General features: G+C 44.1%; 1 protein-coding gene across 4 annotated transcripts; it reads left to right on the top strand.

Moving 5' to 3' along the window:
- The first annotated feature begins 46,019 nt into the window (after positions 1–46,019).
- Positions 46,020–136,687, top strand: PVALB (parvalbumin). Of its 4 annotated transcripts, XM_075832329.1 has the most exons (7): positions 46,020–46,069; positions 49,560–49,648; positions 92,667–92,794; positions 127,727–127,800; positions 131,632–131,764; positions 135,262–135,371; positions 136,489–136,687. In XM_075832329.1, the coding sequence occupies exons 4-7, from the start codon at positions 127,740–127,742 to the stop codon at positions 136,515–136,517; spliced, it is 333 nt and encodes a 110-aa protein (XP_075688444.1). In that variant the 5' UTR covers positions 46,020–46,069; positions 49,560–49,648; positions 92,667–92,794; positions 127,727–127,739; the 3' UTR covers positions 136,518–136,687. The 4 variants fall into 4 exon arrangements, with proteins under 4 accessions (XP_075688444.1, XP_075688446.1, XP_075688443.1 ...); XM_075832331.1 differs by lacking the exon at positions 92,667–92,794; XM_075832328.1 differs by lacking the exons at positions 46,020–46,069; positions 49,560–49,648; positions 92,667–92,794 and adding an exon at positions 121,347–121,418.
- The last annotated feature ends 7,492 nt before the right edge of the window (positions 136,688–144,179 follow it).

The following is a 144,179-nucleotide window of genomic DNA, read 5'->3' as shown; positions in this document are numbered from 1 at the left end:
TCCACGCTTGTATCTTTCTGGTTCAACTCCGGACACCAGGCGCCTACCATCCTCCTCCTCCTACTCCTCCTCCTTGCCCTCCTCAATGGAGGTCTTCCCGTCCCCGACAGGACACAGCGTATCTTCCACTCCTCCTCCCTCCTCTTTTCATAGGTGCAAGGTGAAGCGCCACAACGCTGTCTTACACCTGCTGAGCCTGTGCGAGAAAAGCCACACAGGGCAGGAGCTGCTGCTGTGCATCAGGGAGGAAATCACACGCTGGCTGTCTCCTCTGAAACTCACACTGGGCAATGTTGTCTCAGATAACGGGAAGAACGTTGTGGCTGCACTGCGTCTAGGTCACCTGACACATGCTCCTTGCATGGCACATGTGATCAATCTGGTCATAACACGCTTCTTAAAGTCATATGTTGGTTTGAAGGGTGTGCTTGCCATGTCCAGGAGGGTTTGCGTTCGCTTTAGACGTTCGTATGCATTTAAGCACGCCCTCCTGGACTTGCAGCGTCAAAACAATCTCCCAGAACACAGCCTGATTTGTGACGTGCCAACACGCTGGAATTCCACCCTGCACATGTTGGACCGTCCGTACGAACAGCGGAAAGCTGTGAATGATTTCCTGATGCAGCAGACGGGCAGCGTTTGGAGCCAGTGTAATTTCGAGCTCAGGCACTGGCAGCTGGTTAGAGACACATGTCGCGTTTTGAGGCCCTTTGAAGAGGCCACACGATTTGTGAGCCGTGATGCTAGCGGAATGAACAATGTTATGCCGCTGATATTCATTATGGAGCAAACGCTCACAGCGATGATTCAGCAAAGGATCGAGGAAGGATCACATCTGGCTATGGATGTTGAGGAGGAGGAGGATGAGGATGAGGAAACAGGACCTGAAGGGGAGCTGGATTTGGAGATGGAATCACAGGAAGGGATGTGGACGAGGCAGCTGCACAACATGACAGTGATGTTGATGACGAGTCTGACGACGACCTTGATGATGGACAACCATGGCAGTATGGGGCGGAGATGGAACCAAGCGGGCCCTCTGAAACGCTGGCCAGGATGGCGAGCTGTATGCTTCGTTACTTGCGCGCTGACTGTCGTATTGTTAGCATGAAGCAAAGAGATGAGTACTGGATAGCCACACTTTTAGACCCTCGGTATAAAGCCAGAATGGGGGAGTTTTTTGCGCCTTCCGAGAGGGAGGCAAAATTGGCTTATTATCGAGCAAGCAGGCCTGCCCCACCACAGGGCTTTGTCCTGTGACTGTCCAGTCTGTTAATGTGCTGCTACTACTACTACTACCACCACCCGTGCTGTCCATTGGCTACCTCTACTACCACCAATACACCTCCAGTGCCGTCTGCTACAAGCAGACCTGCCCCACCACAGGGCTTTGTCTGTGACTGTCCAGTCTGTTAATGTGCTGCTACTACTACTACCACCACCACCCTTGCTGTCCGTTGGCTACCTCTACTACCACCAATACACCTCCAGTGCCGTCTGCTACAAGCAGGCCTGCCCCACCACAGGGCTTTGTCTGTGACTGTCCAGTCTGTTAATGTGCTGCTACTACTACTACTACCACCACCCGTGCTGTCCGTTGCCTACCTCTACTACCACCAATACACTTTCACTGCCGTCTGCTACAAGCAGGCCTGAGGCCAGCCCCACCACAGGGCTTTGTCCTGTGACTGTCCAGTCTGTTAATGTGCTGCTACTACTACCACCACCACTCTTGCTGTCCGTTGGCTACCTCTACTACCACCAATCCACAGCCAGTGCCGTCTGCTACAAGCAGGCCTGAGGCCAGCCCCACCACAGGGCTTTGTCCTGTGACTGTCCAGTCTGTTAATGTGCTGCTACTACTACTACTACTACCACCACCCGTGCTGTCCATTGGCTACCTCTACTACCACCAATACACCTCCAGTGCCGTCTGCTACAAGCAGGCCTGCCCCACCATAGGGCTTTGTCTGTGACTGTCCAGTCTGTTAATGTGCTGCTACTACTACTACCACCAACACCCTTGCTGTCCGTTGGCTACCTCTACTACCACCAATACACCTCCAGTGCTGTCTGCTACAAGCAGGCCTGCCCCACCACAGGGCTTTGTCTGTGACTGTCCAGTCTGTTAATGTGCTGCTACTACTACTACTACTACTACTACCACCACCCGTGCTGTCCGTTGCCTACCTCTACTACCACCAATACACTTGCACTGCCGTCTGCTACAAGCAGGCCTAAGGCCAGCCCCACCTCAGGGCTTTGTCCTGTGACTGTCCAGTCTGTTAATGTGCTGCTACTACTACCACCACCACTCTTGCTGTCCGTTGGCTACCTCTACTACCACCAATCCACCCCCAGTGCCGTCTGCTACAAGCAGGCCTGAGGTCAGCCCCACCACAGGGCTTTGTCCTGTGACTGTCCAGTCTGTTAATGTGCTGCTACTACTACTACTACTACTACCACCACCCGTGCTGTCCGTTGCCTACCTCTACTACCACCAATACACCTCCACTGCCGTCTGCTACAAGCAGGCTTGAGGCCAGCCCCACCACAGGGCTTTGTCCTGTGACTGTCCAGTCTGTTAATGTGCTGCTACTACTACTACCACCACCACCCTTGCTGTCCGTTGGCTACCTCTACTACCACCAATACACCTCCAGTGCCGTCTACTACAAGCAGGCCTGCCCCACCACAGGGCTTTGTCCTGTGACTGTCCAGTCTGTTAATGTGCTGCTACTACTACTACCACCACCACCCTTGCTGTCCGTTGGCTACCTCTACTACCACCAATACACCTCCAGTGCCGTCTGCTACAAGCAGGCCTGCCCCACCACAGGGCTTTGTCCTGTGACTGTCCAGTCTGTTTTAATGTGCTGCTACTACTACTACCACCACCCTTGCTGTCCGTTGGCTACCTCTACTACCACCAATACACCTCCACTGCCGTCTGCTACAAGCAGGCCTGGAGGGCTTGTGAAAAGCCATTGCTTGTTGCTTTTACATCCATGTATGGATGAACCCCGGCAGGCATCTGCCACCATAAAGGGTAAATTTTTTGAGGGCTTGTTAAAAGCCATTGCTTCTTCTTTTACCACCTTACACTGACGTAGCTATAGGGGTCGCAGCGGTCGCAATTGTGACCGGGCCCCGAAGCCAGGGGGGCCCACGGTCCCCCGCACCACATCAATAAAAAGTTACTATAGTAACTCGGGCCGCGGGCCCCTGTTACTATAGTAACATACTTTACTTACCTTCCTGGTTCCGGATCGCAGCGGAGGCCCTGACGTCAAGCGGTGTGCGCAGCGCATGACGTCACAGCGCTATGCGCCGCGCACAGCATCGAGACGACAGAACTCCCGCCGTGGCCGAAGAGGAAGGTAAGGTTAGCCCTGACTGGCGGGGTCCGACTCCCGGGACCCGCCAATCAGCTGTTTTGAAGGGGCCGCAGCACTCGTACGAGAGCTGCTCCCCTTCATTCCTGTCACTTCATTCCGGTCACACTGTGAATCTTTGTCGGCGATTCACAGTGTGAGCGAGTAGTGAAATGAAGGGGAAGCAGCTCTCGTACGAGTGCTGCGGCCCCTTCAAAACAGCTGATTTGCGGGTCCCGAGAGAGACATCAGCTATTGATGGCCTATCCTGAGGATAGGCCATCAATGTTTAGGGACTGTACAACCCCTATGCCTACGATGTAGCAGGCTTAGGGGGCCCATGAGACAGGATCACAGATTGTGTGATCCTGTCTGCTGAGCTGTGTATCTAAGCCAATCACATGGTAGGCTTAGATACATGGCCCATGTGTGATCCTGTCTGCTGGGCCCTGTATCTAAGCCAATCACATGGTAGGCTTAGATACATGGCCCATGCGTGATCCTGTCTGCTGGGCCCTGTATCTAAGCCAATCACATGGCTTAGATACATGGCCCATGTGTGATCCTGTCTGATGGGCCCTGTATCTAAGCCAATCACATGGTAGGCTTAGATACATGGCCCATGCGTGATCCTGTCTGCTGGGCCCTGTATCTTAGCCAATCACATGGTAGGCTTAGATACATGGCCCATGCGTGATCCTGTCTGCTGGGCCCTGTATCTAAGCCAATCACATGGCTTAGATACATGGCCCATGTGTGATCCTGTCTGATGGGCCCTGTATCTAAGCCAATCACATGGTAGGCTTAGATACATGGCCCATGCGTGATCCTGTCTGCTGGGCCCTGTATCTTAGCCAATCACATGGTAGGCTTAGATATATGGCCCATGCGTGATCCTGTCTGCTGGGCCCTGTATCTAAGCCAATCACATGGCTTAGATACATGGCCCATGTGTGATCCTGTCTGATGGGCCCTGTATCTAAGCCAATCACATGGTAGGCTTAGATACATGGCCCATGCGTGATCCTGTCTGCTGGGCCCTGTATCTTAGCCAATCACATGGTAGGCTTAGATACATGGCCCATGTGTGATCCTGTCTGATGGGCCCTGTATATAAGCTTACCACACTGTAGGTTTAGATACAGGGCCCCAGCACACAGTAATCTTATACTGTATAAGATTACTGTCTGCTGGACCCTGTATCTAAGCCTACGTTGTGGTAGGCTTAGATACAGGGTCCCACAGACAGTATCACACATGGGCCCTGTATCTAAGCCTAACACACGTGTTACTAATCATTTTTTGTGTGTTTTCTTACAGGTTCGGTCGTTGGACTACGTCGGATTCCAGGACTACTTTGATGACAGCTTTTTTTTTATTATCAATAAAATGGTTAATGAGGGCTGTGTGTGTTTTTTTTTTAATTTCAATAAAATATTTTTTCTATGTCTTTGTGGTTTTTTTTAAACTATATTACTACCGCCTTAGTAATGGCCGCCGGCTGATTGACAGCATCCACTGCTAAGGCGGGGCTTAGTGTTAGCCGATGCAGAGGCTAACACTAACCCCCATTATTACCCCGGTACCCACCGCCACCAGGGGTGCTGGGAAGAGCCGGGTACGATCCAGTACCTGACCATCTGTAGTGATGGTCGGCCACTGGGGTGGTGGCAGGCTGGTATTATCAGGAGGGGAAAGGCCAAAAACAGTGGCCCTTCCTACCCTGGTGATGCTAGGCTGCTGCTGCTTTATTGTATCTGGCTGGTTATGAAAAATGGGGGGGACACCACGTCATTTAAAAAAAAAATAATAATAATTATTGGAAAGAACGATGTGGGGTCCCCCCCAATTTTCATAACCAGCCAGATACAACACAGCAGCAGCAGCAGGCAGCATTACCAGGGTGGGAAGGGCCACTGTTTTTGGCCTTCCCCAGCCTAATACTACCAGCCTGCAGCCACCCCGGTGCCTGCCCGTCACTACAGATGGTCGGGTACTGGTTCGTACCCGGCTCTTCCCAGTACTCCTGGTGGCGGTGGGTACCGGGGTAATAATGGGGGTTAGTGTAGCCTCTGCACCTGCTAACATTAAGCCCCGCCTTAGTAATGGAGGTTGTCAATCAGCCAGCGGCCATTACTAAGGCCTCATTCACACGGCAGGGTTTCCCGGCCGGGTGCCGGCCGTTCATAAATCGGCCGGCACCCTGCTGCATTAGGAATAATAGACCCCTAATGGGGCTATTCACACGACCGATTTTTTGACGGCCGGGAAATCCGGCCGTCAAAAAATAGGACATGCTCTATCTTTGCCCGGGTACCCGGCCGCCCGGCTCCCATAGAAGTCTATGGGGCCGGGTATTACACGGCCATCACCGGAATGTGTTCCGAGCGATGGCCGGGTTTCCCGGCGCTTGCGCTCTATCTCCTCCTCCTCACAGCGCAGAGTGCATGTGAGGAGGAGGAGTTGATGCCATTCTGACGAATGGCTGTGTGCTGTACACTGTGTGGCAGGGCCGGGGTGTACAGCAGGTGGAAGGGAGCGCTGCGCTGGCTCCCTTCCCCTGCTTGAAAAGCACCCTGGCCCGGCGACACCTTCGATGGCGCCGCTAGCAGCTGCAGCTGCTGCTGCGGCTGCTACTACCGTAGCGACGCCACTATAGCAGAGCGGGGAGGTATCTCCCCGCTCTGCTATGTGCTAGCCGCACTTTAGCTCCTTGATGGAGCGGAATCCCCGTGTTTTCGGGGATTCCGCTCCTGGACAGAGCGCTTGATGTCTCTGTCCATATCTGGGCAGTGACATCAGGGGAAACTCCTGAAGCGGAATCCCCGAACACATGGGGATTCCCCTTCAGGAGTTGCCGCTGATGTCACTGTCCGGATCTGCCCGGCCCGGCACGGATGCAAAACTTTATGCAAACCGGCCGGGCAGAATGGCCGATTTTACCGGCCGGCACTCGGGCTCGGGAACGACCCGTTCGTGTGAATCCCGCCTAAGGCGGTAATAATAAAGTCTAAAAAGTACAAGCACATAGAAAAAATATTTTATTGAAATAAAAAAACAACCCTCATTAACCATTTTATTGAGAATAAAAAAAACGCCGTCATTGAAGTCCTCGTATCCGAAGTCCAACAACCGAACCTGTAAAAAAAACACACACAAGTAATCAGTAACACATAAAGAAGCTAAATTATTATTCTTACCTATCCTGGGTCCAGCGCTGGAGACGCAATGTCAGCGAGCTGGGCCCTGTATCTAATCCTATCATGTGTGATACTGTCTGCTGAGCTGTGTATCTAATCCAATCATGTGTGATACTGTCTGCTGGGCCCTGTATCTAATCGTATCTTGTGTGATACTGTCTGCTGGGCCCTATATCTAATCCCATCATGTGTGATACTGTCTGCTGAGCCACTGTATCTAATCCTATCATGTGTGGTACTGTCTGCTGAGCCACTGTATCTAATCCTATCATGTGTGATACTGCCTTCTGAGCCACTGTATCTAATCCTATCATGTGTGGTACTGTCTGCTGAGCCACTGTATCTAATCCTATCATGTGTGATACTGCCTTCTGAGCCACTGTATCTAATCCTATCATGTGTGATACTGTCTGCTGAGCCAATGTATCTAATCCTATCCATAGTTTATAGGGTCGTAGTGCTATAGATATGCTATGCTGTCTCCATTTTTTTGGGCGGACACATATGTATTGGGGCTATTTCCCTGACATTTTAAGCCCTCAGGGTATGTTCACACGGCAGCGTCTGTTACGGCTGAAATTACGGTGCTGTGTTCAGGAGAAAACAACACCGTAATTTCAGCCGTAATGGCATGTGCAGGCGTCTTTCGCTGCGTCCATTACGGACGTAATTGGAGCTGTTTTTCTATGGAGTCCATGGAAAACGGCTCCATTTACGTCTGAAGAAATGACAGGCACTTCTTTGACGCGGGCGTCTTTTTTACGCGCCGCCTTTTGACAGCGGCGCGTAAAAAAAAATGACCGTCGGCACAGAACATCGTAAGACCCATTCAAATGAATGGGCAGATGTTTGCCAACGCTTTTGAGCCGCATTTTCAGATGTAATTCAATGCTAAAACACCCGAATTACGTCCGTAAATAGGGTGTGTGAACCCAGCGTTAGTGACGCCCCGGCTGCTAGTGCTGCATTGTTGGGTCACTTAGGAGACCCAGCGATGCAGCTGAAAGCTGCGGACCGTCCGCCATGAGAAGTTTGCGGGGAGGGGCCCAGTAAGAATTTTTGCATCGGGGCCCATGAGCCTTTAGCTACGCCCCTGCCACCTTATATGTATGAAAATGATTAATTTTTGTACCTTTTTTAACAATGCATTAAGCATACAACATGCACAAGTGCAGTGGTTTCTGTTAGTTATCACCGTGTCCCATCCGTTTTCCTATAGCCATACATGTTGGCGTAACTTTGACACTAACTTTGCCTTAAAGACAGCTCAAAAGTACTTGGATACACTCATGGGTGACCTAAGAGTGTTATACAGGGCTTCTAGGGATTTTAAAAAGTGTTATACACGATTTTTAGGGGCTTTCTTGAATTACAGGTTCGGTCAGAACTAGTTCGGTCCGAATCGAACTTATCTGTGAAATTCGGCAAACCAGCCGAACCGAACTTTTCATAAGTTCGCTCATCTCTAGTCATGGTTCAATTTCAACTGCAAAGTGGAAAAATTTTCTCAACCTGTTGCAGGAAAATTTTATGGGCCAGTTTGTGGCCGACCCGACTAGAGGTGAAGCTCTGTTGGATCTGGTCATTTCTAATAATGCAGAGCTTGTAGGGAATGTCGATGTTCGTGAAAACCTCGGTAACAGTGATCACAATATAACTACATTTTACCTATACTGTAAAAAACAAACAGGCTGGGAGGGCAAAAACACTTAATTTTAACCCTTTCAGGACACAGCCTGTTTTGGCCTCGTGGACACAGATGATTTTTTCAAATCTGAAATGTGTCAGTTTATGTGGTAATAACTCTGGAATGCTTTTACCTATCCAAGCGATTCTGAGAATGTTTTCTCATGACATATTGTAATTTATGTTAGTGACAAAATTTGATCAATAAATTCAATATTTATTTGTGAAAAACTTCAAATTTTAGCGAAAATTTGTAAAAATTAGCATTTTTCTAAATTCAAATGTATTTGCTTGTAAAATAGATAGTAATACCACACAAAATAGTTACTAGTTAACATCCCCATATGTCTACTTTATGTTTGCATAGTTTTTTTCACGTTCTTTTATTTTTCTAGGACATTACAAGGCTTAGAACTTTAGCAGCAATTTCTCATTATTTTCAAGAAAGTTTCAAAAGGCTATTTTTACAGGTACCTGTTTAGTTGTGAAGTGGCTTTGAGGGCCTTCTATATTAGAAAGTCCTCTATAAATCACCCCATTTTGAAAACTGCACCCCTCAAAGTATTCAAAACCACATTCAGAAAGTATTGTAACCCTTTAGGCGTTTCACAGGAATTAAGGCAACGTAGAGGTGAAATTTACAAATTTCATTTTTTTTTTGCCAAAATTCATTTGTAATAAAATAAATTCTGTAACACAGAAGGTTTTACCAGAGAAACGCAACTCAATATTTATTGCCCAGATTCTACAGCTTTTAGAAATATGCAACATGCGGCCCTAGTGTCCTAATGGACTGAAGCACCGGCCTCAGAAGCAAAGGAACACCTAGTGGATTTTGGGGCCTCATTTTTTTAGGAATATATTTTAGGCACCATGTCAGGTTTGAAGAGGTTTTGTGGTACCTAAACAGTCGAAACCCCCCCCCCCAAAACTGACCCCATTTTGGAAAGTACACCCCTCAAGGCATTTTTCTAGGGGTATAGTTATCATTTTGACCCCAGAGGTTTTTTTTTGCAGAATTTAGTGGAATTAGTCGGTGAAGATGAAAATCACCTTTTTTTTCTGTGGAAACATAGCATTTTTTCATTTTTACAAGGAATAAAGGAGAAAAAGCACCCCAACATTTGTAAAGCAAGTGTTCCCGATTATGGCAATACTCCATATGTGGTAATAAGCTGCTGTTTGGTCCCGCTGCAGGGCTCAGAAGAGAAGTAGCACCTTTTGGATTTTGGAGCGCAGACTTTGCTGGATTGATTTTTAGTGCCATGTCGGGTTTGCAACGCCCCGGAGGGACCAAAACAATGGAAACCCCAAAAGAGAATCTATTTTGGAAACTACACCCCTCAACGAATTTTTCTAGGGGTATAATGAGCATTTTGACCCCACAGGTTTTTTGTAGAACTTAGTGGAATTAGGCCGTGAAAATTAATATCAACATTTTTGTCCACTAAAAATGTTGAATTTTTTAATTTTCACAAGGGATAAAAGAAGAAAAGCACCCTAGCATTTGTAAAGCAATTTCTCCCGATTACGTCAATACTCCATATGTGGTCATTAATGTTTTTTTATTAGAAATTAATTAACCCTTTCAGGACTGATCGTTTTTTGCTTTTTTATTTTACGTTTTTCACTCCCCGCGTTCCAAGAGCCATAATTTTTTTATTTTTCCGTCAATAGAGCGGTGTGAGGACTTATTTTTTGCGGGAAGAGTTGTCGTTTCTATTAACACCATTTAAAGTACCATAACGTGAGCTGGGAAACTGGAAAAAAAAAATTGCGGGCTGAAATTCGAAAAAACTGTGATTCCTCCATTGTTTTTGGGGTTTTGTTTTTATGTCTTTCACTGTGCGGTAAAAACGACAACTTTCGTTTTATTCTGCGTCTCAATACGATTACGGTGATGCCAAATTTATATAGTTTTTTTATATTTTACTACTTTTACAAAGAAAACACTATTTGTTAAAAAAAAATAATTGTTTTGTATCATCACATTCTAACATCCAAAACTTTTTAATTTTTTGGTCGATTGAGCAGTGTAATTGCTTAATTTTGGTGGGACGAGCTGTAGCTTTTATTGGTCCCATTTCATGGTACATACTGTACATCTTCCTGATAACTTTTTATTACATCTTTTTTAGAGCTAAGGTGACCAAAAAACTGCGATTTTGGCATTTTAAATTCTTTATTTCTTACAGCGTTCACCGTGCACAATAAATTACGTTTTAAGTTTTGCAGCGTTTGCACAATAAAATTACGTTTCTATAAAATAATTTATTTTCTTAGACACCATATTCTGAGCCGTAACTTTTTTTTTTTTTAGTCAAAAAAGTTGTGTAAGGGTTTGTTTTTTGCGGGACGGGTTGTAGATTTTATTGGTACTATTTTGGGGTAAATGCGACTTTTTGATCACTTTTTATTCTACATCTTGGGAGGGGTGGTGACCAAAACATAGTGATGCTGACATAGTTTTCCGTTTTTTCTGTTTGCGGCGTTCATAGTTTGGGTCGTTACGAACGCGGTGATACCAAATATGTGTACTTTTTTTAACGTTTTAATTTTTTTCCTACAATAAATGACTTATTATAGGAAAACAAAAACTTTTATTTTTACACTTTTCTAAAACATTTTTATTAACTTTTTTTTACTTTTTACACTTTATATTTTTTTTGCAGCTCTGATCGCTGCTAGAATACATTACACTGCCTAGGTAGTGTAACGTATTCCAACTGTCAGTGTGACGTCACAGTCACTCTGACAGTAAGGGTATGTTCACACGGCCGATTTTCGGCCATTTTTCGGGCTGTAAAAGGCTGAAAAATCGGAAGCAGAAGGCCCTGTTTACACAAAGTTTTTTTGATGAGTTTTTTGATGCGGAAACCACTCTGCAAAACTTGTCAAAAACCGCCCGAAAATGCCTCCCATTGATTTCAAGACACTTCTTGGGACGTTTTTGGAGCCGTTTTCCATAGACTCTATTGAAAAAAGCTCTAAAAACGGCCGTAAAAAACGCAGCGAAAAACGCTGTGAAAATCGCGAGTGGCACAAAAAACGTCTGAAAATCAGGAGCTAGTTTCTCTTGAAAACAGCTCCGTATTTTGAGACATTTTTGACTCTGCGTGTGAACATACCCTCAGGGTATGTTCACACGATTAACAAAATACGTCTGAAAATACGGAGCTGTTTTCAAGGGAAAACAGCTCCTGATTTTCAGAAGTTTTTTTAGCAACTCGCGTTTTTGCTGCGTTTTTTACGTCCGTTTTTGGAGCTGTTTTCAATAGAGTCTATGAGAAAACGGCTCCATAAACCTCCCAAGAAGTGTCCTGCACTTCTTTTGACGAGCCGTCATTTTACGCGCCGTATTTTGACAGCGACGCGTAAAATAAAGGCTCGTGGGAACAGAACATCGTAAAACCCATTGCAGGCAATGGGCAGATGTTTGCAGGCGTAATGGAGCCATCTTTTCTGGCGTAATTCGAGGCGTATAACGCCTCAATTTCGTCTGAAAATAGGTCGTGTGCACATAGCCTGAGGGTAGGTTCACACACAGTGGCCAGAAACGTCTGTAAATACGGAGCAGTTTTCAGGTGAAAACAGCTCGTGATTTTCAGAAGTTTTTGTAGCAACTCGCGTTTTTCGCAGCGTTTTTTATGGCCGTTTTAGGAGCTGTTTTTCAGTGGAGTCAATGAAAAATGCCTCCAAAAACGTCCCAAGAAGTGTCCTGCACTTCTTTTAACGAGCCGTCATTTTACGCGCTGTATTTTGACAGCAATGCGTAAAATAAAGGCTCGTGGGAACAGAACATCGTAATTCCCATTGCAAGCAATGGGCAGATGTTTGTAGGCGTACTAGGGGCGTTTTTTTAGGCGTAATTCGAAGCGTAAAACGCCCGAATTACGCCTGAAAACACTGTGTGTGAACATACCCTAAATCTACAAGGACCAGCCAGAGGCTGGTCCTCATAGGCTTCCATACATGGCAGACGCGAAGGCCGTTGCCTGGCTTCCAGATGCCATCACAAGCATCAGCAGCCCCCACAATTGCATGGGGGCTGCTGATGTGCTACAAACCCCCTAAATGTGGAGATCGGAATCAAGCGCCGCATTTAACGGGTTAATTGCCGAAATCAGCGGCAACACTGGAGTGTCAGCTGTTGGGGACAGCTGACCTCCCAGTTCCCGATGCACACCTTGTCGCCGACAGTGTGCATCGGGAACGACACAGTGACTTCCTGTCCCTCTGACAGGAAGCCTATCAGGACCAGCCGGAGGTGGGTCCTGATGGGCATCCATCCATGACAGACACGATGGCCATTGTTTGGCTTCCGTTTGCCATGCTATCGTCAAACCCAGCGATTTCGGACCGACAGTGTGCACCGGAAACAAATCAGTAACTATACGTCCTCGTGCGGGAAGTAACCTCCTGCGACGACGTATAGTTACTTACTCGTGCGAATAGGGGTTAAGAAGGCCAATTTCCCCAGGATGAGGGCTGCAATTCAGCATATAGGCTGGGAAGAACTAATGTCAAATAATGGTATAAATGATAAATGGGACATCTTAAAATCTACTTTGTATAATTATAGTGCAAAATTTATTCCTATAGGTAACAAGTATAAACTAAAGAAGGAAAAATTGGATATCCAATAACCCAAAAGGTTTTGTGGCACAAATGCCACAGGGTTTCGTCCTAGTTAATAAACTATAGACAAAAAAAGACCTGTATACCAGCGATCGAGCGGTCTTGCATCCCCTTATCCCTATACATATTTGATAAATGATACCCCTCCTGGGTTCAAATAATCAAGATAAGACTTGATTTGTCCTTTCTTTGGTCTTAATTCCGTACGAGGTACCCTTTCCTCTTCATTAGACGTTCTGTATTGGTTGTGGGCCCCGCTGTGGAGGGTGGGGACCCGGTCGATGACTATAATAGGTCATTGACTGGCTCCCTGCCTTCTATGATGGAATAAAGCAACCATGTCTAGATATTTACAAACTTTATAACTCCATACAATTTTCCTTGGGGCTTTATTATTATCTTTTATTATTTGTCTTATTAGTTATTTAACCCGTTAAGGACAAGGACAATTTTGGCCTTGAGGACATAACAATTTTTTTATATTTTCCTCTTTGCATTCCGACGCTCATAACTGTTTTATTTTTTGTACGACGTAGTTGTATATGATTTTGTTTTTTCCGTGACGAGTTGTACTTTATGTAGGTACCATTTTTTTGTACAAATACATTATTGTTCAATTTCTATAAATTTTTATTTTGGCGAAAATGCAGTTCCGCAGCAGTTTTAATATTTTATTTTTTTACGCCATACACCGATCATCATAAATAATGTTATACATTTGTTGTACAGGTTGTTACTGTCGTGACAATACCAAATATGTCTATATTATTTCATATTTTAAAAAAAAATTGTGTCTCTGTGTATTTTTTTTACTTTTTATTTATTTATTTAGCATTAATTTTTTTTTACGTTCATTTCACTTTTTTTTGTTAATTCCATAAAGGGATTTATCATTTTGATTTTGATTTTGTAACTGTAATGTACTGGCATAGATCTATATGCTAGTACATTAGCCTGTGTACTGATTGTACACAGGCAGTTGTTAGGGCATACCTCAGTATGCCCTTGACGCAATCAAAGTGCAGTCCCCTTTCCTTGAACGTCGCGATCAGCTTTCATCGCGGCATTCAAAGGGTTAACGGCGGAGAAAAGATGTTTCTCTTCTCTCCGCTGTCAGACTGGGGCCGTGGCTGTGTATTACAGCCGTTGCCCCGCTCTTGATCGCGCGCACAGGCGGCTGTCACACAGGACGAGAATGCTCGTCCTAATGCGCCAAGTACTCGCCGCTCAGACGAGCATTCTCATCCTGTGTCGGCAACCAGTTAATCTATTTACTCTCCTCTTTTTTATAGTTATTTATAATTAATTTTGTTAATTTATGTTTTATTGTTTTATTATTATTTATTTATTATCCATGTATTATTTATGTTATTTTTCATTTTATTTATTTATTATTTTTTTCTATTTATTATTTTTTATTTTTTATTACTAGTCATTTTATTTTACTCTGGGAGAGTGATGCCTCACTCAATGGAATACAATTTTAGTATTCTTATCGAAATTTATGTGTAAAGAAATGAGGAATATAATGTGCCTTATTTGTTAAATAATAATTTTGGTCATATTTATTACCAAAAAATTATAAAAAACTATTTTCAATAATGATTGTTTCTCGCTAATAAGGTTTGTGTATTGTACACTCATTCCAATTCAGTTTAAATGTTTATACCTCAATATTATTTTGTATGTAACTAATTGGGATATTTAAACAGACAATGTACCTTTAAATGCCTATGATATAAATATAGGTACCTTTGTGAATATGTTTCACTGTCTATGAAGATACATTTATTTGAGTGATAACATTTCTATTCAATTGTACGTAATGGGAAATTTTCTCAACTCCATGTGACCCTGTTTCTATATTACGTCCGGTTATTACATCAATCGGTTACATTTTCATGAATTGCTATTATTTATATATAACTATATGTTACCTTGTGTTCTAAATAATATATTTCCTGTATAACAAGTATAAACGCCTAAAATTAAACCCCACATGGCTTATACGTTCTGTAAAAAGTGCAATATTTGAAAAATAAAAATCTGAGGGTACAGCTGTAGCCTTTGTAAATTATAAAGAGCTTAATACTTTCTGTAAAAAAGTAATAAAATCAGCAAAAATAAAAAATGAAAGTCAGGTGGCAAAGGATAGTAAAACAAATCACAAAAAATTCTTAATGTATGTTACATAGTTAGTACGGTTGAAAAAAGACACATGTCCATCAAGTTCAACCAATGGATGGGAAAAGGGAATGTAAACCTTTCTACACATAGGAGCTAATATTATTTTGTTCTAGGAAATTATCTAAGCCTTTTTTAAAGCGATCAACTGTCCCTGCTGTGACCAGCTCCTGCGGTGACTATTTCATAGATTCACAGTTCTCACAGTAAAGAAGGCTTGTCGCCTCTGCAGGTTGAACCTTTTTTGTCCAGACAGAGGTAGTGCCCCTTGTGTTTTGAGGGGGTTTTACATGAAACAGGATTTCACCATTTTTTGTATGTGCCATTAACCCCTTAAGGACGCAGCCTAGTTTGCGCCTTAAGGCTCAGAGCCCATTTTTCAAATCTGACATATTTCACTTTATGTGGTAATAACTTCAGAATGCTTACACCTATCCAAGCGATTCTGAGATTGTTTTCTCGCGAGACATTGGGCTTTATGTTAGTGGTAAAATTTGGTCGATATATTGTTTATTTGTGAAAAATTGCAAAACGTAGAGAAAATTTTGAAAACATAGCATTTTTCTAAATTTAAATGTATCTGCTTGTAAAGCAGATGGTTATACCACCCAAATTAGTTACTAGTTCACATTTCCCATATGTCTACTTTAGATTGGCATTGTTTTTTGAACATTCTTTTGTTTTTCTTGGACGTTACAAGGCTTAAAAATATGAGAAATTGCTGTTCACGTTCTAAGAAAATTTCGAAAGCCTTTTTTTTAAGGTACCTGTTCAGTTCTGAAGTGGCTTTTGAGGGGCCTATGTATTAGAAAGCCCCATAAAACTCGCCATTTTAAAAACTAGACCCCCTCAAAGTATTCAAAACAGCATTTAGAAAGTTTTTTTTAACCCTTTAGGCATTTTACAGGAATTAAAGCAAATTGGAGGTGAAATTTGCAAATTTAATTTTTCTTGCTGATTTTCAATTTTATTCCATTTTTTTCTGTAACACAGAAGGTTTTACCAGAGAAACACTACTAAATATGTATTGTCCAGATTCTGCAGTTTTTAGAAATGTCTCACATGTAGCTCTAGTGCGCTCGTGGACTAAAACACAAGCCCCAGAAGCAAAGAAGCACCTATTGCATTATGTTGCCCAATTTCTCCTGAGTGCAGCAATACCCCAATTGTGGCGATAAACTTCCGTTTGGGCCCATGGGAGGCCTCAGAAGGGAAGGAGCGCTGTGTGTTCTTTGGAGTGCTGATTTTGCTGGATTGGTTTTCGGGTGCCATGTCGCATTTGCAGAACCCCAGAGGTATCAAAACGATGGAAACCCACCAGAAGTGACCCCATTTTGGAAACTACACCACTCAAGAAATTCATTTATGGGTGTTGTGACCACTTAGACCCCATAGATTTTTCACAGAACTTATTTGAATTGGGCTGTGAATTTAAAAAAATGTTTTTTGATTTTTTTTCCAATAATATGTCGTTTTGGCTCAAAATTTCTTATTTTAACAAGAAATAAAATACCCAATTTTATTGCCAAATTTGTCCTGAGTGTGGCAATACCCCATTTGTGGGGATAAATGGCCGTTTAGGCCCATGGGAGGGCTCAGAAGGAAAGGACCACCATTTGGCCTACTGGGGATTTTCTGGTACGAAGTCATGTATGCAGAAGCCCCTGAGGTACAAGTACAGTTGAAACCCCTGAGAAGTGACCCTGTTTTAAAAACTACACCCCTTAAGGCATTCATCTAGAGGTGTAGTGAGCATTTTGACCGGAGACATACACCCCATAAACTGTAATGTGGGTTCTCCTGGGTATGGCAATACCCTCAATGTGGCTGTTAACAGCTGCCTGGGCATACAGCAGGGCTCAGATAAGGCTTAAATAAGGCTTAGATAATTTTGAAAACGAAAAAACATCAGCTCCTATGTCAATGTGTAGAAATTTGTCCCTTCCCTTTTCCCATCCCTTGGTTGAACTTGATGGACATGTGTCTTTTTTCAAACGTACTAACTATGAAACTATGAAACCCCCATACTTAGTCATGTTCTTAGCTGAGAAATGGATACAATTGTATCCAGTGAAGGCAATGCTCTGGGAGCTAAACAGCCAAGACTCCAGACTGATACATTGTAGTAAATTCCCAAAGATATTTATGCAGTTTAGCTCATAGAGCATTGCCTAGACTGGATAGCCACTTCTCAGCTGAGAGCAGGACTAGCAATGTACGGTTTTCAGACTCTGAATGTTAGGGCCTGTTCACATCAGCGTTGCCCTTCCGTTGAGGGGTTCCATCGGAAGTTTCCATCAGGTTAAACCCTCAACGGAAGGGCAAAGCAGATGTGAACAGGCCCTTAGGCCCTTTTGGAAGCCAAAACCAGGAGTGGAAACTCCAAACAAAAAAAGTATAATGGAAAGATTTGAACGTCTTCCATGTTTTGGACCCACTCAAATACCGATGCAAAATACCAAAATACTACTTTTTGAAAATGGCCTTAAGGCCCTGTTCACACTGAGTTTTTTTGCCGTGGCTTTTGACTCGGAGACCACGATGAAAAACGTCCGAAATCGCCTCCCATTGATTTCAAAGGGAAGTGGAGGCTATTTTTTCCCGCGAGCGTAAAAATACACTCTATCTGACCTCCCATTGACATTAATGGAAGGCAGAGAAAAGATTTTCGCGGCGAAAAACGTGGCAAACGGTGTACAGGCAGATCAAAATCTGCCTCAAAATTATTTTTTTTCTGCTTGCAAAAACAACTCCATGTGAACAGGGCCTAAGAGTGTCCTCATCCTGTAAGGCTTGTTTCATGCACAGCGTAAAAATTATGCCATGTAATTGGCCTAAACGTCCGCAGCAAAATCTGCAATGAAATCTGCATGTGTTAGGCTATATTCACACGGAGTATTTTGGGGGAGGAATATCTGCCTCAAAGTTCCAAACGGAATTTTGAGGCAGATATTCCTCCCCCAAAATACTCCGTGTGAACAGCAATTATCGCGCCGTTTTTCGCCCGCGGCCATTGAGCGCCGCGGGCATAAAACACGCTTTCTCCTGCCTCCCATTGAAGTCAATGGGAGGTCGGAGGCGGAAGCGCCCGAAGATAGGGCATGTCGCTTCTTTTTCCCGCGAGGCAGTTTTACTGCTCGCGGGAAAAAGACGCCGACGCCTCCCATTGAAATCAATGGGAGGCGTTCTCGGGCCGTTTCTGCCGAGTTTTGCGACGCGGTTTCCGCGTCAAAAAACTCGGCAAAAGACCCCGTGTGAACATAGCCTAACGTGCAGATTTTGGTGTGGAAATAGCTGCAGATTTCACTATTTGCTTAGCAATCAATTAAATCTGTGGTGAAAATCCGTAACATTTCTGCAGCAGCTAGGGCATGCCGCACATTTTAAAACCTAAACCTATACAGAAAAACACCAACATGACATGTTTATAAACATACAATTTTTATTTGATCATAAATTAAAAGGTATACATAAATGATTTAAGACAGGCAAGACCTTCACAAAAAGGGAGAAAAAGCAAAAGGTGGATGATCTGGATGTACAGACAGTATCAAGACCGTGTCTGTACATCTAGGTCATCCACCTTTTGCTTTTTCTCCCTTTTTGAAGGTCTTATTGGTTTTAACTCATTTGTGTTTACCTTTTAATGTATGATCAAATAAAAATTGCATGTTTATAAACATGTCATGGTCGTGTTTTTCTGTATAGGTTTAAATTTAAGTATTTTGCACGGACCTATTATTGATATGGGGTTTTGTAAGGTCACCCATATTTTAAAATTTGCAGCATGCATAGAATCGGCTATGGATCTTTCACACTATAAATGACATTGTACTGTACTTTGTTGTGGTATTTCGGTGCGAATTCCGCAACTGAAAATTCATAACGCATATTGTAAAGGATCTGCCAGACACAGCTTCTGTGTCGACGCCTGTGGTTAATCAGTCTGCACCTGCTCCTAGGTCTGATAGAGTGACTCGATCTGCTACCACTCAGCCTGGTAGGCTCAGGAGTGGGAGAACCTATCACAGCCTGGCCAGACGGTTCTAGCTCCCGCCCTCGGTCTATTTATAGCTTGATTTTCTGCTTGTCTTTGCCTGTGATTTTGTCCTGTTTCCTGGCTCTGCTGCTCCTGCTATTATTATTTACCTTGCTTAATTTTGACCCTGGCTTTACTGACTACGCTCCTGCTCTGCGTTTGGTACCTCGTACACACCTTGTTTGACTCGGCTTATTCACTACGTCTGTTGCTCACGGTGTTGCTGTGGGCAACTGCCCCAATGCCCTTAGCTTCTGTGTACCCTTGTCTGTTTGTCTGTCGTGCACATATTGAGCGTAGGGACCGTCGCCCAGTTGTACGCCGACGCCTAGGACGGGCCGTGCAAGTAGGCAGGGACTGAGTGGGGGTAGATTAGGGCTCACCTGTCTGTCTCCCTACCCCATCATTACATAATCACAGGCCCATATACCTTTTCTACCCTGGTCTCTGACACAACTATGGACCCCCTTGAGAGCCTGGCTCAGCAAATGCAGGGCATCTCCCTACAGGTCCAAGCCCTGGCTCAGAGGGGCAACCAGCTTGATTCTACCCTGGTAGTGCCCCTCACCTCACCTCTTGAACCCCACCTCAAGTTGCCTTACCGGTTCTCAGGGGACCGGAAGACTTTTTTCTCCTTTCGGGAGAGTTGTAGGCTCTATTTCCGTCTAAGGCCCCACTCCTCAGGTTCTGAGAGCCAGCGAGTGGGTATAATTATGTCCCGGCTCCAGGACGGGCCCCAAGAATGGGCCTTCTCCTTGGCTCCTGACGCCCCTGAACTTTCCTCTGTTGATCTTTTTTTCTGCTCTCGGGCTTATCTGTGACGAGACTGACAAGACTGCCTTTGCCGAGAGTCAGCTGGTGACCTTACGTCAGGGTAAGAGACCCGTTGAGGAGTACTGTTCTGACTTTAGGAAGTGGTGTGTAGCTTCTCGGTGGAATGACCCTGCCTTGAGGTGCCAGTTTAGATTGGGTCTGTCGCACTTTGTGCCCTTCAAGAAACTACCCAATGCTAAGACGTTAGCTACCTTGTTTGTCAAACACATCCTGCGCCTCCATGGGGTTCCTGTCAATATTGTTTCTGACAGAGGGGTACAATTTGTTTAATTGTTTTGGAGAGCTTTCTGTAAAAAGTTTGAGATTGATCTGTCCTTCTCCTCGGCCTTCCATCCTGAAACTAATGGCCAAACCGAGAGGACTAATCAGTCTCTAGAACAATATTTAAGGTGTTTTATCTCTGACTATCAATATGATTGGGTCTCCTTCATTTCCCTCGCCGAATTTTCCCTTAATAACCAGGTCAGTAACTCGTCAGGGGTCTCCGTCTTTTTCTGTAATTTTGGGTTACATAGTTACATAGTTAGTACGGCTGAAAAAAGACACATGTCCATCAAGTTCAATCAAGGGACGGGAAAAGGGAAGGAAAAATTTCTACACATAGGAGCTAATATTTTTTTGTTCTAGGAAATTAACCCTTTTTTAAAGCCATCTACTGTCCCTGCTGTGACCAGCTCCTGCGGTAGGCTATTCCATAGATTCACAGTTCTCACAGTAAAGAAGCCTTGTCGCCTCTGCAGCTTGAACCTTTTTTTCTCCAGACGGAGGGAGTGCCTTTTTTTCTCCAGACGGAGGGTTTAATCCACGGTTCTCCTCCGTTTCACCTAGTGGTTCCAACAATCCTGAGGTAGATGTCATTCATCGGGAACTGTGCACAGTCTGGGCCCAGGTTCAGAAGAACCTAGAGGCGTCCCAGAGCATATAAAAGACTCAGGCAGATAGAAGACGTTCTGCTAACCCCTTGTTTGTGGTCGGGGATCTGGTGTGGCTGTCTTCAAAAAATTTGCGTCTTAAAGTTCCGTCCAAAAAATTTGCTCCCCGGTATATAGGGCCGTACAAGGTCATTGAGGTCCTTAACCCTGTCTCCTTCCGGCTGGAGTTACCCCCGTCTTTTCGAACACATGACGTGTTTCATGCCTCCCTCCTGAAACGCTGCTCCCCGTCCTTGGCTACCTCGTGGAAACCTCCGGTCCCTGTTCTTACCCCTGAAGGGGTAGAATTCGAGGTGGCCAAGATTGTGGTCAGCAGGATGGTCCAAGGCTCCCTCCAGTACCTGGTCCATTGGAGAGGATACGGGCCTGAGGAGAGGACCTGGGTACCCGCCCGAGATGTTCACGCTGGGGTATTGCTCAGGAGGTTCCATCTACAGTTCCCCAATAAGTCAGGTCCACCTAGAAAGGGTCCAGTGGCCCCTCATAAAAGGGGGGGTACTGTAAAGGATCTGCCAGACACAGCTTATGTGTCGACGCCCGTGGTTAATCAGTCTGCACCTGCTCAGTGTTTTTTAACTATAGCCGTAGCAGCCGTAGCGGCTGCTACGGGGCCCGCGGCATGAGGGGGCCCGTGTCGCCCGCCGGCACTGGCCCCCACCATGGCGGAAGGCTCTGCTAGCAGCCGCTATGGCTGCTACGGCGGTAGTTACACCACTGGCCTTGCCCCCTGACAGAGGTCCGTACCTCATATCACGTGATCATCACCACTTTACAGCATATAGGAGCTCCGCCCCCTCACAGATCCCCGCCCCCTGATGTCACGTGGTCATCACCTTCACACACCGCAGGAGCCCCGCTCCCTCACAGAGATCCGACCCTCATATCATGTGATCCTCTTCACATGACATGAGCTCATTATTCCCACTTCTAAGCTCCTCCTCCTTATGATGCAGTGGTCACGTGATTTTGATATCACGGGTCCTTCATCCACCAGGTCTGTCCACTGATAAACTCTGCCCCTCCTGTCCCGGTCACATGCTGAAAACGTCATCACAGGTCCTTTAGGTATCTCCCCGCTCTGCCATTAAACAAAAGACATGTATCCCCTATCCATAGGATAGGGGATACATGTGTGATTGCTAGCATTGATAGGGAGAACGGGGGACTGAAAGTCCCCTGAAGTTCTCCATCACAAACCTCGTACTTCCGGGGTCTGTGTCGGTAGCTCCATTGAAATGAATGGAGCGCCGGTCGCGCTTGTGCGCATGCGTGACCAGCGCTCCTTTCAGTTTTATTGAGCTGCGCAGACGCCAGAAGTCAGAGGTTAGTCATGGAGAACTTCAGGGGACTTTCAGTCCCCCGTTCTCCCTATCGCTGTCAGCGATCACACATGTATCCCCTGTCCTGTGGATAGGGGATACATGTCTTTTGTAGGACACACTGTAGGTCAGATTTTTTTGGGGGGTTGGGGCTGCATGGCGTTACCTACAGGGGGCTGTATAGCGTTACCTACAGGGGGCTGTATGGCGTTACCTACAGGGGGGGCTGTATGGCGCTACCTACAGGAGGGGCTGTATAGCGTTACCTCCAGGGGGGGCTGTATAGTGTTACCTCCAGGGGGGCTGTATAGCGTTACCTACAGGGGGGCACCCTCTGTAGATAACGCCATACAGCCCCCACTGTAGATAACGCCATACAGCCCCCCTGTAGGTAACGCCATACAGCCCCCCCTGTAGGTAACGCCATGCAGCCCCCTGTAGGTAACGCCATACAGCCCACCCTGTAGGTAACGCTATACAGCCCCCCTGTAGGTAACGCTATACAGCCCCCCCTGTAGGTAACGCTATACAGCCCCCCCTGTAGGTAACGCTATACAGCCCCCCCTGTAGATAACGCCATACAGCCCCCACTGTAGAGAGCTCCACACAGAGTCCCCCCTATAGATAACGCTATACAGCCCCCCTATAGGTAGCGCCATACAGCCCCCCCTGTAGATAATGCCATACAGCCCCCCTGTAGGTAACGCCATACAGCCCCCTCTGTAGATAGCGCCATACAGCCACCTCTGTAGATATCTACAAAGGGGGCTGTATGGCGTTATCTACAGCGGGGACTCTGTATGGCGTTCTCTACAGTGGGGGCTGTATGGCACTATCTACAGAGGGGGCTGTATGGTGCTATCTACAGAGGGGGCTGTATGGCGTTATCTACAGTGGGGGCTGTATGGCGCTATCTACAGAGTGGGCTGCATGGCGTTATCTACAGGGGTCTGTATGGCGTTATCTACAGAGGGGGCTGTATGGCGTTATCTACAGGGGGGACTCTGTATGGCGTTATCTACAGGGGGGACTCTGTATGGAGTTCTCTACAGGGGGGACTCTGTATGGCGTTATCTACAGAGGGGGCTGTATGGCGCTATCTACAGAGGGGGCTGTATGGCGTTCTCTACAGTGGGGGCTGTAAAAAAGGCACTATCTACAAGGGGGGGTTGTGTGACACCCAGGGGAGGGGGGGCCCCAGTCAAAAGTTTGCTATGCGGCACAGTCTTTCCTAGTTATGCCCCTGCACCTGCTCCTAGGTCTGATAGAGTGACTCGATCTGCTACCACTCAGGCTGGTAGGCTCAGGAGTGGGAGAACCTATCACAGCCTGGCCAGACGGTTCTAGCTCCCGCCCTCGGTCTATTTATAGCTTAATTTCCTGCTTGTCTTTGCCTGTGATTTTGTCCTGTTTCCTGGCTCTGCTGCTCCTGCTGTTATTATTTACCTTGCTTCATTTTGACCCTGGCTTTACTGACTACGCTCCTGCTCTGCGTTTGGTACCTCGTACACTCCTGGTTTGACTCGGCTTGTTCACTACGCCTGTTGCTAACGGTGTTGCCGTGGGCAACTGCCCCATTTCCCTTAGCTTCTGTGTACCTTTGTCTGTTTGTCTGTCGTGCACATATTGAGCGTATGGACCGTCGCCCATTTGTATGCCGTCGCCTAGGATGGGCCGTGCAAGTAGGCAGGGTTCTGAGTGGTGTGTAGATTAGGGCTAAACTGTCTGTCTCCCTACCCCGTCATTACACATATGTGATGTGTGAACATGGCCTAACAGCAAAGATCTTGAAAATTGGGAAGATGTCAAACACAAAGAATATTCGAATGTTGTAAAACTTTTCCTCTATACAGTGATTAAGCTTTATTTACATATAAAACCCCTTTGAATATTAAATTTGCAACTGCATGCCAAGATTGAGATGAAAAACATTTCTGTAGGTACAAAGAGGACCAGAATAAAACCAGAAAAGGAGAAATTACTCTATGGCCTCCACCACAATGTCCCCACCATGCATGGTCTGCTCTGAACCTTCTCCCTGTACCTCTGTAGTATTATAAGGACACTATATGGCATTGTTATGTGTTCACTATATGGCCCTAAGCGGAATTTACTTGGATATCTAAAATAATATTTAAACCACTACTCCTTTAATTATATAAGCATTATATGTTCTATTATTTGCTGTTATTTGGGCACAGTATGGAAAAATTGTTGGCATAGGGCCATCCTATAAAAAAACAACCAGGAACAGTCCCACACAAAAGCTTTCCCATGAGCCTAATAGATCTTTATCCCTGAGTAAAAATACTAAAAGCATTTCCATTTAACCAATAGAGAGATTAAGTTTAATTTTAAATTTATTAGGGAGCATTTCGCAGCTCCTATTCACTTCAGTTTTACTTCTCTACAAACCTCCTGCATTTCTTTTTAGGTAAGCCTCCTCTTTACGGGCAGTTTGGGCCCAAACCAGTCCACTTTAGGTTAGTGGGGATTCCAGCAGTCAGATCCAAAGAAAAAAAAATCACAAATACTGTTTACCATATTTATAAGAACTCTTGGTCAACATATCTTATATTTGGGAATCTTCAGAATTGCTTTGGATTCCACATCATGTGGAGATCTTTTTTTTTTTTTTTTTACACAAGAACAACACAATTACATTTCCAGAGCCAACGGCTGCTAACATTTTTCTCAGCACTGGGAGCTGTCACCTAGAGCATATTATCAAGGCTATATCCATTGGAAAGATAACCAGGGATAAACAAAGCTGCTCAAGATAATCTGATTATCAATATGAGTTAGAACATATAGTTAATGGTTTCACCTCAAGGGGCATTACAAATTGGATTTTGAATGTAATATTGTTGAGGGATAGGCTAGGACAGCATTAGCTTCTTGTCAAACAGGTTAAACAGAATTATGGTGGTTATTAAAAAAAAATAATCCCTATACTACATCCCAATAAAGATTTACACAAAAAATGGTATGTCATTAGTAAGTAAGGTCTCATCTTTTGGTAGAATTGTTTTTTCTCCAAGTCAGAGCAATCCAATCATCATATCTTAGAAACTATTCTCTGATATCATCAGGCACCTTTACCTAAATATATATTCTACATCGGTGCACTGTACCAAGGCTTTTAGAATAAGACACTTTGTTTCCTAATACTGTGAATGTGCGAGTACAGTTTCTGACAACTAGACCTGTTTCTTACTTGACTGAAGGTCATATAATACAAACTGTTTATCTGTTCCCCCGTTGTGTTGGCGCCCTATATGCTAATTCCCTGTAGTTAGCCAACAATGCGTGCGCTACACAGATTCTCCCAAGACTGATTCTCCCAAGGAGGAGCGAGCTTCACAGCTTCTTATGCTGTCCATTCAGCATGGGGCAACTTCAGACCAGCCAGGCCCACAACGATCTCGCCAGAGCAACCTTATATCGTGAGACCGCGCTGTCTGATTTGACAGCGTCAGAGACTGTAAAGCTGGCTCCAGTGAATCAGTGTAGTTAATGTTCTGTTGACTAACTACAGGGAATTAATATATATGGTGCCAACACAACGAGGGCCATATCTTAGTAACGGGGACCAGGAACAAAAGTAAAATGGCACTGGAATCAGGGGATACAGCGGGATATATATTAGATAGTTTGCATTATATAACCTAGTGACAGGTCCTCTTTAAGGACCTAAAATAAATAAACAATAAACCCTTTAGCCAAGGAAGAAGAGAATGTTGTCTTCAAAGAGCAGTCTCGACTGACTTACTGCTGGACATCTACATTGTTTCATCTCAGTTAGTAAGCACAAAAGCAACTGCCCCTCTTGTTCCCACTAGATCCACTAGTACTATGTACTTTTGCCTGTTACTCAGCTATCAATGACAATGAAATTCTGGATTTTTTTTGTCTTAGGTCGTTTTGGTTGTGCATTATAAGTACAGTACAGAGGATAAATTGCATAATTTGGTCATAGTTAACTTATAGATGCCTTTTAACGTTTAAGGAGTAAATAAAATCTAGTCTAATATATTAGCTGGATACTTCATTATTCATTCATACCTAATCTGCATATTAATGCAACAAGAGCTATGACTACAGTCTTCTTTAGGTGTGAGTTCTCTAAATCAGTATGGTAATTGTATAAGATGAAGTGAGATATTGATTATTACATGCTCTACTGCTTTCCAGCCACATGCAGAAAAAGTTCAATAAGGGTAAAACCAAAGGCATAGTAACAACATCTGCTGTATCTGAATGAGCTTTAACCCCTTAAGAATGCAGCCTAGTTTGGGCATTTTAGATGCTTTTTCATCACTGCATTTATTTTAAAAGCCATAACTTTTTTTTTTTTTCCAACATAGCTATGTGAGTGCCACGTAGCGGGTTAGTGGTCCCACTAGGCCGCACCGCCGTAGCAGGGAGGCAGCTGGCCAAACAGGAAACCCAGAATACAAAGTCCCGCACAAGGGTACCTGAATAGTCCAGACAGTGGCCGCAGCTCTGGCACTGATGGAGATGAGTGCAGTAGGTATTGCCACACATGGCGGGTGTCACAGGTGCCGCAGGTTGCGCCAGACGTGGCGAATTCCTCCAGACGTGGCAGAAGACACAGGACGTGGCGGATGACACAGATGCCGCAGGTTGTGCCAAAGGTGGCGAATTCCTCAGGACATGGCAGATGACAGAGGACGTGACATGACTCCGATACTCCAATACTGTGACCCTACGGGACACAGCAGACTGTTTCGGAAGTGAGCGCTGGCATCTCCTAGGAAGGAGATGTGGACCAGCGCTCACGGATCCATGGCTGCGGGCGTCAGGAGGTGAGTAAACCCAATGGCCCATGGCCATGGACGCTACAGTATCCCCCCTCTTACGCCCCCTCTTCTTGGGGCCAGAGCGAGAGAGGAATTTTTTTATAAGAGCAGGGGCACTGAGGTTCTCTTCTGGCACCCAGGACCTCTCCTCAGGACCATACCCTCTCCAGTCCACCAAATAGAAAGTCCTTTCTCCTACCCTTTTGCAGTCCAGGATCTCCCTCACCTCGAACACATCAGAAGAACCGCTGGGAGCGACTGTGGAACTAGAAGTCTTGCTGTAGTGGTTCAGGACCACAGGCTTCAGGAGGGACACATGAAAGGAGTTGGGGATTCTGAGGGCAGGAGGCAGTCGCAGCTTATAGGAGACAGGGTTTATTTGTTGCAGAATTTCGAAAGGGCCAAGGAACCTGGGAGCAAACTTGTATGAAGGCACCTTCAAATGAATGTTCCAAGAGGATAGCCAGACTTTGGTACCCGGAAGATACTGAGGCGGCTCTCTTCTCCTTGTATCTGCTTTCCGCTTCATGCGATCGACTGCCAGCAAAATAGAGGACCGGGTCTGTTGTCAGATTTGCAGAAAGTCCCCATATGCAGGGTCAGCAGCGGGTACTTGAGATGTAGTGGATACTTGAAGAGGGACTCTAGGATGTTGACTGTACACAATGTGAAATGGAGTGGAAGTGGTGGACTCACTTGTATGGTTGTTGTATGAGAACTCGGCCCATGGAAGAAGCTGTACCCAGTTATTGTGCTGTGAAGAGATGAAGTGGAGGAGATAATTCTCCATGATCCGGTTGATCCTCTCAACTTGCCCATTGGACTGGGGGTGATAAGCTGAGGAAAAGTCCAATCTCGCATCCAGGAGTTTACAGAGGGCTCTCAAGAACTTTGAAGTAAACTGAACCCCCCAGTCCTACACAATGTGAAGAGGCAAGCCATGCAAGCGAAAGATGTGTTGAATGAAGAGACTCGCCAGTCGAGGAGCAGAAGGTAGTCCGGTCAGAGGGGTAAAATGTGTCATCTTAGAGAACCGGTCCACCACCACTCAGACAGTGTTGCATCCTGCTGAGGGGGGAAGGTCTGTGACAAATTCCATTGCAATGTGCTGCCATGGGGCATTGGGTACAGGCAGAGGTTGAAACAGGCCGGCAGGCTTGGAGTGGGTAACTTTGTTAGAAGCACACACCGTGCAAGAGGAGACAAAATCCAGAACATCTTTAGGTAGCGTGGGCCACCAGAAGTGACGAGCAATCAGGTCTCGAGCTTTACGGACACCAGCATGCCCAGCCAGTTTAGAACTGTGTCCCCAGCGGAGAATTCTTCTCCTGTCTGCCAACCGAACAACAGTCCTCCGGAGGGATGTATCTAATCTGCAGAGGATTAGAAGTGACAATGCAGGACGGGTCTATGATAGTCTGAAGGGACTCCACTGTGTCTTCCGTCTCAAACGATCTGGACAGGGCGTCGGCCCTCACATTCTTGTCCGCGGGATGGTAGTGGAGCACAAACTGGAAACGGGTGAAGAACAGCGAACGCCTGGCTTGACGGGGATTTAGTCGTTGAGCAGACTGAAGGTAGGTAAGGTTCTTGTGGTCAGTGAAGATTAAGATGGGGTGAGCTGCGCCCTCTAGACGATGTCTCCACTCCTCCAGAGCCAATTTGATGGCCAGTAGCTCCCGATCTCCAATAGACTAATTGCACTCAGCAGAAGAAAAAACTCTAGAGTAGTAGCCACATACTACTGCCTTTCCTTTGGAACTCCTCTAGAACAGAACTGCACCAGCACCAACAGAGGAAGCGTCCACCTCCAGTGAGAACTGCCGAGATATGTCAGGATGATGGAGGATCGAAGCTGAAGTGAAGGCTCTCTTGAGGCTAATAAATGCGGACTCTGCCTCTGAAGTCCACATCTTGGCGTTTACACCCTTCTTGGTTAGGGTAGAGATGGGAGCCGTCAGAGATGAGAAGTTTGGAATAAACTGCCGGTAGAAATTGGAGAATCCCAGGAACCGCTGTATGGCCCTTAAGCCTTTAGGATGTGGCCACTCCAGGACAGCTTTCACTTTCTCAGGATCCATCTTGAGACCTTGACTTGAGATGATGTAGCCCAGGAAGGGCAGAGAACTCTTCTCAAAGACGCCCTTCTCCAGCTTGGCGTATAAATGATTCTCCCTTAATCGTAGTAGAACCTGACGGACATGCCTCCGATGAGTCGTCGGATCTGGGGAGAAAATCAAAATATCATCGAGATAAACAACCACACAGACATACAGGAGATCTCGGAAGATATCATTAACGAACTCCTGAAACACTGCGGGAGCGTTACACAGTCCGAAGGACATCACTAGGTATTCGTAGTGCCCGACCCGGGTGTTAAATGCCGTCTTCCATTCATCACCCCGGCGAATCCGGATTAGAGTATAAGCCCCCCGCAGGTCTAGCTTAGAAAAAATGTTGGATCCTCGTATGCGATCAAACAGCTCGGATATAAGTGGCAACGGGTATTTGTTCTTGACCGTGATCTGGTTGAGACCACGGTAGTCAATGCAGGGTCGAAGGGATCCGTCCTTCTTTTTAACGAAGAAGAATCCAGCCCCGGCCGGGGAGGAAGACTTTCGTATTTTCCAGATTTTCCTTGATATAGGCCGACATGGATAGAGACTCTGGCAAGGAGAGAGGATATACTCGGCCACCAGAGAGAGAGGCATTAGGAACCAGTTCAATGGGACAGTCATAAGTCAGATGTGGAGGCAGCATCTCAGCCTCCCTTTTGCTGAAAACATCTGCAAACTGAGCAAACTGGGGGGGCAGTCCCGCCAATGGCTGAGGCAAAGGAGGCTTGACAGGATGGATCTGCAACAGACAACGACCAAGGCACTTAGAGCCCCATTGGAGAATCTCTCCAGAATTCCAGTCCAGGACTGGGGCATGTAGTCGAAGCCAAGGCAGGCCCAGCAGAACAGCATTGATGGCCTTGGGCAAAACAAGGAAAGAAATCAATTCAAAATGAAGGACTCCAACCTGGAGCCTCAGCGGCTTGGTCTTAGAAATGATGGGATCAGGCAGAGGCAGTCCATTAACTGAAGCAACAGCCAAAGATGTCTCCAGGGGAACTGTGGGCATCTGAAGATGATCCACTAGCTCCTTTTGAATTAAGTTTTCCGCAGAACCAGAGTCAAGATAGGCAGAAACTTGATGGGTCCTCTCGCCAGATACTAGGGTCACAGGAATAGTCAGCTTGGAACAGAATGCTCTATTAGGAACCATTCCACCTAGGGTTGTCTCTCCAACCAATCCTAGGCAATGGGGTCTCTCTGGACTCTGGGGACACAGACGCACAATATGGCCTCTGATGCCGCAATACAAACAAAGTACAGAAGTACGTCTGCGTTGTTTCTTCTGTGTAGACAATTTGACATCGTTACTCTGCATAGGATCCTCTGGTAGGACGACTGAGGAGGATTGCTGGAAAGTATAATCCAGCCTAGGAAGTTCTCTCTCCCGAAGAACCTCTTGGGAACGCTCCCGGACCCTCATGTCAACCCGGGAAGCGAGTAGGATAAGATCGTCCAGGGTAGATGGCAGATCGCGAGCATCCACCTCGTCCTTAATCCCTGAAGACAGTCCCTGCCAGAATGTGGCCACCAAAGCCTCGTTGTTACAGGTCAATTCAGCAGCCAGGATAGGGAACTGAATGGCATACTCGCCCACGGAGAGGTCTCCCTGGTGTAGGGTTAGCAAGGATGCAACAGCCGAAGAAACTCTCCCAGGTTCTTCAAAGATCGAGCGGAATGTCTGTAAGAAGCACTGCAAGTCACGGGTCTCTGGTCCCTGATGTTCCCACAGAGGATTAGCCCATGCCAGGGCTCTCCCAGTAAGGAGAGAGATGATGAAGGCGATCCTGACGTCATCTGAAGAGAAGGACCTGGCATGTAGTTTGAAGTGGATCAGGCACTGATTCAAAAATTGCGTGAAAGTAGCGACAGGAAGCACAGGGGATCGGTACCGGTACAGACAGGAAGTGTAGCAGGAGGAACAGCAGGAATGGCTGTGGTGACGACTGTGCTGGGAACAAGCAGCCGATGGGCTATGGCGTATGGCGTTCGCAGACAGGAGGAGTTGGTCTTGTCGTGACTGGAGATCCTCTATCTCGGCCAGCATGGCTTGTGTCGTCAAGGTCTCAGGTTGACCAGCGGGGTCCATGGCCTGAGCGTACTGTCACGTAGCGGGTTAGTGGACCCACTAGGCCGCACCGCTGTAGCAGGGAGGCAGCTGGCCAAACAACAGGAACCCCAGAATACAAAGTCCCGCACAAGGGTACCTGGATAGTCCAATGGAGATGGGTGCAGCAGGTATCGCCAAATGTGGCAGATGTCCCAGGTGCCACAGGTTGCGCCTGACGTGGCGAATTCCTCAGGACATGGCAGATGACACAGGACGTAACACGACTCTGATACTAATAGGAACAGGGACAAGAACAGCACGGGATACAGGAACAGGTAACAGGGCAAGGGTAACAACTGGAACGGGAAACACTAAGGGACTATTTGCAAGACAGACTGGGAAAACTAACAACGCTCAGGCAAGGATCAGAAGGCCTGGGGACTTCTTATAGATCAAGAAATCATGGCAGTTGATGATGATGACGATTTCCTCTGTGTGCTGGCCCTTTAAGGCCGGGCACGAGCGCGCGCGCACCCTACTGGACACAGCAGACCGGAGCAGAAGTGAGCGCTGGCGTCTCCTAGGAATGAGATGGGGACCAGCGCTCACGGATACATGGCTGCGGGCGTCGGGAGGTGAGTAAACCCGACGGCCCATGGCCTTGGACGCTACAATGACAACTTGTTTTTTGCAGGATGAGTTGTATTTTCTCATTTTGGGGTACATATAATGGACTGGATAACTTTTATTAATTATTTTGGGGGTGGTGGAAAAATGGGATTTGTTTTTTTTGGCATTCACCGTGCAGTATAAATGGCATGTTAACTTTATTAGGATAGGATTTTCAAATTTTTAAATTATATTTTTGGATTGGGTTTTGGAGAAAAAAACTTACACTGGCACTTTTAAGTGATCCGACCTCGTTCTCCAATACCCATGTATACAAACATACTCAATTGTTATTACAATTATTTACTATTTAATGTTCGGCTGCAAATGCTTAAAAGGTGGTTTGCAATTGCAGTACCCAGCTTTCCTGCATTGAAATGCCATGTGCATATTCTCTATGAGAAAATCTATTTTAGCAAGTAAAAGAGTAAAGGCCAACCTTTGACTTTCCAAAAGAAGTGGCAACCTTGGACTACATTTTTTTTTTGCTTTTTTGCTCTCCTGTTCCAGGACTGAGGAGAAGAGGTAGTTCTTTATCTCGTATTTCAGGGGGGAATAAAAATGTATGCTAGGTTAAAATAATATTGGAATAGAGGTCTTCCTGTCTCTTTTTGTAAGTGTTTGAAATAAATATTTAAAATAAAAAAAAAGCAAAAAAAAAACTTTAGGTTATTACGAATATGGCAATATCAAATTTATAAAGTTTTTACTTGAAAGTGAAAGCTCAGCGCTGCAATCATTCTGGTGCTGACTAAAGTAAGGCGCAGATTTTAAGGGCCCTTTTACACTGGTCAATTACTGAACAAACAAGCGTTCGCAGAACGCTCATTGCCGATAATTGCCCTATGTAAATAGGGCAGCAATCAGCCAATGAACGAGCAAACTCTCGTTCATTGGCTGATTGTATAGTTTTAAATGCCTTGAATATTATCGTTGTCGCCCTGTGTAAACAGGGAGACGTGCTGCCGACATTATAGAAATGTATGGGGACGAGCGATCAGAGTAACGAGCACTCGTCCCCATACGAGCAAAGGAGCAAATCTCCTTGATCAGCGCTTGTTTACATGGCCAATGTTGGGCCGTGTAAAAGTACCTTAAAGCATCCCCCCGTTCTTCTCCAGGGAACCCACACAAAGAAGTTTGGACTTAACAGGTTGGATTCCCAGGTCAGAGTAGTCATTACTTAGCAGTAAAATATGTCAGCGATGTAGGAACTGGAGAGCCATCAGATGGATCTGTGAGTCAGAACCAGGATATCAATCAGGAAAGACAAATTTAGAGTGCGCAACAGAGGCAGAGTCTGGGGTCCAGACTAGAGGTCAAAACCGGAGAGGCAAATGGAAGGCAGTGAATCCAAGGTCACAAGATGAGAGACAAAGTCCAATAAGGGAAAGCTGGGTCAAATATAGAAGCTGAATTTGTCCGAGATAACTGAATCGAGTGCTTTGAAATACAAACTTGCAAAAACTGACACAATTTAAAAACCTTTTTTTCTTTGCAGCTTCCTTCCTGTTGAGCTGCTGACTAGGGTGAGGGGTTAATTTCTCTCAGGTGATATAAATTAGCCTGCATGACTCACTCTGAGCTATCTCTGTTCTGAGCTTGGTGCACTAAGTGGCTTGTGATATAAGTGGAGTTTAAAAAAAAACAAAGTTAAAAAGAGGAGTTAACCCTGTAAGTACTCTTCTTTTACTTTTTCAATTCTTCACTGTTTTTTTTAAACTGGGATAATGAACAGCAAGATTTGAGGTTTTCTTCACTGCACAGTTTGCCATATGTATGCATGACTGGAGCCGGAGTTCCATGGTAAATACCGCTGTGGCAGATGTGAGCATGTTGGTCACCTGGAAGCTCGCATTAGAGATCTGGAGTAGCAGATATCAACTCTGAGGGCGATAGAAAATCTTGGGCGGAGCATGCTGCTCACGGAGCATGCAGTTAGTGGAGTAGATCTGGAGGGTGAAGACATAGGTGAGCAGGATCAGGCAAGTAGCTGGGTTAATGTAGTTAGGGGCAGTAGAAAGGGGTCCAAGAAAAAGAAGGCCAATTCTGTTTCTGATATTCCAAGCAAAATTGCCAAGTTGTGTGATGATGCGAGGGTGTCGGTCTCAGAAATGGCAACCCTAGTGGATACTGGTCTCCTTAAAGGGAATGTGTTGCCAGAAAAACATGTTTGTTTTTTTTAAATTAAACATTTAGTGTGTGGGTGATTAAACATTGTTCAAATTTTTTTTATTTTTTTCACGAGTCAGGAAATATTATAAATTAATTCTAATTTATAATACTACCCATTTTTGGTCACTAGATGGAGCTATTCCCAAAATTGCAGCATTGCAAAATTGGGTAAAAAGCCCTCGCTCTAGTGAGCTCTCAGCATCCCCCCCTCCTTTATCCTGGCTAGTGCCGGGATAAACGAGGGGTTTGAACGGTGTAACCTCCTACACTGTGTGTCGCCATTTTTTGAGCTAACACACAGTGTAGTAGGTTTACATACAGTAGTAAACACACACAAACACGAACATACATTGAAATCTCTTACCTGCTCCTGCTGCCGCGGCTCCCTCCGGCCCGTCCGCTCCGTTTGCTGCCGCTGGTCCAAGTGCACAAATCCGGAAGCCGCGACCGGAAGTAGTAATATTACTGTCCGGCCGCGACTTCCGGTCCACAGGAAAATGGCGCCGGACGGCGCCAATTTCAAATTGGACTGTGTGGGAGCGGCGCATGCGCAGTTCCCACACAGACGCCGTACACTGAAGTCAATGGGACGGGAGCCGTTCGCAGTCCCTATGGGACTGTGGCTGCCGTATTCCATGTCTGTATGTGTCGTTAATCGACACATACAGAAATGGAACAAAAAATGGCAGCCCCCATAGGGAAGAAAAAGTGTAAAAATAAGAAAAAGTAAAACACAAACACACAAATGAATATAAACGTTTTTAATAAAGCACTAACATCTTTAGCATATAAAAAAATAATTTGTGATGACACTGTTCCTTTAACAGCCGGGAGAACAGCCCAGCTAGTAGTCGTCGGGATGGTAATGCAGGTAACATAAGACAATTGGTAGTTGTAGGGGATTCTATAATCAGGAAGACGGATAGAATAATTTGTCACCAAGACCGCCTCAACCGAATGGTTTGCTGTCTCCCTGGTGCCAGGGTTCGGCATGTGGTGGAACAGGTGGATAAATTGCTGGGAGGGGCTGGTGATGATCCTGCTGTCGTGGTCCATGTGGGTACCAATGATAGAATACATGGTAGGTGGAGGAGCCTTAAGAATAATTTTAAAGAACAAGTCTACAAGCTGAAAGGAAGGACCTCCAAGGCAGTATTTTCAGGAATACTGCCTGTACCATGTGCATCACAGGAAAGACAGCGGGAGCTCAGAAAGTTAAATGCATGGCTGAAGTCTTGGTGTAGAGGAGAAGGCTTTGGGTTCCTAGAGCACTGGTCTGACTTTTCATTGGGGTACAAACTGTATTCTGCAGATGATTTGCACTTTTACTTAGGCCCCATGCACGCGAACGTAAAAACGCCCGTAATCACGGGCCCTAATTACGGACCCATAGACTTTTATTGGCCATGGGTACCTCCCTGTATGCTAACGGGAAGGTGCCCGTGCCGTTGAAAAATATAGAACATCTCCTATTTCAGGCCATAATTACGGCACGGGCAGGCCCATAGAAGTCTATGGGGCTACCGTAATTATCGGGTGACTATGTGTGTGCACCCGTAATTACGGGAGCGTTGCTAGGCGACGTCAGGGGATAGTCACTGTCCAGGGTGCTGAAAGAGTTAAACGATCGTCAGTAACTCTTTCAGCACCCTGGACAGAAACTACCGATCACAATATAGATCAAACTGTAAAAAAAAAAAAGACGTTTATACTTACCCAGAACTCCCTGCTTCTTCCTCCAGTCCGGCCTACAGGGATGATGTTTCAGCCCATGTGACCACTGCAGCCAATCACAGGCTGCAGCAGTCTCATGGACTGCCGCGTCATCCAGGGAGGTCGGGCTGGATGTCGAAAGAGGGACGCGTCACCAAGACGATGGCCGGATAAGTATGAATTTCTTTTACTTTTACTGCGGAAAGGGCTGTCTCTTCTCTCTATCCTGCACTGATAGAGAGAACGGCTGCCGATTAGTGCAGTGCAATTTTGCAGCGAAAACGTGCCCATAAACACGGGTGGAATACTGGTGACACCGGACCCGTATTTACGGGCACTGGTCCGTAAATACTGGTGCAATACGGGTCTAATACGTGTGACCAAGGACCTGTATTTACGCCAGTATTCACGGGAGGAAAAAAATACGTTCGTGTGCATGAGACCTGATACTGTAAAACACAAACACAGGCTGGGAGAGCAAAAACACTTAATTTTAAGAAGGACAATTTCCCCAGGGTGAGGGCTGCAATTCAGGATATAAACTGGGAAGAACTAATGTCAAATAATGGTACAAATGAGAAATGGTAGATTTTAAAATCTACTTTGGGTAGTTATATTGCAAAATGTATTCCTATAGGTAACAAGTATAAACAACTAAAATTAAACCCCACATGGCTTACACCTTTTGTAAAAAGGGCAATACGTGACAAAAAAAGAGCATTTGAAAAATACAAATCTGAGGGTACAGCTGTAGCCTTTGTAAATTATAAAGAGCTTAATAAAATTTGTAAAAAGGTAATAAAATCATCAAAAATACAAAATGAAAGGCAGGTGGCCAAGGATAGTAAAACAAATCCCAAAAAATTCTTCAAGTATATAAATGCAAAAAGCCAAGGTCTGAACATGTAGGAGCCCTGGATAGTGGTAATGGTAAGTTGGTCACAGAGGATCAAGAGAAGGCGGAGTTACTAAATGGGTTATTCAGCTCTGCATATACAACAGAAGAAAGAGCAGCTAATGTAGCCGCTGCCAGTGCTGTTAATATATCAGTTGATATACTGAATTGGATGAATGTAGAGATGGTCCAAGCTAAATTAAACAAAATAAATGTACACAAGGCCCAGGGACCAGATGGGTTACACCCTAGAGTTCTTAAAGAGCTTAGTTCAGTTATTTCTGTCCCCCTCTTCATAATATTTAGAGATTCTCTAGTGACTGGTATAGTGCCAAGGGACTGGCGCAGGGCAAATGTGGTGCCTATTTTCAAAAAAGGCTCTAGGTCTTCCCCGGGTAGTTATAGATCAGTAAGCTTAACATCCATTGTGGGGAAAATGTTTGAGGGGCTATTGAGGGACTATATACAGAATTATGTGACAAAATATAATATTATAAGTGACAGCCAGCACGGTTTTACTAAGGACAGAAGCTGTCAAACCAACTTGATTTGTTTTTATGAAGAGGGGAGCAGAAGCCTAGACAGAGGGGCCGCTGTGGATATAGTGTTTTTGCAAAGGCATTTGACACTGTCCCTCATAGATGTCTAATGGGTAAATTAAGGTCTATAGGCTTAGAAAGTATAGTTTGTAATTGGATTGAGAATTGGCTCAAGGACCGTGTCCAGAGAGTTGTGGTCAATGATTCCTACTCTGAATGGTCCCCTATTATAAGTGGTGTACCCCAGGGTTCAGTGCTGGGTCCACTATTATTCAACTTATTTATTAATGATATAGAGGATGGGATTAATAGCACTATTTCTATTTTTCAGATGACACCAAGCTATGTAGTATTGTTCAGTCTATGGAAGATGTTCGCGAATTGCAAGCGGATTTAAACAAACTAAGTGTTTGGGCGTCCACTGGGAAAATTAAGTTTAATGTAGATAAATGTAAAGTTATGCACCTGGGTACGAACAACCTGCATGCATCATATGTCCTAGGGGGAGCTACACTGGGGGAGTCACTTGTTGAGTAGGATCGAGGTGTACTTGTAAATCATAAACTAAATAACAGCATGCAATGTCAATCAGCTGCTTCAAGGGCCAGCAAGATATTGTTGTGCATTAACCCCTTCCCGCCATTTCACGTACAGTTACGTGATGGGAGATGGTCTTTTCCCGCAACTCCACGTAACTGTACGTGAAACAGATGGAGCTGGCTCAGGAGCTGAGCCAGCGACATCACCGCCGGGTGACAGCTGTATGTTACAGCTGGCACCCTGAGGTATCGGCCAGGACCGGAGCTAGCCTCCGATCTGACCGATTAACCCCTCACATGCTGCGTTCAATAGAGATCGCAGCATGTGAGGAGTTTATAGCCACCGGCACCCCAGCAACGTGATCGCTGGGTTGCCGGTGGCTGAAAAGGCGATTGGAGGGCTAATACTTACCTCCCGGTCTGCCAGTACCGGAATCCTCCTATGCCCCGTCGTCTGCGGGGCCCAGGAGGCTTCCGGTACCATCGGCAAGATGGCGCCGGTTCAGCTTCCGGCTCAGAAGCTGAGCCGGCGTCATCAGTAGTGGGTGTCTGCTGTCTGTTACAGCGGACACCCCGATCTATCGGCAGGAACCGGAGCTAGCTCAGATTCCTGCCATTAACCCCTTCAATGCAGCGATTCAATGCAATCGCTGCATCAAAGTGGTTTGTATGAAATCGGCAGCCCTGCCATGCGATGGCAAGGCTGGTGACTGTTACTATGGCAACAGGATGCCTAACAATGGCTTCCTATCTGCCATTACGGAAGCCAATTAGGCCCCGCCCGGAGGCGGAGCCTGATCGGCTTGCTGACAGTGAACAACTGACAGTTCTAATACATTGCACTACATAGGTAGTGAAATGTATTAGAACATCCAACAAACAGTTGGACCTTCAAGTCCCCTAGTGGGACTAAAGAAAAGTGTAAAAAAAAGTGTAAAAAAAGTAAAAATAAAAGTTGTAAAAAATACAATAAAAGTTTCAAATAATAACACAAAACACAATCGCCCTTTTTACCTTATCAAGTTATTTACTATTGAAAAAAATAATAAAGCCATACATATTTGGTATCGCTGCGACCGTAACGACCCTAACTATAAAAATATTATGTTCATTATTCCCCACAGTGAACGCCGTAAAAAATAAATAAAAAAATACTGACATAATAGCTATTTTTTGGTCACTTTGTCTTCCATAAATTGAAATAAAAAGTGATCAAAAAGTCGCATGTACCCAAAAATGGTGTCTATAAAAACTATAACTCGTCTCGCTAAAAACAAGCCCTCATACAGTTACGTTAACTAAAAAATGAAAACCGTTATGGCTCTCACAACTTGGCGACAGAAAAAATCCATTCTCTTTACAAAAGTTATTTTATTGTGCAAAAAGTTGTAAAACATAAAAAGTGTTATAAATTAGGTATCGCCGGAATCGGACTGACCCGCAGAATAAAGGTAACATTTAATTTATAAAGCATGGTGAACGCTGTATAAGAAGAATTAAAAAAAATATGCCAGAATTGCTGTTTTTTGGTCACCTTGCCTCCCCAAAAAAAAAGGATAACAAGTCATCAAAAAGTCACATGTACCCCAAAATGGTACCAATAAAAACTACAGCTCATCCCGCAAAAAAAACAGCCGTCATACCACTATGTCTATGAAAAAATAAAATTAGTTAAGGCTCCAATAAGCCAGGAAATAAAAATATGCAGTTGTGCCAGCCCGAGGGGAACGTTTCTTCTGTTTCAAGTGGCGAATTGTCAAGGTCCCTAAAATTAGGGAACCAGGAAGGGGAGGGCCCAAACATATCTGCTGGAAGCGAAGGTGCCCGTATTATACCAGGACAACACTTCCCAGAAAAATTCCTCAAACTGCAAAGATCCCGAGTGTGGACCAAAAGGGTAATAAGTAAAGACCATTTATTAGTGCGACACCGGCCTGTGCAGAAAGGATTGTGTCACAGCGTAACAAATATCTATGGATCATTTTATTGTTTTTTTTACCCCATTATTATACCACCTGACTATGCCCCTTATATACTCCGCCCGGCTTACATGTACCCCCACATTATAACCGGAAACACCAGTAAGACTCCAAACAAAACTACTACAAGCAAAATCCACGCTCCAAAAGCCAAATGGCGCTACCTCCCTTCTGAACCCTACAGTGTGCCCAAACAGCAGTTTACTTCCACATATATGGCATCAGCATACCCGGGGAACCCTTTTAACAATTTTTGGTGGCACAAGCTGGGCGCCACATATTGGCATATCTATGGAAAAAATCCCATTTTCACTCTCACACATCAAGTGCACACCAATTTCTGCCAATCGCCTGTGGGATTAATATGCACATTACACCCCTAGGTGAATACCTTGAGGGGTGTAGTTTCCAAAATGGGGTCACTTCTGGGGGTGATCCACTGTTTTGGTCCCACAGGGACTTTGCAAATGCGACATAGCGCCCAGAAACCAATCCAGCAAAATCTGTACTCCAAAAGCCAAATGGTGCTCCTTCCCTTCTGAGCCATACTCTGTGCCCAAACAGCAGTTTATGACCACATATGTGGTATTGCCGTACACAGGAGAAGTTGCTTTACAAGTGTTGGGGTTTTTTTTTTTATTTATTTGTTGAGAAAATGAAACATTTTGAGCTAAAACTACGTCTTATTGAAGAAAAATATTTATTTTTATTTTCACTGCCCAATTCTAAAAATCTAAAATCTATGAAACATCTGTGGGGTCAAAATGCTCACTACAACCCTAGATGAATTCCTCAAGTGGTGTAGTTTCCTGAATCGAGTCACTTTTGGGGAGTTTCCACTGTACTGGTACCTTAGGAGCTTTGCAAAAGTGACATGGTGTCAAGAAATCAATCCAGCAAAATCTGTGCTCCAAAAGCCAAATGGCGCTCCTTCTATTCTGACCCTTACCGTGTGCCCAAACAGCAGTTTATGACCACAAATGGGGTAATGCCGTACTCCAGAGAAGTTGCTTTACAAATGTTTGGGGTTCTTTTATTCCTTTATTTGTTGAGAAAATGAAAAATTTTGAGCTAAAGCTACGTCTTATTGGGAAAAAAAGGATTATTTTTATCTTCACTGCCCAATTCTAATAAAATCTATGAAACCCCTGTGGGTTCAAAATGCTCACTACACCCCTAGATGGATTCTTCAAGGGGTGTAGTTTCCTAAATGGAGTCACTTTTTTGGTGAATTCACTGTTTTGGTCCCTTAGGGGCTTTGCAAATGCGACGTGGTCTCCGCAAACCATTCCTGCTAAATTTGAGCTCCAAAAGCCAAATGGCGCTCATTCCCTTCTAAGCCCTGCCGTGTGTTCAAACAGCCGTTTATGACCACATGTGGGGTATTGTTTTACTCAGGAGAAATTACTTTACAAAAGTAGTGGTGCATTTTCTCCTTTTAGTCCTTGTTGAAATTAGAAAAAATTAGCTAAACCTACATTTTCTTTGAAAGAATGTAGATTTTCATTTTCACAGCCTACTTCCAATAATTTCTGCAAAAAACCTGCGGGGTCAAAATGCTCACTATACCCCTAGATAATTTCCTCAAGGGGTATAGTTTCCAAATTGGGGTCACTTTTGGGGGGATTTCCACTGTTTTGGCGCCGCAAGAGCCTTTCAGACCCGACATGGTGCCTAAAATATTTTCTAATAAAAAGGAGGCCCCAAAATCCTCTAGGTGTTCCTTTGTTTCTGAGGCCTGTGCTTCAGTCAATAAGTGCACTAGAGCCACATGTGGGGTATTTCTAAAACCTGCAGAATCTGGGCAATAGATATGGAGTTGTGTTTCTCTGGTAAAACTTTCTGTGTTACAAAAAAAATAGATGAAAAATGAATTTCTGCAAAAAAAAAAAGAAATGTGAAAATTTCACTTCTACTTTGCCTTAACTCCTGTGAAACATCTAAAGGGTTAAGAAACTTTCTAAATGCTGTTTTGAATACTTTGAGGGGTGAAGTTTTTACAATGGGGTGAATTATCGAGGGTTTCTAATATGTAAGGCCCTAAGATCCACTTCACAACTGAACTGGTCCCTGTAAAAATAGCCTTTTGAAATTTTCTTGAAAATGTGAGAAATTGCTGCTAAAGTTCTAAGCCTTGTGATGTCATAGAAAAATAAAAGGATGTTCTAAAAACAATGCCAATCTAAAGTAGACATATGGGTGATGTTAATTAGCAACAATTTTGTGTGGTATTACTATCTGTCTTACAAGCAGATACATATAAATTTAGAAAAATGCTAATTTTTGCAATTTTTTGCGAAATTTTGCTGTTTTTCACAATTAAATACTTAATGTATCGAGCAAATTTTGCCAGTAACATAAAGTCCAATGTGTCACAAGAAAACAGTCTAAGAATCGCTTGGATAGGTAAAAGCATTCCGAAGTTATTACCACATAAATTGAAACATGTCAGATTTGAAAAAATTGACTATGTCCTGAAGGCCAAAACAGGCTGTGTCCTTAAGGGGTTAAAAGAGGCAGTGGCGTAGCTATAGGGGTCGCAGCGGTCGCAGTTGCGACCGGGCCCCTAAGCCTGGGGGGCCCACGGGCCCCCGTTGCCATACAGCATTTTTTCTAACTAAATCTTCTGTGCCGTGAAGCCGGCACTTCCGGGTTACGGTCACATGGTACACTTAGTGTACCATGTGACCGTGTTGTCACGTGACACGACTTCCAGACAAAGCAGAAGAGTCGGTGCGGAGGACTCCAGGTAAGCTGCAGTGTAATGTAATGTATTGTGTTGTAACGTTATGTATTGTAATGTAATGTATGTGATGCCTTGTAATGTATTGTGTTGTATGCGGTGGAGAGGGGGGGAGCGTTAAATCACAGCCCCCCCCCTCCTCCACCGCAAACTGCACAATACAGTATATATACACATGAGTGTATGAGAGCGGGGCTGCGGCTGTGTAATACAGTCACTGCCCCGCTCCTGAGTCCTAACATGTGCGCGCCGTCAGGATGATGTGATGCGGCCGGCGCTGCACTAATGAGCGTCGGCACTGAAGACAGAACATGGTGGGCGCGCTACAAAACACCCCCATGTTCTGTCCTCAATGCCTGAACCGCCGCTCATTAGTGCAGCGCCGGCCGCATCTCCTCATGCTGACCGCGCGCGCACTTATATCAGGAGCGGGGCAATGGCTGTATTACACAGCTGCAGCCCCGCTCTATAACGGCGGAGATCAGAGAAACCGCTCATCTCCGCCGCTATTCTCCTGAATGCTGCGATCAAAGCTGACTGCAGCATTCAGGGGAAAATGAGAAGGGGGGATGCCCCTGGATCGCGTCACAGGGAATTCCTGTGATGCGATTAAGGGACATACCATATATGGGCAGACAGCCCAGGGTCTGTTGAAGGACCCCAGGGCTGTCCTACCATATTTCCTGTTGTTAGGGCATACTGAGGTATGTCCTAACAACTGCCTGTGTACTATCCGTACACAGGCTAATGTACTGGCTTATAGCTATAGGCCAGTACATTGAAGTTTAAAAATAAAATAAAAACAAAGTAATGTTAAATAAAAAAAATACACATACACTTTTTTTATAATAAACATTAAAATAAGTCTCAATACATAAAACATACACATAATCAGTATTGGCACGCCCGTAATAACCTGCACAACAATTTTTTTGCATCATTTATGATGTGTACTCTGTAAAAAAATAAAATAAAAATAGCTTTCTATCACTTAGGCCCCATTCACACGACCGTGCCCGCAATCAGGGCCCGCGATTGCGGGCACGGCCGGCCGCCGACTGCCACTCGCATTTTCGGGCCGTGCTCCCATACAAAGTATGGGAGAACGGCCCGCAAAATGCAAAAGGACGGACATGTTCCATAATTTTCGGAACATTTCTACGGCACGGACACCCATCCGTAGCGCTACGGAAATGTGTCCGCGCTCAATGAAAGTGAATGGAGGTTATTTACGGTCGTGTGCATGGGGCCTAATTGTGAGGCACAAGGTGCGATGATGAATTTAACCTCCATGTGCCTCACATTAATAGTAATTAACCCCATCATGTACCTTACATATTAGCCCATTATGGCTGAGAAACATGATGGGGTTAATTACTATTAATGTGAGGCACATTCAAAATTCATCATCACACCTCGTGCCTCACATCAGAAAATGGAAGAACTTTTTTTTTTTTTTTATTACTGTTGGCAAAGTAAACGAAGTATCGGTATCGAAGTCCAAATTTTGGTATCGTGACATCCCTACACTGTGGGTCGCGTCCCCCCGGGGGTTCGTGAGTCACTCACCGAGGTCCCGGTTCCAATCAATGCTGGAGCAAGGAGCTGACATCTCCTTGATCCAGCATTCCCTGTGCCGTGAGCGGCTCGACGCAGGCAGGCGGGATGTAGCGACATCATCGCGCCTTCCTGCGCTGAGTCACTCATAGTACACACCGGAGGAGGCGAAGGATCCTCCACTCGACGTGGGAACGGGGATAGGTAAGTAATTATGCACATATGGGGGCATTATACTGTATGGGGGGGCTGATATTGGGGGCAGCTATGGGAGCATTAACTGTGTGGGGGCAGCTATGGGAGCATTAACTGTGTGGGGGCATTATACTATGGGGGCTGTTGGGCAAGGCGTCTGGGCATAGGAGCACGCAGGGGTCTGATGATGATGGTGGTGCTGGGGAGGGGTAGGGGGGCCCAAGCTGAATTCTTGCACCCGGGCCCATGAGCCTTTAGCTACGCCCCTGAAAAGAGGCATGGACTCACGGGACAGAGATGTAATATTACCACTTTACAAAGCATTAGTGAGGCCTCATCTAGAATATGCAGTTCAGTTCTGGGCTCCAGTTCATAGAAAGGATGCCCTGGAGTTAGAAAAAATACAAAGAAGAGCAACGAAGCTAATAAGTGGCATGGAGAATCTAAGTTATGAGGAAAGAATAAAAGAACTAAACCTATTTGGCCTTGAAAAAAGACGACTAAGGGGGACATGATTAACTTATATAAATATATTAATGGCACATACAAAAAATATGGTGAAATCCTATTCCATGTAAAACCCCCTCAATTAACAAGGGGGCACTCCCTCCGTCTGGAAAAAAAAGGTTCAACATGCAGAGGCGACAAGCCTTCTCTACTGTGAGAACAATGAATTTATGGAATAGTCACCACAGGAGCTGGTCACAGCAGGGACAGTAGATCGCTTTAAAAATGGCTTAGATAATTTCCCTAGAACAAAAAAATATTAGCTCCTATGTGTAGAAATTTTTTACTTCCCTTTTTCCATCCCTTGGTTGAACTTGATGGACATGTGTCTTTTTTCAACCGTATGAACTATGTAACACTCAAGGCTTAGGAGACCCATGCTGGTTTGAATAGGCCACTAGAATTTATTTGCGTCCGGATGCAATGGCAACAAGAGGTTCAATCGCTGAACATCTGGTTGGTACTGCAAAGCAGCGCATACTTTGGCAAGACGCAGAGGAGCGTTGCTGGAGTGGATCGAGGAATGTACCAGTACCCCTTCTCCCAATACATTCTTTGTGTTTCCTGAGGTAGTCCTAAATAATTTCTTGAGAAGAGAAGGCAAAGGGGTGGAGTTTCCCATTAGAAGACTTCTCAGACAAAATGACTTCTACTACCACATAAGAGGCCTCTTTTTTTCGACACAAAAAGTCTTGAGATGTTTAAGTAAATGAGGACTGGTGCAGACACAAAGTAGCATTGAGTTGTTCGAGGGAGCTGCCAGAGAAGAAAAGTTATGAACGAATTGCCGGTATTAGTTAGCAAATCCTAGAAAGAGTTGCAGGGCTTTCGGACCTGTAGTATGAGGCCAGCGAAATATGGCAGAGTCTGTGTCTAGATCCATATTCAAACCTTGAACAGAGATGGTCGCAATCATCAGGGTAGTCACCAAAAGGCAGCCGGATGTCGCAGCGATGCAGGAACAAGAGAGCCATTATAACGTTGCCGTGACTCAGAACCAGAAGATTAATCAGGAATGACAAATCCAGAGTGCAACAGAGGCAAGCCAGAGCCAGGGGATCAGGCCAGAGGTCAAAACTGGAAAGGCAAACGAAGAGCAACAAATCCAGAAGGTTATATGAGAGAGATAAAGGCCAATAAAAAAAAAAATGTTTCATACACAGGCAGGTTATAGTAAATATGCAGGCTAAAGGCAGGGACCAGAAAACAAAAACTGAAACTCAGGCAAGGGTCAGGAGACCCTTGGCAGTTGAAATAGGCCTGCAGAAATTATTTGCATAGGGTTGCCATGGCAATCAGATGCTCAGGCCAATGACATCATCACCGAGCGCTGGTTGTCAGAGCAATGCACCACACACAGTGGTGAGACTTGACGTTGGAACAAATGGAGGAATGTAACAATTTGTTTTTTAGTGTTGTCGTATTCCAAGGTTAAACTAAGCTGTATGTTACAGCTGACACCCGCTGCTGATGGTGCGGACACAGCTCCTACCAGGGGCGGATTGGAAATTTAAAGTGGCCCTGGAAAAAAATCTAAAGTGGCCTTGATATTGCAGTTAGGTCAAAATTGGCAGCAGGTGGGGCCAAAACAAGAGGGCAGGCAAAAAAAAAATCATTAGCCGTAGTCACATTGGTGGTAGGTTGAGCCAATACAAAAATACAAAGTCGGATCATTTACAGTAGGGGGGCTAACGCACAATTAAGTGAGGTATTACACTGGTAGACAGGGCGAATACTACAAAACAGTAGGTGGAGCAAACCGCTAAATCACTGACCTAAGAAGTCCCGTGCCATACATACTGGCATCATCGCTGAGGCCAGTGACTGTCTGCAGCGGTCATGTGTCGGTACAGCATGTCATTGGTCCTGGCAAGTAAACTGTAAACAAATATTACTACAACATAGTAACTGAATAATACCACTGTAACTAAATTTTAAAAAAACTATACAAAGATCAATATTAGCACTAGAGATTAGCGAATTTCACAAAATTCCTTTTGGGCCATCAGGTTTGATCAGAATAAATTAGTTGGGTAATTGAGTATCAGCAGGCATCGACACGCTATTAGCAACAGCATTTAGTTTTTAATTAAAATCTATTTATTAGGAAAAAAATTGAGCAATACATGTAGGACAATTCCCGAATGTTTTGGATTCGCTAAAATCCGAACCTTTTGGGAGATTCGTAACTGATTTGTGTAGAATTGATTCACTTATCTCTAATACCACCAAAGTGAGACTAAATAATACCACCATGCAGTACTGTACTCAGTCTGCAGAGTATTATCACACTGCAAACTATAGAAGTGAATACATTGTTGATCCAACACAGTCAGCGTCAGAGTACCAGAAGTGTTTTTACGCTAATTTAAGCGCGGAAAATGCGACGAAATCAGCACCAAAAATGTCAGGAACCGCCTTCCATTGATTTCAATGGGAGGCAGAGGCTTTTTTTTATTTTCGCCACGGTTACGCCTCTGACCTCTGATTGAAATCAATGGGAGGCAGAGAAAGAGTTTTTCGCTGTGTTTTCTTGCCTGCGGTGCTCAATGGCTGCAGCCAAAAAACACAGTGAAAATCGCAGCAACAAATTGCAGGCAGGTCAAAATCTGCCTCAAAATTCCTGAAGGGCCTTACATTCAGAAAAAAATAGACCAAAAAAGCAGCTTGAAAACCCAGCACAATCAAGACACATTTTGACGGAACCCAGAGTTATACAACATGGGACAGCAGCGGCGCATACTCATGAGGATGGGATCACATGCTGCGGTCAAAATGTGTTATTTACCGCATCATTTTGCCGTGATTTTTAAAAAAGGTGCGGTTTTGCCACAATTTACGTAAAAATTGCGGGAGAATGGCGGTTTTCCCGCGATTTTCGGAAACTCATGACCAAATGGGGCGCTTTTAACGTGATTTTTGGAAAATCGCAAAATGGTGCAGTAAAAAAAGCATTTTGACCATGGCATGTGAAAACCAACCTTATGAATGGCGCAAATTTTTGTAACTTTTCTTCTCACCTGCCACAGCACAATAAATATAATCAGACACTGCCCCCCAACATTACTCTTACTTTTTGTAGTATGTTGCAGCCTAGGCTCTTTCACTACCTCCTGTAATTTGTCTGCATTACCTTGCAGGGCCGCCCTCTCGTCATGGCTTCACCCACTGTCACTCCATTGGTTCTTCCATAGTTGCAAGAGGACCTGCTGATTGGATAAATATCTGTCAGCTAGGGAGACTGACAGGCTCTCATCCAATCAGAAAATTCCAAGAGGCACAGAGTGTGCTGCGTGCAAGGGAGCCGGCTGCTGGAGGTATTAGGCTTCGTTCACATCTGCGTTGGAACTCCGTTCATGGGTTCCGTCAGACCTTTGGATTCCGTTCATGGGTTCCCCTGACGGAAAGGTCTGACGGAACCTATGAACGGAGTCCAAACTGAAACAATTCTGTTTGCATCATCATTGATTTCAATGCAGACGGATCCGGTGAAAATGGTTTCCATATGTCACCGTTGTTTAAGGGTTCCGTCGTTTGACGGAATGAATAGCACAGTCGACTACGGTATTGATTCCGTTGAAACGCCGGAACAGAAACCATTTGCACCGGATCCGTCACAATTCAAATCGATGGTGATGTAAACTACCATTGTTTGTTTCAGTTTGGGTTCCGTTCATGGGTTCCCCTGACGGAAAGGTCAGATGGAACCCATGAACGGAGTCCCAACGCAGATGTGAAGAAAGCCTAACACGTACATATTCCACTGTACAGAGAATGTGTCAACAGGGCCAGTGTCAGTACCCAGCGAACCTGAGCAAGTGCCGGGGCCCACAACACTTGGGGGGACCCACTCGGCTGCCGGGTGCTGATGCTGCCTTCGTCACGGCATCACTCCATCTCTGGGGAAGCCCCTGACATCACTGTCCATATATGGACAATGTTGTCAGGAGCAGAGCAGTGTCCACTCCCAGGCAGAGTGCTAGTAGTGCTCTGCCCAGGACTATGGCTCTGGGGTTGCCCCTGACAACACTGTCCATATATGGACAGTGACGTCAAGGGTTTTTGAAGTGGAATTCCCTGCCAGAGCGTCGGCAATGCTCTGGCTGTGAATTCCACTTCTACAGGGAACCCCAATGGCGCTACCTACAGGGAGGGGGCTGTGTGGCACTACCAGGGAGGTTGGCTGTGTGGCACTACCAGAAAGGGTAGCTGTGTGGCATTACCTCGGTGGGGGCTATCTACAGAGGGCACTAAGTATATGGGGGTACAAACTGTGGGCCTAACGTCTATTTGGGGGCACAAAGTGAAGTTCTCTGCCATTTTACTGCTGACGTGAGTTCCCCCGTAAAGAGGCCTACTAAGTCTGTGTCACCCAAGGGCCCACATAAACCTGGAGCCGGCCCTGTGTATCAATCACGTCTCTTTTGTGGGAAGAAAGCGAGAACCTAGAGGAAACCCATACAAACAGGCAGGGTATTAACATACATCGGGAGAGACTTATCAATGTGGAGTAAAGTTGTATAATATCCAATATATCCATAGTCACATTGCCCTGGGAAGGGAAATATTGCTAATTATCTCTACGTACCAATAGTACAGATCTCAGTCTGACCCAGTAATGGCCCAGCTCTTCAGTATGTGGGCAATAAAATATAACTTAATTTTTTTTTGTTACATTTTCAATGTGCAAATAATGGGTCCAAAATCAAGAGAGCAATATTAAAATGACCCACAGAATTATGCCCTATTGTTTTCTGTCATTGTGTCATTAAGCGTTTAATCTCTTTATTGTTTTTTAGATGGGAGTCCAGCCTTTGTTACTATTTTCAATAGACTTTTTCCTCTATTATAGGGTAACAGGATGGACAGCGGTCTGAACATAAGCTGCCTCCATGTCTCACCCCTATCTTTCCATCATCAATGCAGCTACATAAATAATTGGTTAGTGAAATTAACACATGATGTGCAGTTTGTGTACTGCTTTGTTCTTTTTCAACAGGTCATATATGGTCAATATATTGATTGTTTTTATTGAGGCTTTTTATAATTTTTTTTATACTTAGCTGTTTTTTGGAATTCCTGGTTTATATTCTTATGAACTTATTTTTTTCACCAAATTATAGTATAGTATAATGTGTGTAGTAAACCAAAGACCAATATAACCACCACATAGGGACCATATAGTGGTAGACATCAGTCCTACACAAGCACTCTGCAGATCATATAACTTAAAGGTGTTTTCCCATTTTAGACATATATGGCATAGCTACAGGAAATGACAAAAATGGCTATTTCCATAACAACCATTCAACAGAATAGAGAGAGGTGTGCGCACTCCTGACCCTCTCTCCACTGGTCTCCGTCTGGATTCTGCGGCCAGTTCTAGATATAGGTGTGGGTCTTGGAGCTGGGACCCGCATCTATCAGACATTTTTGGCATTTCCTGTGGATATGCCATACATGTCTAATATGGGAAAACTCCTTTAATACAATACAGTGAAATCCAGTGTGTGACCGGAATCGCCTCTGCAGAATTTGCAACACAAACATCTTTGGCTTTTTCGCTTTTCTAGCACCTCCCCACCATCGACAAACACCTCAACATTTATAGTGCCCCAGATGGAAATAATGCCCCCTTGGTGCTACACACTATAATAGTACCCCCCTTTTAGGCCCCACACAGTAATAGTGCCATGCACAGCTCCCTGTAGATAGTGCCACAAACAGCCCCATGTAGATAGTGCCACACTCAGCCCCTTGTAGATAGTGCCACACACAGCCCCCTCTTGTATACAGCACCACAAACAGCCCCGTCTGGTAGATAGCGCCACACACAGCCCCCTCTGGTAGATAGCGCCACACACAGCCCCCTCTGGTAGATAGCGCCACACACAGCCCCCCTGGTAGATAGCGCCACACACAGCCCCCTCTGGTAGATAGCGCCACACAAAGCCCCCTCTGGTAGATAGCGCTGAACACAGCCCCCTCTGGTAGATAGTGTCACACACAGCCCCCTCTGGTAGATAGTGCCACACACGCAGCCCCCTCTTGTAGCTAGTGCCACACAGCCCCCTCTTGTATATGGTGCCATGAAGCCCCCCACACTGTAGATAGTGCCACACAGACCCCCACTGTAGATAGTGCCACACAGCCCCCACTGTAGCTAGTGCCACACAGCCCCCACTGTAGATAGTTCCACACAGCTCCCACTGTAGATGTTGCCACACAGCCCCCCCCCCCCCACTGTAGATAGTGCCACATGACCACTCCTCTGTAGATAGTGCCACCTAGCCCCCCCCCCACTGTAGACAGTGCCACACAGGCCCCCCACTGTACACAGTGCCACACAGCCCCACCTGTAGACAGTGCCACACAGCCCCCCCTGTAGACAGTGCCACAAAGCCCCCCCTGTGGACAGTGCCACTCAGTACATCTTGTACATAGTACCACACAGCCCCCCATGTACATAGTGCCACACAGCCCCCCACTGTATAGATTGCCCCATAGCCCCCAACTGTAACAGTGACACACAGCCCTCACTGTAGACAGTGCCATACAGTCCACCCTGTAGACAGTGCAACACAGCCCCCCCTGTAGACAGTGTCACACTGTCCGTCCCCCCCCCTTGTGCCTTGTGCATAGTGCTACACAGCCCGCCTTGTACATAGTGCTACACAGCCCTCAATGTATATAGTGCCACACAGCCACCCCCCTGTAGACAGCGCCACACAGCCCCCCTGATGACACAGATACAATTGAATGTGGCAGTCGCTAGAATCGCCCCCCCCCCCCCCCCCCCCGATGTTATTGATGCTACCAGGCATGCGGGGGCCCATGCCTCCCAGCCCATAAATGTTATGTGCCGGGCGGCCCTGCCTACAGGAGTAAGCAGGAGTAAGCAGCGGGGCTGGGGGAATATGTCTCCCTGCTCCGCTGCCGGATAAAAGCAGCTTGCTGCCTGGGCCAGTACGATGCTGTCTGGGTACCTTGTTTTTATAATTCTATAAAGCATATGCTACTAGCCTTTGAGAACCACCAAAGTATTTGTTAAAGTCCTAGGCAGATAGATCCAAACATACGCATATATTTGCACAGTATACATTTGGATACATCTGATGAAAAGACGGCAAAATAAATAATAGGTTCTTCAAATAGATACAAACCGTAAAACAACTGTATACCGCTTCATGTATACTTTTGACAGACATGTAAAGAAAAACAACTTCAAATTAACAATTTAGGTGCACAAAAGTTGATCCCAAACGTAATTCAGCAGTAAAAGTTAAACAAAAACACCATCAGTGCAACTACAATTTCCACTAACCTGCCACCACCATAATGCTGCACCCTCCAATATAAATTGAAAACATTTATTTGAATATTCTAAACAGAATATTCCTTTAAAGAAAAACACTGGCCTCCTATGGCAGATAGTGGAAGGGCTGCATCATGACATGGTATTTTATGACATATCTGAGTAGGGAGAGCTCCTCTAGTGGGAATGTTACCTCACAGCTTATACAAGGTTGGACACAGGCATACAAGCAATCTGACCCTCCCACAGGCTGAGAAAAGACACTCCAGCATCTAGTAAGTATTGCCAAAAAGAATGAAGGAGAAGTGCACTTCTGAGCGCTGTGCACCTTTAGTTCTTTTCACTTTTTCTTGACTTACCACAGCTCTCCACTTATAGAAAGTCTATAGTTTGTACATGGCTCAGGCTGCGTTCACATCTGCATTGTGGCTTGCGTTCTAGCGTATCCATCAGAGGACCAAAGAACGGAAGTTAATGTTTACGTAAATAAAAACATTGATTTCAACAGGTTTTATTTTTGCATTAGTTGTGCTCAATTAGGCTCTGTTCCGTCAGGTTTCCGTTTTTTTGACAGAAGCAATATCGTAGTCTGCTGCGCTATAGTTTCCGTCATGACATCCGTTTGTATCAGTAAGACTCTGTTCACATCTGCGCTGGGGTCGCGTTCTGACGTTCCGTCAGAGCTTTCCATCAGAACGGGATCCTGAACAGACACAAACTGACACAGATGGAAACTAGAGGTTTCCGTTTCTATCGCCGTTGATTTCAATGGTGACGGATCCGATGCCCATGGTTTCCGTTTTTCTATGTTGTGCACTGGACCCGTCATTTTGCCGGAAGCAATAGCAGAGTCGACTAAAAATGAAAGCAAGAAAGGTGCAAAGATAAAAACTGATCTGTGAAAACTAATGTGGCGAAACCGGGTCAGTGGGGGTCGGTTTACGCCAAGAGAATGTGGGCGATAGATTCAGGCGACACAGATTAACTGGGGACAAGCCACAGAGGCGCGTTTATTAACAGGGACAGACACACACAGAACCAATGCATCGCTGCTTCTCCCCTCTGGGCTGGATGGGACAGGCTACCTCACTATGGGGTCTCTCCACTGTACCTTTCATCCTTTGGGGTGTCTCCAGATCCTCCTTAGTTAGATGGGACTCCAGCACTTGCCCTCTATTACTGTCCCTAGGTCAGGTACCATCTCTGAGGTAGATAGCCCCTGCCTGCAGCTCACACTGCTATCTCATCCTCTCCTGGACAGCAACTACTGAGATCTCACACAGCACCACTATCTCCCTCACTCACCCCTCCCTCAGGCATCAGGCCATGTGCATTCTGCTCTTGCCCCCTCCTTTTTCTTATTTACATTCAGACAAGTTCCCGCTTGCAGCCTGTGACTCACTCTCATACAGTATAAGATTAACCCTAGAGGGGAGGACAGTGAAGCAGCACTGAATACAATATAATATAATCAACTGGTTATCAAACATAACGTAATGCAGTTTGAGGGGACATATCCCCATCTAGCACCGGGCGCCATCTAAGCTATGGTACCCGGATGTGCGACGGTTTGCGGCAGGCTTAACCTTTATTTGGGTACAATGCCTGTAACCGTCACCCGTTCCGCCACAACTAAGTATAACTGATGACAAACTGATACAAATGGAGTCAGGTTTTTTTTACGGAGCCGGTAAACTGATCCATCAAAAACAAACATGTTTTACCTTCCGTTGCATTCAGTCTGGCATCAGTCAGTCAGTCAGTTTTTTTTAAAATTTCAATGGATTCGCTAGAACGGATGCCACAACGCAGATGTGAACGAAGCCTTACTGTAATGTCCGTGGTCGCTGACCATGAACTCCTTCCATCCAGTCGATGCCCTTCTCTCCAGAAATATCTGCCCATGCGGCCGTTCTGTTCCACAGTGACCACCAGGGTGCGCTCGCAAGCTCAGTCCAGACTTAAGGAGCCAAAGCGCACACAGGCGGGAGATTGAGCTGATTGCTCCCCGAGCACCCTGGGCTATAAGAAGGGCTGTGCCCCTCTCTGCAATGCCTGAGCCTTTTTGTCTACCCTAGTCTGTCTAAGAAAATAGTCTCCTAGTGTTTCCCAGTTCCCAGTGTTTCCCGTTCATGCCACCTGTAATCTGTATCCGGTGCTATCCTGGTCAAGTACCGTGTTGAGCTGAAGTCGTGCTTACCATGCCTGTCCTGCTATACGACGCCTAGAGCCTGCTTGCTGCCTAGTCCCTGCCGAGCCTGTCTTGCTACTGTCTGAGCTACCACATGTACACTATACAAACTATAGACTGTGACCCGTGTCCTGTTGGCCAGCTGCCATACTGTCAATGCGGTACGGTTCAGTGGGTCCACATACCCAACATGACACTTACCCTGCCTTTTCCAAGAGAGGCAAAAAAAAACAAATCTGAGCAAAAGGGGATCTGGACCTTTATTCTAGCGATCAGTGGGTGTCTCAGCACCAGGACCCTCACGACCAAACATCTAACATGCCACAATGATGTCGAAAGATTTTACAACAGTGGCCTTTTAACTCATTCTGGGTTAGTTCTTCACCGTATCGCACAGAACTGATTTTCTTGCAGATTTAATAAGCTTAGTAATACATGCAGATTTCCAAGAGACATGGCCATCTTTGTCTTATGTTCTCATATGGTAGCTTATATTTCCACATTTGCTAATTCTCTTGTACAAAGTGTGAGGCTGTGAAGCTACAGGTGCTGGAAAGCCACTAAAAATCAGGGTTAATAAGGACCTTCACAACAATCCATCCCTGGCCAACTCCAGCTGGAGGCGCTTACAACATGAAAGTGCTATTTGTGTCCTGCTGGTGAACTGTGGACCTGTTGGAGAGAGAGAGGTGAACTGTCCCAAGAAGATTGGTATCCAGAAGGGAGCTGGATGAGAGCCAGAGTACTAAGGAGGGACTTTAATAAAAGCAATTTTCTAGAAATGAGTGAATGAATTAATTTCAGGGCCGATTCTATCGAATCAGCTGTTCAATTCGATTCGGTCTAAATAAATTTTCCGCGAATAGCAAGTGCTCCGATTGCCCTGTCTAACTCTCTGATATGTTTTAGGACTGTATCCAAGTTGGATACAATTCTAGAAGACATCAGAGAGTTCCAACAGGGCAATCAGGGCACTTGTGATTCCTTACCTAAAATAAAAAAAATTGCATATTTACCTCCTTTAGTCTCCCAATGTGTTTCTGCCGGCCTCCTGAGATGATGTTGTTTTGTCCCATTTGACCGCTGCGGCAACGCATCTCTGTCGACCTCTTGTGATGAAATACAGTAGGTGTGACCCATGTGACTGCTGCAGCAGTCACATGGGACAAAACAACATCATCTTAGGAGGCCATCAGGGATGCAGTGCAATAGCGGTCACATGGGACAAAACACGGTCATCTCAGAAGGCCGTCAGGGAAGCGTCGCTATGGTAGACCAGGTGAGTATGATATTTTTTATTATCTCTTCTTCTCCCCACTTCCCTTTTCGAATCTGTAAAATAGCGGCCGGTGGCCGCCTTCTTGGCGATTTGTGCACCACGAACACCAAGAGTTCAGGATTTCGCCAAATCCCCCAAAACATTTTTTAAATCCAGACCGAATTTGATTCATTTAGAATCGATTCACAAATTTTTACTATTTGTCCTTAGAGGTTAGTTAGGGTTCAAGAAGTGATATAGTGTCCTATGTGTGGGCTTGGCCATTATTATTATCATACCAACAATCATTTAAAGCTGAATAAAGCAGTTTCTTTTAGATTTTAAGCTTCTGTTTATTTGGCACTTAGCGCCTCAAACACTTGTGTAGAGTTCAGCAAGCTACTACCTTTGCTGCTAAATTATACCGAATTGTCGCAAAGGTTGCTAAATAGAATTTGTTTTGCAAATTAAGGCCTGATGCAAGGTCCGAGGACAGCCACCCGCAATTTCGGCCCGTGATCCCACATAAAGTAGGGGCATTATACTGTGTGTGGGGCAGCTATGGGGAGCATTATACTGTGGTGGTCAGCTATGGGGGGCATTATACTGTGTGGGGGCAGCTATGGGGGGCATTATACTGTGTGGGGGCAGCTATGGGGGGTCATTATACTGTGGGGGCAGCTATGGGGGCATTATACTGTGGGGGCATTCATGGGGTCTGTCGGGCAATGCAGCTGGGCATAGGCATAGGCACTATCTACAGAGGGCACTAAATTTATGGGGGTACAAACTGGTGGGGCCTAACTTCTCTATGGGGGGCATAAACAGGGCCTAATGTCTATATGGGGGCACAAAGTGACGATTTTTGGCATTTTACTGCCGCCGTGAGTTCCCCCGCAAAGGGGCCCACTAAGTCTGTGTTGCCCAAGGGCCCACATAAACCTGGAGCCGACCCTGGGTCCGTAATTGCAGACCGTAATTACGGAACAAATCTACGGTCGTGTGCATGGGGCCTAAGAGTAATGACATATGTAGAATAATGTATTACCTGACATAAATTATAAATACAGTCACTGAGGAATTATTTAAGAACTTATAAGGCACCAGGAAAGATGGCAAGTGCTTTTATACAGGTTGTGGAAACCCAAGGCTACGTCTGATATGCTGAATGATTCATAGCTGTGGTTGAGTTAGGCCAGTTTTAGAAAAGACATGGTGGTCGGTCTTGAAATAAACATTAAGAAATGTACTAGTCTACATATTGAACTATCATTGTTTTCTGCCTTGTACACCGATGGGCTCCGATTACTAACCAGAAAGTAATGTAATTTGTGCACCAAAATATCATACTCATATATAAAAGGCATGCCGTGTTGCCAACGATTCACTTCATCTCTGATTGGATTCAGCGGTCACATGGTGTAACAGCCACAGCTTTCATTTTGCCAGAGCGGTTAAATTTACCCCCTTAACGACCCAGACATTTTTAGTTTTTTACGTTTTAGTTTTTCACTCGCCGCATTCCAAGAGCCATAACGTTTTTATTTTTCTGTCAATAGAGTGGTGTGAGTGCTTATTTTTTGCGGGAGGAGCTGTAGCTTCTATTGTCACCATTTAAAGTACCATATAATGCACTGGGAAATGGAAAAACAATTATTCGTGGGGTGGAATTGTAAAAAAACTAAATTCCTCCATTGTTTTTTGGGTTTTGTTTTTACGGCTTTCACCGTGCGGTAAAAACGACAACTTAACTTTATTCTGTGTCTCAATATGATTATGGTAACACCAAATCTATATTTGACTACTTTTACAAAGAAAAAACTATTTGTTAACAAAAAAACTTGTTCTGTTTCCCCACATTCTGGGAGCCATAACTTTTTTGTTTTTCCGTCGATTGGGAGGTGTGAGGGCTTATTTTTTGCGGGACGAGCTCTAGTTTTTATTGGTACTGTTTTTTGGTACATACGATTTTTTGATCACTTTTTATTTAATTTTTTTAGTGCTAAGGTGACCAAATAACAATGATTCAGGTGTTTTAAAAATATTTTTTTTACGCCGTTCACCATGCGAGTTAAATAATGGTATATTGTAATACCAAATTTTGACATTTTGACATTTTTTACTCTGTGCTTGAGGAAAAATAAGAAAAGGTTTTTTTTTTTAACTTTTAATATTTTTGTATTTTTTTTACACTTTTTAAAAATGTATTTAACTTTTTTTTACACATTTTATTACTCCCACTAGGGGATGGCTTAGCAGAGGCAGACAGACGGCAGACCTGGGGGCCTTTATTAGGCCCCCGGGCTGCCATGACAGCCATAGGCAACCCCCGATCGCGCTGTGGGTGGGCTATTGGGCTGTCGGAGGGGCCGCCCCTCCTCCTAACGGTTTAAATGCTGCAGCCTCTATTGACCGCGGCATTTAACTAGCAGCGGGTCAGCTGTACTACACAGCTGATAGCTGCGGTGTATGAAGCGGGCTCAGCACGTGAACCCGCACCAAACATCGCCCCCTGGTCCATGACGTGTATTTTCGTCATGGGTCGTTAAAGGGTTAAAGGGAAGCTGAGCTCTGATTGGTTGCTATGGCCATGACAACATCACCTAGAGACAGACAGCAATGTAATACAAGTACATGCATACACCATTTTTAACCTCTTCCTGCTGCACCCACTTTTGACCTTCCTGACAGCCTTAATTTTCAAATCTGACATGTCTTACTTTATGTGGTAATAACTTTGGAATGCTTTTACCTATCCAAGCGATTCTGAGATTGTTTTCTCGTGACACCTTGGACTTTAAGTTAGTAGTAAAATTTGGTCAGTACATTCAGTATTTAATTGTGAAAAACAGCAAAATGTAGCGAAAAATTGCAAAAATTAGCATTTTTCTCAATTTAAATCTGCTTGTAATACAGATAGTAATACCACTCAAAATAGTTGCTAATTAACATTTCCCATATGTCTACTTTAGATTGGCATCGTTTTTTGAACGTACTTTTATTTTTCTAGGACGTTACAAGGCTTAGAACTTTAGCAGAAATTTCTCACATTTTCAATAAAATTTCAAAAGGCTATTTTTACAGGGACTAGTTAAGTTTTGAAGTGGCTTTGAGGGGCCTATACAATACAAACCCCATAAGTCACCCCATTTTAAAAACTGCCCCTTAAAGTATTCAAAACAGCATTTAGAGTTTCTTAAGCCTTTCACGAGAATTAAAGCAAAGTGGAGATGAAGTTTACAAATTTTATTTTTTTTGCAGAAATTCATATTTAATTTTTTTTTCCTGTAACACAGAAGGTTTTACCAGAGAAATGCAACTTAATATTTATTGCCCAGATTCTGCAGTTTTTAGAAATATCCCACATGTGGCCCTAGTATGCTAATGGACTGAAACACATGCCTTCAAAGCAAAGGAGCACCTAGAGGATTTTGGGGCCTTCTTTTTATTAGAATATATTTTAGGCACCATGTCAGGTTTGAAGAGGTCTTGTGAAGCCAAAACAAAGGGAACACCCCATAAAGACCCCATTTTGGAAACTGCACCCACAAGGAATTCATCTAGGGGTGTAGTGAGCATTTTGACCCCACAGGTGTTTCATAGATTTTATTAGAATTTGGACGTGAAAATTAAGGAATAAAGAAGAAAAAGCCCCCTAACATTTGTAAAGCAACTTCTCTGGAATACGGAAATACCCCATATGTGGTCATAAACTGCTGTTTGGGCACATGCCAGAGCTCAGAAGTAAAGGAGCACCATTTGGCTTTTGGAGCACATATTTTGCTGGATTGGTTTCTTGGCACCATGTCGCTTTTGCAAAGCCCCTTTGGGACCAAAACAGTGAAAACGCCCCAAAAGTGACTCCATTTGGAAAGCTACACTCCTTGAGGAATTCATCTAGTGGTGTAGTGAGCATTTTGACCCCACAGGTGTTTCATAGAATTGGGTAGTGAAAATAAAAAAAATCTTTATCTTCAATAAGACGTAGCCTTAGCTCAAAATTTTTCATTTTCTCAACAAATAAAGTGAAAAAAAAACAACAACATTTGCAAAACAATTTCTCCCGAGTATGGCAAGACACCATATGTGGTAAAAAAAAACTGCTTTTTGGGCAAACAGTAGGGCTCAGAAAGGGAAGGAGTGCCATTTGGCTTTTGAAATGCAGATTTTGCTGGATTGGTTTCTGGGCGCTATGTCGCATTTGCAGAGTTCCTGTGGGACCAAAACAGTGGAAAACCCCCATAAGTGACCCCATTTTGGAAACTACAAGGTATTTACCTAGGGGTGAGCACAGGGCCGCCATCAGGAATTTCAGGGCCCCCTACAGCTAAATTTTCTGGGCCCCCCTACCGTGGCACCGCCTGTTAACGGTACTCCGTCCAGCACTATATCATGGTACCCAGGGCCGCCATCAGGGGGGTATTATGGGTACTGATGTGAGAGGCCCGGCCAAACCTAATTGAAAGGGGGGCCCGGCAACTGCCGCGACTTGCCTTTGGTAGAAAAAAAACAGGCCCCTGTAATGGGGCCCGTTTTTTTCACCAAAAGAATGTCGTGAGCTGCGGGCCCCCCTTTCAATTAGGTTTGGCCGGGCCTCTCACATCAGTACCCATAATACCCCCCCTGATGGCGGCCCTGGGTAGCATGGGGGTCATCATGGGGGCCGTCAAACACTGCCGCCCGTGCGACCAATCGCGCGCACCCGCAAACTCCCGCGCATGCGCACCCGCGACCGCCTGGAACCGCGCACCGAATTTTGAGGCAGATTTTGACCTGCCCACACTATCTTGCCGCGTTTTTTGCCCGCTGGGATTGAGGACAGCAGACAAAAAACGCAGGGAAAAATGCATTTTCTGCCTCCCATTGATTTCGATGGCAGGTCAGAGGCAGAACCGCGGCAAGAAAGGACGTGCTGCTTTTTCTTTTTCTTTTTTCCGCGACTGGCTCCCATTGATTTCAGACTAAATCAATGGGAGGCGGTTTTGGAAGTTGTTTGGTGCTGATTCTGACGCAGTGTCCGAGTCAATATCAAGGGCCAAAAACTCTGTGAACTGGGCCTTATTGTTAGGGCTTATTCAGACGAACGTGTAATACATCCGTGCAACGCGCGTGATTTTCACGCGCCTCGCACGGACCTATGTTACTCTATGGGGCCGTGCAGACTGTCAGTGATTTTCACGCGCCTCGCACGGACCTACACTACCGTTCAAAAGTTTAGGGTCACTTGGAAATTTCCTTATTTTTGAAAGAAAAGCACAGTTTTTTTCAATGAAGATAACATTAAATTAATCAGAAATACACTCTATACATTGTTAATGTGCTAAATGACTATTCTAGCTGCAAACGTCTGGTTTTTAATGCAATATCTGCATAGGTGTATAGAGGCCCATTTCCAGCAACCATCACTCCAGTGTTCTAATGGTACATTGTGTTTGCTAACTGTTTTAGAAGGCTAATGGATGATTAGAAAACACTTGAAACCCCTTGTGCAATGATGTTAGCACCGCTGTAAACAGTTTTGCTGTTTAGAGGAGCTATAAAACTGACCTTCCTTTGAGCTAGCTGAGAATCTGGAGCATTACATTTGTGGGTTCGATTAAACTCTCAAAATGGCTAGAAAAAGAGAGCTTTCATGTGAAACTCGACAGTCTATTCTTGTTCTTAGAAAGGAAGGCTATTCCATGCGAGAAATTGCCAAGAAACTGAAGATTTCCTACAACGGTGTGTACTACTCCCTTCAGAGGACAGCACAAACAGGCTCTAACCAGAGTACAAAGAGAAGTGGGAGGCCCCGCTGCACAACTGAGCAACAAGACAAGTACATCAGAGTCTCTAGTTTGAGAAATAGACGCCTCACAGGTCCTCAACTGGCAGCTTCATTAAATAGTACCCGCAAAACGCCAGTGTCAACGCCTACAGTGAAGAGGCGACTCCGGGATGCTGGCCTTCAGGGCAGAGTGGCAAAGAAAAAGCCATATATGAGACTGACTAATAAAAGGAAAAGATTAATATGGGCAAAAGCACACAGACATTGGACAGAGGAAGATTGGAAAAAAGTGTTATGGACAGACGAATCGAAGTTTGAGGTGTTTGGATCACACAGAAGAACATTTGTGAGACGCAGAACAACTGAAAAGATGCTGGAAGAGTGCCTGACGCCATCTGTCAAGCATGGTGGAGGTAATATGATGGTCTGGGGTTGCTTTGGTGCTGGTAAAGTGGGAGATTTGTACAAGGTAAAAGGGATTTTGAATAAGGAAGGCTATCACTCCATTTTGCAACACCATGCCATACCCTGTGGACAGCGCTTGATTGGAGCCAATTTCATCCTACAACAGGACAATGACCCAAAGCACACCTCCAAATTATGCAAGAACTATTTAGGGAAGAAGCAGGCAGCTGGTATTCTATCTGTAATGGAGTGGCCAGCGCAGTCACCAGATCTCAACCCCATAGAGCTGTTGTGGGAGCAGCTTGACCGTATTGTACGCAAGAAGTGCCCATCAAGCCAATCCAACTTGTGGGAGGGGCTTCTGGAAGCATGGGGTGAAATTTCTCCAGATTACCTCAGCAAATTAACAGCTAGAACGCCAAAGGTCTGCAATGCTGTAATTGCTGCAAATGGAGCATTCCAAGACGAAAGCAAAGTTTGAAGGAGAAAATTATTATTTCAAATAAAAATCATTATTTCTAACCTTGTCAATATCTTGACTATATTTTCTAGTCATTTTGCAACTCATTTGATAAATATAAGTTTGAGTTTTCATGGAAAACACAAAATTGTCTGGGTGACCCCAAACTTTTGAACGGTAGTGTATGTTACTCTATGGGGCCGTTCAGACTGTCAGTGATTTTCATGCAGCGTGTGTCCGTGTGTCCGCTGCGTAAAACTCACGACATGTCCGATATTTGTGCATTGTTCGCGCATCACGCACCCATTGAAGTCAATGGGTGCGTGAAAATCCCGCCCAGCACTTCCGCAGCCGTATAAACTATGACTGAAAACAGAAAAGCACCACGTGCTACAAACATACAAACAGAGTGTCATAATGATTGCGGCTGCGCGAAAATCACGCAGCCGCGCATCATACGCTGTTGACACACGGAGCGGTTATGACCTTTTGCATGCACAAAACGCCACGTTTTTGCGCACACAAAAAGCACACGCTTGTGTGAATCCGGCCTTAGGGTAGGAACACACTAGGCATGAACACTGCAGATTTTATGCAACACATTTTATTGTGGAAAATCCGCAGCGTATTACAGTCGCAGCCGAGTGGATGAGATGTGAACAAATCTCATTCACACGCTGCAAAAAAAATGGACCTGCAGTGTGGCTTTTTAAGCCGCAGCATGTCAATGTATTCTGTGGAATCGCTGCTCCTCTGTTGCGGAAATGCTGCGGTTCTGCCGCAAAAATCACAAATGAGAAAAAATAAAAAAGGCACTTTTTTAAATTTATAAAAAGTTTAGACTTGCCCCGGCCGTAGTCCTGGTGACGCGATCCTCTATTCTTAGCGCAGCCCCGCCTCCTGTCATGACGTTTCATCCCATGTGACTGCTGCAGGTCACATGGTCTACAGCGTCATCCCAGGAGGCGGGGCTACGTTCAGAAGATAGAGATGCGTCACCTAAACTACGGCCGGGGCAAATCGAAACTTTTTTTTCCCTGCAGGATTCCCGCAGCGGACACGCCTCACGAAACCTGCGCCACTATTTGGTGCGGTATTGCTGGCGGAATTCCCTGCGGCTACCGGGGCGGATAAGCTGTGTAGTTTTACTCAGCATATCCGCCTAGTGTGTCCCTTATGATGTCGCTCCTGGAGCTGCTGCCGGTCTCTAAATAGGCAGTTGGTCCAGTAGAATTTGGAATTATTTTTTTTTGTGAACCAGCTTAAAAAAATACAAAACTTTTGTGTTAGGGCCTGTTCACATCACCGTTCGCTTCCGTTCCGTCTGAGGTTTCCGTCGGGTGAACCCCGCAACGGAAAGTGAAAGCTTCCGTTTCCGTCACCATTAGCGCAGTCGACTACGCTATTGATTCCGTCCGAAAACCTGCCGGAACGGTGACGAACGGAAACCATTAGCGATGTTTCCGTCACCATTGAGATCAATGGTGACTGAAACGGAAGCTGTGCTGTCACTTTCACTTTCCGTTGCGGGGTTCACCCGACAGAAACCTCAGACGGAACCCCGGAACGGAAGCGAACGGTGATGTGAACAGGCCCTAACGCAAAAGTTTTGTGTTTTTTTAAGCTGGTTCACAAAAAAAAAAAAATCCAAATTCTACTGGACCAACTGCCTATTTAGAGACCGGCAGCAGCTCCAGGAGCGACATCATAAGGGACACACTAGGCGGATATGCTGAGTAAAACTACACAGCTTATCCGCCCCGGTAACCGCAGGGAATTCCGCCAGCAAAACCGCACCAAATAGTGGCGCAGGTTTCGTGAGGCGTGTCCGCTGCGGGAATCCTGTAGGGAAAAAAAAGTTTAGACTTGCCCCGGCCATAGTCCTGGTGACGCATCTCTCTCTTCTGAACGTAGCCCCGCCTCCTGGGATGACGCTGTAGACCATGTGACCGCTGCAGCAGTCACATTGGATGAAACGTCATGACAGGAGGCGGGGCTGCGCTAAGAATAGAGGATCGCGTCACCAGGACTACGGCCGGGGTAAGTCTAAACTTTTTTATAAATGTAAAAAAGTACCTTTTTTTTTTCTCATGTGTGATTTTTGCGGCAGAACCGCAGCATTTCCGCAACAGAGGAGCAGCGATCCCACAGAATACATTGACATGCTGCGGCTTAAAAAGCCACACTGCAGGTCCATTTTTTTTGCAGCGTGTGAATGAGATTTGTTCACATCTCATCCACTCTGCTGCGACTGTGATACGCTGCGGATTTTCCACAATAAAATGTGTTGCATAAAATCTGCAGTGTTCATGCCTAGTGTGTTCCTACCCTAAGGCCGGATTCACACAAGCGTGTGCTTTTTGTGTGCGCAAAAACGTGGCGTTTTGTGCATGCAAAAGATCATAACCGCTCCGTGTGTCAGCAGCGTATGATGCGCGGCTGCGTGATTTTCGCGCAGCCGCCATCATTATGACACTCTATTTGTATGTTTGTAGCACGTGGTGCTTTTCTGTTTTCATTCATAGTTTATACGGCTGCGGAAGTGCTGGGCGTGATTTTCACGCACCCATTGACTTCAATGGGTGCGTGATGCGCGAACAATGCACAAATATCGGACATGTCGTGAGTTTTACGCAGCGGACACACGGACACACGCTGCGTGAAAATCACTGACAGTCTGCACGACCCCATAGAGTAACACAGGTCCGTGCGAGGCGCGTGAAAATCACGCGCGTTGCACGGATGTATTACACGTTCGTCTGAATAAGCCCTAACAATAAGGCCCAGTTCACACAGTTTTTGGGCCTTGATATTGACTCGGACACTGCGTCAGAATCAGCACCAAACAACTTCCAAAACCGCCTCCCATTGATTTAATCTGAAATCAATGGGAGCCAGTCGCGGAAAAAAGAAAAAGCAGCACGTCCTTTCTTGCCGCGGTTCTGCCTCTGACCTGCCATCGAAATCAATGGGAGGCAGAAAATGCATTTTTTGCTGCGTTTTTTGTCTGCTGTCCTCAATCACAGCGGGCAAAAAACGCAGCAAAAAACGCGGCAAGATAGTGAGGGCAGGTCAAAATCTGCCTCAAAATTCTTTAAGGAATTTTGAGGCAGATTTTTTCGGCCTGCAAAATACTCTGTGTGAACAGGGCCATACATAAACAGCACTTTGAGACACTTTACTCACCGTGTCAGAAGAGCTGCTCCCACTCCAGTCCTCTTCAGGCGATGTCTTCGGTCCAGATGTCGTCCTTCACCTCCAGGCTCCAGGCTCCAGAAAATGGATCGTAGAACTGCCGCGCAACAACTAGACTCCTCCCCCTCTCCTTACGCAGCCACGCTCTGGAGAAGGAGGAGGCGGAGTCGGACGAGGAGGCGGAGTCGGACGAGGAGGACGAGTCGGAGGCGGGCCAGCAGGTAAGTAGACTGCGCCGCTGTCCAGTGTGGCTGTGCTGTCCTTCCCCCTAGATCTTGTGTTGCGGGCGCACCGCCTCCCTCTCGGCGGCGCGCCTGGTCGCGCGCGCTTGCGGTCGTTCGCGCGCGGTTGATCGCGCGCTCGCTCGTACGCGCGCAAGCGGGCGGTGTTTCGCGGCGGTGATAAGAGGGGGGCCCGCAGCTCACGGCGGTGTTTCACGAGAGGGGGGCCCGCAGCTCACGACATTGTTTTGGTGAAAAAAACAGGCCCCATTGCAGGGGCCTGTTTTTTTCTACCAAAGGCAAGTCGCGGCAGTTGCCGGGCCCCCCTTTCAATTAAGTTTGGCCGGGCCTCCTACACTACTACCCCTAATACCCCCCTGATGGCGGCCCTGGGTGAGCATGTTAACCCCGCAGGTGTTTTGCAGAAATTAGTGTGCACTCGATGTTGCAGAGTGAAAATGGGAATATACTCTTGAGCCGGCGCCATCTTGCCGGGGGCGGGGCCTGGAAGGGTTCCATACCAGGCAGACCGAGAGGCCAGTATTAGGCCTCCGGTTGCCATTGCAGCCGCCGGCACCCCGACAATTTCATTGCTAGGGTGCCGATTAGCTTCAAACCGCTTAAATGCAGCGATCGCTTTTGACCGCTGCATTTGAGGGGTTAATGGCGGGGATCGGAGCTAACTTTGGTCCCCACCATTACCCCACTGTGTCAGCTGTAAGATACAGCAGACATACGGGGATGGTGGCACCCACTCAGCTTCTGAGCCGGTGTCCACCATTTGTCATATAGATACAGCAAAATGCGGGAAGCACTAGCTTTCCATGATGTATTCATACGACAAATGTCGGGAAGGAGTTAATTCCACCATTATTCCTATTCAGTTAGCCCATGGATGTCAAGTAACCCGGTTAACTGAATGCCAAAGGTCACATTGTGTGTGTGGGGGGGGGGAGGGGGCATGAACGCACTGCACACGACTACATTACTTTACTTCTATAAACAATGCCATGTCCAAAAGATTAGTTATCATCAGAAGAACAAGCTGATGCTGAACGCCGCGAAGCCAGTTATGACGGAACAATGCGGAAAAAATCTTCTACAGATAAAAGAAATGCGGAGGTTCAGCTTTTGCGTGATGGTCATAATGAAATGACACGAGAAAAAAATTGAAGCTGAATCTCAGAAAATGCGTAATGTGAATATTGCAGAAGCACAAACCATGACCACATCTCCTGCCCTAGTAGGATTATCATACTGCAAATGCTTCTGCATTTTGTATTTTAATGTCTAATGAAAAATGAAAGTACTGACCAACAAGAGTTTTGTAGAGCTCATTGTATTTTTTGGAAAGTGGACATACACAGAATAGAGTGGTGACACCAGGGCCGGCCTTAGGCTACAGGGTGCCCTGTGCGGAATTGCCCTTTGGTGCCCCCCACTCCATTTATCATTGTTAAGTATTGTCGGCATTTGGTGCTTTTGTTTGTGCATTTGTCACGCCGAAAAACGCATAAAAAATGCTTGGTTTAAGAGTCCCATTGACACCAATGGTATAGCGCGCCGTTAGTGCATACGACGTGTTTTGTACAAAACTGTGTCGCGTAAAAAACGAAGTGTCAGGTCAATTCTTTTGCACGTAAAATGTGCCAAAATAGCACCTAATTTCTATAGTTAACCCCTTAATGACCAGCCTATTTTGTACCTTAATGACCAAGCTATTTTTTACGTTTTTGAATCGTCGCATTCCAAGAGCTATCACCTTCTTATTTTTGCGTCGACATAGCTGTATAAGGTCTTGTTTTTTGCGGGACAAGTTGTATTTTTTAATAGCACCATTTTTAGGTACATATTATTTATTGATTAACTTTTATTAACTTTTTTTTGGGGGGGAATAGAAAAAAATCTGACATTTCGCCGCTCTTTTTTGCGTCCTAAATCTACGCCGTTTACCGTGTGGTATAAATAACACAATAACTTTATTCAGCGGGTTGTTACGATTGCAACGATACCAAATTTGTATAGTTTTTGTATGTTTTACTACTTTTACACAGTAAAAACGCTTTTTTTTCAATATTATTTGTTTTTTTGTCTCCATATTTGAAGAGCCGTAACGTTTTTATTTTTTTGCCGATGCGGTTGTATGAGGACTTTTTTTTTGCGGGACGACTTGTAGTTTTTATTGGTACCATTTTGGAGTAGATGCGAGTTTTTGATCACTTTTTATTACATTTTTTTAAAGTCAGTATTCACAGAAAACAGCAATTTTTCCATAGTTTTTTATTATTTTTTTTACGGCGTTCACCGTGCGGGTTAAATAATGTAATAGATTTATAGTCGGGGAAAAGCTGGGTTTTTCATTTTTTTCAAATTTTTTTTTTTAATTAACTTTATTAAACTTTCTTTTCACTTTTTTTACTAGTTCCATTAGGGGACTATAATATGCGATTCTGCGATCGCATTTATAATACACTGCAATACTTTTGTATTGCAGTGTATTACTGCCTGTCCGTTTAACACGGACAGGCATCTGCTAGGTCATGCCTGCGGCATGATCTAGCAGGCATTCACTCTAGGCAGCCTGGGGGCCTTTATTAGACCCCCGGCTGCCATTAGAGACACAGACACTCGGCGATCGTATCGACGGGTGTCGGTGGGGGAGAGAGGGAGCTCCCTCCCTCTCTCCAAAACCACTCAGATGCGGTGCTCGCTATTGAGCACCGCATCTGAGGGGTTAAACGTGTGAGATCGATACTAATATCGATCTCACACGGCAGAGCAGGGACGCTCCCAGCCCTCAGCTGCCTCTAGCAGCTGAGAGCAGGGAGATCTGACAGTTCCCTGCTCTGTTTACTTATTCCGATGCCGCGACGTAAAAAGTCTATGGCATCGGAATAAGGCCCGTTAGTGACCGACGTAGAAACACGATGGGTCGGTCACTAACGGGTTAATGGGAGTTGAGGTGTGCAAAAAAAGTGTTGAATACGCGTCAGAAGCGCCTATAGTCTAAAAAGAACTTTACAAAAACACTAGTGTTTTCAAGTGTATGTGTACGCACACAAAAAAAGTCACAAAATACGGAGCTGTTTTCAATGGAAAACAGCTCCTGATTTTCAGCCGTTTTTTATTTAAAGTCGCGTTTTTCGCTGCGTTTTTAACAGCCGTTTTTGGATCTGTTTTTCTATAGAGTCTATGAAAAACGGCCCCAAAAATGGCTGAAGAAGTGACATGCACTTCTTTTTCCTGGCCTGTATTTTTCCGCGGCCGTTTCTGCTTCCAATTTTTCTGCTGTTTTTAGCACAATGAGAACAAGGCCTATGTTTTGGTAAGGCTGTTTTCACATTACGTCCTGCTCTGTATATAAACAGTGAACAGAGGTAACGGGAGCCCCCAGCGCAGGAACGTTTGGGAGGAGAAAGGTAAGTATAAGTTCTTTTTTATTTTAACTTCTCCTCTACTGCTTCAACAGAATTTCTTTTTAACCCCTTTAACGTAATGTGCACAGGGTCTAAAAAGGCAACAAATGGCAAATGTGCACTATGCAGCAACTGAACAATGCGCCCATCTGCCATTTACTAACAGTGTCGTTCACTGCCACCTTGGTGCCCATTTTCCACTTATTTCCCCTTTGATGTCCTTATGTTCAGTGCCCCCTTGATGCATATTTGCCATTTACTGCCCCTTTAGCACCCTCTGTCACAGAAGAACAATACATTGCAAATGGGCATCGAAGGGGCACTGAACAGGACACTAAAGGGGCAATAAGTCGCAAATGGGCACCAAGGTGGCACTGAATCCTCTGCCCATTTGCCATTTTTAGACCCCCCCATCAGTGCCCCTATACAACCAAAGCCCACAGTCTGACTGACCTGCTAGGCTTCTTACAGTGCACTGTGCCCGCTGAAGCTGCTGGAGCGGAGCCCTGGGGAAATAGCCAGACCAGGAACGCATGGTAAGATAGTCTCCGCCCTGTCTTGCGTCCTGAGTGATGTCATCACGCCTGATCATCACTCAGGACGTAAGACGAGGAGGGGGAGCGGTGGAGCGGTAGTCGCAGTGCAGGAAAGCCAGTAGTGAGGTCAGTGAGTGACACCTGACGCTGGCACCCCGAGCAGTAGCCACATAGCGGGATAAATTCACCCGCTGGCGCCCCCTTACAGCATGGCGGCCGGCCATGGGTGACACGCGGGGGACAGTGATGGCATACAGGCAACAGAGGGGTGGCCTTCTCAGGGGTCAATACTGGCATACCGCGGAGAGTGATGGCATACCCAGGTGACAGATTGATAGCATATTAGGAGGCAGACTGTTCTAGAGTCCGTTGTATTTTTTCACACAATGGGCTTTATTGCTAGTATTCTATATTTTGTTTCTCAGCAGAATGACCTGTGTTTTGTATACAAAGCATGACAAATACTAGTGTTTTATAGACTCGATGCCAGCATAAAGGCAAATGTTAAAGTGTCTTTCTACCTACCGATTTTACTGTGTTGCACAAGTACTATTAGGTGACTTTAAATGGCTTTTCTGATATAGCGCTGTGCTGGAGATCCTACAGTAAGTTATGGAAATCTCTAATGAACCTTGAAGGGATTATGACACATGATCAAAAATAGTGGCCCTTATGTTCTCGACATTGACAGGTGTTCCAAATCAGGGATAATCTGCAGTGTTCAAAAATATTACTAGAACGATTTGGCTTATGTCTTGCAGACTCACCCTAGGTTATGGCCTAGTTTTACACCAGACAAACTCTGTTTTACAATGCTTGCATGGTCATAAACTGCTTAAAGTTTTTTTCTGACAATCAATCACGTGTCCACAGGATAGGTGATAAATGTTAGATTACTGGAGGCACTATCACTGGGGCAAATACCAATTACAAGTATGGGTGTCCCAAGTCCCCAGTTCCTGATCACCAGCACGACTGTGGTGAGGAGGAACTTGTGTGGAAGTTCTATGGAAGTTATGGAAATAGCCGAGTGAGGGCGCTCGAACGCTACTCCATACAATCTCCTCCTCACTATGTTGTGCTGGTGGGAAGGAATAGGGGAATCAAGATTCCAATAGCATTGATCGGTTGGGGTCTCAGCATTCTAACATTTATCACCTCTCCTATATCCAAGTCATAAATGTTGATCGTGGGGAAAACTCTTTTAAATCCATATATTAATGATTTTGCAGCAATGTTAACAGATATGTGAAAGTCAAAATCATTGTGAGTCTTTTTTTGTGAAACCAATTGTGGCAGAGCAACGAGACACTAACAAACAGCGATGTTTCTCTGGCGGACTTGGACAGTATTAGATGTAGGTCCATTCATATAAATGGCCGTTTGTCATACTACATTTTCCCAGTAGCAGCTACTGAAAGGAAAATGATAAGAAGACAACAACTTTCCCAGTAAAATAAGCTGTTTGCAGGGGGGGTCTTAAGAGCTGGGCCAGTTGCTTTCAATAAAGGGGGGGGGGAGTGTCATGAGCTAACCCCTTTAAGTCCTATCACACACCAATAAAAATCCCTTAATACAAATCAAATTAGAATAATTGTGGTTATATCAGTTGAATAAATTATTTTTACGACATATTTATGGGTTTCTCATGATGGTGTTCCCTGCATAGACATTGCAATGCAGAGTTTTGGGAAGTTTAATCTGCTTGCTGAATGAAGGAAGGGGCTAACATCAAAGTAGTTAACTGCACCTGTCGGGTGGCAATGTCTGTCATGACAAGTATTTTGTTATTCAATAGCTGTAATGATAAGCCTGCCACAAAAAAAATATGTTAGCGCGTCCTTCATTTGGAACCCGTGGTATTAATGCTCATTATATCAATGTGGATATGTTATAAATAGAGATGCAAATTGACATTCAACAGGACATTTTAAGTATCTTTATATATCTCACTCTATCCCTTTGGATAATTGAACTTAGATCACTATTTTAAGTATATTTTTGAAGTGAGGCACCACTTTGGAACTGCTTTGAATAATACATTGAGAAATTGCTTCACCTTTCACTTGTATATTTGGGTATTACAACACTCAAGTGGATATCATCTGCCTTACACTAAAACAGCCCTTTATCTCCAATGTAAAGAATTTAAGAGAATGCTAAGGCAACAGGAGTTTGTTTGCAATTTTTGCTTTATTGAATCCATAGAACACAGCACAAGACAGGCAATTTTTCATCTATGCAGAGCCAATAGATTGAGTTGGAAGAATCCCTGTATAGTCTAAATATGTTTTGTTCTGTGCTCTATGCAAGGGTGTAACAAGTAACTAAGGGTGTAACAAGTTACCATAGGACCCCCCATAGCAAGGACGTGAAATGCTATTAATAGTGGTTTTAAAATAATGTTAAGAGTGTTTCTAGCATAAAAAATAACTTTCTCATCAGTTTTTGCTTCCCTCTGTCCCCCTTGGTGCTGCTGCTAATATGTGCTGCTAGGGGAAGGACTCCAAGCAGAATCAGTCCCCTTTCCCCTTCTGGAAGCTGACGATTCTTACTTCCCCTGCAGAATGAATGTCACGAAGGGCGCAGGTGAATGTCTATAGTTTGTATAGGTACCTGTGGCAGCTCAGATAGCAGCAAGGCAGGCTCGGCTGGGACTAGGCAGCAGGTGGACGTTAGGCGAGGTGAACCAGGTCAGATGTAGATACAGCACGACACGACTTTGGCACAGCACAGTGCTCGACCAGGATGGTATGGAATTCTAGGAACAGGAACTGGAACAGGTACAGGAACTGGAACAGGTACAGGAACAGGTAACACACTAGGAGGCCATCACATAGACAAACTAGGGAACAACAACAATGCTCAGGCATCGAAGCAGGGGGCTGGACCCCTATTATAGTCCAGGATACTCACGGATCAAAGTTCGTCAAAAGGTCCGGTGCGCACGCTGCCCCTTTAAGAGCGGGCACGAGCATGCGCGCGCACCCTACGGGATCCGGCTGAGGTGAGTGGACGCGAGCGCTGGCGTCTCCTAAGCTGGAGACTGGGGCCAGCGCTTGCCGACTCATGGCTGCGGCTGTCAGGATGGGACCGGAGCAGACAGCCCGCAGCCACGGACATTACAGTGAGTCTCCTCAGCTATACTACCATGCTCCTTTCCTGACAAGCAGGGCAGAAACTTATGTCTATTGGCTGCTCTTCAATGAACTTAGGATCACTATGCAGAAAACTGGCTGCGGGGAGAGTGAATGAGTATGCATGTCCACCAGCACTCTGTCCAGTAGGTAGACGTGCACATTGTTAAACACTAAAAAGCAGGTAGAGCCATACTATGTAAGTAAAGATCATAACTCTTCACCGAATTGTTTTTTAACAGCATGTAAATGGCAAACAATTCTAATTTTTAAGGATCTATACAATGAATTTGATATTTTATGGTGGGACAACCCTTTTAATGCAAATATCCTGGAGCCCTGTTGTACTAAGCTGATTAAATTATCAGCAATTCCCTAAGATACATCCATTACCCAAATCACTCCTTTCACCAGCAGAAGTAAGATATTAAAAAAGTAGCCATAGGAAAAATCCCAGTGGCTAATCTCCTGTCACTGTCAGTAGAATGCATGTACCATTTACAGCGCCTGTTTTCTGCTGACTGTGCTGGTATGGCAGACATGTAGAATCTGATTTCACTCTCACTTGTAATGGAAGTGATAGAGTAATAGAATTAGAAGACGCCCTGATATGCAATCAAAGGTTTGCTAATGTCAATATTCACACCAGTCAACATAATGCTATTATCAAAAATACTCCTATTTGCTGCAGGAGTACCCAGATAATGACTTGTATAATTTAGAAGCTCCCCCTACAAGCTGACAGCTAACTGGCCTGTGTTATTGCATTACTGTTGAGCAACGGTGAACAAGATTGGTCAAAGTCCTTAATGAACACGTTTTCAAGCTCCTCCCCGTAGACTCATTTGGAGATAGGCAAATCCTGTGAACAGATTGGGCCCATCAGATGACCCCTCTGGGTCTCTGGTGGGCCAATCCGACCCTTTCTGTAGCATGCAGAATTGTAAATGCAGCTTTGAACTATAATACAGACTAGGAATCAGTGCGTGATCAGTAGAACAATGTATTTTTAGAGCTACATATTTTTTTATGTACATTAATTATATTTTATGTTAAAGGTATGTATAAGTGGTAAAATGCTTTAAGAGTAAATTACTCTAAAAATGGAATAACTTTCACACTGTCTGGTTGTTATCTTTCTTCCTGTTTCTTTCAGTTGATGGGAAATTGCTACATATTGTGCTGTGGTCATGCTTTCAGTCACATATATTTTAACACCTTATGGGAAACCTGGAAAGTATCTTCCCTTTAGTGATTAGTGCCACACTTACTCAGAAAAATATGTAACAATACATAATTCGTTTTACTAGCTCTACTTCTGGAAAAAGAAAGGTTCAACCTGCAGAGGCGACAAGACTTCTTTACTGTGAGAACGGTGAATTTATGGAATAGTCACCGCAGGAGCTGGTCACAGCAGGGACAGTAGATGGCTTTAAAAAAGGCTTATATAATTTCCAAGAACAAAAAAATATTACCTCTTATGTGTAGAAATTTTTTACTTCCCCTTTCCCATCCCTTGGTTGAACTTGATGGACATGTGTCTTTTTTTAACCATACAAACTATGTAACTATGTAACTTCTATTGCACATTTTAGACCATACCAAATGAGACAGGTGCACATTTAACCAAAAATATCTGAGAGATGATAAGAGAGCAAGTGCTGAGCAGATACACTATTCAACGCCAAACACGACAGTATACAAAGCTATACACTTAGTCAGCTGGCAGTGTAGTGTGAGGGAAGCCCATCACCAGCAATGGGGCAAATTTACTTATAGTACCGAATACAGTTGTGGTATGATGCAAATTAAATGAACACATAGGAGAGCCCAATGGAGCAGGGGATTGTGAGAAGCTGAAATCCACGTAAATACTTCACGAAATATAACAATAAAGATACACCTCACTGCTCAAATGGCGGCTAAATGATCCAGGCAAGTTCAATTACAATTCAAAGTCCATCTCTCTATAACCTGAAGAAGAAACTCATGCCGCACACTGAGATGCGGTACTGCAGAAGTGGTCACTTTGATGAATATACTCCTGTAAAAGGGGAATCACAGTCCTCCCCTACAGGCAACTGGTGTTTTTTTTTTATTTTCACAATCTTTATTCTTACAAGAATACAACATCCATATAAAAATTGGCTCCAAATGGCTACAAATGTATTCATATTATAAAGTCAAAATACAATTTAAAAATTTTGGCAAATATGCCAAAACCAGTCAACCTGTAATGGATTTGCCTGACACAGCTTCTTTGTCGACGCCCGTGATTAATCAGCCTGCATCTGTGCCTAGGTCTGTTAGAGTGACTCGATCTGCTACCACTCAGGCTGGGAGGCTGAGGAGTGGGAGAACCTATCACAGCCTGGCCAGACGGAGCTAGCTCCCGCCCTCTGTCTATTTATACCTTCATTTCCTGCTCCTCCTTTGCCTGTGATTCTGTCCTGTTTCCTGGCTCTGCTGCTCCTGCTTGTTCTATTGTCCTCTGCTTTCAATTGACCCTGGCTTTACTGACTACTCTCCTGCTCTGTGTTTGGTACCTCGTACACTCCTGGTTTGACTCGGCTCGTTCACTACTCTTGTTGCTCACGGTGTTTCCGTGGGCAACTGCCCCATTTCCCTTAGCTTCTGTGTACCCTTGTCTGTTGGTCTGTTGTGCACTTATTGAGCGTAGGGACCGTCGCCCAGTTGTACGCCGTCGCCTAGGATGGGCCGTGCAAGTAGGCAGGCACTGAGTGGCGGGTAGATTAGGGCTCACCTGTCTGTCTCCCTACCCTGTCATTACACAACCATTCTGACAGTTGGTATCTTGTGAGAGAGCCAAAATTGCAAAACTGTCTTCCTAGCAGCTAATAATGACCAACATATAACTAATAGAACGTTACTGCTTTCACCATATGTAGACAGTAGACGTATAATTAAAAACACGAAATTGAATATCAAATAACATCTGTATTATAGACTTTTTTAATTTTCTGAATAACAAAAGACCAGTAACGTCTTCATTAAATGAATAATTGTTCCTGGGTAAGTTCGACATTTAGGACACAGACACAAAACTCTAGGTCTAAGTTAGCCAGTACAAATTGTGAAAGTATAGCTTGATATAGCAGAACTAGATTTGAGAATCTAAAAGAATCTTTTGGAGATGACAAATAGGACATCCCCAATATCCTAAACCATTCATCATCCAAAATGGGACCCCAATCACCTTCCCATTTTATTCTCCGTTCTAGAAGATTTTCATCCTCACTTAAAGGAGTTGTCGAGGAAGCTATGAGGAGTCGGTACCGGAAGCAAAAGGCGAAATAGGAGCAGAGCTGCAGTAAACCATACAGTGGTTGGAGCCCTCTGCTTCCGGCACCGACCCCTCATAGATTCTGGTGCCCAGAGGCAGCCGGAACAGCTGATCGTGCGGGGTGGACCCCCACGATCATATACTAATGACCTATCTTGTGGATAGGACATCGATATAAAAAACAGCCCCCAACCTAAACAACCCCTTTAACTGAACTCTCTGAGGTTGATTTTAAAAAATGATGTTCAAATCTTTAAAAATTATTGAAACTGTAATGATGGGGGTAAGGAAACAGACAAGTGAGCCCTAATCTACCCGCCACTCAGTCCCTGCCTACTTGCAACGACCCGCCCTAGGCGACGGGGTACAACTGGGCGACGGTCCCTACGCTCAATAAGTGCCCGACAGACAAACAGACAAGGGTACACAGAAGCAAGGAAAAAGGGGCAGTTGCCCATGGCAACACCGTGAGCAACAAGAGTGGTGAACGAGCCGAGTCAAACCAGGAGTGTACGAGGTACCAAACGCAGAGTAGGAGAGTAGTGAACAAGCCGAGTCAAACCAGGAGTGTACGAGGTACCAAACGCAGAGCAGGAGAGTAGTCAGTAAGCCAGGGTCAATATGAAGCAGGGTCAAATGGTCCAAGAAGCTGCAGCAGGGCCAGGAAACAAAACAAGAATCACAAGCAAGGAGGAACAGGAAAGGCAGTTATAAATAGACAGAGGGCGGGAGCAAGCTCCGTCTGGCCAGGCTGTGATAGGCTCTCCCACTCCTAAGCCTGCCTTCCTGAGTGGTGGAAGATGGAGTTAGTCTCACAGACATAGAAGCAGGTGCAGACTGATAACCTATGGGCGTGGATACAGAAGCTGTGCCTGGCAGATCCTTAACAGTACCCCCCTTTTATGAGGGGCCACCGGACTCTTTCTAGATGGACCTGGTTTATTGGGGAAACGAAGGTGGAACCTCCTGACCAATACACCAGCGTAAACATCCCAGGCGGATACCCAAGTCCTCTCCTCAGGCCCGTATCCTCTCCAATGGACCAGGTACTGGAGGGAGCCTTGGACCATCTTGCTGTCCACAATCTTGGCCACCTTGAATTCTACCCCCTCAGGGGTGAGAACGGGGACAGGAGGTTTCCTCGAGGGAGCCAAGGACGGGGAGCAGCGTTTAAGGAGGGAGGCATGAAACACGTTATGTACTCGAAAAGATGGGGGCAACTCCAGTCGGAAGGAGACAGGATTGAGGACTTCAATGACCTTGTACGGCCCTATAAACCGGGGAGCAAACTTCTTGGACGGGACATTAAGGCGCAAATTCTTAGACGATAGCCAAACCAGATCCCCGACCACAAACAAGGGGTTAGCAGAACGTCTTCTATCTGCCTGAGTTTTTTGTATGCTCTGGGACGCCTCTAGGTTCTTCTGAACCTGGGCCCAGACTGTGCACAGTTCCCAATGAACGACCTCTACCTCGGGATTGTTGGAACTACCAGGTGAAACGGAGGAGAACCGTGGATTAAACCCAAAATTACAGAAAAAGGGGGAGACCCCTGACGAGTTACTGACCCGGTTATTAAGGGAAAATTCGGCGAGGGGAATGAATGAGACCCAATCATATTGACAGTCATAGATAAAACACCTTAAATATTGTTCTAGAGACTTAGTCCTCTCGGTTTGGCCATTAGTTTCAGGATGGAAGGCAGAGGAGAAGGACAGATGAATCTCCAACTTTTTACAGAAGGCTCTCCAAGACAAAGAAACAAATTGTACCCCTCTGTCAGAAACAATATTGACAGGGACCCCATGGAGACGCAGGATGTTTTTGACAAACAAGGTAGCTAACGTCTTAGCATTGGGTAGTTTTTTGAGGGGCACAAAGTGGCACATCTTACTGAAGCGGTCTACTACAACCCACACCACCGACTTGCCTTGAGATGGAGGCAAATCGGTGATAAAATCCATGGAGATATGGGTCCAAGGTCTCTGGGGAATGGGCAAAGAACGTTGTAAGCCCGCTGGTCGGGACCTGGGAGTCTTGGACCTAGCACAAACCTCACAAGCGGCGACGTAGGCCTTAACATCTTTAGGCAACCCAGGCCACCAATGGTTTCTGGCAATGAGGTGCTTGGTACCCAGGATGCCTGGATGACCAGATAGTGTGGAGTCATGATTTTCCCTATGTACCCTTAGCCGGAATTGCAGGGGAACAAGCAGCTTGTTCTCAGGAAGGTTCCTGGGAGCTGAACCTTGATCAGCAGCAATTTCAGAGACTAAATCAGAATCAATAGAGGAAATGATTATACCTGGAGGCAAAATACAAGCAGGATCTTCCTCCGAAGGAGGGCTGGCCATGAAGCTACGCGACAGTGCATCAGCCTTAATATTTTTAGACCCAGCCCTATAGGTAACCAAAAAATTTAATCTGGTAAAAAATAACGCCCATCGAGCTTGTCTCGGGTTTAGCCTCCGGGCAGATTCTAGGAAAACCAGATTCTTGTGGTCGGTAAGGACCGTTACCTGGTGCCTAGCCCCCTCCAGGAAGTGGCGCCACTCTTAAAATGCCCATTTAATGGCTAAGAGTTCGCGGTTGCCAATATCATAGTTCCTCTCAGTGGGCGAAAACTTCCTGGAGAAGTAGGCACAGGGACGGAGATGGGTGAGGGACCTGGTACCCTGGGACAAGACAGCCTCCACTCCCACCTCGGACGCGTCAACCTCCACGATAAATGGCTCCATTTGGTTGGGCTGAACCAACACCGGGGCCGAGATAAAGCACTTCTTAAGGACCTCAAAAGCCTGGACAGCCTCTGGAGGCCAGCGGAGGAGATCAGCACCCTTGCGAGTGAGGTCCGTAAGAGGCTTAGCGATGACCGAGAAGTTAGCAATAAATCTCCTGTAATAATTAGCGAACCCCAAGAAACACTGTAACGCCTTCAGGGAGGCAGGTTGGACCCATTCCGCCACAGCCTGGACCTTGGCGGGGTCCATGCGGAATTCATGAGGAGTGAGGATTTGACCCAAAAATTGTATCTCCTGTACCCCAAACACACATTTTTCGGTCTTCGCAAACAGTTTGTTTTCCCGAAGGACCTGGAGCACCTTCCTGACATGCTCAATGTGGGAGGACCAGTCCTTGGAAAACACAAGTATGTCATCAAGGTACACTACAAGAAATACCCCCAGGTAATCTCTTAAAATCTAATTTATGAAATTCTGGAAGACCGAGGGAGCATTACACAACCCAAAGGGCATGACGAGGTATTCGAAATGACCTTCGGGCGTGTTAAACGCAGTCTTCCACTCATCCCCCTCTTTGATGCGGATAAGGTTATACGCCCCCCGTAGATCAAACTTAGAGAACCATTGGGCCCCCTGAACCTGATTAAAGAGATCAGGAATCAAAGGAAGGGGATACTGGTTACTTACAGTGACCTTATTCAAGTTACGGGAGTCAATGCATGGCCTAAGACCACCATCCTTCTTCCCTACGAAGAAGAAGCCAGCACCTACCGGAGACGTAGAGGGGCGAATGTAACCCTTGGCCAGGCATTCCTGGATATACTCTCTCATGGCTTCACGTTCGGGACAAGAGAGATTAAATATCCTACCCTTAGGGAGCTTAGCTCCTGGTACCAAATTGATAGCGCAATCGTATTCTCTATGAGGAGGTAACACTTCGGAGGCCTCCTTAGAGAAAACATCAGCGAAGTCCTGAACAAACTCAGGTAGCGTGTTCACCTCCTCAGGGGGAGAAATAGAATTAACAGAAAAACATGACGTCAAGCATTCATTACCCCATTTGGTAAGATCCCCAGTATTCCAGTCAAACGTGGGATTATGCAACTGCAACCAGGGAAGGCCTAAAACCAAATCGGACGATAATCCCTGCATTAACAGTACAGAGCACTGCTCCAAATGCATGGAGCCAACAAGGAGTTCAAAAACAGGGGTATGCTGTGAAAAATAACCATTAGCAAGAGGAGTGGAGTCAATACCCACTACCGGGACAGGTTTAGGCAAATCAATCAAAGGCATAGCTAGAGACATAGCAAATTCCACAGACATGATATTAGCAGACGACCCTGAATCCACGAAGGCACTGCCGGTAGCAGACCTACCTCCAAAAGAGACCTGAAAGGGAAGCAAGATTTTATTACGTTTCATATTTACGGGAAATACCTGTGCGCCCAAGCGACCTCCCCGATGATCACTTAGGCGCGGAAGTTTTCCGGCTGCTTATTCTTACGCCTAGGACAGGTGTTCACTTGATGCTTGTCATCCCCACAATAGAAGCAGAGACCATTCTTCCTGCGGAAATCTCTACGTTGTCAGGGGGACACGGAGGCCCCGAGTTGCATAGGTACCTCCGAGTCTTCCGTGGAAGAACAAAGCAACAGAACCTCGGGAGGCATCATGGGGGAGTCAGAGGAGAAAACACAAAAACGTTCACGTTGTCGTTCCCTGAGACGTCGGTCAAGTCGTACCGCTAAAGCCATAACCTGGTCTAGGGAGTCAGAAGAGGGATAGCTAACTAGCAGGTCTTTCAGGGCGTTCGACAGACCCAACCTAAACTGGCACCTTAAGGCAGGGTCATTGCACCGAGAAGCTACACACCACTTCCTAAAGTCAGAGCAATACTCCTCAACAGGTCTCTTACCCTGACGTAAGGTCACCAGCTGACTCTCGGCAAAGGCAGTCCTGTCAGTCTTGTCATAAATAAGTCCGAGAGCAGAAAAGAAAAGATCAACGGAGGAAAGTTCAGGAGCGTCAGGAGCCAAGGAGAAGGCCCATTCTTGGGGCCCTTTCTGGAGCCGGGACATAATTATACCCACCCGCTGGCCCTCAGAACCTGAGGAGTGGGGCTTTAAACGAAAATAGAGCCTACAACTCTCCCGAAAGGAGAGAAAAGTCTTCCGGTCCCCTGAGAACCGGTCAGGCAACTTGAGGTGGGGTTCAAGAGGTGAGGGGCACTACCATGGTAGCATCAGGCTGGTTGACCCTCTGAGCCAGGGCCTGGACCTGTAGGGAGAGACCCTGCATTTGCTGAACCAGGGTCTCAAGGGGAACCATAGTAGTGTGAGGGACCAGGGTAGAGTAGGTATATGGGCTTGTGATTATGTAATGATGGGGGTAAGGAAACAGACAAGTGAGCCCTAATCTACCCGCCACTCAGTCCCTGCTTACTTGCAACGACCCGCCCTAGGCGACGGGGTACAACTGGGCGACGGTCCCTACGCTCAATAAGTGCCCGACAGACAAACAGACAAGGGTACACAGAAGCAAGGGAAAAGGGGCAGTTGCCCACGGCAACACCGTGACGAGCCGAGTCAAACCAGGAGTGTACGAGGTACCAAACGCAGAGCAGGAGAGTAGTGAACAAGCCGAGTCAAACCAGGAGTGTACGAGGTACCAAACGCAGAGCAGGAGAGTAGTCAGTAAGCCAGGGTCAATATGAAGTAGGGTCAAATGGTTCAAGAAGCTGCAGCAGGGCCAGGAAACAAAACAAGAATCACAAGCAAGGAGGAACAGGAAAGGCAGGTATAAATAGACAGAGGGCGGGAGCTAGCTCCGTCTGGCCAGGCTGTGATAGGCTCTCCCACTCCTAAGCCTGCCATCCTGAGTGGTGGAAGATGGAGTCAGTCTCACAGACATAGAAGAAGGTGCAGACTGATTACCTATGGGCGTGGATACAGAAGCTGTGCCTGGCAGATCCTTAACAGAAACATTGATTAACTCAATTGCAAATATTAAAAAAAAAAGATTTATTTTTAAGATTAAATTCTACATTAAGTTGTTTAAAAGATTTTAAACGTATTTCCAATATACAATTGAGATAATAATAATATGACGCATTTGGATTGCCATTTATCAAAACCAGTGAGTTTTGGAAATTCTGTAATTTGACTATTACACCACATCCATTGGTAAATACTATAGGAATAATTGTCATTTTTTTTCTTAAAACTGGATGTTTCATGCAACTGGATGATAGAGATGCTGAATGTTTCACCAGTGCTTTTCTGGAGATATATGTACCTGTGTCTATAGATAATAGACTTCAGTTAAAAAGTGCTTATCATTAAAAAGGCAGCTCTCCCGACTTCTTTCCGAGGACTAATACTATTGTACCGGCAAGTGGTGTGCAAGTTTTATGTGTAGCACTGGCATATTTCCCAAGACAGACCATTACCGCCAAGAAAGCATTAGCAATATATTTAAAATAAAAAATGGCACATTTTTACGCATACTATGGTATAACGGTGCTGTATAAATGCCTGATGCAGAATACGAAAATTTTTGGTGACACTATTTTTATCAATTAGATATATGCAACACAATGAGTGACATCACGCACCAGGGTTGAATTTTAAATTAAAATCTATTTAGTTAAAAAGAAATTGTCAATTGGACACAGACTGAAGTGTAACAGCACTGTATAAATGCTTCACGCATTGCAATACAACCATTTTTGGTGGCACTATTAGATATATGCAAAACAACTGTGTGTGATGTCTATTTCAGAGGGCAGCAGAACGCTGTCAGCACTAGGATTAGCATTATTGAAGAGGATATGTTAATGATGTGATGAAGATTGGTTATTCAAAAAATAATGTAAGAAATATAAAGCTGCAGCAGAACTCACTCACAGCAATGGCTGCCTGTCTAACTAACACAGTGACACTGACTGCTATTTCTCTTTAAAATCTCTCTATCAAATTATTGTAATCTAACTATCTATTCTCTTCTTCTCACTATAAAATAACACTCACTTACACTAATCCACTATCTATCTGCAGCAGAATTTCCTGGTGGGACTGTTTATAGTGGCTATGACTCATATGACTGTCATTGGTGACTCAGCCATATACGCCTCATTATTGGCTATGTTAGAGGGAGGAACCGCCTGAGGTCATATGATCCATCCCCACTGTTTTCTTTCTGATCTGTAAAAAGGCACCCGTGATTTGTGCAGGATGAATACCAAAATTTTAAAATTCACTAAAAATCCAAAACGTATAGGAAATTTGGAATGGACTTGATTAGTGTAGAGTCGATTCGCTCATCTCCAGCCACAATGCCTCTGACTGAACCGTTCTGGCTATTCAAAGCAGCAGTGAAAGGGGTCATGTGTGAACTCTTAAACCCTGTACTCTGTAGCTGTAAAGGATCTGCCAGGCACAGCTTCGGGGTTAACTCCCAGAACTAATCAGTCAGCACCTGAGAATACATCCCTGAGACTGACTCCTGCTTCCACCATTCAGGCTGGCAGGCTTAGGAGTGGGAGAGCCTATTGTAACCTGGCCAGACTCAGCTAGCTCCCGCCCTCGGTCTATTTTAGCCTGCACTTCCTGTCCCTCGGTGCTTGTTATTGCTTGTGTTTCCCTCCTTGTGGTTTCCTGGCCCAGCTACAGCTCCTGCTATTTTTGATCCTGCTCCATACAGACCCTGGCTTACCGACTACTCTTCTGCTTTTCGTTTTGTACCTCGCACACTCCTGGCTTGACTCGGCTCGTTCACCACTCTGGTTGCTCACGGTGTTGCCGTGGGCAACGGCCCCTTTTCCTTGCTTGTGTTCCTTTGTATGTTTGTCGTGTTTGTCGTGCACTTACTGAGCACAGGGACCGCCGCCCAGTTGTACCCCGTCGCCTAGGGCGGGTCGTTGCAAGTAGGCAGGGTCAGAGTGGCGGGTAGATTAGGGCTCACTTGTCCGTCTCCCTACCCCCTGCCATTACAGTAGCCCTATCAGTGATTCAGATTGAGAGAGAGGCATTGGACTGTTTTCAGATACAGCCACCTTTTGCCTCCCAAATCGGTACATCAGGGAGCCATTTAGTGGGTGCAGTTGCAGTTGGGCCTCTAGAGATGACATGGTTTCCTTCATCTTATCACTGTCTTGTGTATAAAATCATAATCTATACTATATGTGCCAATAAACACTCAAAGACATTTATTTAATCATGGACGATCTTGGAATGGTGATTTGGACATCTTCATACATGTTACAGCAATTGGTTGAGAAATTTCAGCTATGCTATGTCATCACGTAAAGAGAAACTGTCGCCACTTCTTTGTGATAAACATATATTAACGTACAGGTCCTATAATGGTCCAACAGGTCCTACAACGCTCATCGACTGCGCGATTGTTGCCGCCAATTAAATGGCAACGGAGACAAACTGAAACTATTTGCAACGGAAGCATTACCATTGCAATCAATGGTAATGCAAACTAAAGCTATGGTTTCCGTTTGCCTTTCCGTTCATGGGTTTCTCTGACTGAAAGGTCTGATGGAACCCATGAACGGAAGGGTGACGCTGATGTGAACAGGCCCTTACAGTGCCCAGAGTTGTCACGCAACTTTCCATACATCTGGAATGGCATATAAATCTGCATTGTTATGCAAAATTAAATGTCCCCAGTGCTTTTCTTTCCTACTGCTCCTCATCTGAGTTAATGTTCCTGCAGTTAACCTATGTAACCTATGGGAGCCCCTAAAGTTGCTTGTTTGTCTAGTAATACACAATTGAGCATCTTAGACTGTTTCTGTCAGAACAGTCATTGATCTTTTTTTTTTTTTTTTCAAATAAATGGAGATAATATGCAGCTTTCTTTCGGACTCAAAACATGTGTTTCCACTTATCAACGAACACCTCTTTGATATTTTCTATAGTCCATTTCATGGCTCTCCTCTGCTGCTGCAATGTCCAGACTCACCTGCAGGTGGAGGCAGGGATGTGATTTTATATGCTGCAAAATCTAAACTGCTGAAAATGAGAAATTCAATCAGAGATTATACTCCGGTCTCAGAGTCAGACACATAGACACGGTATCAATGACATACACAGTATGTATCGCTTACAAATTCAGACACAATGTCATCGACATGCAATTGGAACATATGGGTAACAAATAAATATAGTTGAACCTATTAAAACGAGTGCAGTTTGTAAGGCCAAGGAGTTCAGGGTAAATATGATGTATTTTGCCTATTCCATCCTATTCTACAGTACATACAGACATTAAAAAGTCAAGTAAAACATAAGCAGTCTGTGTTGGCATGGTTATGCCTTTATTAAATCATTGTCCTTACTATTGATCTTAAATTGGAATTTCAATTGCAAACAAATTGGTATTTTATGCTCTCAGCATATTTGTTGTGTCACTAGCACTATGAAGCTGTTTATGCCTTCAAGGTTTTGCTGACTTGTTTGCCGCTGTTTTGGAGATCACGTGCCATCGTCTTCTATGCCGCCACTACAGCCTGTGCCAAGTGTTGACTCCATAAGCTTGTTGGCTCCCAATCGTTGACTCCATATTTATGCACCACTCGGTACAAAATTTGCTCCCTTTGTTTGTTACCATACAGAGGAGGTTCATGTTGGGTAGTACCCAGTAGTTATGTTACTTTCTTTGCCCCCAGATTTTTATTTATCTGCTTGCAATCCACTTCTAGGCCTCAGGTACAACCTGTGACAGACACTGGGGCAAATTTACTAAGCTGCCTAAGATTTTGAAAGCATAAACTTAGACCAGGCAGTCTGAAGATGCATCAAATGTATTACAGTGGTGCACGCTGCATAATAAATATATTCTCTTCCTTATGCCCCCTCTTGGTTGGCTTAGTTTTCATCTGTTCCTAAATTAGTCTAAAACGAAATGGCCCAAAATTCCCTAAATTGGGCCAGAGTCTGGTGCATTTTTCGACACATTCTAGTTGCAGACACAGTAGTAAATCCGCCCCAATGACTCCCAGGCTTTAACTGAGGCCTTAAAGTGGATGGCATGGGATCTCTGTAATGGCAGTAAGAAGATCAATGGAAATCTAAGTCCCATATAGTTACACTAGCCTTCTAGATCAAATTACATTTTGGATTGAGTTCCATAAATGTGGTATTAGAGGTATAAGTGAACTTTCTTATTCCTAGCACAGGGTCTCCAAAGGTTAATAGCACCAATATATAACATTTTATAATTTTTTACACATTCCTTTTAAAAGCATGTTTGCATTTTTAACAGTGGCATAGAAAGAAGTGTGGGGGCACTATAGGAAAGATCAAAATGGCATCAGAGGGGGAAATCACGCAGTTTTTCATGCAGTTTGAGATGTCGTTTTTAAGCCAAAGCCAGGAGTGGATCCAACAGGAAGGAAAAGACCTTTCTTTATACTTTCAATTTCTTTTGAATACATTTCTGGCTTTGGCTCAAAAATCTGATTAAAAAACTGCACCAAAAACTGCATGTGTTATTGTAACCTTATGTTTCTGGGCCACCAAGAATAGAAGGAACTGGTGTTTGTTTCTCTCTGCACACACTTTCAATGACCTTTGGGCCAATTTCCCACCCCTTATTTGCTAACAATGCACTTCTATGTAGAGGGGATTCCTGCACAGGTTCTCATCACCAAACAGCAAAGATGATGGGACCAATCCAGGCTGACCCTTCTCTCTCTAAGGTCCCAATAATTTAAACAGTTGTTGATCCACTTTGAAACATTTAGGGGGGAAAATATAGACAGGTTTACCGCAGTTTTCTGTTGTAAAAAAAGTAGCAAAACTTGGTGCACGCCACAGTTGTGCTAAAATTTGCAACTTTTTGCTTTACTCGACCATTCCCAAAAGTGGCGTGAAAAGGTGTTCCGTGTTTAGCCAAATGGTGTGGGACCTCCACAGAACTACAGATCTAGCACAATTTGCGCCAGAAACTGGCATAAGTTATGGCGCAAATCTACACCTGCTCATAGGTGTAGATTTGCATTTCTGCCGCAAGAGCCAAAGATGCGCCAAATATATTAAGTCGTGTGCACCTCTTTATATATTTGGCGCATTTTCCACCAACGTAAATTGGTTTAAGACTGGCATTTGACCCACCAGTCTTAATATATTCCCCCCTTTATCTATAGTCCAAAATAATAGGTTTATGTGATTTACTTTAGGGATCTTAGATGCATATAAAAATTACGCCAGCATGAATCACCTTTATGCCAGCAGTTACGGATATAAAATTACACATTATGCACATTACTCTCATGTTTGTTATGATATGAGCAATTAAATTGAAAGGTATCATTTTCCAGTATTATAAGGATAATCACACTAAATTACACTTCATTTATTGCTAAATCAACTGTTAAAGCATATGTAAACCTTTGAAGTCATTTTGAAATATAAAAATAAAATAATGTGTTATGTGATTAATGCAACTTTTAAAAAGGTTTTTAATAAGCATTTTTTTACCTTTTGATACAGCTTCTATGTACTGTATTCTAAATAGAAAGAAGCTGTATCTTGCTGTTAAAGTCAAATCCGTCATGTCAACAGTACTGACGGCTTCGGTGACAGCGGGTCCTGCGTGACATTTACCTGTTATCGATCACATCTTAGTTCATGAACTTAGATGTGATCGATAACAGCTGGATCCTGCGTATCAGAGGCATGCAGGACCCACTCTCAGCTGAGCCGTCATTCCTGCTGACCTGACGGATTCGGCTTTAAAGGGAATGTGTTGCCAGCAAAACATGATTTATTTATTTTTAGTTAAACAATTAGTGTATAGGTGATTAAACATTGTTCTAATTTATTTTATTTTTTCACTAGTCAGGAAATATTATAAATTGGATTCAATTGGATTCTAATTTATAATATTTCCCAGCACTGGTCACTAGATGGAGCAATTCCCAAAATTGCAGCATTGCATGTGGTAAAGCAACCACATTGCTTTATGCTGCAAAATTGGGTAAAAAGCCCTCGCTCTAGTGAGCTCTCAGCAGCCCCCCCCCTCCTTTATCCTGGCTAGTGCCGGGAGAAACGAGGGGTTTGAACGGTCTAACCTCCTACACTGTGTGTCACCATTTTTTGAGCTAACACACAGTGTAGAAGGTTTACATACAGTAGTAAACACACACTGAACACAAACATACATAGAAATCCCTTACCTGCTCCAGTCGCCGCCGCTCCCTCCGGTCCATCCGCTCCGTCTGCTGCCGCTGCTCCATGTGCACAAGTCCGGAAGCCGCGACCGGAAGTAGTAATCTTACTGTCCGGCCGCGACTTCCGGTCCACAGGAAAATGGCGCCGGACGGCGCGCATTTCAAATTGAACTGTGTGGGAGCGGCGCATGCGCCGTTCCCACACAGCGGCGTACAATGTTAGTGGATGGAACGGGCCCCGTTCGCAGTCCCTATGGGACTGGAGCTGCCGTATTCCATGTCTGTATGTGTCGTTAATCGACACATCCAGAAATTGAAAAAAAAATGGCAGCCCCCATAGGGAAGAAAAAGTGTAAAAATAAGAAAAAGTAACACACAAACACACAAATTAATCCAAACGTTTTTAATAAAGCACTAACATCTTTAACATATTAAAAAAAAAATTGTGGTAACACTGTTCCTTTAACATCAAGATACAGCTTCTATGTATCCTGTATCTCAAAAAGTTCATTTTTTAAAAAAAAATTAAAATCTATTTAAAATTTGCACTAAATCCCATAATACTTTATTTTAATTAAAAAATTACTTCAACGGTTTGCATTTCCTTTAACTTGTTCACTACCATTTTCTATATACAGTAATCAGCACCTGTTGCCTGCATACAGTGAAAGCAGTCACTTAGAAGTCTAAATATAATAGTGTCATCTGTCCAGTGAGTAATAAAAAAGTGACATCCCTAATTTACTGCATGACTTATTATGAGAAAATTACCAGGGAATCTGGCATTAGTGTAAAGGATGTTTAGCCCAGAAGATACCTCCTGAGTATAAGACTGCTCTTTGGAGGAATCATACACTTGTGGACAACCTTTCTTTGATATAACATGCCAAGCATTATCTACTACATAGGAAATGGTGATCCCATCCATGTTACTTCAATCAATATGTGGTTTGTATATCTGATGGTGCTGTCAATCTTTCTCCAGAGTTCTCCAATGGTGATGTCAGTTTAGGACTCCAAATTTGAAGGTCTGAAAATTTGAATCCGACAGCTCTCATATAAAAGCCCTGTTTACCGATAAGGATGCCGTGCCTTGACAAAACATGTCATGGGGGCTGTGTCTTGCATTTTGAAATACATTCAGTGGTTCTGTGTTAACAGAAGTGCGATTTTTAGACGCAACCTAGTATATATATAATAATACAGCAGCGAATGTTCCTGCTATTTATGTCTCTACTACTACAGTACAGACATGATAATGATAGTAATCTTTATATAGCTCCAACATATTCCGCAGCACTTTACAATTTAGAGGGTTCATGTACAGACAATATCAGACATTACATATTGAAAAAAATAATTAATAATTCAAACAAGAGGAGTGAGTACCCTGCTCGCAAGAGCTTACAATCTATGAGAATATGGGGGTGACACAAAATGTAAAAAGTGCTTGTTCAGTACAATGGTCCAGCCGTCTTTTATACACATGGGGTGGTACACATAAAGCTGCATGAGCCGGTCACCAGCCAGTATCTGTGTATGACAGACATGAAGTGCATTAGGGTACAAGTAGTTTAGGGGATACTGCTGAATGAGGGGGTCAAGTGCTTATGACTAATGTAAAAGGGATGGGCCAGGGAAAGGAGTCAGATTAGGGAATGTTATAGGCCTGTCTAAAAAGATGTGTTTTCAGGGCACGTTTACAACTGTGGATATTGGGAATTAATCTGATTGTCTGGGGTAGCGCACTCCAGAGAACTGGTGCAGCACGAGAAAAAACTTGGAGACGGGAGTGGGAGGTTCGGATTATGGTGGATGTTAATCTAATGTCGGTAGAAGAACGTAGAGCCCGAGTAGGGTGGTAGACAGAGATGAGGGAGGAAATGTAAGGAGGTGCAGCACTGTGCAGAGCTTTGTGGGTGAGAGTAATAATTTTCAATAACATTTTGAAGGGTATGGGCAACCAGTGCAGTGACTAGCACAGTGTGGAGCTGTTGGAGTAGCAGTTGGTCAGAAAGATTAGCCTGGCTGCTGAATTAAGGATAGATTGGAGAGGGGAGAGTTTAGTGAGGGGAAGACCGATTAGTAATGAGTTACAGTAGTCAAGACGAGAGTGAATGAGAATGACAATGAGAGTTTTGGCTGTTTCCACAGTAAGAAAAGGGCACATTCTGGAGATGTTTTTGAGGTGAAAATGACAGGAGCGTAAAAGTGATTGAATGTGTGAAGTAAAGGAAAGATCTGAGTAAAAAGTAACCCCCGAGACAGCGGGCGTGCTGCTTAGGAGTTATAGTAGAGCCACACACTGAGATAGAGACATCAGGTTTATGGAGGTTAGTAGATGGTGGGAACACAAGGAGCTCAGTTTTAGAAAGATTCAGTTTCAGATAAAGAGAGGGCATGATGTTAGAGACAGCGGACAGACAATCACTGGTGTTTTGTATTAGAGCAGGGGTGATGTCATGGAAAGAGGCATATATTTGGGTGTCATCAGCGTAGAGATGGTACTAGAAATCTGCTGATGGTTTGTTCAATAGGGGCTGTGTAGAGAGAAAAGACTGGCGGAAATAGGACTGATCCCTGAGAAACCCCCGATAGCATGGGGAAGAGGAGAAGAAGTAGAACCAGCAAATAACACACTGAACGAGATAGGAAGAAAACCAAGAGAGAGCCGTGTCTTTAAAGAGGCTCTGTCACCAGATTTTGCAACCCCTATCTGCTATTGCAGCAGATCGGCGCTGCAATGTAGATTACAGTAACGTTTTTATTTTTAAAAAACGAGCATTTTTGGCCAAGTTATGACCATTTTTGTAGTTATGCAAATGAGGCTTGCAAAAGTCCAAGTGGGTGTGTTTAAAAGTAAAAGTCCAAGTGGGCGTGTATTATGTGCGTACATCGGGGCGTTTTTACTACTTTTACTAGCTGGGCGTTCTGACGAGAAGTATCATCCACTTCTCTTCAGAACGCCCAGCTTCTGACAGTGCAGACACAGCCGTGTTCTCGAGAGATCACGCTGTGTCGTCACTCACAGGTCCTGCATCGTGTCAGACGAGCGAGGACACATCGGCACCAGAGGCTACAGTTGATTCTGCAGCAGCATCAGCGTTTGCAGGTAAGTAGCTACATCGACTTACCTGCAAATGCCGATGCTGCTGCAGAATCAACTGTAGCCTCTGGTGCCGATGTGTCCTCGCTCGTCTGACATGATGCAGGACCTGTGAGTGACGACACAGCGTGATCTCTCGAGAACACGGCTGTGTCTGCACTGTCAGAAGCTGGGCGTTCTGAAGAGAAGTGGATGATACTTCTCGTCAGAACGCCCAGCTAGTAAAAGTAGTAAAAACGCCCCGATGTACGCACATAATACACGCCCACTTGGACTTTTACTTTTAAACACACCCACTTGGACTTTTGCAAGCCTCATTTGCATAACTACAAAAATGGTCATAACTTGGCCAAAAATGCTCGTTTTTTAAAAATAAAAACGTTACTGTAATCTACATTGCAGCGCCTATCTGCTGCAATAGCAGATAGGGGTTGCAAAATCTGGTGACAGAGCCTCTTTAAGGCCAATAGAGTGGAGCATGTTAAGTAGAAGTTTGTGGTCTACAGTGTCAAAGGCTGCAGAAAGATCCAGAAGAATCAGTAGAGAGTACTTGCCATTAGACTAAAGAGGCTCTGTCACCAGATTTTGCAACCCCTATCTCCTATTGCAGCAGATCGGCGCTGCAATGTAGATAAGAGTAACGTTTTGCAATACGTCCAGTGGGGTTCACATCCACGAGGTGAGATGGGGACGGTGGATGGGGACCCCCACCAAATGTTTTGCCTGGCCCTGATCATCAATACAAATCATTGTGGTGACCTCTAGCCTGAAAAAAACTTTATTTTTGATTTGCAATGTCCTCTCAGACAGGAAAATGGCAGCTCCTAAGAAAATAAAAGATGTAGTTATACTGTGAATGCAAGCATATGAGAAAGTAGTTGAGAGGCAGATGAAAAAGAAGCTCCTATTGTTTGCAATTCATTAATCAAACTTCTATAATGCAGGTTACTGCATCATCTGTCACACCAAAATGTGTCACAGGTACATCAGTACGAGGTTGTACTGTATGCTTCAGATTTATGTTCCAAGGCTGTTGTGTGGGGCCTTATGTGTGCAGCAGATTAGAATATTGTAGACAGGATAGTTGTGTTTTTAATTAAAATCATTTTATGACATGCTGCAAAATTCATTACTCTTAGAAACAGCAGCCAATTAGCAGTCTGCCATCAAACCTCCCGGCTCCTTAACAGATGCTGTACTAGCACAATGCCATGACAGGTTCGTCAAATAAAAAAACCAAACACACAAGGAACAAAAGCAAGTGGAGGTGTTTGTCTAAATGCAGTGAGGATATATATGGTTTAGCAGACAAGTTGTCATAATAAAACACTATTATTCCCATAGTTATATCTTTTATATATATATATATATATATATATATATATATATATATATATATATATATATATATTTATTATTATTATTTTTATTGAATTTTTTTAATTAGGGTAATTCCACTCAAAATAGGTATTTGTATTAAACTTGTTCATATTGTGTTGTATGAATCAGGGAACACTGTAGGAACAATAGTAAAAGAACAAGGAAATACTAGCTCCAAACTCCATAAGAATGAGTTCATGGTAAGAGCTCACCTTGTCAGAGATTGGCCAACATTAAGCCTGAGTGCCACCAAAACTTCAAGGAAAAATGGTATCTGGTGTGTGTACCATTCCTCATCCCCAATCTAATGATCCCTCTTGTGTTTCTTTCTACGTCATAGTGAGGAATTATTTGTGAAATGAGCAACAGACCATCGTAGAATTCCTGCCTATGTGGTCAAGTTCTGGAAAATCTACTTTTACCTAGACTACAAGTCTAACAAGATCAATGGGGAAGAAATTAAGTATGGTAATTATTGGATGAACACATAAAATCCCAGCTATCCGAAATATAATAGTGATTATAATGGGGCACTGAACAGTTAACTAGTCAGCAACCATGTTGGAGTTTAAAGGCAAACAAAACCCAGGATCCTCTACTGGGACTGGACCAATTCACCTGCAAGGACTTTTAGAAGTTGTGTACCCTGTCCATGGTAATACACCTCTTTTTTTTATGTTTGTCAATAATTTGGTGATAAAAAAGACTAATATAAAAAAATATGAAAACTGTATTGGGGCCCATGGAGCGAGGGGGACTGACTTTAGTTGGTCCAGTACAGGACTCCCCATAGCAACTGCATTGTTAGCTAACAGTGAAAACTGAATTGTCCCAAGGGTTATGGAAAGGAGTGGGGTCCTTGGTTGGAAAACACAGTACTATAATGGGAGGCCTATTCTAATCTTTGCTATAGGCCCACCTCAATTATTGCTAGCATCAGTAATGTGGGAAAATGGGAGTTGTAATAGACATTAGGTCCCTCTGCCTGGATCGCATGCAGGCCCGTGCTACATACAAGAACAGCGAGATATAACTAGTGGTGGTAATAGTGCAATGCAGAAGTGTAATGACTTGCCATGCTAATTACACAATGATGTAACTATCATACACAGTGTTATCTACTTATACAAATAAATACTGCATTTTACACTAATACAGTTTTTCCAATTCTTAATAGCGGAGCAGTCAATAAATGTATAGGAAGCTTAATCCATATTATGTTAGACGTTAGCACATCATCCATGGTGTTAGAATCATGTGTGAAATGAAGCGTTAGAGCTAGTCATGCAGCCTTTTAAATGGCGGCCATATGATGAGACTTCAGCTTATTAGCAAATAAGGATATTGGATCTACAAGCTCGAGAGAGAGAATGTGGACAATATGGTCATGTGATTACATCACATGACTACATGAAGCCTGGCAGACAATGGACAAGAATTTCAGACTTACTAACTGCACGCATTTTACATTCCCCATTGCTTATGTGAATTGCGCAGTCAGTGAGAATTTACGAATAAGTAACAAGACCTCTTTATCCAATGCCGACCAATTCCTTTCATATTGTAAGGTGATCAGAATTAAAGGGGTTGTCCGAGATACCATCGTATTTTCAAAAACCCCTTTAATGCATGTAAGTTATAAATGCAAATACATTTGTAATATACTTACGTTTTCCAAAGTGGCCCCGTTTCCAGATCCTGCCATCGGGATCTTGACTGTTGACGTCTCTCTCTGCTCCGGCTCTGCTGCTTTGTTGATCTTGAATTCTTTGCCAGGTATGCGACACGTCACTTGTGACGTGGTGTATATTGGCTTGTTCTGTTGTAACGCGCATGCGCTGTCACTGCTGTTATCTCGAGAACAGCAGGGACCACGAGAACAGCAGTGACAGTGCATGCGCGTTACGGGCTGTGAACCATAACAAGCCGATATACACCACGTGACAAGTGACGTGTCGTATACCATCCGAGGTCTCTCTGGTTCGAGACCATGTGATCGGGATACGACACGACAGTGGAGGAGGCTGAAAAGGTGACGTCAGAGCTCATGTGATCAGAAGGAAAAAAGAAGCCAGAGCAGAGAACAGAAGCAAGATTGCACGGGTAAGTATATTATACAATTGTAAATATGTGCAATGTGGTTTTAAATTAAAAAAAAAAAAATCTCAGACAACCCCTTTAATCTGTGAATACAAATAATACTCATTTGTCTTAAAAATCTGCCCATCTTGCTGCATCTTCTCTGTATCCCAAGTCTGCAACACCATTCAAGGCAAGTCAGGATGCTTTCCTTGTCACTCTCTCTCCCGCCCTGAGGCTCCTTTTAAGGCCCTCTCATGTCTTTTGGGCTCCTTAATCCCCCACTAAATTTATCAGCATTCGAAACATGGCCAAGCCTGAAGCTAAATTAGAACTTGGAGCCATTGGGAAGCAGGATCAGGTATAATTGTATGTCTAGTGCCCAGTGAGCTGTCCAGCACCACAGTAGGAGTGTACTGGGGTCTGCAATTATTGGTCTGCCAAGTGTCATTCAAGTCCAAACACATGGTACATTAGTGTTAGATCATAGGGAATGCAGGCAGTCCATCTTGCATTTGTTTTAATGGAAACACATTTTCATTGAGAAAACAAATGCAATACTGCCAAGTATTATATACAATACCCTAACCGTTAAATGTAGCCGAGTCAAAGACACAGAGCACTGTAGACATAAGGATATTAACAAATCTGCGCAGAGCAAAGGAAGCGTCCTGTTTACTGGGAACATTTCTGTCCTTGCCTCTCACATTTGCAATGCAATTAACCCCTTGGCACCGCAGCCATTTTATCATTTTTTCATTCATTTTTTCCTCCAAGCACTCTAAAAGCCATAACTTTTTTATTTTTCTGTCGACATAGCCATATGAGCTCTTATTTTTTGCTGGACAAGTTGTCATTTTTTAGTGGCGCCCTATAATGTACAGGGAAACTGAAAGAAAATTCTTTGTGGATTGCAATGGAAAACAAACTGCAATTCCTCCAAAGTTTTTTGGCATCAGTCATTTTAACTTTATGCTGCGGGCCAATACGATTATGGTGGTACCAAACTGATATAGTTTTTTTTTATGATGTACTACTTTCACAAAGAAAAAACTATGTGTTAAAAAAAATCATTTGTGTCATAATATTCTGAGAGCCATAACTTTTTTATTTATTTATTTTATGTAGAAGTTAAAGTGACCACAAATAAACAACAATTCTGCCTGTATTTTATGGGGTTTTTTTTCACCATGCGTGTTAAATAACATTATATTGTTAGCAGTGGGGGATTATCATATGGGCGGTTCGGGCAGCCGCCCGGGGCCCAAGGCTCCCAGGGGGCCCATGGCCGCCCGAACCACACATCATTTTAAAAATAGACTCAGTGCTAGCGCCGCTAATGGCCGCTGCTGAGAGAGAGGGAGGGGAGGGAGAGGAGGGAGGGGCGGACTGGAACGGAATCAAGCCACCAGCGCAGTGCTGATGGGGTGGAGGGGGAGGGATAGTAATTGCAGGGGCTGGATAGGACTAGCAGACGTGCGTCTGCTAGGCGGTAGAACACACCCCTCTTTGACACTGCACGTAATGCCAGTGAGGAACAGAGGAGAAGGGCGGTGGTCAAGCAGTGAGGAAGAAGGTTAGTCTGCTGTTCGCCTCCTGCCCCAAGCAACAATCGGCAGACGCTAAGGGGGGATTAATTATACAGCAAGGGGGGGGGTTTAACATCTAACTCACTGCAGAGGACTCTATGAAGGGGGGAATAACCCCCCATCCCCCATAGAGCCCTCAGTATTTCAGGATTTATTATACAGCAGGGGGGGGGGATTTCCATCTAACTCACTGCAGAGGACTCTATGGGGGGGATAATAATTCCCCCCCCCCATAGACACTCAGCAGTCAGTTACACACTCAACCCCCCCCTGCTATATAATAAATACTGAAATACTGAGAGTTCTATGGGTGATGGGGGGGGGGGTTATTCCCCCGTTCATAGAGTCCTCTGGAGTCACTTAGATGGTTAGACCCCCCCATTCAGTATAATCCCCCCCCCCTTCCCATAGAGCCCTCACTAGTTACTAATATATTGCAAGGGGAAGTCAAATTGTCTGACTGCTGGGGGCTCTATTGGGGAGTCTGAGCGACTAACTTCTGGGGGCTCTATGGGGGGCTATCCCCCCCACAGAGATGTCAGAATCAGACACGCAGACCTCCCTATAGAGCCCCCAGCAGTCAGTGAGACAACCTCACCTCCCCTTGCAATATAATCCCCCCATACAGCCCTCAGTTTTCCCATAAGGGAAATGTATGACATATCCAACTGTTTTTGCTCTCGCTGCCTCCTGGCCACATCCTGATTACATGGTCGGGAGTAACGAAAACAGCGCAGCTTGCTGAGCTACGCTGTTTCCGTAAGTCCCATAAAACTGAATGAAAGTTACGGAAGCAGTGTCGCTCGCAGACTCCCACCGATCACTAAAACTAGGGGCAGAAGCACTCGTGTGAGCGCTGAGCTGCTTGGTTTCTGTTTCCGGAAAGCCGAGCAGTTTGTGTACGGGCTCATAGAAAGTCAATGAGCCGTACACCGATACTTTGGCTTTCTGGAAAAAGCCGAACAGAAACGAAGTGGCTCAGCGCTCGCATGAGTGCTTCTGTCTCTTAGTTTTAGCGATCAGTGGGGGTCTCAGCACCCGGACCCCAACCATGAAAAGTTCTGACATATCACTATTTAAGTTTGTACATTTACTTACCCTTTAAAAAGAGGTGTTACAATTTGTTTTTATTTGATGTGTTAAAGGCTATGTAAACCTTTCAAAAAGTTTTTTTTTTAAAAATAAAATAGTGTATGGTGTTTGGTGCAGCCTTTCTAAATACTTATTAAAAATAATTTTTACTTTTTGAGATACAACTGCTTTATATCCTGAATACAGAGCAGCTGTATCTAGTGCTAAAATCTGTATCCGTCAGGTCAGTGGCACTGACGGGTATAGTGTCCGCAAGTTGGGGGGTTGAATTGTGGGTGAGAGGGAAGGAGGGGGCCCAAGTTGTGTCAACAGCCCAGGGCCCATGGTATACTTAATCCGCAACTTATTGTTAGGCCCTGATCACACAGAGCACGCCGTTTGGCACTTTTTTTTCGCAGCGTTTTTTTGCCCACGGCCATTGAGTGACGCAGGAAAATGTCAATGGGAGGTTAGAGACGTAAACGCCCGAAGATAGGGCATGTCGCTTTTTGCCGCAAGCCGGTTTTACCGCCCGCAGGAAAATAAAAACGCCTCCGACTCAGTGTGAACAGGGCCTAATAGTTTGGACTTTTACGAAAGAGGTAATACCAATTCTGTTTATTTTATTGGTTTTTTTTACATTACTTTAGGGGAAAAATGAAAAAAGTTTTTTTTTTTTAACTTTATCATTTTTTAGGGGGTATATTAAAAAAATTATCTAAGTTTAAATATTCTTTTTTTAGTCCCCTTAGGGGACTTGAACAAGCGATTGTTTGATGACTGGTACAAAACACTACAATACCTATGTATTGCCAGTGTATTGTAACATATACCAATTCAATTAAAGGGGTTATACAGGGGACCTGAAAAAAAATATTCCACAAAACCGCCTGCAAATACCTTCAATTAATTTAACATTACTTGTAGCACCCCGATGTAATACATTACTTGTAGCACCCCGATGTGATGCCAGAGCCACTTGTTATCTTCTGGTAATGAGGTGGGACTTTCAGTTTCAGCGTGCGCTGTAAAACCACAATTCCCGACATCCCCTTCTATCCCCTGTGCTCCTCTATTCCCGCCCACATTGTGCATGAGCTGGGTAGTGTACTGCCGAGAACATGGAGTGGAAGAAGAGTGCTGGCTTACTTCCTCAATAGCGTCACTGTGCTAGCCCCCTAGCAGTCATGTGATTTGATGACGCGCCGACATGGCGTACCCTCTTGTTCAGGTGGACCCGTGTTGCTGCGTCATCACTGCTGAGTGAACTACAGGACTTCCGGGAACACGTGACTGTGTTCTCAACACGGGGACACTTTAGTAAGAGTATATATAGTAAGCTGTATATTAGTAAATGACTTAATACAGAGTTATTGGATAATTGCCATATAGCTGAATAACCCCTTAAAGCCCTTTATAGAAGCACAAGGATGGCAGACCTGGGGGACTTTATTAGGTCCCCAGGCTGCCATGACAACCATCAGCACTCCACGATTGCTTTGCAGGGAGACTGAAGGGGTGACTATTTAGATGCCTCAGAAGCTATTGACTGCACCATCTAAGTGATTAAAGGGCTAGGAACCCGGCTGTTGCATTGTATGAAAATGCAAGTATACGAGCGCTGAATTATTTTCTATACCATTGATCGGCGCTTGTTGCTGGCAGTTTGAAAAGGAACCATACTTATCTTGTACTGATATACAGTTACACATTGTACATAGCTGCATTCATAATTCTGCTGTTTGTGAACGGAAACCGTTGACCAGCTTGTTGACAGACACATCCCATGCATTTTAGCTGAGCTCCTATAATGCAGAAGGGACAGATAGTTTTTCCTACATCAGATTACTGTATAGTGACTGGTGTAAAGAAAAAACCTTCCGGATTAAAAATCACCAAAAACAATCTCCATATAGGCACTGAGCAGGTAAAAAATGCTGGAAGATTTCAGCTCTGAAGCTTACTGAATTATAAATGCATTTTTGGACTTTAATACAAGCTGAAACACAGTACAAGATAAGTAACGCACTATATTTACAAAGTTACACAGCTCTTTATCTTTATGTGGATTAAATATTATCTGTAAATTAATGTTCAAATGTGAACATACACTGAAATAGTGTATTTAGGTTGTCTAAATAAGCTGTACATGGCATGGTGCAGATTTCTCAAATAATTTCTGTCTTGAAATATCATATTTTTAGTATCTTTCATTTCGCAACTATGATCCTTATGAATCACAAACAGCTAACTTGTAGTAAACATTTGGACAGTGAGGTTAGAGAAAATGTTGTTACCTATTAAAGAGATTTCAGTGATGTCATCATCATTTTCTAATTTACCTAAATCCAGAGGCGTAGCTAGGTTCTCCTGCACCCGGGGCAAAGATTCAGATTGGCGCCCCCAACTTATTTCCCGACATCTCCTTCCCCCTCACCATGTTTGCTTTCTCTACCAATCAATGAGGTGTAATTTTTTTTCACAATTTTTTTAATGTAACTCGAGTATAAAAGCATTTCCACATTTTACAAGCAATATAGTTCTATAATGTAATTAACATAAAAATAAATTAAAAGAAAATAAATTAAAGAGGCCACACACAGCCCCCTGTAGATAGTGCCACATACAGCCCCTCTCTTGTAGATAGCGCACACACAGCCACGCTTATAAATAGCGCCACACAGCCCCCCTTGTAGATAGTGCCACACACAGCCCGCTTCCCCCCTAGTAGATAGCGGCACACTCCCCCCCTTGTAGATAGTGCCACACACAGCCCGCTGCCCCTTTGTAAATAGCGCCACACTCCCCGCCCCTTGTAAATAGTGCCACATTCCCCCCCTTTTAAATAGCGCCACACTCCCCTGCCCTTGTACTTAGCGCCACACTGTGAACAGACCGGTGAGCGGTAGCCTACCGCTACCACTCTCTGCTCTGCCTGGTGTGACTTACCGGAGGAGCCGAGGAGGTCATGCGGCGCAGGCAGCGGCGGAGTTCCTTTGGACTAGGGTTGGTGACAGCCAGGGCTGGCCTTAGCTTGGATGGCGCCCTGTGCAGGACTCTCTTTTGCCGCCCCCTACACAAACCAACAATTAACCACATATATGGACACGCTGGAACATATATACTGTACGTACATAAAGACAGATATTTAGACATACAGGCAAATATACATACACACATCTGGAATATATACATACAGGTAAATATATAGACGTACAGACACATATACGCACACACACTGGCAGATAAATACACAGACAGGAACATATGCAAATACGTAAAAGGCACATATATACAAGCACAAATACACATTCACAAACAGACCCATATATACGACACAGGCACATATGTACACAGTACAGATAATGTAGTAGAGGTTACCTGCAGTCCTATATAACAACACAGATAACACACAGTGATAATGTTCTGAGTACAGATAATGTAGTAGATGTTACCTGCAGTCCTATGTAAGACCACAGATCATGTAGTAGTTATATCACCTGAAGTCCTATGTAACACCACAGATAACACAGTGATAACTCTCTGAGTACAGATAATGTGGTAGATGTTGCCTGCAGTCCTATGTAACACCACAGATAACACATTGATAACTCTCTTATTACAGATAATGTAGTAGATGTAAGAGACAAACACATGCAGAAACACACACACACACACACACACACACACACACGCACACAGTAACATATACACATGCAAAGACAGAGACACACACTGTATACACACTACACACACACATATACACACACACATATACACTCACCATCAGGGGTGTGACTAGGAAAGACTGGGTCCCATAGCAAACTTTTGACTGGGCCCCCCCCCCCTCCCCTGAGTGTCACACAACCCCCCCCCCTTGTAGATAGTGCCTTTTTTACAGCCCCCCTGTAGATAACGCCATACAGCCCCCCCCCCCCGTAGATAACGCCTTACAGCCCGCTCTGTAGATAATGCCATACAGCCCCCACTGTAGATAACGCCATACAGCCCCCCCCTGTAGATAACGCCATACAGACCCCCCTGTAGATAACGCCATACAGACCCCCCTGTAGATAACACCATACAGACCCCCCTGTAGATAACGCCATACAGACCCCCTGTAGATAACACCATACAGACCCCCCTGTAGATAACGCCATACAGCCCCCCTGTAGATAACGGCATACAGCCTCCCTGTAGATAACGCCATACAGCCCCCACTGTAGAGAACGCCATACAGCCCGCCTGTAGATAACGCCATACAGCCCCCCTGTAGAAAACGCCATACACCCCCCCCCTGTAGAGAACTCCATACAGCCCCCCCTGTAGAGAACGCCATAGAGCCCCCCCTGTAGAGAACGCCATACAGCCCCCTGTAGATAACGCCATACAGACCCCCCTGTAGATAGCGCCATACAGCCCCCCTGTAGATAGCACCATACAGCCCCCCCTGTAGGTAACGCTATACAGCCCCCCCTGTAGATAGCACCATACAGCCCCTCTCTTGTAGATAGCGCACACACAGCCCCGCTTATAAATAGCGCCACACAGCCCCCCTTGTAGATAGTGCCACACACAGCCCGCTTCCCCCCTAGTAGATAGCGGCACACTCCCCCCCTTGTAGATAGTGCCACACACAGCCCGCTGCCCCTTTGTAAATAGCGCCACACTCCCCGCCCCTTGTAAATAGTGCCACATTCCCCCCCTTTTAAATAGCGCCACACTCCCCTGCCCTTGTACTTAGCGCCACACTGTGAACAGACCGGTGAGCGGTAGCCTACCGCTACCACTCTCTGCTCTGCCTGGTGTGACTTACCGGAGGAGCCGAGGAGGTCATGCGGCGCAGGCAGCGGCGGAGTTCCTTTGGACTAGGGTTGGTGACAGCCAGGGCTGGCCTTAGCTTGGATGGCGCCCTGTGCAGGACTCTCTTTTGCCGCCCCCTACACAAACCAACAATTAACCACATATATGGACACGCTGGAACATATATACTGTACGTACATAAAGACAGATATTTAGACATACAGGCAAATATACATACACACATCTGGAATATATACATACAGGTAAATATATAGACGTACAGACACATATACGCACACACACCGGCAGATAAATACACAGACAGGAACATATGCAAATACGTAAAAGGCACATATATACAAGCACAAATACACATTCACAAACAGACCCATATATACGACACAGGCACATATGTACACAGTACAGATAATGTAGTAGAGGTTACCTGCAGTCCTATATAACAACACAGATAACACACAGTGATAATGTTCTGAGTACAGATAATATAGTAGATGTTACCTGCAGTCCTATGTAAGACCACAGATCATGTAGTAGTTATATCACCTGAAGTCCTATGTAACACCACAGATAACACAGTGATAACTCTCTGAGTACAGATAATGTGGTAGATGTTGCCTGCAGTCCTATGTAACACCACAGATAACACATTGATAACTCTCTTATTACAGATAATGTAGTAGATGTAAGAGACAAACACATGCAGAGACACACACACACACACACACACAGTAACATATACACATACAAAGACAGAGACACACACTGTATACACACTACACACACACATATACACACACACACACATATACACTCACCATCAGGGGTGTAACTAGGAAAGACTGGGTCCCATAGCAAACTTTTGACTGGGGCCCCCCCCTCCCCTGAGTGTCACACAACCCCCCCCCCTTGTAGATAGTGCCTTTTTTACAGCCCCCCTGTAGATAACGCCATACAGCCCCCCCCCCCCCGTAGATAACGCCTTACAGCCCGCTCTGTAGATAATGCCATACAGCCCCCACTGTAGATAACGCCATACAGACCCCCTGTAGATAACGCCATACAGACCCCCCTGTAGATAACGCCATACAGACCCCCCTGTAGATAACACCATACAGACCCCCCTGTAGATAACGCCATACAGACCCCCCTGTAGATAACGCCATACAGACCCCCCTGTAGATAACGCCATACAGCCCCCCTGTAGATAACGCCATACAGCCTCCCTGTAGATAACGCCATACAGCCCCCACTGTAGAGAACGCCATACAGCCCGCCTGTAGATAACGCCATACAGCCCCCCTGTAGAAAACGCCATACAGCCCCCCCTGTAGAGAACTTCATACAGCCCCCCCTGTAGAGAACGCCATAGAGCCCCCCCTGTAGAGAACGCCATACAGCCCCCTGTAGATAACGCCATACAGACCCCCCTGTAGATAGCGCCATACAGCCCCCCTGTAGATAGCGCCATACAGCCCCCCCTGTAGGTAACGCTATACAGCCCCCCCTGTAGATAGCGCCATACAGCCCCCTCTGTAGATAACGCCATACAGCCCCCCTCTAGATAGCGCCATATAGCCCCCTGTAGGTAACGCTATACAGCCTCCCTGTAGATAGCGCCATACAGCCCCCCCTGTAGGTAAGGCTATACAGCCACCCCCTGTAAGTAACGCCATACAGCCCCCCCTGTAGGTAACGCCATACAGCCCCCCCTGTAGGTAAGGCTATACAGCCCCCCCTGTAGGTAAGGCTATACAGCCCCCCCCTGTACGTAACGCCATACAGCCCCAACCCACCAAAAAAATCCGACCTATAGTGTGTCCTACAAAAGACATGTATCCTCTATCCACAGGATAGGGGATACATGTGTGATCGCTTGCAGCGATAGGGAGGACAGGGGACCAAAAGTCCCCCGAAGTTCTCCATGACTAACCTCTGACTTCCGGAGTCTGCGCAGCTCAATAAAAATGAAAGGAGCGCTGGTCAAGCATGCGCACAAGCGCGACCGGCGCTCCATTCATTTCTACGGAGCTGCCGACACAGACCCCGGAAGTCCAAGGTTTGTGATGGAGAACTTCAGGGGACTTTCGGTCCCCTGTCCTCCCTATCGCTGCAAGCGATCACACATGTATCCCCTATCCTGCGGATAGGAGATACATGTCTTTTGTAGGAACAACCCCTTTAATGGCAGAGCGGGGAGATACTTCCCTGCTCTGCCATAGTGTTTAGTGGCGTCACACTGTAGTAGCCATAGCGGCAGCTAGCGGAGCCTCCGACCATGGGCCCCCTCATGCCGCGGGCCCCGTAGCAGCCGCTACGACTGCTACAACGATAGTTACGCTACTGCTCACCATGTCTCCTTGCTGACAGCATCACAGGTCAGGACGGGCTGTGGGCGGAGCTTCCTCTCTGCTTCTCGGCGTGTGTAACAGCAGAGCACAGAGTAGAGGCAGAGCTGGAAGGCTGCAGCACGGGAGTGGACCTGTCCCCTGACCTGAGTCATCTGACCTCATGTCACTGACATGAGGTCAGGTGACAGGTAAGGTGACTGGACTGGTCCACTCCCTGGCCGTCACAGACCCCAGTCAGAACGCCGTAATTTCCTGGCTCTTGATAAAGCTGCTGCAGGTGTCCGACATACGGGGCGCCTATCAGCAGCGATCAGCTGCTCTTTGGCGCCCCCCCTTCCCTACCACCTAGTTGTGCCCGGGGCACTTGCCCCGCCTGCCACCCCTAGCTACGCCCCTGCCTAAATCTCTGTTACTGGCAAAGCAAGCATCTTTACATCTGAAAATTATACACTTTTTATTTCCGTATCTTCATATGATGACAGAAAGCGATGACATCATACGTGATGCTGTGCTTTTATTTACAATAATTAAAGGGGTTTCCAACTTTAGAAAAAATATTAACACCTGTTGTCCAAAATAATAGGCACTCACCTTCTAAATTCTCCACTGCTCCAGTTCATTCAGTCCCCCCTGGTCTCTATTTACACTGCTCCAGTGATAGAATGCTGCACTGACACGTGACCACTGCCGTCAATGACTGGTCACAACGGTTAGGGGACTGTCGACACTGGAACAGATGGAGATTTAAGAAGTGAGTATGTAGGTAATGTTCAGTAGTTCATGAGAAATTAGTGGTTATACTTACTTTACGGCGCGTGGCCAGCGATACATGGCTTGAGTCCAAGTATATTTATATATTCATGCTGCCCCCGTCCTCCAGCCGTTGATTAACACTTTTCTCCCTATGCACAGCAATAGCGAGAAAAATTTCCATCACTTATCGCTGGCTGCACGCCGTAAGTATAACTTCTAAATTCTCATAAACTACTGAATATTACCAAAAAAGAGACAGCACATTGATTTAACTGAGCTTAGCCATTGCTTGTTTTCCTTAAATTAACAATAACCAAATGTCCCCCAAAATTAACTTGACACAAACATCAGTGATCCCTTTGCAATCTGTCCCTTTAAGTCCATATGCACTATAAGCTCTAATATCAACAGTATGACGTCACTCAATTTTAGTATAACTATAAATATGGTTGTTGTTCCATGTTTTGCCTACTAGCTCCTTGAAGGGTTCTTCTGGGAAATACCATCAATGGTTTATCCTTGGGATAGGTTATTAATGTGTGATCCATGGAAGTCTGATCTCAAGAACCCCCGCAGATCAGCAGAAAGGTGTCATGAAACTTGCTGGAGTGACAGGGCCCCTTCACTGCAGTGATCGACACTGCGCCGCTCTTATTCATGTGACTCTATCTGGTACTGCAACTCAGCCTGATGCACTTAAAATGAGCTGAGCTGCAGTACAGCCGCGTGGACATGGATGGTGCCTTACTGTTGTGACCTTCACATTGATAGCATATTAGTTGATACTGTATACATGATTATATAGAGATGGGTATTGGAACTATTCTGTAAGGTTCTACCAAACTGAATCATTATCAATGGTGTCCGAAAATGACTCATACACACATTATGGTGTCCGAAAGTGGCTCATATTCACTAGCTAAACATATTTTCTTACATATCAAACTATAGAAAATGTTAGCTTCCCTATTGCAACCGCTAACACCTATCCCAAAGCATAAAAGAACAGTGTCAAGGACTGAGTTAGGGCTCATGTTAAAGAATTATAGTGAACAAGTATTTTTTTATGTTTAGGGCATAGGGCTTTAAAAGTGGATCTAGCTAAGCTGCTATTTTGTTTGCCTGGCTTCAACCAGAACAAGAAAATTCAGGTTTGACCTGGTGTTAAACACAATCTTCTAATCTCCCAAGTTAACCTTACAGGAGCCCAGAAATTGAGCTGTATGATACTTTTTGGCAGGATCCTCACGGTGGAGAATTGCTTGAGCTGTCCCAGCAGAACTGAAGTAGGGGGAACAGAGTGGTGAAGTTATTTCCCTGACAACTAAATAGGAACTTTGAAAGATAAAATCAGAATCTATTTTGAAAAAATATCCCTGCAGAGCCAGTAGTCAGGGGCACAGGAACAGCCCAAAGAGCTCTGAGGTGCAAAGGCAGCAACATATCTTGGGCCATGTTCACACACAGTGGAAATTTCCGCTGTGGAAGAGGCCAGAAGATTTTGCAGCTGACAATTTTCGGAGAAGTTATGGATTTTTTTACTACTTTTCACCTATTCTCACCATTTTTCCATATTATGTGTCAGAGAGTTTTCAGTATTCTTACCAACTTTTGAGAAGTGGCATCAGGAAGATTGCGAGAAGTGATGTAGTTAGCCCCGCCCATTTATATAAAGCCTTCCCCCAACATAAGGCATTTAGATTACAAGTAGCGCATATAACCCTGTAAAGGGAAGTGTTTAATATATATATATATATATATATATATATATATATATATATATATCAGCCCTTTTACAGACCCCATTCATCACACCCCAAAAATAAATATAGACGCTTGACCACTAACCAAATAAAGACCCCGATGACACCCTAAACAAATAGCAACTCAGATGACCCCTAAACAAAGACCCCAGACAAGACCCCCTAAACAAATGCAGACCCCAGACCAGACCTCCTAAATAAATATAGACCCCTTAAATAAATACAGAGCCCAGACTGCTGATTTTCACCTCTTCACTCCCGGGATCCGCCGCAGACAACATCGTCTACGATTGTGCCTGGAGTGAAGAGGACTGATGGAAATAGGAGAGCTAAGTATTTAGAGAGAATGTGGGGTACCCAGCTCTTCCCGAAGGTCTCCCCTATTTTCTGGGAGACTCTTGGACATTCTGGGACAGTTATCTAGGCTACCTCTTTTACTCTAGTAATCGTTATACTCTTGAGTTTGTCCATTGGCGTCAGCAACTGTTGTCTCTGGTACACAACTTTCATTAATGCCAGCCTCAGTTTTTTTTTTTCACAGCTTAATTAAGAAATTATTAAAAGAACATGGCTAAACACTTGATATATCTTCTGCATGACAGTAATTGCACTTATGAATATAACAGGCAATTGCTTAAATAGTCAAGCATAATGTAAGTCTAAATAGTCGGAATCATTCCTGTTCGTGGTGGAAGTGATTCAATATGGCTTCTGTGAATTTTAAATTCCCTTCTACTGCCCTGTAAATCCATCAGCAGACATCAAGAGTGGGACACAGGGCACAGACTAATTAAAAAATTAGCCTGTATTCTGAGGATGAGTTGACAGGAAAGCCGTGGAGAGTTGTACCCACTGCTAAAGATTCAGATAATAACATGAAATTGTGGACATGAACTATGTTATGTTACTTGCTGAACGATGGGCGTCTGACTGCAGGGACCACCATGAGAACAAAGGGATTTTCAATGCTTTTTTCATGCACAGTGCACCTCTTATCTTGGCACTGTGCAGAGTATTGTAACAATCAAGTGAATAGGGCTAAGTTAAAGTACCTGCCCACACCATGGCCCCTTCATACTAGCAATTGGATCCCCTCAATCAGCAAGAGACAGAGAATCTGAGCAAAGTTTTCATTTGCTTAGAATGAAAAGACCCAAAGGCCGTGTTCACACAGAGTTTTTTGGCGTGGGTTTTTGGAAACCGCGGCAAAAAAAAAGTCCAAAATGACCTTCTATTGATTTCAATGGGAGGCGGAAGATATTTTTTCCCATGAGTGGAAAAAAAATGCTAGCGGGAAAAAGAAGCGACATGCCCTTATCTGAAGTAATTTTGAGGCAGATTTTTCTGCCTGCAAAAAAACTCTGTGTGAACAGGGCCTTATATAACCAAAAGATATGTTACACGTCTACTAAAGAACTTCTATACAAAATATGATTTATTTTAGAAAGACCTGTTTATATAATAGCATAAAAAATATGCTGTAATATAACATGCTAAAATATAAAATCTTGTTCAAAATCAGCTATTAGCCAAACAAAGTGCAAAGTAAACTACTGATACTTGAAGAACGTAATAAAAGTTGAAGGAAACCTCGAATGTTGCTTACATTCTCATCTCAGAAATCTAAATGTGATGTCAAGAGACATAGTCCTCAGATCAGGTGGTACCGCTGCAACCATGTAAACCTGAAGCCTCTACTCTACTGCATCGACTCCGCAACAAGACTGTGTGTTCTGGCAGCTACAGTAAGTCTCCTGACATCAGATTTATGTACAGATGTTGTGAATTTGTTGTGGTCCGTAGTACAATGCTAAGGTTCTATAAAACCTCATTCACGTGCTGTGGAAAAAAATCTGTGCGGACATTAGGGCATGCTTTGGATTTTTAAATCCATAGTATGCCCCATATTTTGCAGATTTGTCTTGTATTTTTACTGGCGTGACAAAATCTGCATATAGCATTTGTGGATTTGGCTCGGATTTGCTGTAAAATTTGTGGTCGACATATCTGCTGCATCTTTACATACTCTCAAACTTCTGGTGGGAAGCGGAGCATGGCTTGTTTATGGCCGAGTGAACACACAGCAAGTTCACGCAACATATCACTGCAGTTGCCACAGATTCTGGCACTATTTTGCAGTAATTTAGGTGACGGCCTCCTCGCCCAACACCGGTGGCACTTCCTAGATGGTGGTGGAGACATGTGCATCCCCATCACTCTCCTGTAGTCCACACTTAACTCCTTCTCCTTTCCCAGCTGCAGCTTCCAGCACTATGGGCTCTGATGAGGACTGAGACTTGAAAGCCCATCTCAAGTCACTCCTTACAAAAGGGGACATAGAGTGGTATGTCCCTAGGGTAGATGTTCCTACAAAAAGAAGAGCAACAACCAGGGGCGTAACTAGGTAAGACTGGGCCCCATAGCAAACTCTTGACCGGGCCCCCCCCCCCCCCCCCCGGGTGCCACAATCAGCCCCCTTATAAATAGTGCCCCCTGTGGGACGTGCCATACAGCCCCCTTTAGACAGTGCTATATAGCCCCCCCCCCCTGTAGACAGTGTCACACCCCATTTGTAGATAGCGCCCCCTCCTCCCCCTTGTACATAGTGCCATACAGCCCCTTGTAGATATTGCCATAAAGCCCCCACTGTATATAGCGCTATACAGCTCACACTGTATATAGTGCCACACAGCCCCCCGCCCTTGTATATAGTGCCACACAGCCCCCCCCCCCCTTGGTAGATAGTGCAGCACAGCTCCCCCTTAGTAGATAGTGCCACACTCAGCCCCCTGTAGATAGAGTGCCACACAGCTCCCCCTTGTGTATAGTGCCACACAGCCCCCACCTTTGTGTATAGTGCCACACAGTCCCCCCCCCCTTGTGTAAAGTGCCACAAGGCAATGGCGCATCCGAGAAAGTTGTATCAGCCAGGGAAATGTCACTCAAACATGGAAAGGTGGGTTTGGAGGCAGGACTATGTGACTTTAGGATAGCAGCAGCGCCCCAAGACCCTCTAATTAGTAATTAGCATATAGTGTGCCGTTTTAAAAGTGGATTTTAAATATTTTGCTGCATCTGAAAAAAACATACAAGAGAATGTTTGGAAATATTTTCAGGTCATGTATTACCGCATGGTCACGGTTCAAGGGGTTAAAACTACTTGACAGATTCCCATTAAATATACAATGAATTGAGAACAATTCCATCTGCCCTGCAATTTTATTATAAATATATTCGATATAATTACAGATCCAGAACCAAGCTCTGACATATATATAGTACCACAACCAAGCTCAGTACATAAATACAGCACTAGAACCAAGCTCTGACATATATACAGCACCAGAACCAACCTCAGTTCATAAATACAGCACTAGAACCAAGCTCAGTACATAAATACATCCCCAGAATCAAGCTCAGTACATATATACAGCAACAGAACAAAGCTCTGTACATATATACATCCCCAGAACCAAACTCATTACATATATACAACACCAAAACCAATCGCATACGTATATACAGCACCAGAACAAAGCTCAGTACTTACATACAGCATCAGAACCACGCTCAGTACATATATACAACACCAGAAATACAGCTCAATTTAGTGCAACCCCAGCCGTAAAGGTTTGTACGGTGTAAAACTACAGCTCCCAGCATGGCCCGAACAATGGTGAGGATATGCTGGGAGATGCTGTTTCACAAAAAAAAAAATCACACCACCATCATCTCGGTGCAGATCATACAGTGACTACAATGCTGATTAGAGGCAGAATAAACATTTACATTAAGTGACTCCCCGGTGACGTCTCAGATTCTAGTTCTTTTCTTCTCCCTCCGGTCCAGACCTCTATGATGGATTTCTTCCGGCCACGACCCATTTCTGCAGTTTTCCGCTCAGATGTCTTCGGCTTCTCACTTTTAAAACATTTCTGCACCTATAAACAAAGTTAAAATTCTCAATACCTCTAAATATAATAAAGCACCATACACTGCACCACTAACTATAATTGCGCCATACACTGAGTCCCTGATTATAATAGTACCATACACTGTGTCCCACACACACACACACACACACCCCGTGCCCCCTGTAGATAGTGCCCCCATAGCCCCCTGTAGATAGTGACACCCATGGAGCCTCTGTAGATAGTGCCCTACATAGAAGCCCCTGTATATAGTGTCCCACATACAGCCCTCTGTAAATAGTGCCTACATATGGACTCTGGAGCTTCAAGGCAATAGTGCTAACCACTGAGCCACCGTGCTGCCCTACATATATCTTCCCCTATAGATAGTGCTCCACGTATAGCCCACCTCTGTAGATAGTCTCACATATAGCTCCCCCTGTATATAGTGTCCCACATATAGCCCACCCCTGTAGGCAGTGCCCTACAGATAGCGACCCTGTAGCTAGTGCCCCACAGGTAACCCACCCCTGTATATAGTGTCCCACATATAGCCCACTCCTATAGAAAGTGCCCTAAAAAATATCTCCCCTATAGTGCCCTACATATAGCCCACCCCTGTATATAGTGTCTCACTTATAGCTCCGCCTGTATATAGTGTCCCACATATAGACCCCCCCTGTAGATAGTGCCCCACATCCCCACATATAGACCACCCCTGTAGATAGTGACCCACATGTAGGCCTCCCCTGTAGATAGTGCCCCACATTCCCACATATAGACCCCCCTGTAGATAGTGGCCCATATATAGACCCCCCTGTAGATAGTGGCCCACATCCCCACATATAGACCCCCCTGTAGATAATGGCCCACATCCCCACATATAGACCCCCTGTATATAGTGGCCACATATAGACCCCCCTGTAGATAGTGGCCCACATATAGACCCCCCTGTATATAGTGGCCCACATCCCCACATATAGAGCCCCCTGTAGATTGTGCCCCACATCCCCACATATAGACCCCCCCCTGTATATAGTGGCCCAAATATAGATGACCCCCCCCCCTGTAGATAGAGCCCCCACTATAGATAATGGCAGTCAGTTTTGTTAGAAAAAAACAAAAATCTTTACATACTCACATGATCCCGTTCCCGCGCAGTCCGATGGCAATGCAGATCTGCTCTCTTCTGAGCATGTCTGCTGGAGCTGAACGACGTGTCGTTCAATGACGCTGATTGGCGGGGCAGAATGACTTGCCCCGTCCATCAGCACCTTTCAAGCACGGAAGCGGCGCGATGACGTAATCGCGCTGCTAGCGTCATTGAAAGGCGCTGATTGGTCATTTTGCCCCGCCAATCAGCATCATTGTAAGGCGCTGAATGGTTGGGCACAGAACATGCCCAGCCATTCAGCGCTAATGCATGTATTTGGCTGTCGCTAGCACTGGGGCCCTCTCCGGTGCTAGCGACGCCTACGGGCATGAGAGGGCCTTTTTGGAGGCTCGGCGGCGCAGGCCCCGTAGTAGCGGCCTACCGCTGTAGCACCCCCCTTCCCCTGTACTGTAGATAGCACCACTGAAGCTCCCACTAGCAGAGGAATCCCCGGCCACAGCATTGCCGACGCTGTGACCGGGGATTCCCTCCAGGAGGAGTCACTGACGTCAATATCCATATATGAACAGTGACCTCAGGGGTTTTCCGCTAGTGCTGTGCCCGGGGAATCTATGAGGAAATAAAGGAGACACAAAGTGTAACAGTGTTTGTTCTGTACAATTGTCCAGCCATTTTTTATACACATGGGTGGTACACATAAAGCTGCATGAGCCGGTCACCAGCCAGTATCCGTGTATGACGGACATGAAGAGAAGGAGTGTGAGGGAATCTTATTCTGATGACTAATCTAAAAGAGAGGCCATGGAAAGGAGTCCGATTAGGGAATGTTATAGGCCTGTCTAAATAGATGTGTTATCAGGGTACGTTTAAAACTGTGGATATTGGGAATTAATCTGATTGTCTGGGGTAACACATTCCAGAGGACTGGTGCAGCACGAGAAAAATCTTGGAGACGGGAGTGGGAGGTTCGGATTATAGAGGATTTTAACCTGAGGTCGTTAGCAGAACGTAGAGCCCGAGTAGGGTGGTAGACAGAGATAAGGGAGGAGATGTAAGGAGGTGCAGCACTGTGGAGAGCTTTGTGGGTAAGAGTAATAAGTTTGAATTTTATTCTGAAGAGGATGGGCAACCAGTGCAGTGACTGGAAAAGCTTAGAGGCGTTGGTGTAGCGGTTGGTCATAAATATGAGCCTGGCTGCTGCATTAAGGATAGATTGGAAAGGGGAGACTTTAGTGAGGGGAAGACCGACTAGTAATGACTTACAGTAGTCAAGACGAGAGTGAATCAGAGCAACAATGAGAGTTTTGGCTGTTTCCTCCGTAAGAAAAGGGCAGATTCTGGAGATGTTTTTGAGGTGAAAATGACAGGAGCGTGAATGTGATTGAATGTGAGGAGTAAAGGAAAGATCTGAGTCAAAAATAAACCCAAGACAGCGGGCGTGCTGCCTAGGAGTTATGATTGTGCCACACACAGAGATGGAGACATCAGGTTTAGGGAGGTTAGTAGATGGTGGGAACACAAGGAGCTCAGTTTTAGAAAGATTCAGTTTCAGATGGAGAGAGGGCATGATGTTAGAGACAGCGGACAGACAATCACTGGCGTTTTGTATTAGAGCAGGGGTGATGTCATGGGAAGAGGCATATAAATGGGTGTCATCAGCGTAGAGATGGTACTGGAAGCCAAATCTGCTGATGGTTTGTCCAATAGGGGCTGTGTAGAGAGAAAAGAGGAGCTGACCTAGGACTGATCCCTGAGGAACGCCGATAGCAAGGGGAAGAGGAGAAGAAGTAGAACCAGCAAATGACACACTGAACGTGTGGTCAGAGAGATAGGAGGAAAACCAAGAGAGAGCAGCGTCCTTGAGGCCAATAGAGTGGAGCATGTTAAGTAGGAGTTTGTGGTCTACAGTGTCAAAGGCTGCAGAGAGATCCAGAAGAATCAGGAGAGAGTATTTACCATCCGATTTAGCCGCCAAGAGATCATTTGAGACTTTAGTAAGGGCAGTTTCTGTGGAGTGTAGAGTGCGGAAACGAGATTGTAAGGGGTCTAGAATGGAGTTAGCAGAGAGATAGCGGATAAGGCGAGAGTAGACCAAGCGTTCCAGGAGTTTGGAGATGAAGGGTAGATTAGAGACTGGTCGGTAGCGCTGGATGGGTCAAGAGTTGTTTTTTTCAGTAATGGGTTTATAATGGCATGTTTAAAAGAGGAGGGAAAGATACCAGAGGAAAGAGAGAGGTTAAATATTTTAGTCAGGTGACTAGTGACAGCTGGGGAGAGGGAGTGGAGGAGGTGTGAGGCAGGGGCGTAGCTAGGGGGGGGCAGGCGGGGCACTTGCCCCCGGGCGCAGTTCAGAGGGGGGCGCCAGCGCCCCCTCCTCCTGCACTATAATTGTACCTGTGTCGCAAGGACACAGGTACAATTAGAAGCAATGAATGACCGGGCACGTTCCGTGCCCGGCCATTCAGCGCCTCTCCACGAATGAAGAGACTGGTACCTTTTGTACCAGTGACGCTTGTACCTTCCATCGATGAAAGGCGCTGACTGACTGGCAGGGAAAGTCATCCTGCCCAGCCAATCAGCGCCTTTCATAGACGCCGCGTTCAACCCCCAGGAGACCTGCGCAGAAGAGAGCAGGTCTCCATGGCTGCCGGACGACGTGGGAGCGGGAATAAGGTGAGTTTGAATTATTATTTTTTTTTAAATTGTAATAGAAGTGTGGCTGTATCTGCAGGGGGCGGGTGACAGGGCTGGGCTATATACAGGGGAACTATATCTACAGGGCTGGGCTATATACAGGGGAACTATATCTACAGGGCTGGGCTATATACAGGGGGACTATATCTACAGGGCTGGGCTATATACAGGGGGACTATATCTACAGGGCTGGGCTATATACAGGGGGACTATATCTACAGGGCTGGGCTATATACAGGGGGACTATATCTACAGGGGGGCTATATACAGGGGGGCTATATCTACAGGGCTGGGCTATATACAGGGGGACTATATCTGCTGGGCTATATACAGGGGGACTATATCTACAGGGGGGCTATATACAGGGGGACTATATCTACAGGGGGGCTATATACAGGGGGACTATCTACAGGGGTGGGCTATATACAGGGGGACTATATCTGCTGGGCTATATACAGGGGGACTATATCTACAGGGGGGCTATATACAGGGGGACTATATCTACAGGGGGGCTATATACAGGGGGACTATATCTACAGGGGGACTATATTTACAGGGGGACTATATCTACAGGGTTGGGCTATATACAGGGGGACTATATCTGCTGGGCTATATACAGGGGGACTATTTCTGCTGGGCTATATACAGGGGGACTATATCTACAGGGGGGCTATATACAGGGGGACTATATCTGCTGGGCTATATACAGGGGGACTATATCTGCTGGGCTATATACAGGGGGACTATATCTACAGGGGGGCTATATACAGGGGGACTATATCTACAGGGGGGCTATATACAGGGGGGCTATATCTACAGGGCTGGGCTATATACAGGGGGACTATATCTGCTGGGCTATATACAGGGGGACTATATCTACAGGGCTGGGCTATATACAGGGTGACTATATCTACAGGGCTGGGCTATATACAGGGGGACTATATCTACAGGGGGGCTATATACAGGGGGACTATATCTACAGGGGGACTATATCTACAGGGCTGGGCTATATACAGGGGGACTATATCTGCTGGGCTATATACAGGGGGACTATATCTACAGGGGGACTATATCTACAGGGGGGCTATATACAGGGGGACAATATCTACAGGGGTGCTATATACTGGAGTGGGCTGTCTATAGAGCACCATATACAGGGGTGGGCTATATAGTATATAGCCCCCTGTAGATATAGCCCACCCCTGTATATGGTGCTCCATAGATAGCCCCCCCTGTAGATATATTCGCCCTGTATATAGCCCAGCCCTGTAGATATAGCCCCCTGTAGATATAGCCCCCTGTAGATATATTCCCCCTGTATATAGCCCCCCTATGTATAGCCCACCCCTGTAGATATAGCCCCCCTGTGTATAGCCCCCCTGTGTATAGCCCACCCCTGTATATAGCCCCCTTGTACATATAGTCCACCCATGTATATAGTGCTCCACAGATAGCCCACCCTTGTATATAGTATATACAGGGGTGGGCTATCTGTGGAGCACTATATACAGGGGTGGACTATCTAGTGGAGCACTATATACAGGGGTGGACTATATGTACAAGGGGGGGCTATATACAGGGGTGGGCTATCTGTGAAACACTATATACAGGGGTGGACTATATGTGGAGCACTATATACAGGGGTGGGCTATATCTACAGGGGGCTACATACATGGTTGGGCTATCTGTAGAGCTCTATATACAGGGGTGGGCTATATCTACAGGGGGCTATATACAGGGGTGGGCTATCTGTAGAGCACTATAGGGGGAGTTATTTGTGGGACACTATATACTGTGGTGGTCTATATGGGGGCACTATCTACAGGGGCTCTATGGCAGGCACTATCTACAGGTGGCTCTATGGCAGGCACTATCTACAGGGGGCACAGTGTGTGTGTGTGGGACACGGTGTATGGTGCTATTATAATTAGAGGTGCAGTGTTTGGCGCTATTATATTTAGGGGTGTACTGTGTGGTATAATGATAACTTTATATTTATTTATAGGTGCAGAAATGTTGGAAAAGTGAGAAGCTGAAGACATGTGAGCGGCAAACTGCAGAAATGGACCGGGAGAAGTCATCATAGAGGTCTGGACCAAATGGAGAAAAAGAACTAGAATCTGAGACGTCACCGGTGAGTCACTTAATGTAAATGTTTATTCTGCCTCTAATCAGCACTGTAGTCACTGTATGATCTGCAGTGAGATGATGGTGGTATGATTATGATAGGATTTATTTTTTGTGAAACGGCATCTCCCAGCATATCCTTACCATTGTTCGGGCCATGCTGGGAGCTGTAGTTTTACGCCGTACACACCTATACGGCAGGGGTTGCACTAAATTGAGCTGTATTTGTGCTGGTGTTGTATATATGTAGTGAGCTTGCTTCTGGGGCTGTATATAGAACTATATTGCTTGTGAAATGTGCAAATAATTTTATGTTCGCGTTACATAAAAATAAATGACACGTCGATTGGTAGAGAAAACAAACACGGCGAGGGGGAAGGAGATGTCGGGAAAGAGGTTGGGGGGGGGCGCCAAACTGAATCTTTGCCCCGGGTGCTGGAGAACCTAGCTACGCCTCTGGTGTGAGGTGATAGGATCACTAGGGCAGGTAGTAGGATGAGAAGAAGAGAGGAGCCTAGAGACTTCTTCTGTTATTGGGTCAAATGCTGAGAGTGAAGAAGAGTGAGTGCGGGAGGGAAGGGGATCGATGTTACTAGGGGACTGGGAGATAATATCATGCCGGATGTTGTCAATTTTAACTTTAAAATAAGTGGCCAGGTCTTCAGCACTGAGATCTGTGATTGGCGTCTGCACTTTAGGACTAAGGAGTGAAAAATATCAAAGAGGCGTTTTGGATTATTAGATAGTGTGGAGATGAGAAAAGTGAAATAGACTTGTTTGGCGCGGTGAAGGGCAGAGTTGTACGTTTTGAGCATAAATTTGTAATGGAGTAAGTCTGCAGCCAAATTAGCTTTTCTCCACAGTCGTTCGGCACATCTCAAGCACCGCTGAAGAAAGCGGGATTGAGGCGTGTGCCAGGGTTGTCGTCATCTTTGTCGGGTGGTTCGGAGTGTAGGGGTGCTGCTTCATACAATGCATTTTTGAGAGTGTTATTGTAAAGTTTGGCAACCAGATGCTTATGATGTTTGACAAATAAATACCACTTTTTGGATACCATTGGAGATGTATGCTGCTGTCCGAACACTGGTGGAAGTATTGTAGTGGATCGGCAGGGGTTTATCCGATATAGGACGATGTTAAACCATCCCATATACCGAGACCTATGTCTCTGTATATGGCTGATTCACTCCATCTATTTAATTGGATATATGTGTATAGACACCAAACAGTAGATATATGTCTCTATACACCAAAAATTATATATATATGTGCAAATACATAATTAAATATTAGATATATGTGTAATACACCAACAATTAGATGGATGTGTATATACACCAACATACAATATACAGTGTATATATATATATATATATATATATATATATATATATATATATATATATATATATATATATATATATATATACATATACACACCAAAAATATGATAGATGTGTATAGACAGCAAAAATTAGATATATGTACATAGACACCAAAAATGTTATATATGTGTATAGACACCAAAAATGAAAAAACCTGTAGCTTATAAAACTGTATCAAATCTGCGTCGGGTAGCCACATGCAGATTAGCCCAATTACATGGGCCTAAATTGAGTGTGGATCCGCAGCAGTTTAAACTGCAAACCGCTGCAGAAATCGAAGGGTCAGTCTTGGGTTTCTGCAGCTGAATTTCAGCCAAATCCATATCCGAATTATCCACATGAAAAATTCTGTGTGTGAACACAGCCTTAGGGCTTATTCAGATGGGCATTGTAAAACTAGTCAGTGTATCATCAGGGAAAAACTGTAAATTTTACATCAGAGTTCAATCAGTATTGCGCCAGAGAGCGTTTAGTGTGTTCGTTTTTAACGTCAGTGTAGCATCAGTGATCATCAGTTTTTGACGTCCGTAAAAAAATAAAAATAAATGCTTTTTTTTCAGCATCGCAAGAATCGGACCAAACTAGTGCATGCTACTATTTTGTCTGCACAAAAATGAGGACATATGAATGAGCCCATTAACTTGAATTGATCAGTGTAATGTCAGTTATACACATTTGGACAGCACAAAGACGTGAACAACGCTCGTATGAATAGGCTCTGAGTCGACTATGCTATTGATTTTGCCAAAAAAAATGGAAACCTTACGGAACGGAGACAAACGGAAACCATTAGCAACGGAAGCGTTACCATTGAAATCAATGGTAATGCCAATGGAAAGCTATGGTTTCTGTTTGGTTTTCGTTCATGGGTTCCCGTGTGAATGACCCCATTAAAATACATGTGTCCGTGTGACGGCCGTTGCTTAAACGGGCGTCACACGCATGTATTCTACGTTTGTCTGAACTAAGTTTACACATAGAGTAAATATCGCTGATTTTCTGCAACAGATTTAATTGCGGAGAATCCGCAGCATAATACAGTAGCAGCAAAGTAGTTGTGATTTTAACAAATCTTATCCACACGCTGCGTAAATGCTGAGCGGAAAAAAAAAGTTGTTTTAATCTGGAGCATGTCAATTGTATTCACATAATCGTTGCTTATTTGTTGCAGTAATTCATTGTCAATGAATTACCATTCTATAAAATAATATTAAATCAGCTCTGTCCTTTATTAATAATAATTTTAAAAAAAACACATGACAGGACACTAAAGATGCTCTAACTTTGTGATATACAATATGCTGAAATTTAGTCCCTGAACACGAATCTTTGGGATTGCAGTTGCTGATGGGACAGCAATGTGTTTATGTCTACAGAATAGCCGACATGGATATTATATGCAGCTATTATAGTATATTACAAAGGTACATAACACATAGTGCTTTGCCATGGGTTATATATACCAAATCTACACACTAAATCTCTACCAATACATTTTGCTGTGAGAACAATCACCCCAATCCAAACAAATTTTGGACTCGCCCCTTTTGGACTTTATATCATGGCATAGTGATGGAAGGGATAAAGTGATCATATTTTGTTAAGTGTTAACCCTGCCATTAATATTATTATTATTATTATTATTATTATTATTATTATTATTAGTTTTACTTACATTTTTGATTGTCAATGTTATAATTTGTCCCAAAAATATTCTTTGAACTTTTTCTTTCATTTTCCTGTATTGATACATGCATATATAATATTAGATTGCAAATAAATGACAACAATGACTATTACATTAAAAGCAAAGCATTGCCGTGCGCTTGGCTTCCAGAGCATTGTGTTATGCTAAATCTGCTGTGGAAGCCATTAGAAGTCTCCTATGAAAATACAATTACAATGATAGGACTGTAAAAGCAGTACACATAAATGAAATGGCAGTCACACAGAAATGGACAGTGCACTTTTTACTGTAACTATTAAACACCTAAGTACAAATGGTGTGAGGGGTTCAATAAATGCCCCCAGTAGGTCCACCCTGAGAATGGTATATTCTGTACATCATAGTTTACTAAATCTTTTGTTTAATAACACAAAAGGATTCATTGCCTAAAAGCACAGGTGACTATATCAATCAATACGTGACTCATTTCATAGGTTTTAATCATTTTAGTGTTTACTAATTCCTATTCGATTGAGTAGGAAGCTCTGGGATCCATATATTGGTCATGATGTCTACTGAATGGCGAGCTCCTATTTGAATCTCAGTAACCTCTAGTTGGGTTCATGCGTATAAAAGACATATACGGAATTCCTTTGACTCTTGGCTGTGTATTTCATACCTGCAGCTACAAGCTATGAGCATGTGTCCAAGCTTATTCATTCAGTAGTCCTGGCACACTGAAAATAACAGGAGGGGTTAGAGTCACTTGTGGCTAATCCATGGCATTCCTATTCCAGAAGTGCTTCCCCCTGTGCAACCACAGGCTTAATCCAAACTGCAGTAAATTTGGAGAATACGCATTGGGAAGCGGCCCACAAACATACAGGATTCAAGCTGGAAACAGCCATATCCATAAATAAAATTAGTGAAGAACACATACCGCCAAATATTTTGAAAAATGTTTTAATCCCATAATGGATTGTTTTCGCTGTGCAGACTTCCCAGTCATGCATCTTCTCTAGTCATCCAAAGTTGAAATTGCCAATAGATCTCATTTATGGGTGTATCTTCTCTTTTTCTGCCAAGACACACTCATCATGCACATTAAATTCGGCGCGACCGCCAACTTCAGCATCACATCATCCAAAAAAGTAATTAGGTAAATATAGATTGGAGCAGATTTCTGCTTATGCATTATACAGTCCATTTGTTCAGACATCAACAAGGCCCAGACTTTCCTCCACCTTTCTTGGTTCCTGTAGACATCTGACCTATTCACTGGCACACTTACCAAGCATCTAGATTTTACTTGGATTAGAGCCTTCAATCTTCTGACTTTTTCAAGTCTAGCAGAAAAAAAATTGTAAATGTAGCTCAAGCGGCAGCAGCAGCAGAATGTCAGTGAATGTATTAAATTTAGGGGTGCACATAGATAAATGGGGCATCCCTACCCCCACTCTTTAGATTTCAGATGGATTGTGTCTTTACCAGTCGTCCTTCCTCCTTTGGCCTCAAAGCCCAAGTCCAGGATCTGAGCCCCTGCCAGGCGTATTAATAGAGTTTCTTGATGAGTTACTTGTCAATAAACATGATCCCTTTCCTGCTGTCTCAGGGTATCTGATACCAAGGACCTAGATTCTGAGGAGCAGGGGATGGACCTTCCCAAAATAGAACAGATGGAGAAAGTATTTAAGAGGGAATCCCTTCTTAGGGGCACCTCACCGTCGCCTTATCTCAGCCCTTCCCACGGATCCTGATCCATCCCCAAGTGAGTACAAGGGGAGGAGGCTATGGGTAGAAGAGACTGGATGTACCGTAAGAAAGGATTCAATGCACTGATATGTGCTTAGTTGTCAGTGCACATTTGCCAGGACTAGCCTGAAACCATTGGGAATGTATTAATTGTAGGACCAGGTTACTATAAACTTAATATTAAATCCTATTAAAGGGCTGTGAGTCACTTGGTTGCAGAACCTGCAGGGTTAACAGCCTATTTGCTATATGCAAGTCCTTTACGCAAAATTTTGGCCAAATTCAGCCATTGTGCGTTTAACTGGACTGTGCATGGGTAGCTATTGACAGGTCAGAAGTGGTCAATATCACACAAAGAAATGTTTCATGATGTAATGGTGTAAACCTTTTTCTTTTCTCATAGGAAAGGGAAATAATCAGATCACTGCTGTGCAGAGGGTGCCTACAGCACATTAGGGGTCTATGAACCATTACATATCTCAATGATCATAGGTGTCACTGACACATCTCAGCATGTATGGCTGGTTTGTAATACACAGGTATCAGGAGTACATAGGACCATGAACATACAGGTACAATTCCTACACAAAATGTAAATTACAAGGATATAAGGAGTAGGCATTGTCATTTAAAGGGGTTATGTGGGGACTGGAAAGTATTAGCATTATACTCTGTGCAGTATGTGAGTACACTCGCTAATATACATTCCGGTCCCGTCCCCCCCTCCGTCAGTGCTATAAATATCTATTAAAATCTCATAAACAGCGCAACGGGGGACAGGAATGACTATTAACAAGTGTACTCACATACTGCAGTGAGTACACTGCGAATACTTTTCAGTCCAAACATAACTCCATTAATATCAGAGAGGATAAGAGTCAGGGAATAATATATTTTTTAGAATAAGATAGAGGATAAACAGCTGTGTTCAGAAAACATACAATGTCAGTCGGTAAAGATCATGGTAAGGTTTTCCCCTTGTTGTACATTACAAAATATCATGCACTCAATGAAATCATACTACAAATGTCTTTATGCCTAAAATGTCATACGCTAACTATAGAAGCAGGATTAAATAATGAACATCTATAAATCTTCACGTGTCTAAAATGTGTCTAGTGCAGGACATGAGCAAGCAGGCATATAAAGGCGGTTGTGGGCACAATAACATACATAAACTTATACAGACAGTACTCATGTTCTCTTTAATAATTGTCAACATGTTCCATTCTGTGAGTCGGGTTAATGGATCCCTATAGGGCAGAAATATGTAGACTCAGCAAATGTATTTAATTAATGACCAGAAGCTTTAACTAGCTCCCACAGATCGATTGCAGTAAGATTATGTATCTTCTAGTTTTGCTTGATGAAGAATGATAACAAGAGATAAGCTGAAACTATCAGGAGTAGATGAGGGTAATAGATTTATAAGAATGTGACAGTCAAGGAAATGGATGACGAACGTTTGAGTGTCAGCAAGGACCTGCAAAGCCTTAAGCCTGGCCTAAATATGGGCAAAAATAGTAAACCGTGTAGCTGGTAGATTTTTGCGTTTTGGGGCTGCCTAAAACTAAGGAAGTGCTATAAGAGGAACATTGAATGAGCTAGATTACCTTTTAAAAGGAGACTCCACAGTTGTGAGACAATTTCACTAATCCTTCAGTTGCTGCTAAGAAACCAACTTCAGAGAACCTCTGTGTCAACATGACTAATGTGTGACCATATGTGACCATGATTGTGTCATGGCTTGTGTAGTCAGTAGCAACCACTGGACTTTTTCTAAATAAAGTAGAGATTTCCTTTAACACTGGCAAATACTATGTGAAATGAGATTAGTTAGTGACATGAGGCACTTCACGAGATACATGGCATAACCAAGAGGAGGATATATGATTAGGACTGGCTTTAGGTGCCTCTCCCCAAGGTAGGGGGTGGACTTCTCTATGACGTCTATATGCCATGATAGGGCATATGGACAGTGGTTGCCATGGTAAGTCAACCCCTTTAGGTATCCAACCTATTTTTACATTAAATTAAATTGAGATTTGAATGCAGTGAATAACAAACCCCCCCACTAATTCTTACTTACGGGGTTCTGAGATCATAGATATCATAGCATTATAGTTTAGAAGGCTGAAAAAATACATATGTCCATCCAGTTCAGCCTATTATTCGGCAATGTTGATCTAGGGGAAGGTAAAACCCCTATGAGGCAAAAGCCAATTTTCCTCATGTTAGTGATTACAATACGGCAAACAGAATAAATCCCTGGATCAACAACTCATCCCAACAATGAGATATGTGGATTTATTTGGTGAGGTCCTTACACTGGAGAGCTATCCTGCAGAACTGTCAAAGGTAAGGACATGGAGGTCATTCTTTCCTTGGCTGACAAAAGTGTTAAGGAGGCAATTCTGTACCCGCAGAGTCAGCATTTTGATCGGTAGGGAAAGAAAATAACTAGTATCCACCATGTTCCCTTCATGGGATTTGTACATGTACAGGGGCAAATAAAGCAACTCTCCAGAGTAAGGACACTGTAGAAGAACTATACATTCTATGGACCCTTCTGAGCATGACATGAGGGGTAAGATACTGGGGTTAACTGCAATAAAACCTAAATTGATAGACTTTTAATGTATATTAGTAAGAATGCAAAGATTAACTATGTTTATGTACGTTTTTCATTACTTTGAAACATAAATCTAACAGAGAGGTAGAAATTTAACATGAGTGCAGTTCATAAAGGGTTAACAATAATTTGCTTGCCATTCAAAAGTGATGTTGAATTTTAAGTGATATTATTCCCTAGTTCTTGGACGGGTTTGCCCTCTAGCTGTAAAAGTCAAATGCCAATAAAGAGTCTGAGCTTTAAAATGTGCAACAATAGCCCCCAGTCTTAAAGCTTGTGTCTCTGCTTTGTGTAAGCTTAGTCCAACGAACAATGTATTAGAAGGGGCCGGGAGAATTGTATTTGGGAGATAGATGTAAAAGTGTAATAACTGTCACATCTACCTATATATGGATACTATTCATGATCATTGTACATTACATGCTGCTGCCATTAATCCCATCATCAGATACCAACCCTGAAGCACCATATGCTTCTCCAACATCTACATTTATGAGATTCATATTTATCATGATTGGGATGTGATAAAATCGGTAGTCTTTATTGCATATAAAGAAAGAAAAAGTAGAGAAGTTGGGGTCTGATAATTATTTGTTAACCCTTAATTACAGAAATTGGCAAATCTTGAGAGTTTAGTTGGCTCTTGAATTAGTGAGAAGTGGAGTTTCTTCTATACCCATAATATCTATGCAGAACATATTTATGGGTGCAGTATGTGCTCAGGTTGGGGTATTAATGCTAAAATATAAACGTATTCAAAAATGACCACCCCGTACAGTGTGTTTATGAATTACTTATAGAACTACATCTCGTCTCCTATCCAAGCTCTTATAGTTGTGGATTGCCTGCATAGAAGACTAGATTGAGATATCATGTAGCTGAAACAGGTGGTGATTTTGGATTGAGTAAGGCCGGTCAACAACCTAATAACTATTCCTAAGAGCGTCCTATGATTTGTCACAGATTGTATAATGCATTTATTTCAGATCTTAATTACTGTTCAGTCAACAATTTTGCATGATTGGTGCATTTAAATAAAGAGTTTACCCCAAAACTATAAAGCATGGGATAAACCAAGACCATTCTGGACATACGGGCTGGGTCAGGTGAGACACTCTAGTAATCAGATGGAGGAGCTTAAATTGTATAGAAAGTAATCTGTTCTGCTGACAGTTCCGGGTGGGGTACAATGTTGGACTCCTTCTCTATGGATTTCCCTGATCCGTTGGGCCCCTAGACACTACCTGACTGCTTACTCTGCCCCTGCAGTAAAGTACAAGTAAACCAAGTATACATTTTTATTATATAGAAAAGCTATGGTCAATATAGCTGCAGTTTACATAAGAGATTCATGATATTGATAGGTTTATAGGGGGGCACCTTATTATAACAGAGAACATTCTGCACTTTATATGTAAATATCTGAAATGCAATTATAGGGATCTAAAATACTGTTTGTCTAAACCTTAAGTATTGCCTATTAGAAATTTTAGGCATAATAGGACACACGAGATAGAGCAGAGGGTTAGGTAGGGTCTACATTGCTGCTAATACTCCATAAATACACAGCTCACGTCCCAGGTGCCAGTTGCCTCAGCCAGAGAAAGAATGATGCCAACGCAGAACATGGGAGGGGGTAGTCAGGATACAGTTACAAGTAAGCCTGGGTGCATAACACCCAGTGCCCTGCACTGTCAGCAAGATGTTGCACAAGAAAATTCATCTTGGCAGATACAATGAGACCCTGAGCGTCCCTCCCTGGTTTAAATCATATATTGCCACAGAGGAATTGGTCTCTGCTCCACCGGGAAATGATCAGCATTTGTGTATTTTATGGAGAATCCAAAGCGTCAATGAATTTCTCACTATGTGCATCATCTGATCAGTGTCTCTAGTAGTCAGGGAAATGACACCAAAGCTGTAATGAGGGTTTTTTCAGCAATTATTTCCCACCCAGAAGAAGCAACTAACCAAACGAACCACATAATGTCATACTCAGAAAAATTAGACCAGGGCCACTTTTAGTTTCTCGAAAGGGCACAGGCCCACATCCATGGAAGATGTTGATGCCAAAAGTGTTCCTTGGTATTCTCAATGTGGCATATTGCCCAGGGTTTAACTGCTGCATCCATTTAATAGGCATACTAAGTGAGATCAGTGGTCTCCTCTTACATCAAGGCCAGAAAACATTTTCTTCATAACTGTATGCCATCTATATCACTATATTGCAGAACTAAGCAATTCGCACTTAACTGTTGAAGCTCCAGCCGAATTAAGCAACCACTGGGCTTGGTCCTATCAGTATGTGTGCTCACAATGCCAAGGAAAAAGGCTGGACAAATGCTGCCAAAAAAGATAGCTGCACTATAACATAGCCCAATAATGTAGAGGCCAAAGCCTTCGTTGCCTACATTGTTTTCTATAAACTGGTTGGCCATACACTTCTCTATTGCAAAGAACACAAAGATAATTGTATGGGTGTAGATCTTCTCCTTGTATTTGTTCTTCCCAGATTTACCCATTTTATCATTGTTTCTACTGTATGAAAGTTAAATATCACTTCCCAACATGGAAAGCCATTATTAATCTAAAATTAATTATACACAATGGGCAAAGTTTCTATGCAGCATAGTAAATGCCGCCACTATGGTTCGGGCACCTTGCCTGGGATCTAGGACACAGGTCCTGGTTGCCCAGGTCTGTTGATCTTAATGTCCTGAAACAAATAACAAGTACTAGAATAACTAGAGTAATTAATGACAACTTCAGACCATTTTGTGTTAAATATTTACACCATTTTTTTATTGTTCACTATTGTTCACTAGCCTAAATATATACAGTAGCATGTCCTATCGATGCCTCGTAGTTACTGGATGCAGCCATCGCTGCAGGGGTATTCACTTCAACTGGCATCAGGCACTGAACTGCATTGCAGGTACAGCTATATTAATCAATATGTCATCCTTTATAATTATGACCTATAACGATAAGCTGTGTGCAAGGTAGGAGGAGCTTAAGGTGCGGTCACTTGATTGACAGATGAGCCAAGGGGATTAACTATTTAAAACTCTCATATACTTATTATAGACAGTGTTCTTTTATTAAAGACTAGCAAGCTCTGAGATTTTGTTTCTGATAGACACACGCCGGTTTGCTGTAGGCACGCAGTGCTACGGAGGAAACTAGGGAATAGTTCTGCCAGTGGTGGTGGGTTAGATGCATTATGACAAAACGTAGTCACGCCAGTAAAGCCTTTACTGCAAAATTAAGACTAATCAATGAAAAGCGAATTCTCTGCTGTGCTTTGATGTAACTGCAGGAAGAAAATTATTTATGCTAAGAGCACACAAAGCTTATCAGTGAAAATATAGGCGGTAGAAATAGCATTTAACCCCCTTGTTTCCAGCCATAGGATGACTGTATATTGGGGAACCTTCCCTGCTATATCAGGAACCTAAATGGTTATGCCTTAAACGTAAAGGATAATGTGACATTGGTAAATTCTCTGGTGACTGGCATATTGCCCCGTGGCTTATAGCCAGCAGTTTCACCCTCAGCTAGCCACCCCCCTTAATACTCTGTCACTGGAGTTTGCGTGCCTGCAACCAGCCGCAGTCAGGTCGGCTGCCCCTTGGAAGTGATGAGTCCAGCAGAACATAGCCTGCCTCTCAGTCTGTCCCATTCTCTTGCAGATCCAGAGCCGCAATGTCTATGACTGATGTACTCGCTGCTGCTGACATCTCAAAGGCTGTGGGGGCCTTTGCAGGTAGGAGAAGTTATGCTGTGTGTGTATGCTTGGGAGGAATTAAAACTATGTTTTCCTATAAAATCAACTTAATCATGGGAATTTCCAGGAGAGTTTAATGTCCTGATTGAAAATGCCAACTACCTTTAATACAGGAAAGTTAAAAAAGTCTTTAATGCCCACCTGGCACCGCTGATTTTTGGAAGTCTATTCAGCATTTCCTATTGCAGTAGCATCAAAATTGGCACTATATGTTATACACTTTGTATGACTTTTATATATTACTTATATATAAAATAATTTTCAGGTTTTTATATAAAAATATTAGGAGTAACCTTGTTCAAACCATGCAAAGCTTTAGCTGCATATTCATTCCCTGGCCCCCTCCCATCCTTCGTCTTTTCCTCTTATCTCCCCTCTGCTTTATGCGCTTTTCTGCTGACTTGTACATCTGAGCCCCCGTCCTCCCATCTCTTCCCTTATTTTTTTGTGACGATCTCTCCATCTGTCCTTCACGACTGGTTATGTCTTTATAAATCTGCAAAAAGTGAGTGGTTACAGCGTGTTCACTCTAAAGGAACATCTGATTAACATCTTTATATCACGGAAAATTGCAGCCTGAGGGACACCAAGCTGTATTGTTCCCTGAAAGCAATTAAAGATGAAATGATGGTAGCATTATACCCAGCCCGGATTATGATATGCTATAAATTGTGTCATATAAAAAAAATTGTTCCTCATCAAGTAATCTAGAGCATGACATTTAAAGATATACTTTATTAAGTGCGTCTTGCAAGATCTCCCATAGAAATATGGAAGAACTATGCAGCAAAATAATATATGTGTAAAGGAAAATTCACATAGCATTACTCAAGATTTTATAGGACGCTTATAGTAAATCCACTTAAAGGGGCAACCTCTTTTTATTTGTCCTGTTAGAGCATAATGAGATAATTCAGGGACTCCCCAGCAATCCCAGTAGTCCGGAACCTGCAAGCTCAAAACTCCTGTAAATATCACATAATATGGTGAAAATCCAGAACAATCATCAAAATATCATTATTGCACAATTCTCATTATGTGTACAGTGGTCCCTCAAGTTACAATATTAATTGGTTTCGGGGCAAAAATATTTTTGAAAATATTGAAACTTGAGGCCATAACTCTATGGAAAACTAGGAATTGGTTCCAAAGCCCCCAAAATGTCAACCACAGATAAGAAAATATGATGATTATGCAGATAATACAGATAAAGCAAGTTCTCACATGTAAAAGTCAGAAATACTGTATCTGCTGGAGGCTGTAAATCACTTTCTACGATGAGAACAGGAGCTTCTTCAGGAGCCTGGACAGTACACAGTGTACCAGAAATATAACATGGAGACCCCCTCACCTGGTGTCCAAAGGAGCAGCTTATCCTGATGCAGGTAAAGAGCAGTACAGGACATGCAGTACTGTACTGTAGAGAGGATCTACTAGAAAGCCAATCAGGGCGCTCACTACATTACAGCAGGTGTTTTACCAGTAAAATCGCATGCTGATTGGCTGGATCTTCCAGCCAATCACATAAGCCCGAGATCCAGACATTTTGTGGCATTGTATGTTGAATGTGTTTTCAAGTTACAATGGCCCAGGAAATACCATTGTATGTTGAAAATATTGTAAGCTGAGGACATTGCAACTTGAGGGACCACTGTACGGGCACCTTTATTGAGTGGGAATCTAAACAAACAAGAATGCCTTGATGAATGCCCACACGCAAAAGTAATTCATATAGTGGAGGTAATAGGGGTATGTACAGATACATTATTTTTTAAGGTCTGTCAGCTTAATAGGGCAGCATATTACAGCTGCCGGCCTGTACTCTAAATATAAAAAATGCCACAAATTGGGTAATAGAATAGTTGAAAGAATACAACAGATATATATTTATGAGTTGCTGTATTCAGAAGAGGAGCACACACCCCCCCTGACGCATCTCTCCGCCCCCCAGGCCGGTGATTGACAGGCTGCTGCTTATACATGCATACACAGCAACTTGTCAGTCATCACAGGGAGGGGCGGATCGAGAGAGGCGGGGAGTGGGCTACCCTCATGAATACAGCGGACCTATAGCTTTCCGCTGTATTCTTTCAGTGATTCAAACATTTTTTGTGACCTTTTGGATACTAGGAATAAGAACCTATAGCTGTAATATGCTGCTCTTACATAGGGCAGCATATTAAGCTGACAGATTTGGCACAGGTTTGGTTTATACACTATGTGATGATCTAACATAGTTCATTCCAATGTTAGCGCCCTAGGCATACAATAAGTATAAATATACATATATATATTCTAAGCCTGTAATCCCCAACCACCGGGCCGCGGACCAATACCGGGCTGTGGATCATTTGGTACTGGGGCGCGGTGTCTGGTATTCCTGCTTGTCGCAGATAATTAAGTGCGAAAAACCGCACCAAATTGTGGTGCAGTATTTCACCCGGAATATCCGCTGCAGAAAAGTGCTGAGCATTCAGACGGCCTGCTAGTAGGAGACCGCTGCAGCCTGTGATTGGCTGCAGCGGCGGTCACATGGGATGAAGCGTCATCCCAGGAGGCCGGACCTCTAACGTCATCCAGGCCGGCCTCCTGGGATGACGTTTCAACCCATGTGACAGCCTCTACAGTCTGTAATTGGCTGCAGCGGTCACATGGGATTAATTGTCATCCCAGGAGGCCAGCCTGGAGAAAGAACCAGACTTCTGAGTAAGTATAAGATTTTGATGCGATTCTGCCACAATAAACGCAACAACTGCTATTTGTTGTAGGTTTTACCTCCCCATTGAATTCAATGGGGAAACCCGCAAAAAATAAACAGCGTTTACGCAAACACAATTGGCCTGATGTGGAATAAAACTCTGCACCGCAGGTCAATTTCTGAGTGTTTTTTCCACAGCGTGTGGATGAGATTTGTGCTATCCACTTAGCTGCTACTGTATTATGCTGTGAATTTGCCGTATTTACGCAACATGTGAACTGAACCTAAACCCCAAAACGCCCCCCCCCCCCCCTTGCTGGTCCGTGGAAAAATTGTCTTGCATGAAACTAGTCCTTGGTTATAAAAAGGTTGGGGACGGCTGCTCTAAGCAAATGTTCCGACTAACATAACTGCTGGCATGTCTAATATAAACTGGCTGTATATCACATAAGAAAGGATGCTTTCTCTAGATATTTGAAAATTTTGATTTAAATCTGCTGTACACTGAATGTTATTTATAGAAAACTATGGAATTTGTATATAGTCCATTGATGGTCCCGCAGAACAAAGCCCTCAAATTCTCTAGAACCCTGTAGGTTATCGTACATCAATCACTGAACAGAACTGAAATATTAGGGCATTGCTATATGTACTGTAATTCCCTAATCCGTTATTTAAAATGGCAGCAAACCACAGCATCATTTGAAAAGATATTTAACAATTTTAAAATAAGGACTATATATAGCAAAGTGGTTTTACAGATCCTATAACACATTTTTAAGAATGACCCACACCATCTTTGAGCCTCTAAGACTGGGTTGACATATATCAGTTGTATCCAGGCCAGTTGTTTTATGCCTGAGCTGGGCAACACTGATGTGTACCGATCTGGCATCGATAGCCTGACATAGATGGACAGAAAGCCCAGGAAGAAGTCCGGCATCACAACTGACGCAACTGCTGCGAAAAATGCTCGCATAGGAAATTATTATTATCAGTTTAGTCATCATCTTCCTATTGTCATTTCTGTACCATGCTGGAGGGAAACATAGCTGGATCGCTGGACATATGTGAAGGTGGCCTAACTTGTCATTTGTTATATTTCAATCCAGCTGCTGATTCTTTTAACCACAAGAAATTCTTCGAGTTGGTTGGCCTGAAGGCCAAGAGTAAAGATATCATGAAAAAAGTTTTCGAAATCCTGGATCAAGATGCAAGTGGATTCATAGAGGAGGAGGAGCTCTGGTAAGTTAATGGACATGTCTCTTGCGATGCCAATCAACAAATTTTTCCTCTTTTTTAGAAACCATAAGTTTCAAATAGACACAAATGTGCAATCCCTTCACAAAAGCAAAGGTTTTCCCATAATCATTATTTATCACCCATTCACAGGATAAGTGATAAATATCTCATCGGTGGGAGTCCGACCACTGGAACCACCACCAACCACGAGAACAAGCATACCCTGCTGTTCCTGGCAGCCCTATAGGAATGGATAGGTAATGCGCATGCTCGGCCACCGCTCCATTAATTTCTATGGGGCTGCTGAAGATATCGCTCGACCGCTCCATTAATTTCTATGGGGATACTGAAGATAGCGCTCGACAGCCCCATAGAAATGAAAGGAGCGGTGGCCGAGCATGCGCATACAGGGCTCCCAGAAACAGCAAGGTAAGCCCGTTCTTGTGATCATGGGGGTCCCAACAGTGGGACTCTCACCGATCAGATATTTATCACCCATCCAGTGGATAGGTGATAAATGATAATTATGGGAATTATGGGAAAAAACTCTTTAAAGGGGTTTTCCAGTCCCTAAAAATTGATGGCCGCTACATCCATGTCGAAGATTCACAGTGAGCAAGTAGAAATGAAGGGAAAGCAGGGCTCGTACGAGCACTTCAAAACAGCTGATCGGCTTTTGATGGCCTATCCTGAGGATAGGCCATCAATTTTTATGGACTGGAAAACCCCTGTAAGCTTGTATAATCAGCAATGTGTACAGACCAATGCATATGCCCACGCTACTTTTATTGGTTCATTAAATTAGAATGATGCTACTTTTTCTTGGTTTATGCCAGACATCACCATGGATTTTTTTCATGATAAATAGGATGTAGGCACCATTAGCAAGTATCTATATGGCTACCTTTGCTCATGAGATTTGTTCAGTCCTGCAAGAATAAGAAGAACTTCTTATCATAGTGCAGGATCATACTGCATACCCTTAAAGTAAACAAAGCACTGGTCTAAAGTAGGACAGTTTAATTATGAATGATATTTTTTTATATTCTTTTCTGCTACTAACCTCACAATTCTTTTCAAAGCAAGCTCAGCTGTTTCTGTAACTTCAATAGACTACACTGGAGAGAGCAGCGGACAGGAGTGCAGTTTCCCCTCCCTCCTTTGGCCGCAGTAGACTAGTATAACATTGCAATGGGGGTCATAGAATCCTCATTCTCCATGTAGTTGAGGCTTCCCAACTATCAGACATATATCGTCTTTAAAGAGTATTTTTAACTATGAACAACACTTAATAGTTTACATCTAGATATAATCTACATATAATATGTAAAAAATAATTTGCTGTTCTTTTGTACTAATCTTGAGCTAGCCTACATGTCTTATTATGTACCAAGGGCTGCAGTCAACCACATTAAAACGCACCCTCATGTAACAATCGTATATATATTCTTGTAACATCAGATATCAATAGTTACTTTCCTAATAATACCAGATAACTGGCTAAAATACACTTGAACCCACACCTATGATCAATTAGACCAACCACACCTTTAAGGCATCCTTCACACACTATTTTCAGATTTGTCAAAAGAAATGGCAAGCATAGACACTAATAAAATGTTGCATAAGACAAAACACCCAATATTGCCTCAACAGTTTACACTATAAAAAAAAATCAGCAGCATATAACATCCCTCTACCAAAATGAAGATGAACCAAAGTACTGACAGACAGATCACCTACTACTTCAAGAAAGCAAAACAACTAGCTATGTAATAAAATGATCCAACCCCTTCTACTATTCACAAGCAGGTTTTTTTTTAATACTGGATATCTGTACATCTAAACAGTTATGCAACATTTCGTGGAAAAATTTAATTCCCCATTTCAACAGCAGCTATTATTTTGCAATTTGCACGCCTAAAAACACACAAATTCTTACTTTATCCTGTTCACAGTAGATTGGGTAGAAGCTGAAGAAACACCACCAGGTTTTTATTACCAATATAGCAAATCATCCTAAATATCAACCCTTTTTATGTGATGCAAAATCTCATATCATGGTTTCACACGTCCACATAGTGTATAGGGTGGCAATTTCCAGTGGCCTAATGACCATAGACTACTAACTCCTTGTGTTAAAGGGGAAATCTCATCTTATAAAGTGATAACATATTCTAGCAATATGCCATCACTTTATAAGATGGAAATACCCCTATAATATTATAACAAAAAGTTAGGCTTGAAGATAAGAACAAAAGAGACATTCTCCCTCCTACTAACCTTAACTTAAACTGATATCAATATAAAGTACCATCATATTGGTGAATCTTAAGGCCCTTCTACATGGCCCAATGATCGGGGAAACAAGCGTTTATATGAACACTCATTCCCGATCATTGCCTTGTGTAACCACGCAAAGATCAACCGATGAACGAGCAAACGGCTCTTTCATCGACTGATCTGCTCGTTTACAGGGTCAAATAAAATAGTCGCTAGTCGGCAGCACATCTCCCTGTGTAAACAGGGAGATGTGCTGCCGACATGTATATGTATGGGAATGAACGATCGTAGTAACGATCGCTCGTCCACATACATAACCGATTGTTACTCCAATTGTTATTCCTTGACGAGCTGTCTTGTTGATCGGCACTGGTTTTCACGGTCCATGTCGTGCAGTATAAAAGGAGCCATATATTCACACACAACAGATTTGTTCTAAAAATGTCTGTGACTGTTCCATTTATCTGAATGGAGCTAGCAGAAATTCATGTACATGCTGCAGAAACAACCTCATTCACATGTATGAAATGGATTTTTCAGGTGCAGACATTTCTGCAACAAACCAGCCAAGTGTGAATATATGCTAAAAATAATGGGGCAGATTTACTAAACTGTATAAGACCTAGACAGAATAAAATTAGACCAAGCAGTCTAAACATACGCCTGGCTAAGCCCCCTATCTAAAAGTGTCAAGTAAGGCGCAAACATCTATTCTTAATAAAGTCTACAAGGAAGTGCGACATTTTTCGACAGATTCTACACAGACACACAGTAGTAAATCTGCCCTACTGTTCTCTGCAGGGGTATCAGCTTGACTATAAATCTTGAACCTGCTGAACTGATTGCCGAATTTCTACCATCTCTGCTCACTTCCACAGCAGAGTCCACACATAATTCTTCTTTAGCCTTTTCAAACTCCATACCTAATTTCCACATTACAGACCATCACCTCTTAATTTCTCCCATTAAACCCTAACCGTTTTTGGCATAAAAATAATGTAGGTGATGTGTTTGGCAATGCGGTATAATCACGATGGGGTATCACTGGGCATTTATACATAATGCCTGTAGAAGCACCTAATGTAAATGCAGCCATATCATAATTGTGATAAATAAAGCAATGATGATGCGTAACAAAACAATTTACATATCTGAAGAGTGAGGCTAACATGAACGTATTTCAATTTTTATGTTTATTGATTTTCCCCATTATACAGTCTTATATTGAAAGGCTTCACCCCTAGTGGCAGAACTCTCTCACCTAAGGAAACTAAGGACCTTCTTAATGCAGGTGACAAAGATGGAGATGGCAAAATCGGCGTAGATGGTAAGTGTGTGGTAAAATAAGAAAGTGTCTCTTCCATCTCCATGTGCATGATAATGGGAATATTTTAACCAACAACTCTAATATTACTTTATTCAGGCTGCAACCCACTGTTCTATAAGCAGCACCAGATGTATTTTTTTTCCTTGGAAATGGAGTATACAAATTAAAGTTTTGTTTTTTAATAAACTGAACATGGCTTAAAATTACAAAAAAAACAACAATACACTTATCTCAAAACATGAACATGGCAGAAAAACATTGGCCACAACGGTGACCACAGCGACCTCCCTGACATCACCACTATGGACAAAGACTGCCTCCAGTGGTCACTTGTAAAAAGTGAGAGACTGGTGAGGGACCCATGGAACCGTCAGTGGGAGGGGGCAGTGGGGGGATTTAAAAGTTAAGCACATTGTGTTTTTGTCATTTTAAGTCATTTTTGATTTTTTTAATACAGAACTGAAACACCCTTTTAATAATAAATTGTAAAGACTCTAAAACACCTTTAAAAAATAAACCATAGAAAAGGTTGTTTTAACGTATTGAACAGTTTGCAAGGAATGCCAACTACTTTAAAGTGAATTAGTAAACCAGTAATCAAGACTCCAACTACAGAACATCATTCAATATGAGATACTTTCTCTGTTGGGCATTAAATCTTTCTTCTAGATTTTAATTCCAATAATTCTTTGAAATGTATTTGATCTGCATTATATGCCTTAATCGATCAACATTCATTACAAATGTAATTAATTTAGCTACAGAGTCACGGCACAAGACATACAGAGATTATTCCTGATGCAGCATCATATACTATTTAGCAAAGTAAACATTTGGAATGTAAATCCATCCCTCTCCATATCTGTAGGAATAATAAATAGCCGATTTATTCTAAAGACCCCATCATACCACATTGAGCGTGACATCAATGTTTAGGTTCATCACTTTAATTGCCTTCACACTCATGGTACATATTTTTGTCATTTTTTACATCACCTTGGAACAGGATTATAAAAGTAGATGTAAAACAGTAGAAGACAATATCTTAGAGCACTCATAGCTTCACATTTGTATTTGCTTTGTATTCAGACTAACATACTCTTGTCTGTGTTCACAGAGTTTGTAACCATGGTGGCCGAATCCTAAGCAAGAGAAGCTCTGTTGTTATTTTAGCAAAGCCTTTCCCCTCCTTGGACACCAATTTATTTATTGCTCCCATTTTATACTCCACCTCTGGTCCCTGCCTCCTGGATCTCCGTGCTGGAACAAAGCATAACACAATGCAATAAAGGGCAAAAACATCTCAAAAACTAAAACCTCTGTTTGTTTGTTTATTTGTTTATTTTCATTTTTTTTTCAGGGGGTTACAAAAAGGAGAAATCGTTTTCACAATTGAGTGGTTTTTAGGTTTTAGTGTGGGCACACCTGCTCGTGTCCTTAAAGTGGACCTATCATAGTGTCATGAACCATTCATGTAGTAGTAAAAATTAGTACTGATTTTAGACCTCATGCATGTAGCAAAAGTCATGTACATGGAGCTAGTACAGAGTCCACTGCTGTCCAAAGAGCCCCGTGGGGGGAATTTATGAAGACTGGTGTTTCATATGCCAGTCTTAATCTGAAACACAGTGGAGTATAATGCACCTGATTTATTAAGAGGCACACACCTTTTAAAAATTTAGACGCATTTTGGCTGTCTGTGCGCCAGAAAGTCAAATCTACACTGGCTACGAGCTTGCGCAGATTGGCACTATAATTTATGCCAGTTTCTGGTGTAAACGATAGTAAATTTGTCAGGCCATGGGTTGCCCTGCTCCTCCCATTAAGCCCCGCTTACTTTTTATTTAAGTGGCAGAGGCAGTGTAAAAATAAAAAAATCTAAAATTATTATTTCTTTTTTTGAAATTGCGCAAATTCTGACTTTTCTTTGTAAAAAAAAACAGGCATGAAGTATTTAAAAAATACCCCCCATGTTCTCCATTTGAAGGAATGCTTCTAGGCAAGAATATCTCTTTAACATTTCTGATGGAACCTGTCACATATGCAATCGAAGGCATGTTAAGGTAGTGTATAGGCCCATACATTTCTATGGGTGCCCATCTTCTGGATCCACCTAACACATATATATATATATATATATATATATATATATATATATATATATATATATGTGTGTGTGCTTGAAGCCTTAATAGTAGAGATTACCAAAATAGATTGAAAATCCACACCACTTTATATAACTGAATGCTGGGCAGGGTCTATCATTCCCATCTAGAGTAATAACTCTGTATACTAGAGGCTACTAAACTCCTCGGGGGAGAGGGACCTTTAGAAAATGAAAGTAGCACCCTGATTGGTTGCTAAGGGCAACTGCTCCACATTTCCCTGCACTAGTTTTGATAAATATTCCCCATTACCTCCCATGTTTTCCATATAACACTAGCAGATTATGTACATAAGACTGAGGAAAACATGAAAGATTTCCCTAGACACATAAAGGACTTTGGGAACATCAACAGCTCTCCAAGCATGTTTTTAGGAATACAATAAGATTAAAATTAGATTAGCCTTAACTGGGAGTCACTTAAAGGAACACTCCATACAAAACTGTTATGCCTAGTGGTGCATGACTAATCTCTATAGTGCTCTTTGAATTCCTGAGTCATGCACAGCTCCCTCAGGAATTGGACTATTCTATTTAAATATTATTTGCCATGGGTATGGGTATTGGTTTCCTTTGTAATCCATCTTCTACGTTGTGTCAATTGGAGAGGGGAACGGAAGTGGCATGCAGTGATCTGCATATTTATGCCTCAGTATCAATAAGATGTATACAGTCTACACTGCCGGATCATGTGGGAGGGGAAAATGACTACAAAGGAGTACATATATATCTGATATAAGACTATTAACATTCAAGGGTGTCCTTCACATCTTCAATGTCGAGTATGTCACTGCAAAAAATAATCTGTTCCACTGAAGACTGACAAACCAACCCATGCTTGTAAATATCTGTCCATCATCCCTTGTCTTGGAGCCGGTTAGCCACAGAACTGCTAAGGGACATGTGTCTTTTACACACCATCCACGGTAAACGCAGTGGAAAATTACCAAATGTCTCAGGGCTTTTATGAGTCATTGAAGCAGACACAGCCTTAAGTACAGCCTCAGGCAAGCTCCCATCTTCACATAATACTTGATATCCAAACTGATGCTCAAACACAAGTCTTTTTCTCTGGCTCAACTTAGATTTAATAAAAGTAACATTTTTGTGTCCAGTCCACAACTCATTATATAATCACTTCTCTCTACATAATTCAACCTGAATGATAATAGCTTTGAATGTACCTGTGGTTGGATATATGTTACCTACATTTCAGAGATGGCTGAAAGAAATTGCATAATCCATTCTAGACTATTTACTCAATGAAAATACAATGGGCATATTTATCAATGTATTTACAGCAGTTTGTGGCATAAATACATAAAAAAAATATGGAGTTCAGGCTGAAGGCCATATTTATAAAGTGCCTTCACCAGTTTTTTAGACAGATACCAATGTGTCAGAAAAATCGAGCTCATTTAGTGACTCACGAATTTGGTGCACATTGCCCTGGGGTAGAACCTGTGCGTGTGTGTGTGTGTATATATATACACTACCGTTCAAAAGTTTAGGGTCACTTAGAAATTTCCTTATTTTTGAAAGAAAAGCACAGTTTTTTTCAATGAAGATAACATTAAATTAATTAGAAATACACTCTATACATTGTTAATGTGCTAAATGACTATTCTAGCTGCAAACGTCTGGTTTTTAATGCAATATCTACATAGGTGTATAGAGGCCCATTTCCAGCAACCATCACTCCAGTGTTCTAATGGTACATTGTGTTTTCTAACTGTGTTAGAAGGCTAATGGATGATTAGAAAACACTTGAAAACCCTTGTGCAATTATGTTAGCACCGCTGTAAACAGTTTTGCTGTTTAGAGGAGCTATAAAACTGACCTTCCTTTGAGCTAGTTGAGAATCTGGAGCATTACATTTGTGGGTTCGATTAAACTCTCAAAATGGCTAGAAAAAGAGAGCTTTCATGTGAAACTCGACAGTCTATTCTTGTTCTTAGAAATTAAGGCTATTCCATGCGAGAAATTGCCAAGAAACTGAAGATTTCCTACAACGGTGTGTACTACGCCCTTCAGGGAACAGCACAAACAGGCTCTAACCAGAGTAGAAAGAGAAGTGGGAGGCCCCGCTGCACAACTGAGCAACAAGACAAGTACATTAGAGTCTCTAGTTTGATAAATAGACGCCTCACAGGTCCTTAACTGGCAGCTTCATTAAATAGTACCCGCAAAGCCCCAGTATCAATGTCTACAGTGAAGAGGCGACTCCAGGATGCTGGCCTTCAGGGCAGAGTGGCAAAGAAAAAGCCATATCTGAGACTGGCTAATAAAAGGAAAAGATTAATATGGGCAAAAGCACACAGACATTGGACAGAGGAAGATTGGAAAAAAGTGTTATGGACAGACGAATCGACGTTTGAGGTGTTTGGATCACACAGACGAACATTTGTGAGATGCAGAACAACTGAAAAGATGCTGGAAGAGTGCCTGACGCCATCTGTCAGGCATGGTGGAGGTAATGTGATGGTCTGGGGTTGCTTTGGTGCTGGTAAAGTGGGAGATTTGTACAAGGTAAAAGGGATTTTGAATAAGGAAGGCTATCACTCCATTTTGCAACGCCATGCCATACCCTGTGGACAGCGCTTGATTGGAGCCAATTTCATCCTACAACAGGACAATGACCCAAAGCACACCTCCAAATTATGCAAGAACTATTTAGGGAAGAAGCAGGCAGCTGGTATTCTATCTGTAATGGAGTGGCCAGCGCAGTCACCAGATCTCAACACCATAGAGCTGTTGTGGGAGCCGCTTGACCGTATGGTACGCAAGAAGTGCCCATCAAGCTAATCCAACTTGAGGGAGGGGCTTCTGGAATCATGGGGTGAAATTTCTCCCGATTACCTCAGCAAATTAACAGCTAGAATGCCAAAGGTCTGCAATGCTGTAATTGCTGCAAATGGAGCATTCTTTGACGAAAACAAAGTTTGAAGGAGAAAATTATTATTTAAAATAAAAATCATTATTTCTAACCTTGTCAATGTCTTGACTATATTTTCTATTCATTTTGCAACTCATTTGATAAATATAAGTGTGAGTTTTCATGGAAAACACAAAATTGTCTGGGTGACCCCAAACTTTTGAACGGTAGTGTATATATATATATATATATATATATATATATATATATATATATATATATATATATATATATACAGAAACCATAGAGCAAAGTAACAGCACCAGGACTTTAAGATAGATGAAAAAGGGTGGATTTATTCACCTCAAGTGAGCAGCAACGTTTCGGTTTGTCACAGAACCTTTCTCAAGCTGTGGCACACTATACACTGTGTCAAGTAAAAGTAGAGGATACAACTAGTAATTAACAAAAATCTAGTTAATGTACAGTGTATAAACATGAATTTGAACCCATATTGGAGAACAGTCATTCACAGTGCATTGATTCAACAATGGTTTTATATAACAAGTGCAACATATGTGAATATATAATACATAAGCATGGTCTACAGTGCTTTAATAAGCAATTAGGCTAATCAGAGAAAGATGCAGAGGCCAATCTGAGGAATATAGACATATAAAAATAACACAGCAGGTCATACGTTACCGGTGCTAGACACCTCGAGGAAACAGCGTCCTTGTGCACCTACTGCGCATGCTCAAAGATGGCGTTCAATCCGGAAATACAGCCAATGGAACGCAAGCAGTGAAAGAATCACCATTGCGCATGTGCACGACCGGCACTAGCGTTCCAGTCAGTCTGCGCATGCGCGAGCTACGGAGCTGATCAATTAGGCTAAAAAACGTAATGTTTAAGAATTTGTGTATGTAAGAAATACAGCAGTATGGATAGTACTGCATAAGAAACATAGTGTGAATATCATGGACAAAATATTACAGAGAACAGATATCTATTTTCGACAGGCAAAATAGCCTATACTATATTGTGACAATAGAGCTAGACTCATTATTGACAGGATAGGGGATACATGTGTGATCGCCGGCATTGATAGGGAGAACGGGGGACTGAAAGTCCCCTGAAGTTCTCCATGACTAACCTCTGACTTCCGGTGTCTGTGTCGGCAGCTCAATAAAAATGAAAGGAGCGCTGGTCACGCATGCGCACAAGCGCGACCGGCGCTCCATTCATTTCTACGGAGAAGCCGACACAGAACCCAGAAGTCAGAGGTTAGTGATGGAGAACTTCAGGGGACTTTCAGTCCCCCGTTCTCCCTATCGCTGCCAGCGATCACACATGTATCCCCTATCCTGTGGATAGGGGATACATGTCTTTTGTTTAATGGCAGAGCGGGGAGATACCTCCCTGCTCTGCCGTAGTGTTCAGTGGCGTCCCGCTGTAGCAGCTATAGCGGCTGCTAACGGAGCCTGCGGCCATGGTGGGGGCCCGTGCCGGCGGGCGACACGGGCCCCCTCATGCCGCGGGCCCCGTAGCAGCTGCTACTGCTGCTACGGCGGTAGTTACGCCACTGCACACATGATAGGATTAGATACAGTGGCTCAGAAGGCAGTATCACACATGATAGGATTAGATACAGTGGCTCAGAAGGCAGTATCACACATGATAGGATTAGATACAGTGGCTCAGCAGACAGTATCACACATGATAGGATTAGATATAGGGCCCAGCAGACAGTATCATACATGATCGGATTAGATACAGGACTCAGCTCGCTGACATTGCGCCTCCAGCGCTGGACACAGGAAAGGTAAGAATAATAATTTTGCGTCTTTATGTGTTACTGATTATTTTTGTGTGTTTGTGTTTTTTTACAGGTTCGGTTGTTGAACTTCGGATACGAGGACTTCAATGACGGCGTTTTTTTATTCTCAATAAAATGGTTAATGAGGGTTGTGTTTTTTTATTTCAATAAAATATTTTTTCTATGTGCTTGTATCTTTTTAAACGTTAACACCGCCTTAGTAATAGCCGCTGGCTGATTGACAACCTCCATTACTAAGGCGGGGCTTAATGTTAGCAGGTGCAAAGGCCAGCACTAACCCCCATTATTACCCTGGTACCCACCACCACCAGGGGTACTGGGAAGAGCCAGATACGAACCAGTACCCGAACATCTGCAGTGACGGTCAGGCACCGGGGCGGCCGCAGGCTGGTAGTATTAGGCTGGGGAAGGCCAAAAACAGTAGCCCCTACCACCCTGGTAATGCTGCCTGCTGCTGCTGTATTGTATCTGCCTGGTTATGAAAATTGGGGGGCACCCCACATCGTTCTTTCCAATTATTTTTTATTTTATTTTTTTTAAATGATGTGGGGTCCCCCCCATTTTTCATAACCAGCCAGATACAATAAAGCAGCAGCAGCCTAGCATTACCAGGGTGGGAAGGGCCACTGTTTTTGGCCTTTCCCCTCCTGATAATACCAGCCTGCGGCCACCCCAGTGGCCAACCATCACTACAGATGGTCAAGTACTGGATGGTACCCGGCTCTTCCCAGCACCCCTGGTGGCGGTGGGTACCGGGGTAATAATGGGGGTTAGTGTTAGCCTCTGCAACGGCTAACACTAAGCCCCGTCTTAGCAATGGATGCTGTCAATCAGCCGGCGGCCATTACTAAGGCAGTAGTAATATCGTTTAAAAAAAACACAAAGACATAGAAAAAATATTTTATTGAAATAAAAAAAAAACACACAACCCTCATTAACCATTTTATTGATAAAAAAAAAAAAGCCGTCATCGAAATAGTCCTGGAATCCGACGTAGTCCAACAACCGAACATGTAAGAAAACACACAAAAAACGATTAGTAACACGTGTGTTATGCTTAGATACAGGGCCCATGTGTGATACTGTCTGTGGGACACTGTATTTAAGCCTACCACAAGGTAGGCTTAGATACAGGGTCCTGCAGACAGTAATCTTATACAGTATAAGATTACTGTGTGCTGGGGCCCTGTATCTAAACCTACAGTGTGGTAGGCTTAAATACAGGGCCCATCAGATAGGATCACACATGAGCCATGTATCTAAGGCTACCATGTGATCCTGTCTCAGGGGCCCTCTTAGCCTGCTACATCGTAGGCTTAAAGGGGTTGTCCAGTCCCTAATCATTGATGGCCTATCCTCAGGATAGGCCATCAATAGCTGATGTGTCGGGGTCCGTCTCCCGGGACCTGCCAATCAGCTGTTTTGAAGGGGCCGCAGCACTCGTACGAGAGCTGCTTCCCCTTCATTTCACTACTCGCTCACACTGTGAATCGCCGACACCGATTCACAGTGTGACCGGAATGAAGTGACCGGAATGAAGGGGAAGCAGCTCTCGTACGAGTGCTGCGGCCCCTTCAAAACAGCTGATTGGCGGGTCCCGGGAGTCGGACCCCGCCAGTCAGGGCTACTAATCTTACCTTCCTCTTCAGCCGCGGCGGAAGTTCTGTCCTCTTGATGTTGTGCGTGATGTAGATCAATCGTAATCTCGCTGTAACCTGTCATTTACAGCAAGATCTCGCGAGATTACACTTGCTCTGCTGTAAGTACCCCCGAAACGTTAACGAAGTGCAGGGATTGTGAATAGACATCTTGTCCTGGCTGGAAGGAATGTCTAGTCACTGTCTAAACACTTCAGTAACGTTAATATGTCAGTATAAGACAGAACATAGTGAATAATGCAGTCTCACTATGCACTGACTAAATGAATGG

The sequence above is a fragment of the Rhinoderma darwinii genome, chromosome 7 (genome assembly GCF_050947455.1).
Source record: "Rhinoderma darwinii isolate aRhiDar2 chromosome 7, aRhiDar2.hap1, whole genome shotgun sequence".
NCBI classification, from domain to species: Eukaryota; Metazoa; Chordata; class Amphibia; order Anura; family Rhinodermatidae; genus Rhinoderma; species Rhinoderma darwinii.
The sequence above is the reverse complement of the archived record's forward strand: the minus strand, read 5'-3'. Positions and strand labels throughout refer to the sequence as shown.

Coding starts and splice junctions, on each gene's coding strand:
- PVALB (XM_075832331.1), top strand. CDS start 127,740: ATGTCTATGACTGATGTACTCGCTGCTGCTGACATCTCAAAGGCTGTG. Junction 127,801..131,631: donor GGCTGTGGGGGCCTTTGCAG/GTAGGAGAAGTT, acceptor ATTTCAATCCAG/CTGCTGATTCTTTTAACCAC. Junction 135,372..136,488: donor TGGCAAAATCGGCGTAGATG/GTAAGTGTGTGG, acceptor CTGTGTTCACAG/AGTTTGTAACCATGGTGGCC.